At 40.6% G+C, this 144,179-nt stretch overlaps 2 protein-coding genes across 2 annotated transcripts; both read left to right on the top strand.

Moving 5' to 3' along the window:
- Positions 1-43,453: 43,453 nt before the first annotated feature.
- On the top strand, positions 43,454-102,404 carry ARMC3 (armadillo repeat containing 3). The gene is made up of 18 exons (XM_069859511.1): positions 43,454-43,515; positions 47,109-47,157; positions 55,571-55,688; positions 57,585-57,710; positions 58,162-58,230; positions 58,562-58,737; positions 60,035-60,229; positions 61,030-61,213; positions 69,053-69,205; positions 69,330-69,435; positions 82,882-83,131; positions 84,309-84,445; positions 88,427-88,595; positions 90,125-90,225; positions 91,306-91,401; positions 97,833-98,024; positions 100,541-100,703; positions 102,195-102,404. Exons 2-18 carry the CDS (start codon positions 47,110-47,112, stop codon positions 102,402-102,404), a joined length of 2,493 nt encoding a protein of 830 aa, XP_069715612.1. The 5' UTR covers positions 43,454-43,515; position 47,109.
- Positions 102,405-115,711: 13,307 nt separating this feature from the next.
- Positions 115,712-124,563, top strand: MSRB2 (methionine sulfoxide reductase B2). Its single transcript, XM_069859951.1, has 5 exons — positions 115,712-115,805; positions 117,098-117,204; positions 118,139-118,215; positions 122,106-122,253; positions 123,586-124,563. The coding sequence occupies exons 1-5, from the start codon at positions 115,712-115,714 to the stop codon at positions 123,691-123,693; spliced, it is 534 nt and encodes a 177-aa protein (XP_069716052.1). The 3' UTR covers positions 123,694-124,563.
- The last annotated feature ends 19,616 nt before the right edge of the window (positions 124,564-144,179 follow it).

Here is a 144,179-nt window from a genome sequence, read left to right as displayed (position 1 = left end):
TTCCCCTTCCAAGTTCTTTCTGAAACTCCTTTGTAATGCCATTCCAGCTGCTGCACCAGGTTTGCCTTCCCTCAACCGTAATCCTAACTGTAGCCCTAATCCTTCCTGAAGGCTGCACATTGGACAGGGGCCCCTTCCAGCCCTGACACCAAAAACTCCTCTTTGTAGCCACGTTGACTTGGCAGCCTGCCCTTTCCTTTGGTGGCCTCTTTGGAGCCCTCCCTACTCCAATGCAGACTGATTGTGTTCAGAGAGAGCTCACAGCCCAGGTGTTCTCTTTGTTCCTTTATGCCTTATGTACATCTTTGTGCATGTGTGAGGGAGGTTTTTATTCATACAGCCTGCCATAACACAAAGGTTATATTTTAGTCCATTAACAGTTTTTCCTAGCATGATGCTATGAGTATATGTTGCAGTCAGTAGTCATAGTGCATATACAGTATTGGGACATGAAAGACCTTCTGAGACAGCATTGAAAAACTCTAGACCAAGCTAAGATCAAACCTGGTACAGTATTACCTGTAACGCCCACAGAGAGACATTTTTTGGGCAATGTATCTCCACAACTGCATTCATGCTGCATTGCAGGCAAAAGCACTTGTTTCACTTCACAGATAACCCGTAAGGAAACTAACTTAGATGCTGCAATGATGGTCTAGGCGCTGACAGCATTCTGAAGGGCCAGATTATGACAGTACAAACTCTTCTGAGGTTGCAGTGGGTCCTTAGCTGGCTCTCAGAAGTCTGCTCAGGATCTGTGGGTTTCAGTGTTGGTGAGAACACTTATGAAAATAAAAGAGGAGATTAACTCTCTGACTTACTGCGCATGTCAAATCCTGACTGGCACTTCCTGCTCAACTGTAAAAAAATCCACCCCCCACAAATATACAAGCATTTTAAGACTCCTTCAGTGTGTCCAGAGTTTTCTGATGACTTAATGTGAAGCTTTTGTACTCCACAATCTCTGAACAGGGGAGCACAATCAGAGTCAATTCACAGTGCTTGGGAACTTTATTGTATAGGTGTGATATGACCAGTGGAGTAAGCTGATTTTTTTTTTGCAAGCACAGTGTGCTCTGACTCCAATGAAGCAGTTTACTAACCTTCATGGTACTGAGCATATTTGGAAGCTCCAATGGAGACTGAAGATCCTCCAGGTTTGTGACAAGTTGTAAAATATCCTTGGGGGAAACTAATTTTTTTTGGTTTCTCCTGTCTGCTTTAGGGTTCTTTTCTGCCATTGGTACTAAAATTTCTGCATTTTCCCACTTCTGGTGCAGGAGGCTCTCAGTTGGAAGCTGGTGGCTATGGGAGAGGAAAGAAGAAAGAATGATCAATCAAAAACTCACTAATGAATGGCTGTCTTTGCTAAAAACTATCAGTAGAATAATTAAAACATGGGGGTGAGCTCCCTTGAATTTCCTGGGATTACCATGACCAGCAAGCTCATTTTAAAAGCCCACTTGCTCTTTTTGATGCTTGCAGCAAATCTTTGCTTAGCTTCTTTGTTTAAGCATAACATTTTCTAATTCGTTACTTTATTCCCGTGTGTATGTGAATGACTTGCTTTTTGTTTCACTGTCATCAAGAGCAATTCTTCTGGTGTATTAGGGTATAATATATGTATAAGGAAAGGGATATCACGTAGTTTGTAAGTGAGGCTTTGCCTAGCTACTGCAAGGTAATATTTCCCTTTACAATTATTTTCTGCAGCTGCAAAGAACAGAAGGCTCACAGAGTTTCCCTGGGCCAACTGCCATAGAAACTAATTTCAGCTAAAGCAGACTCATAAATTGTTCCATTACTTTATAAATTGGTCTGGGCACATGTCACTTCAAGCCAAGCTGGGTTACTTTAAATCTAGCCTGTAGTACTAAAGTACTGCCACTTTTTTAAGGAACATGTCTTAAAGACACGATGAAAATAAATAATATCTGGAGTGAATTAATCTTCTACAAGAGCATGAAACCTACAAGGACATCAAATTATTAACCATTTTATTGGAAACACATCATGACCAGACCAAATATATGGAAGACAAAGCATTTCCTTCACTTGCAAAACAAAAAAGGAAGAAGTAGAAAACCAGTATCTAGAAATGATTTAAAATGCAGACTCCTTAATTGCGCTGTATTCAGAAGAATAAATACAATCTGTATGTGGGAATGATTACTGGCAGAAACCATTGCCTGCCAGTTTTCAGATGTGCCATCAAGAGCTACAGGAGTCACAGAATTTCACAGTACTACAGAAGATTCCAAGCAACCTATGAAACAAATTTTAAAATACAAAATCAAATCTATTAAAATTAATTTACATAGGTACATGTAATAAATTCTTAAGCAGAAAAGGATTCTGACATTTCATTTTAAGCACTACTAGTTTCCTTCTGTTCCTCTACAGGAAGCAGAGTACGGAACCAAAGGCCTGCAAAGCAACTGTCAGCCCCAGTTAGAGGTCAAGCACCTAACCTAAGTGGCATTTTCTTTTTTTTGCTTGCTTGTTTGTTTTTTTTAAGGTGAAAAAAGAGACAACGCACTCCAGTCTAGGCTTGGGAAATAAGTACAGCCCAGCATAGTTCCTTTAATCACAATCCTAAAAGCAGTAGAAGCCAGGACAGCTTCTTTCACCTTGTTCAACTCTCCATAAACAAGCCACCTAAAAGTCTCCCTGCCGCCAGCATTCAGCAGTAGCCCCTCTGGGGCCCTCTGCTTCCCTTTTATGACTTCCCCCACTTAAGCAGCACAGCTGTCAGTTCCACCTCCCAGCAGTTTAACAAGCCACAACTGCCAGGTTTTGCAGCTTATATGGTCTTTAAGGGCTAACCTCTTCTTTTTTTTTCTTTAGTGAAGGCTTTTAACACTTTCTAGGTTCACAGAGACTACAGCTCAAACTTCTGAGTTGTTTGTATGCAGCTTTCTAGAGTAACTGGGATTTTCTAATGTCTCTCTGTTGATATAAGCTCCTGTTTTATCAGGTGTAGTCACAGCTAGGAAATTGCAGAACTGTTCCTGTACGCTGTTGCTCCAGCTGGCAGGTTAGAGGACAGTATATAAAACAATATATAATCCTTTTCCCCTCAGGAAATAGATCAAAATTAATAGATTTCACAATTAAAATTGTGATATTTTATGAACAGTATCAAATACATGTAACCTTGATAAGGACATTCTGTACATACATCTTCTTGCTTACTCTTCAACTTGAAAGGCATTTTGCTCAACATCAGGTAATAAATGTCACTTTGAATAATCTATCAATTGCACTTGTGCCCATATAGAAGACGATCTTTTTTCAAGATATGCTCTTTCTGTTATTGAAAAGATTTTAAGCTTTCTGTATTTGGTTTTAATAACCTTTAAAACATAAAAGGACACGCATTTTAATAAAAGACTGAGAAATAAAATGCAGTATTTAATTTCTTTAATTGTATATCTTCTAATAAAAAAAGCTTGGTGCTGAGCTCATTTACTAAAAAAAAGTGTAAGCAAAAAATTCCTATGTCTGTTATTTTTCTTATTTGTAAAATTACAGAAAGATTTTGCTTCCTGATACATTTCAGCAGCCTTTTCAGTTTGTAGCCCAGAGATGTAGCTTCCTTTGTGTATGCCTTTTTAGTGTTTCTTGCTTACTGTGGTTAATCACAAGAACTATAATAGCTGAAGAACTTAGAGAACTACAGTCATTCCCACATGTTCTAATTTAGACGGCTGCCACTGTTATCAAGGGTTTTGTTTTAAGAGCAGGTTATATTTGTGCACCCTTTCAATGTTTCTTGAAGACTTTCTAGCCTTTTTCTTCTGGAGGCATTGAAAAGCTACACTAATGCCAGTTAGGTTACCTCTGCAAAGGTCTCATGAAAGTCCTTGAAATATAAGATACAGAGTTTTCAAAGCTCAATTTACAAAAACATCCTTTTGTTTTGGATACCTCCATTTGGGACAGAAAACATCAGATACCCAGACCTTGAGCACTGACAACAATAACTGAATCTTTAAGTTCTACCAGCAGAGTCTTTTTGAAAACCAGGTCTCTCTCTCTCTCTCTCTCACACACACACACTCTTATGGTATCTAAATGAAGTAACATTTAAAACATCTGGCCCTAGATACATTTAAAGAATTCACATAGTCAGCGTTTCACTACAGATTGGTTTGCTCCAGACCTCATCGATTCCAGTTCTGAAATCTGTAAAGGAGGAAATCCTGCAACCTTCCCCTTTTTGGGATTGTTCAGCCTGGAGAAGAGAAGGCTCTGAGGAGACGTTGTTGTGGCCTTTCAGTACTTAAAGGGGGCTTATAAGAAAGATGGGGACAGACTTTTTAACAGGGCCTGTTGCGACAGGACAAGGGGTGATGGTTTTAAACTAAAAGAGGGTAGATTTATACTGGATATAAGGAAGACTTTTTTTTACAGTGAGGGTGGTAAAACACTAGCACAGGTTGCCCAGAGAGGTGGTAGATGCCCCATCCCTGGACACATTCAAGGTCAGGTTGGATGGGGCTCTGAGCAACCTAATCGAGTTGCAGATGTCCCTGCTCACTGCAGGAGGTTTGGACTAGATGACCTTCACAGTCCCTCCCAACTCAAAGCATTCTATGATTCCAGTATTTCACCACCTGCATAGGGGAAATGTTTTCCCACATATCTAGTAAGAATTCCCCATGCTCCAACTTGTGCCTGTAGATGCTTGTCCCATCACTGGGCACCACTGAGAAGAACCTTGTTCTTTCTTCTGTATGCTCCTCTTCCAGTAGGTATTTGGAGGCAGCAAGTAACACCTTCCCTTTGCCTTCATTTCTCTGTGCTGAACAAACCCAGATCTCTCAGCCTGGTCTCACATAGCATGTTACGCAGTGCCATAACCATCCTGGTGGCCCCCCACTGGGCTCTCTCCAGTATGTCAATGGCTTTCTTATCCCTGGTACCCCCAAACTGGACACAGCGCTCCAGGTACAGCCTCATAAGTCTTGAATAGAGGGGAATAAATATTTCCACAAACAAGGGGCTCACTTTTGCTAGTGTAACCCATTTATTCTGTCCCAGATACAAGGTCCCAGATTCCATTTGCCCCTGCTGAACTTCATGAGTTTCTGTCAGATCATTCTGTAGTCTATCCAGATCCCTTAAACAGAAGCCCTGTCCTCTCGGCGTAACAGCTGCTCCCTCCAATGTCATATTGCTTACAAACTTGCTGAGACTGCACTCCATCCCACCACCCAGGTCATGAATAAAGATATTAAACTGTTATCCCCACTATGAATCCTTGAGGGACGCCACTTGTATAACCAGTCACCAGTTCTGTTTCATATTGTTGATTACAACTCTTTGAGCAGAGTGGTCCAGCTGATTTTCTACCCATGTTATCATCCACTTACAGAGTCAATACCTCACTAATTTGACTGTAAGGAGCTAATGGGAGACCATATCAAAGGTCTTGTCTAGCATCAAAGTAAACAACATTCAGTGTTCCTCCCTTCACTCCAGAGCAAGTCATCTCATCACAGAAGGCAATCAAGGTTGTTCAGACATCATTTGTCCTTGATAATTCTGTGCTGGCTGTTCCAAATCACCTTCTTATCTTTCCTCTGCTTGGAAATAGCTCGTAGAATTCAGGCCATAACATTCCCAGGGAGGGCAGTTCAGCTGAGTGGCCTGTGCTTCCTCAGATTCTCTTTTGTGTCCTCTGAGGTGAATGTGAGTTTGCATTCCTCCTTTTTTAATGGCTTGTTTATAATATATTATTTTTTTCAATCAATTAAAAAAATGACAAATGACAATGAGCCCCTAATATGCCATTAGAGGGTTAGAATCTATCAGGGCTCTCCATTTACCTTAGGCAACAATCTTGTTTAAAATTATTTTCATTTGCATAACAAATACATATTTTTCAAGAAATATTCTATAAGAAAATAGAAATTAGACGTCACTTCCTTTAGTCTATTTTAATTACTGAAAAAAACTTTCCTGATGCCAATAGGCATTTAAAATATTATTTTATATAAAATAATTGTGAATAATCAGCTTGACAAACACCAGAATAATAACACAGGAAAAAACCCAAATAATACAAAGAAAAACTCATCCATCTTAACTACTTTGTAATCACCACATAAAATTCAAAGGACTTCATAGAAAATGAAACTCATTTCTCATGAGAGCAGAAGAAAGGATGGCGTAAGAGCTGCTTAGGCACAAGGCTAAGATATTCTAGTGACATCTCTGAGAAACTGCATGAAATGCTGTAGGCCTGAGCAAAGAGAAAGATTTTTAGTGCATGGTAATCTTTTGCAAACCTATGATTGGACTTATCTTTGTTATGATTAATCAGCTGCAACACAAGACCACCATTGTTTTATGTGAGGCAGTGGTAATGGTTCAGTGTGCTAGAACTCTTCCCTCTTGTACCTGTTTGAAATATAAGTGCATAAGGCCTGAGCCACACAATTCTTTGTTAATGTTTTGTAATTAAATGAGCAGTGTAACTTTTAACGTAAATAGTTACACAAGTGCAGAGGTGTCTGCAGCTGCTTGTACTAAACAGTTTTACTTGCAAAGATAGGTTATTTCCTGTTGTTAGGAGAAGCTGCTACTTTGTACACGTATGCCATCCTCTACCCTAAGAGATTGTAGTGCTTTTCCCTGTCTGATTTAAAAAAACCCCAAAACAGGTTAAACAAGTTAGTTGCAGCTATTCTAGAGCTGAGAATGTGTCTCCTTGCACAAGTTTTCTTCCTTGGAAAGCTTTAGCAGTGGAGGTGGTGCTTCCTGGCGATCATGGGGATAAGATACTGCTCCATCTGCATCTGTGGCTTGGTGTCAGTAACCAAAGTCCTGATATAAGATTGATTCGTAGAGATTATTAGCGTTCTTCAAACAGTGTTACCTGTGTGCTTTGATCATTATATAACGTCATAAAAAACTTTGTAGCAGTCGTCAGCAGCACATCTTCCAGGTTTGTTTTGAGAGCTAAGAGGCTTTAGGTTCTCTCGGTTTCACTAGGGAAAGATGATAATTTCTAGGAATTCAGCTGTGGAGAAAGGCAGTGGCCCCATAGTGAAAAAAAGAGCCATTCAAGGCAGGAGCCTGATCAGTTAGTTTGCTCCAAATTGATTGTGTTACATCACTACAAGAAATTATTCAATATGTAGTGGAGGACTAGGGAAGGCAGATATGGCCAGGGCTAGGGCCAGCACATTGCAGATACTGTTTTGTAGTAAATCAAGGTAGACTTTCCCAGTTTTCACTGGTGATAAAAATATGGTCAGATAATATGAGCCATGCTTTGTTTTAAACTTAGTGACATAGTATATGTATGTGATTTATAATAGTTTATATTTAGTTATTAGTATACTCAACTTTGTTTTTTAATTATTTTTCTTATTCTGTTTTTTTTTTTCAAATGTTCACGAATCCAGTTTGTATTTATTTTGCTTGAGAGCAAAATCCAGCAGAGTGGATGTACAACAGACATTACACAGAGGAAGGCACGGTATAGAATTATCCAAGCAAGTTACTATAGGCAAAAGGGAATGCCTTTCCTAAGCACAGAACACATCTCGACCCCAGCTAGCTCCTTGTCTCTCATAGAAAGGCATAATTCTTTTAAAATCCAAGAAGTTACATTGATTAATACCAAGAGAGCATCTTGTCTGTGATAGTAGGCTTGGTGATTAATTCACTAGTGAGGGGAAAAGAGACTGAAATCACAGGTGAACAACTGATGTGTGACCAAAGCTCTTTCTAAAGTACATGGTTTTACATGCGCGAGGTGGCAGAAAATGGAAGCAGAAGAAGACGTACCACAAACCACAGCTAATTTGGCGCTCAACTTTCTTACGCTGTCACTGTTTCTACATTTGCAGATGAAGTTGCAGCCACATTTCCTCTGCAAGGAAGGCAGAAAAGGCAGCTGAGAAGATTGCAAACTGCAGGGTAAGTGCAACACTGTAGGAGTTTTCATGTTCATATAAATGGCAGCTCTTTGATGGTAGGTACTGCACAGTCCTGCAGAAATTAAGGCAGAGTTCCCATCCTATGTTGAAGAATGCAACAAGGCAGCCAAGAGGCTTTGTTTTGCTTTGAAGCAAGGATGAATAAAGACTGTCTTCAAAGGAAATGTCCATGTGTTCCACTGTGTTTTTTTCAGTTCCTTGAACAACTATATTTTGATTTGAGCTCAAGCTTAAGAAAGTCTTAAACTACTGCCCCATGGCAGGGAAGGGCTCCAAGGCTTAAAGGCTATTCTGAATACAAGAAGCAGAGTACTGGCGATGCCAGATCAACATCACACTTACTGTTGCAGACCCTACTTTTCAGTTTACAAACAATATTCACGGAAGGAAAATTGTCAAAACAAAATTAGAATTCAGATGTGCTTAAATATTTGAGATGGGGAAGGAAGCCATTTCCATGCTGCTCACAGTTTGCAGGTCACATGGTTTCTGCTCAGGTTCCTGTGGAGAAAGAGAGGGAGGAAAGAAAATGTGTGGCAGATTGTGGGGTCTCTTCTATCTCCAAAGCAGAGAAAACTCCCATAAATATAACCATGTGACCTGATATTTGTGTGCCCTCTTCTCTATTATTTTGGTTGCATATTTCAAAGCAGAGTTTTTAGCCCTTCTTACACACAGCAAACAGGTCAGCTCTATTCACTATTGGCAGACAGAACCCAGTTTTCAGGATTGTTACCAAGAATAGCGTGAAGACACCATTAAAAAGCTACAAGAAAATATTAATTCTTGTCACTTACTGCTTGCACAACTGTGCAGACACACATACACAAATATACGAGCCAGAAAGAAGAGCTTTTACAGGACAGAGCTGACAAAAAGGGAAATAAAGGAGAGACAAGTGAATAATGCAATGAAAAGAGAGGGAGCAAGGAAGCAGTGGGTGTTTTCTTCCCCCTCCTACACACTCTCTGTGATGAGAAACTTACTTTGGAGGTTTAGGCATTAGATTAGATATTTTAGGCACGGCAGAGAAAGTATGAATGAGACTGATCTCTTGAAACAAGCATTACCTTATAAATGAAATCAAGTAGCTTCTGCTGGGACAGCAAGTCTCATGAAGTATGCTGTCAAAGTGACCCACTCTGTCAGATAGCAAATCATGTTTCCCCTTTCTCTCAGTGCAAAGAAACAATTTGTATGACATATAATGTCAGTATTTTATTAATTTGCTTTCTCATCTACTACTGGGATATTTTTTATTGGTTACCATGTTCCTCATGGCTCTGTCCTTTGTCATGTTCACTGGCAAAAAGTAACATTTGCTTGAAACAAATCTCTCAAGGAGGAAGACGTATTTCTCTAGGCACTTCAATAAGTCTGAAATATTGTTGCCTCTAGCAGTCTCTGAGGTAGAGTAGGAAAAAAGCCAAGTCTGACTAACTTTTGCATGAGGAACTATTTAAAAACACATGTAATCTTTTCTACACTAACCTGGTTTCCCTGAAGAAAATATTTGTGCATCAGACAGCATAAGATATGGTAAAGGAACGGTCCCTTATGTCGTTAAGCCTAACAAACTGGGCAGAGAAATGCAATCCTCTCTCTTCCCTACACAGACAGCTACACTGGTCAGCTCTTCATTATATTTTAAGAGTATCACATACACCATCCCTGACTTGCCATTCCTTGACAGTGCCTAATGTCTAGCTTTACAGTATCCCAGCTGGTACACAAAGAAGTGACATACTAAATTCCTAATGTTCTTCCAACTACCATACCACTCGTTAGTCAATAATAGTAGTAATACTTAAATAGTAATTATGAATACAGTAATAGTAAAATTTGAAAATATAAAAAAATCATTACATAAGTAGTTGACAATTTATAGGAGAAAGTAAATAATTTCTCTGTAATGAAGCCCTGAGATTATCCCCACATTTAAGTGTTTTAAGAATTATGCTTTAACAGTTGTAGGCAATAGTCTAACAAAGTGGATAGATACATTAAATATGAGATGAATATTGGATACAGCTGAAAATTGACAGCCATTTAAATAACTTGAAAATAACGGGGTTAAGGTTGATGGCTGAACTAGTTATAACTCCAGTTTCTAAAAGCTTCTCCACTGTCCTGGAGAGTTTCATAACTGGTTTCCACAGGAGTGGAAAATTTTGGTTTTAAAATGTCATCCTGAAAATTGTCCATAAATATGCAGACTTATTTTCCAGTATTTCCAGATCTGTCAGGTTTAAAAGCAATGATTAATCTTAGAACTCAGCCTCCAATTTGAGGATTTATTTTCTTTTTTTCCACCCATTTTATCTCTGGTACTAAAACTTCAGCAGCATCAATGATACCCCCATTGACTTCACCCAGTCAACTGACTGGGCTGGGCCTCAGTAAAGAGTTTGGTCACACATAAAGTCCATTCCGAAAGTCCTTCTGTGCTGCAGACGGTAGTGAAGTGCTGTAACAATATTTTAACGACTTCAACAGACAGTTATCAAACCAAACGTACACAAAGGAGGGAGCTGAGGAGAAGGGAAGTATCATTGATGATATATTTAACACCAGAGTAGAAGTGCACTTGAAAAACATTTAGATAAAAAGAACTAACTGAAAAACAGCTCTTCTACAGTAAAACTACTTCAAGCTGGTACCTAGAGAGAAGAAAATGTGAATAATGACACCTTAGGACTGGTTCTTTTGATTTTCACTCAGGAGAACAACTCTAATTGAGGAGAATTTTGCCCAAAGAAGTATGAGACTGCATTGGGTGACTTGGGATCTACTTGCACTGGCATTGATAAAAAAACATTGTTGACTTGGAAGTGAAAATGAATGGGTTGAAGGAAAGGCCATAGTCCAAAATGAAGGGAGCACTGGAAGTGGTATGGAGTCATGTATATGTGGACCTGAGCGCACAGCAGATGATCCCACCATGGGAAACTGTTGCAACGAGAAGAGGGAAAAGAGGGAGAAATCCACAGGCAGACTTAATGCCTGAAATGAAGTGAAACCTTGCACCTCCCACTTCTAGGGCTAGAAAATACTCTTGTGGGCATTCTTAGCTTCCTGGTAGGGAGAAATTTCCAATATTTTCATCCTTTTCCAAAATGGACATTTTGCCTGCCGGGCCTTGTTCTGCTCAGAGAAACCTGAAGTTTCAGCTATCGGGACACATACGTCCTTTCCTAGGCATAACCTCGTATTTTAGAAGTTTTATAAAGTATCCCAAAGGAAGTTACTAATATTATTTGACATTTCTATATTATATGAACTTTTTAAAGCAGGGACCAACTGATAGGTGACTTGTTAATTAACTGATTTTCAGCAGATGGGGAAAACAGACGTGGAGAGGTTAGAATAAATTGGCCGTACAAGTTAATGGCAATCAGAAACATGAATCAGTATCTTCTGGCAAACAGGGCACAAGTCTTTGCCAACTGTGCCACAGTGACAATATGGGCTTATCTGGTATCATGTGCTCACTTTCTCCATGTTTGCCTCCTGCCAAGAGGCACTGCATTACGCCTGCCAGGAAGGTCCTCATCTTGGCATGTGGTACAATCTGGCCACAGTCACTGCCCTAGCCTAGCCCTCTTTACTCAAGGAAGGACCCTGTTTCTCACGTTCAGAAAAGCCTTAACTGTTGACTTTTGTGGGCTGAACTTCAAGCTTCGTTTTACATCATTGTCAAAAGCCTTGCAGATCTGATCCACAGTTTACTAGGGCATTTTAATCCTCGACCCTTTTAATTGCTTTCTAAAAAGTTGTGTAGTTTATGAGATTATTTGTGTGACTCAAATTCCTAATTTTTTGAGATCTCTGAAGTTAAGCCAAAGCATTTCATGAACTGATGGTTCAACACAACCATCAGTTTATGACTTGGTCTGCCATCACTTTGTTAAAAACTGTCACATGTTCCCATGTCAGGCTGGAATTAGACAATCCATTTTGCATGTCTCTCTGGATGACACACAACCTTTAAAGCCAGTTTAAGAAAACCCTCTGAAGCACTCCCCTTCTCTGTAGAGGAGGCTTGCTTTGTCGACATCTGTGGATGCCAACACCAACATTTACCCTACATACTAGGAGGGAAGTAGTTTTGTGAGCTTGGCCCCTTGGGCTAGATTTCTGCTCAGCCAGCAGCAGGGCTAATTGTACCTCCAGGGACAACTGCTGGTTGTAGAGAAGGGCTTGATTAGGATTTCTGAGCATCAGTGTTTGAATTAAAATCTAGATCCTTGGAAACAGTTTTCCTGAGCTGAAATTGTAATACTCAGCTGTCAGTGCTTTTCCATGTGAGGGGAACCAAACTTCTGCAAGTCCCAAAACTGCAATGGTTTCTCAAGAGTTCAAGCATTTCCCTTAAGAACATTTGGCCATATTAATTCCTTTCAGGGAAGCAACATACCATCTATCTGTCAGCTTCATATGAGTTCACTTTACCCCTTTAAAGCTTAATATGAAAATAACAATTTTATTCTTGACATGATTATAGAAGAAAAACCACCTTGGAAATACTCCAAAGCCTTCTGGACATATTCCTGAGCAACTCACTCGAGGTGGCCCTGCTTGAGCAGAGGGGTTGGATAAGATGAGCTCCAGAGGTCCAGTCCAACCTCAACCATTCTGTGATTCTGTAATTGCAAGTATAAAATATGTTGCTGCCAATTTTTTGTTTTAACTTTCACTTGTGCTGCAGTTTTATTGCAATTTAGAGACTCTTCACACTTCACCCATACTTGCCTGTGGGTTAGATAAGCACCAACACCCGCATAAGAGAGAGAAGAGGAGGAAGGCAAGGTTAATTTATCTGGGAATCACAGCCTTAGACATGGTCTGAGGTGTCTTTTGGCCATGTTAGCCAGGAATCAACTTATAGGCCCTATGCCTCTAAAATGCTGTCTTGAGGAGAGGATTCCCATTCAGTAAACCTATATTCAACTTGGAGGTTTTCTGGTTACTACTTGGTATATAAAGAGCACCAAAGAATGTTTTAAGAACCCGTTGTTTCTCCAGGAATGCTGTATTTCTCTGTCTCCTATTTCTCTTGTTACATTATGATTAAAGGTATGGATTAATTACTCAGTATCTCTGAGAATGAAACGGAATAATTAAAAATTCACTTGAGAGTGCCCTCCTGTGAAATGCAGGGTTCTGTTTCTTTCCTGCTCTTGTCTGAGGAACTGAAATTTAGACATATTTCACTGTAATTTCATTGATTTTGAGAAACGTGTTTCATAAAAATGTTCTTACTGTGTGGAAATTTCAGCTACCTTTTGGGATTGCTGATGTCTTACATATATCACACATGCCATGATAATACCACAGTTTTAATTTCAGAGGCCAGTGTGTTACGCTGCCTCTGTGTCCCATTTGTACTCTTTGAAATGCTGCTTTTTTGCACTTCCAAAGGCTTGAATGCATCCCTCCCTTGCAAAGGGCCAAACTGGGACACCTCATTCTCTAAGTATTGCTATTAAATTCAAAACGTGCTAATGGTTAAATAAAGTACAACTTAATACTGCTAAATGAATGAGAATACATTCTCCATCTCTTGCACCTACTACAGTACTGGCTACAAAGATGTCGAAAGAAAAGATACTCCAAGAACCTGAGAACCCTAGTGGAACATAATTAATCATAATTAATCCCCCCTTAGCCACAACAAAACAAAGTAACTTTTTCATGTCTTATTTTAAGGAAATGGTAAAGAGAATCATGAAGACCCCTTCCCCCATCTCACACACAGTAATATTATGCTTTATCCTTTCTGAAGGTTTTGCAGAAAAACAGAGAATGAATCAGTATTACCTGCCATACCAGCAATGTGTATATTGCTATTGGGACAGCAGCTCGCAGAGCAGATATTGAGACTTGCAAAGGCTCTGAGGAGTCACTCATACAGTAGCTGTGTTTTTCACCTCATATCATCCTGTACACCAGTGTTGAGTACTTAAATCATACTTCATCCTTTTGCTCTGTTCAAGCCTGACCCCAGTATTTAAATGGAAAAACATATTAAGAGACTTATAATCATAATGCTCCCTCTGGTTCCATTAGCTTCAGAAGAATTGCGTTTCATACATTATATGTGACCAAATTAAAAGGCCCAAGTTTTTTGTGTGCAATTCCTGGCTTACAGAGGCTGGGTATAATTATTTCTTCTAGAGTATTGCATTATACTGTAATTTGCACAATGGTCCAAAAGCCTTCCAATGTGCCAGCAGAATCAAAAACTCCAGCACTTTACAGTCAAGTGCAGTGCTGCTGCTCTGCTTGTTTCTGCCTGGGTAGACAATTAGGTAATTAGGGTAGAATTAACCCCCTCATCCCCAAATTAGGGGTTGTACTAAGATAAAAAAAGAAGCTCTGAGTTTGGAATGTAAACATTTCATCAAAGGTCACAAGCATAATATTAAGTTACCTATGAAATAACTATTTTTAAGTGTGCAACTTGACATTTTCAAGAGGTTTCACATAAGATCTTTGCACTGAGATTCATAGAACTGTTTCCTCTGCAGCCTTTGAAAGCCGAAGCCATCCCTCCTGTTCTGTACATGTAAAATTAGGTGCAATTGAGTCACAGCTGTCTCAGTGGACAGAAAACATTTTTATTGTGACAAAAAGTACCCTCATATGAAGCATTTTAGTAAAGCCACCATTTCAGCTGTCAGCTGACATTCAGCTTGACATTTATAAGGTAACTTCAGTGACATTTCAGTAATTTGGCTAACTAATGAACCTGAATAATCAACTAATGGTAGCTGAGATCAAACTCAAACAAGTAAAGCACTTACGTTTATGAAACAAATTGCTACAAAAAATTGACAATTCAAAATAATTTTGTGAACTGTTTATATAGTGGCTGGATAATTGATATCACAAAAGCAAAGATTCATATAAAATCATTGTAGAATTTGGGCACTGGGGGCTCACCATTCATTTCTTACAAAATCAAAGTATCTTGGTTTTTACACCACAGGCATTTTTAATAGCTTATAATAAAGCTCAATGGTTTCTCTCCTGCCAGATTAAATTTTGCTTTCCTGAGATGAGAAAAATTCAGTGAATAGCCATTTTTAAGAGATTGGATGAAATGAAAAAGATAATTATTATGAAAGGGTACCAAAGAAAAATACCAAAAAAGAAGGTTTACATTTTTTCTTTGAATTGTCAAACCAATTACTTAAACTCTTATTTCAGGAACTTTTGATGCAATTTTGGAATTTTCCATTATATTCAGCAAATTATGCCAATTACTCTGCATTATTACTTTTTGTTGGATATAGAAAATAAATGATCAGGGAAGCATATCATACTTCATATTTCATATACTGAAATGTGTAATTTCAATTCCATTTTCTATTAATGTTATGAGTTTGTATAGTACTTACTCTGCAAGTATTATTTTAAGGATGTCCTGATCTGCAAAATTAAAACATGTCGCTGCAGTGAATTGCTGTTTTTCATTCTTCCCGTTGTTACAGCCTGGCTAACGCCAGCATTACAAGTCATTACATCTATGCCCTTGAAGATGATTTTTTCAGGTATACCTATTCTTTTTCCCTTGGAAGTGTTGGAAGCTAAATATATTACTTCCTATTATAATATTTTAAAGAAATGCAGTTGCTTTTAATTATTCAAAGAAACTCGACATCTCTTGAGCACTTGTATCAAGTTTTCTTCTTTCTTTCTGTTTTTCTGTCTCTCTCTTTAATTTGGGAGATTTTAATTCTCTAAAATCTTCACCTTTGTGCTCAGAAGCACATTTTTTCTCAAATCTGTAGAATAGCAAAGAACAGTGATTTTTCACCACTGAAGAGGTTTTTTCAATACATCATCTGGACTCCTTTCTAAGCACTGAAGTTCCCATAATGATGTCCTAGAGCAGGACAGGTGGACCATACCCTGGAAGTGTCTGTTTCCTCTCAGATGAATAAAAAAGCAGGCAAGGACGACTTGATCTGACAGACCTTTTGTTGTCTTTATGCAAATTTAGGGGAGATGAAGCCCTTCCAAAGCCCATATCTATGTATAAGCCATAGTAGGACCACTGGAAACTGTCAGTTCAGGCTATGAAGAAAGATCAGTCTGCTTTAAAAAAGAAAAACAACACACACATGAGGAAAGATTTGTTCCTGATGAGGCAACCTAGAACAGTAACACTATCGGGCATCTGGCATTTGGTTCCTATTACAGAGAACAGTAAGGACAGGTCAAGGCTACAAGCAAGAGAAATTAATTTCCTTGCAGGAATTGTACTGGCTGTCTTTTTGATGCCTTCTGCTTCAAATGCTTTTATTTCATGACTTTGAAAATATGTGTTTCATTTTTCTACTTCAGTGAGTGATCATGCGCCTATCTAGATTGGCAACTAGGGTGTTATCTAAAGCAGTTTTTTCAAGGGGAAAAAAAACCCTGTTTGTCACAGTATTTTGGTAAACTTAAAATTTAGTTTGGTTCTTATTGTCATTCTATAGAATAGTCTACATCAGGACAGAATTCTTGGGGGATCACCTCCAATCCAATTTGCGTGATTATACTGGAATGCAGATGCTTTTATGTAACCATCATCCTTCTTGTACCTAAATTCATCCCAAAGGTGCAGTAGCTGCCACAACCTACCAGATTCACTCAGAAAGAAACAATTCCTTGAGTGAAGGGTAGAGACTCAGAAGTCCTCATGACTTGAAGTGTTGTTCATAGGGCTGAGGGGGGATTTTCTGAATATATTGTTTTGCCATGAAATATTTATTAGTCAAAAAAAGGTAATTTTTTTTTCACGTGAATATTTGTACAACTTCAGATGAGAATGAAATGTCTGACCAAATCCCCCTGGCCTTCTCCCAAAAAACCAAAAGCATAATAGTCAGCTCTCTGGTGTGACATGAGAAAGTAAAGCCAAATCTGCAGTTCACCCAGTGCTGACCAACAATTCTGTTGGAGTCTCACCTCTCTTTTGATTGCCCTCTCATCTGGTCTAATGGCTATGGAGGAAAAGGCCTCTCATTCTCTCCAGTTGTAGTCATTCAATTTTATATAAATAGTCATTGAAATGAAGAATTAAGCCTTGACTCCCACATCTCAGGTGAACGCTATAGCAATTGGGCTACAGAGCCACTGTGACTCAATGAATATTTCACTTACACAAGATGGAACTGCTCCAACAGAAGAAGAAAAGAACAATGGAAAATCAAATTCTACAAAATTACTGCCAGTACGAAACCTTGTTTGCAGTCCATGGTCTGATATTTTCTTTGGTTAAAAAGATAACTAAACCCATACCCAAGAATAAGCCAAACACACCCAACAGCTCATTGAGTCTCAACTTCAGACTTGTAATCAGTGATGTTCTACCAAGGAAGAATATGGCCCATACCCTTAATTTTGTTTGATATTAGCAGTTAGCTAATGTAAGATTCTATCTGAAAGGATATCACTTACATTAAAAGAAATATGTTGGGTAAATGAAAGAGCAATGGTGACATGGGTAAGTTAACATAAGGGAGGAAAAAATTGAAGCAGAAGATTTGCTCTTCAGATTTGGACAGTGACGGCTTACCATACTTAGGAATAATTCCTTACAATTTTTTATCACTTTCTGCCCCAAAAGCTAAATTAGTTTTACTATTAATTGAATTGTCTAACTTCACTACATACTGGGAGATAGAAAGGATTATTAACTCCACTTTGCAGATAAGGAAACTGAGACAGGGAGAGGAAATGATTAGCAGGAGGTCACACAGGGAATCAGAGACAGATAAATCCCAGATCTCCATCCAATGCATTAAGCGCTCCACACTGTTCCTTCCCCACACAAACAGCCATCAGAAATGAGACACATTTCAAAGAGAAACAATTAAAGCACCATTTCATCAAAGGTAAAAGCTTCTGAAATTCATCCGATGCTGGTGATCCCAAATGTTGTACTCTTTTGTCTCTGTCACACTGTTTTAAGTGCAGATTATCCTTCCTTCCTTGCTTCCTGCACCATTAGGCCAGCATGTGCAGCACATGCACTCACATCACTTGTTATAGGCACACAGCTCTCCTGCAAATATCTGCCCTACCAATGTATCAGTGCTTTCCTTATAATAAGGACAAAGCTGATCATTCCTTAGCACTCACAGTACATGCAATATATGTCTGTCTGTCTCTCCAAAGCAACCAGTCTTTACATTACACAAACGTAGGATGTTTCTTCTTGTAAGAAGTTAACGGACATGTTCATAAATAAATTGTGCAAGGTTTAACTCTCTGAGAGGATGGGGGGGATTAACAACAAAGCAAATGCCTCACACTTCTGAGTTTTGTTTGGCCTAACACACTCACACTCTGGGCATCTAGGAAAGCTCTCGCATACTCACCTCACATGGCACATTTACAGTTTCAGGTATCACCACTTTAAGTAAGCTATTTGATTAAGCTAATTAAAGTAGTGTTTATTAGCTGACAGCCATTACTAAGTGAGCTGGTTAACAACTTGCCACAATGTACCCATCACCAGATTAGAATTTTCTTTGTTTTACTTTAAGCCTACCTGTCTTTGCTCTAATTTCCTTAATACTTAGATCTAATTCTGAATTTCTGTAAAGAAACAGACATGTTGCCATAAATTTCTGCAGGGAAAACATAAGGATCTCTATGAAAAACATTTCATAAAGCACTGTACGTGAACAAATCAGGTCTCTACAAGAGCTACGGTTTTGAAGCAACTTTAGGGTCTGGCTTTAGCAGTTCTCTACTTAAATCTGCCTCCACTTAACATGTGTACACAAATCACTTGCTCCATTTCTAACAGAAGGAAAGAGATCTCTTGACTTCAGTTTAATGGGACAGATCTATACTACTAAAAAAAAACAACTGGTGAGGGGGCTGGAGAACAAGTCTTACGAGGAGCGGCTGAGAGAGCTGGGGTTGTTTAGCCTTGAGAAGAGGAGGCTGAGGGGAGACCTCATTGCTCTCTATAACCACCTGAAAGGAGGTTGTAGAGAGGAGGGTGCAGGCCTCTTCTCCCAAGTGACAGGGGACAGGACAAGAGGGAATGGCCTCAAGCTCCGCCAGGGGAGATTTAGGCTGGACATTAGGAAAAAATTCTTCACGGAAAGGGTCATTGGGCACTAGCACAGGCTGCCCAGGGAGGTGGTTGATTCACCTTCCCTGGAGGTGTTTAAGGCACGGGTGGACGAGGTGCTAAGGGGCATGGTTTAGTGTTTGATAGGAATGGTTGGACTCGATGATCCGGTGGGTCTCTTCCAACCTGGTTATTCTATGATTCTATGATTCTACTAAAGAAGTAAACAGGATTATTGCATGGCAAACATTAGGGCAGAAGTGCAGATCCTTATAAACCAAAACAAAATGCTGCAAAAGGTAGCATTAACTATTCCAGAAATCTTGTTTGAGCTTCAACATTTTCACTGTTAAAAAACGTTCTTAAGGTCCTCTGAGCAAGCTTGTAAAATAGTTTCTAAATAGTAGCATGGATCAAAATCAATGTATTTTTAAAGTAGTTCTTAATGACTGCTAATTCGGTATAGAAGTATTCTCCAGAGTTTTTCCAAGCAGAATAAACAATATGTTTTTCTGTATTGGTTTCAGTGGAATCACTGGGAATATGATGAGAGAAAGGAATTTATTAGTGTTACTTGAAGCTTCAACAAACAACCTGGAATTCAAGAAATGCTGTTAGATAAAATTAAAAAGACTCAGTTTTCTACCAGACTGGCCTAATGTCTCCTACAAGGCCAAGAACATGAATGCATTCTAATTTACCAATGACTTTCCTTGGTTAAAAGGTACAATGCCTTAAATTTTAATACTTGATCTAGATACAGAAAAAGTATTTATTTTTTGCTTGTGAGATGAATAGTCCTCTTATTTACTTATTATTGTTCTTCAGGCCACTTATATTTTGTTGGAATAAACCTATAATGTGTAAAGAATAATAGATGAATATTAGAAAAATAGCCAAATCGAGTTTAGTTTATAAAGACTTTCTAAGAGTATCTAAGAAACAGAATCTATAATGATACTCTCCTTTGTTCTCAATGACAGCTCTAATAGGCTTCCTTAAACTCAAACTCGCATATTTAGACTACAGCTGAATGTCATTAAACACCTGTGCCCTTCTCACATGAGCTGCTGAAGATCTTTGAAAATTACTCTCTATCTAGTGGCAACTGTGTAGTCAAAACCAACAACCAACCAACCAAGCAAACAAAAATACCCTCAAAAATAATTTCAAAACTCTGGAATGAAGCACTGTCCTCCTTCCAGGGGACACTGCCCCTGATCTTCCAGGCTGAAAGGGGGAACACTGGCTCAGGAGCCCCAAGAATTTCCTCCACCAGTATTCTACAGAGGGCAAATTTGCTTGGTAGGTGATCTCATTAAATGCCTAGGACTGTTTAAGTGTACTGGATTGTCAAATCTGCAGACAGACAATTTTCAAACCCACCTCCAGAAATCCTTCTAACTCTCATCTTCACCTCCCAAGTCCCAGTGCAGAGGCTTGGTCTGCTTCAACTCCATTTTAGATGCCAAGAAGAACTGAATGTTCTGCCACAAAGTCAAGGCTACAACTGTATCTATATTAGTGTTGTGTTTTAAGGCAATGCAAATCCCAACAGTCCTCATTTACTTCACATTGGTGCAATCTGCAGACCAGTGTTTGCACTAACTGGGTTTCCTTTCAGAGAAATCTAACCTGATGGCTGTGCTCCATATGGCCACCAATTGCACTTCAGTCCCTAACGGGGACACATGAGATGTAACTATGCCTGCTGCTTCAGGGTACGTCTACATTATTGCTAGTGAGTTCAGATCAAAAACGTGCATTTGAAGCAGATCTCCTGGCCATCCCACTTACTCTGTGATTCATACTGCAGAGGGCTCTCAGCCTAAACTGGATTCCTTCTAGCAAAACTAAACTGGAAAATGTACTCCAAGAGTTTCTCCTAATGCACTGCAGCTACTAATGGACATTCAGGACATAAGAACAGAAGAGATCTAATTTGAAGTAAATCCCCTGAAACACATATAATATGGTCCTCAGTACCAGCTACCTCACTCTGCAGGCCTGCTTTTCTTGCAGCACACTATTTGCTGACTTAAACATCCTCAGACAGCTTCAGACCATGTGTGACGATGACAACCGTGGTGGTTCAGGGAACCACATTAAAGCTGCTCCAAAGTAACCCCCCTGAACTGCACATAATGTAGATGTACAAGCCTCAGAAATGATTATGTCATTAACCGCTCCTTTTATTGTACCAGATTACTTGCTAATGTGGACAGAGCAGACTGCTCTTTGCCATTAGACAGTGGCCTCTGATGTTTAGTTATGCTAACAAGAAGACAGACATTTTAGCCCTTTAAAAAAAAAAAAGCAGTTTTATAATATTTTTTACACCTGAACTCTTAAATTCATCTCTGTTGCTTTAACTCTATGGCATTATGGAGGTGAGGCTGCAAGAAGGAAGAGGTGGGATACATGCCACCCTGAAACTGGCTGAGAAGGGCAGTGAGTTTTCATAGCTCTGCTCTATGATTCTATGATTAAGATTTAAATTCTATCATACAGCTTTTACTGATGGTTCATTTAAATCCTGAAAATGCAGTTTTATTTTATTAATGTGCTCTATATCAGATTAAATTTTGTGTATTTTTTTATCTCTGTATATCACCTAGCATTAAAAGTAGAATCAGTGGACTATAAATAAATGCATAACTGTACTAAAATCCAGCATAATTCAGCTGGTCTGATTCTGATTTGATGTTAGCATTAATCAGAACTAAAACTACTGGGGAAAATCAGAGCCATATACTTAGAGTTTGTACTAGTGCATTTGATATATAGTATTAGAGGGTCATCCTCTCACAGCACAGCAACTTCTGCTGTTGCAGATTGTAAATACTAAAGCAAAGAGGAAATCACAGTAGAGCCTAAAATTAATCTGATGCAAAGCCCAAAACTTATCCTCCATGGTCCTTGTTAAAAGGGACCAGAAAAGATTTGACCAGGGCTTATTGGTCAGAATTTAAAAAGTGGAAATTAAGGTTTCTGGCTTCTGCCTTGTGATTTCAGTCTGCAATAGTTAACCTACAAAAGGAAAGAAATTGTGGCAGGACTACAGACACAGATCAAGGCTGCTTTAGATTAAGTTCTCTGTATACATCATGAATCTCTACCATCTGTTTTGTATTGAAAAGGAATAATATTTTAAGGCACGTTTATTACAACATATTAAGAATCTTAAGAGCTCACATACTCCTTTAAAATATATGCTGAAATTAAAGACAAAGTCTTATGGTGAAAACTGAGGGTCCTCAGCATCTTTCAAGAGACATTCAACAATTTCATGATAGCACTGTAAATGAAAAACAATCCAAATATACGTGATTCTTGCCTGCATCCTGTAAAAGCACTCGCCATTACTTATACTGCACTACTCACATATTTTACATGCATATCCTATACAATACAAAGAAAAAACTTCAGTCATAATATTCACCAATAAATTTCTGTTATACAGCTAGACAGAGAACTGTATAAAACTGAAATATTTGTTTCTTTCTAGTCATGGATGGACCTACTGAATTTTCATCTACTAAACTTCAGATCAACTGGATTTAAAATACATACAGCTTTTTTAAACATGCGCTATGCATGGAATTTTTTTTTTTTTTGGTGTATTGGGGATGTATAACTTCTCTTTTATTATTCAGACTTCACAACGTCCTTGCATTGCATGCCTCAGTGAATTCATTATTTTTGGGTTTTGTTAGCTAAAAGTAATTTATGAACAACCACATATTATTAAGCACTGCAATTACACTTCCCTTTATACAATTTAGGCTGCTCACCGATGCTAGGAGAACTCTTAGTTGTCTGTTTAAATGAGTTATCCAACATCATGGTAGATATAAAAGGGCCCTAATGGGATCTTGGATTTTTCAATGGTTCTTAGAGTCACAAAGCCCACTTCTCTGCAGACTCCCTGGCTATGAATATTGGTGCCGCAGCAATGCTAATGCTATGCCGGGCAGCACGAGCTGCAGCATAGCTCGCTGGCTGACAGAACAGAGTGGCCCCTCTGATTGGACTCATGTCAAGTTTTGGTGACTCCAGTACAAGAAAGACATGGACATACTGGACCAAGTCCTGCAGACAGTCACCAGGATGTTTAGGGGACCGGAAACATAACATATAAGAAGAAGCTGAGGTATCTGCTATCTGGCCAGATGGGAATCCAGTTGGTGCTTTGAACTGCATAACTGGGCTTGCAGAAAAGAAAAAGCAAGACGCTTCTCAGAAGTGCACAGGGAAAGGAGAAGAGACAACAGTCAGGTTGCAACAAAGGAAATTCTGAGCGGACACAGAAAAAAATCCTCTGTGAGGATACTTGAGGACAGGAACAGGTTGCCCAGAGAGGCTAGGAATCCATTCTTGAAGATGTTCAGAATTCAGCTGCACTGCCTACTACAACTTGAAAGTTGGTCCAGCTCAGAGCAGGGGTCTGGACTTTATGACCTTCAGAAGTCCTTTCCCACTAAATTCTAAGCCTATGTGCTCCTACCACTGTAATGCTTCTCATATCTAGCTTTTCTGCATCTATACCCTAAATCTGTCATCTAGATCCTCATAATCTTGCATCCTGATTAATTCAAACCTGCTGTTTTCAGGCCATCTGTTATACATATCCCTCTCTCCATTGGGTAGATACAAAATACCGTGGCTGTGATATTCCCTGACCACAATTCTGATGTTACTACTTTTTTGTGTCTCATCACAGCATTGCTTATCTTCTCCCACAGCACAGTGGATTTGTTTTCCCATTTGTTAGATTCTCCCACCGGGATCTACCTGTGCTGGCAGATCTGCATGGCAAATCATACGCAGTGACCAGTCCTTCTGAAATGGTGCATAAACACCGTCCAGCCTCCCACATTCTCCCACATAGAGTTCAATTCTTGTGATTTGTTGAAGAAGCTGCCAGATGATGCATAACTATAAGGATCATGGTATTTGTCAGTCTCTTTCTTTAAAATTATTTAATATTCTACATATTCCTCAACACTTCTAATCTGGTATGTCTTAAATTTCTGAGTAAAGCTTAGAAATTACATAGCTTCAATTTAAGTAATTGCAGCAGTTTCTCAAAGTACCTAGGTTCCCAGTGATACTACAGAACATGTTTTTTTCTAAATGCCTAAGAAGTGTATATGTCTCATTTGCAGAAATACCAGTGAAAGCTAAGTGTACCTTCTAGCAGCATATTTATCCTATTTAGGTGTTTTTCAAAGTCCCACTAAGCATAAATCTACACATTTAGCTAAGCAAGTTTTGAAAATTTGGTTATTAATATGACATGACAGAAATGGAAATAATAAAACCAGTGAAAAGGACAATGGCTGTCTAAAACCTGCGATTTGGTTTATCTTATCTCAAATAAAACAAGAAGAAATCAATTCAGGACTGATACATCAACACAGTAAAAATATCCCCATTTTCAAAGTGGTATAACAAACAATAGCTCCAGTAAGGGAAGATTAGTAATTGAACTATTAAATTAGCTTTGTACTGGACTCTCTGCATAATGGGAAGTAAGAAATGCTTATGGCTGGACCTCAAACTACACAGTCAACAGAACTCAAACTCACTGACTGGAACAGAGATATGGATTTGATTCTCATTTTCACAGGAAGTGAGCACTGCTCACTGCTCACTTCCTCTATCTTTGGTCACTTTTTGCTTGAAACTCTTTACGGGAAAGTTCAAAATAGGGTGGAGGAGAAAGAATATGAATACCAACCCAGTGCCTGGAAAAAATGAATGTAGTGTTCATCAAAATCATAGAAAGCCTTGCTCAATGACTATGAGGTGCTAGACCATAAATAACTGCGTAGCTCTGTGTGAATATAACCATTGGCTAAATCTCAAATAATACTGTTTATATTATTAAAAACACCAGCATACTGAACTCACCTGAATACCTCCAAATCCATCCAGATAATTGTTCTTCAGCACAATATATTAATTACAGACTGAGCTTGACAGCTATGACCAGCTTCAAAAAAGCACTCTGACATAAAGTTTAACCAGTGATTATACTTAGAGCAAAATTTTTTTTACTGGGTTTACATCACTTGTTGTACCAGTCTCTATTTTATTTTTTTTTAAAATATTATTACTGTATTTTACCTTTCCTTAGTAGGGAATTTGGAAATATCTGATGGTGTCCAACTTGTTTTCTTGCTGAAGTTTGTTTCTGGTATAGCAAGTATGATGTGGTTATAGCCTTCTACCTTTCTCATCTGAAAGATGTGAGTGATTGTACGAGATGCTAGTCTGTGGCAATCACATCCACTGCATCACTGAATTTAAACTTCAGACCTGCCAATTATTTCACACTTCTTGCAGGGTTCACACAGTTGGCTTCCCCTTGGCATTCTCCTGCAGCTGGGGAACAAACACACACATTTATTCAGTATTTACACAGATCCTTTGATTTGGTGAATGAGATCATGGAGCAGGAATCAAGCTGTCGCAAATCCATGCCATCCTAAGAAAGCCTCCTGCTCACAGAGGTCCTTCTAGGGGATATACTGTCTGGATGCATCCCAGTTACCCAGCTCTCTGTTAGCCCATCACTCAGTGCTCCCTCCATCCCCTGGCCTAGCACAGCATTCTCACAGGTACTAAAATAAATGGGACCTGAGAGCACTGGTATCTGATACCATACAATGCACAGAACTTGCAGTTTATTATAAAGCAGACAGTGCTATAAATCCCTCTATATTATATTTAGTAATGGTATCATTTGTGTCATTCAGGAAAGTGATCTTGATAGTTTTGTAAAACCCCACAGCTTTGAATAAATCACTTCCACAGTGAAGTATTTGACTGATGAGACACTAACTGTCCTACAGCAAGAAAATTATTCAGGCTGGGAAGATGACAGGTTCAGAGCATGAAAAACAATAAGCCATAGAACATAGAGAAGCTGGAAAGAACAGCATGTACAAAAGACCAAAGGGCAATTGTCAGAATCCCTGAGTAATGACCATAACAACAGGTGCTAAAACATACAATACAACTATATAGTACTAGCCAATTTCTAAACTGGCAGAAAGCTCAATGGCCAAGTGAAACCCGTTATAAGCAAATGAGTCTCATCAGCACAATGAAACAGACAAAAAAATTGGCTAGATTTTGTTTGCAATACCAGCCACACTTGCCTGCAATGTGAAAGAGCTCCCTGTTTTCTATTTCCATTTGATCTCCCTATGCTCTAACTAAAAGAATAGTTGCCAAGTGGAAAAATAAGTAGAATCTTCAGGTAAAATTGTTTGTGGCCTTGAAGTTGTTCTAATTTCTTTCCTCTTCTTTCTTTCCAACACGATCCTTGTCTTACCAAGTTCCATACTTAATTATTCCAGTTTTTCCTCGTAAAGATGTTTATCCTTTCTTATCTAGCCTGCCTGTCAGATCTTGTTATAATTTACAGAAATCTGAAATACGGTATTCTGATAAAGCTGTCAGAATAACGACAGAAAGACATATAGTTAATCATTGTGATAGGGTGTCCATGTTATTCTGGGAAAGATAGAAGATATTATGAATATATAAATCCTTACCGGTGGTTCCCATGTACTAATAAACTTGAAATCTTATCAGGTGTTAATTGCTAATAAGCTTGATTCATTATGACTTACTCTGCACAGATTTATTGTTCATGACAGTGAAGTAAGCAGACATCAGAAGGGAGTATTCCTGAAAATGAAAAAAAGGTTTCGTTATCTATAGGCCTGCCAAATATGACATAACACTTGTTCTAAAGAATGTCAGTGTGTCTGTAATGGCCTTCAGTACCTATGTTACTCTGAGATTTTTTTTTAGTATAAATTTACAAACACTTTACAGAACAAAATAGAGTAACTCTATTGTAATGGCATGCAGCAGAACTGAGCTACCTAGAGATAAGAAGTGATATCAAGCTGTCATTTGGGGAAATGCTGAACCCAGACTCTTTAGGTCCAGGCAGGGAGACCTGAAGAGAGATTTATCTTCTCCCATATAATTGTTAATGACTTCAGTGTTGAATTCAAGAGTTCTAAGAACAGAAAACATAAACCCCAGAGAAAGATTTTTGTTTGAAAGGCACATTAGCTTTAATCCTAAGCATATGTCCCTGCCTCCTGCCTGAATATAGGAAAATTCAACAGAATATGCAATGCCATCCTTTGATTTATTTCTCTGACTGCTCATGCTTCAGCTTTGTCATCAAGTGGTCTATTTCAGCCTCCTCTGCGCACCTCACAACATTTTTCTTTTTGCTGTTTCTCATCGCAGCTTTTCTTGCTGCTACTGCCTCCTGAGTCACACGCAGAGATTTAGGCATGAACATTTAGTGGCAAAGGCCTTTGAAAATCATAGAACTATTTTTTTTAAATTGTTTTTGTCTAGTTGATAGCTTGCAGCACCAAACCAAACAGAATCATTAAATGGTTCAGTGGACTAAGATCAAAGACCAGTGAGCAAAATCCTCTATTATCCTTTCACTGTTCAAAGTAATTGTTGCTAATTGAACAAGTTTTTTTTAATTCTAATATAGCTCAAGAGACCATATCCTGAGCTGCTGGAAATAGATCTGGTTCTGCTGAAGTCAGCTCCGCTAATCTATAGCAACTGAGGAACTGTTATAAAGAGAGAAACAGTTAACCCATTGCTTAACTGCATGTGCTGTGTGATCAGCTATTGCAACCAAAATACACATCTCAAAAATTGGGCTGATCAAGAAAAACAATGACCGCAGTTTTCTTTTCCTAATTTTATGTGAGAAGCTATGAAATACACACTTTGATATCAGTAGACTAGAAGACGTCCAATAGAATTTGATGAAGTTAAAAACTAAAATATGCTGGAAGGTCTGCAAGCAGATACCGCCATTGCTTTCTAAATGGTTTTAAAATCAAATTTCCCTTTGCAAGAAAGAAAGCTTCTCTCCTTGCTACCTAAAGTTAACACGCAACTGCAATCATCCAGCAAGCAACAAAAAGCACCAATCTAGTGTATAGATTTAAAATGTTTAAAAAGTAAATAATCACAAATCCAGCCCATCCTCTAATCAGACATTAAAAAAGTTCAGAATAAAGCATGGGTCTATCTGCCACATCTTAAAATCTGGCACGGTGAATGGAAAAAACCCATCCCAACTCATCATCAAAATTACTTCCTGTAAGGGCAACTTAGATAGAGCTGTAAGATATACGTCTGTTAAACAAATCACATCAGCCTGATTATCAAAAGTAAAATTAGATACAAGCAATGCTTTCTGTGGAAGGAGTGCACATTAAAAATGAAAGAATGTAATTTAGGAAGAGATTAAAAAAAATTGCAATTGTAAATACAAGTATTATTTATTCCACAATCAGTCCTGGCTCCTTCACTCAGCTAGGTTAAGAGAGCCTATAAATAATTCCAGTAAAATTCCACCTCGTTGTATTTCTCTGCCTGGTGCTTCAGGTGCTCCTGTTTTTTACTAGGTGTTGCAGCAGTTCACACCTGTAATGAAATGCCAGTGCCACACTGAACTGCTGTGCAGACAGTCAGGTAAATCCCAGCATTTAAAAGACTCCATATTATCGAGTCTGACGTTAACATGGTCTATAGAGACAGGTAAAACTACACAGATGCATCATGAACAGAACAGCACACTGCATTGTGTGGTCCTATGCAGAGGGCCAAATTCAACTTAGACCCCTTGCTAAATCCAATGCTAGTTACTTAGAAAGGTTATTTTACTATTACTATTATTGTTTACCGCTTATTTTCTGCCAGTTTGCTTGAGCTATTATAAGACTCCAACCATTACCTTTAGTTCTTACTATCTTGCAGTTACATTGTTCAAAAAAAATCTATAAACCACTGAAGGTAACACATATGAAGAGGGCTTGTTAAAGCTCACTCATGTTAAGTACAAAGGCATGGCAGGTAACACACATTCATCATATGTGTAAGAAGTCACCAAGTCCCTTTTTTTGAGTAAGAGACTTTCCAAAACTAAAAAACATCAAGAGCCATTGCCCAAAATATAGGGCATAGCTACATTCTACCTACGCCTGAGCTACTTGTGTACCAGGCACTGGGACCAAGATGGAAGTGCCAGGAATAGGGATTATTGAATGGAGAAGTAGATTGAAGATCGAAAGCAAATACAGAAAGCAGCATGAAATCCTGCATGTAGCAAGTAGTCACGTAGCCCATGGATGAACAATTTTTGGGAGAGGGCTGTCTAAAGCGAGGCTTGGTACTATAAGCAAAGAAACTGCTGCTGCCGTGGAAAGAGGAACTGCCTCTAAACACACAAAAGTATATCTTAAAAGTGTGCATCTGTTTTGTTTCCCACATACAGAACCTTGTTATTAACCCACTACACATGTCACAGTGAAGACAATACAGAAAATATACAAACAATATACAAACCAGCAGTATTTAAACACTGGCTAGTAATTCTGTATTGGCTGTGATGCTCTCTTACTTCGAGGTGAACACAATGGAAAAGGGGACAGGACCACTTGGCATAAAACCAGCTTTCAGATACAGAAGTTTTCACCTTTGGTGGCTTTCTGGATTGGTTAGTAAAAACAGGAATTGTACATTGTGGAAACAGATAAAACTGCTGCGTTTATCTTTTTAGTTCATCTCAGATCACTTGCAGAAGTTTACAGGTTGAGATAAAACATTGTGAGCAGTAAAACATTTTCTGTAAAAGTTTATCTATTAAAAGCACAGGTCACATAAATTATGTTAAATGCTTACTGAAACAGAGACATGCAGTTAGTAGGCAAGTTTTCAGATCCTGGTCTATGTTGCAATAAAAGAATGCTGCGCAACACCAGACTCCTGAGAACAAAAGTCCTGGCAGTCAGCATAGAACCAAACCTGCATTACCTTAAACCAGGGGCCTAGGAGTGCTTCTGAGCTCCCTGGTTTGAGAGTGCTCAGCTGCATCTGTCCCCTGTCAGGGACTAAAATCATGAAGTCTCCAGTGTGCATCCTTCCCCTCCTCACCTCCTGCCTTGGTTTATGCAAGATGATACCCGGATCTGAATGGTGGGAAGAACAGCACCCTCAGGTTTCGCAAAGGTAGCCCTCGTCCCATCTAGGTACAGCCATTTGCTTTTCTACCTAGTTATAAGGAAGGTAATTGAAACACAATTATATGCTCTGAGAGCCTTTTGCAATACCATTATGCTCTTCAATGGAAAGTATATCTTCAGGTCACACTTTCCAAACTGTCTGGGAAGTTTTTGTTGTGTTCATATTATCCATTAATGAACCATGTAAAGCAACTGAACTCAAATTATTACTGCTCTGGACAACAGTGATTTTGCAAAACCATACAGCATTTAGTCCTATTATAGTTTAAGTGTAGCAAAAGGTGCATTAGTATGTATCTGTTCAGAAATCAGGACTAGGCAAGTACAAAAAGTATACTTTTGGAGTCAAACGGAATGCAAGATCCAACAACCCCTAACCAAACATAGGAAAAGCAGAAGATACAGGAGGGCAGAATGTGTTAGTTAGCATATTATTCAGCATCCTAAACTAAACACAGCTCTGAAACAATTCTGTGCTGATGCCCTGCCAAACAGTCCTGAATGCACTCTGCAAATGACCTCAAATGACTGGGCTGATGACCAATTTCTTAATATCCAGAAATAGGTAACGTTTTGGTAGGCTGACAATATGCCAAGGTAATTTTCAACACAAATAATGCTGAAACAAGAATTGGATAGTAATCAAGCTAGGAAACATGTGTGACATGAAAAATAATTTCAAGTCAAAACACGAGCTGCATCCATTGCTGTGCAGTTTCAAGGTTAATCATCTAAAGCACAACTTGTCTTGCTTTTTTGTGCTCCCCTTCCACTTTGTCTAGTTTTTACAGAAGCAAAAATACAAGAAGAGCTTGGCTGATAGGTCTTGATCTATATCAAGATGTAATTCAAGCTGTGAATCACACTATTTTAACAATAAGACTTGGCACCACAAACAGGCTTCAGAGACAGCAGTGCTGGCATCTTTCAAGTTGTCCATGGGCTCAATAAGCAGTTGGTCAGCAAGATGCTGGACTCTTATATCCGGTCTGAGTCTAGCAAAAGGACTCCAAAACAAGTGTTTTCTTTTAAAATAGCAATGGGTAGGAACAAATAGATGCTCTGGTTTTTACCAAAAAAATCCCTGACTATGAGAGGGAAAGAGAGGAGAGAGCTTGAAGATACTTAGGTATCCCTAAATACATGTATCTGACTTAAAAGTGTTTCAGTAATAACACGCTATTTACATACCCTCATGACTTAACATCAGAAAGCACAACAGAGCGGTATCCCTGCTAAGATTAAGGAATATATTGTAAACAATATTTAAAATCAATAGGTAGACTGATGATTTAAATAACTTTAAAATACAATTTCTCATCTCTGAATGCATTTTCTAGACATAATGTGCATTTTCAGTTAAAAAAAAGGTCACAGCAATAAATAAGCTTTCATCTAAAGCAATATCTTTCTCAGGAAAATTTATTTGTATGACTTGTCTGCATAACTTCAAACTTTAAAGTGTTTGGGTTTTTTTCTCATTTCCAGACTTTAAAGAAAAAGCCCTACATGGAAGCTTTCTTCTCTCCCTCAGCTGCAGACCTGTTTCGCCTCAAGTTTTTAAGTTATGAAATAAGCAAAAGGAAAATGAAACTGTAATTCTGTACTCTGTGCTGTTTTCTGAGCTAGGAGGGCAATTACAAAGTAGATTAATGAAGAGGAACTGAAGAAAAGTGAAAAAATTGCTCAATTCCCCCTCCAAACCAGAAACAAACATAGTGAGGAAAAGAAAGGGACCAAAACCTCAAATTCTAAATCTGTAATTAAAGAGCAAAGACTTTGACTTAGAAAAATTCCATTTTGAATGCTACGGTATTGAAACAATCTAAAAATGTTCATTAAACTATTCACTATATTTTGTGACTCTAGCCTTCAAATGCAAGATAAGAACAGAGTTACCATTCCTTGTTGAAACACAGCCTTTGGCAAAGCTTCAGAGGATTACTGCTGTTATACGAATGGAAACAAGACAGCACAATTTGTCCTGGGGACACTACAGAATGTTTCATCGGTGAAGACTGAAGTTGTAAACTGAAATTCATGCAAGAAAAATCTTGTGTTTTTTAAAAACAATCTGTGTAATCCTTCATCAGCACATGAGATTATGGCCTCTGAGAACACCCAATATCAAACTTCACATATCCAGGGTAACACTTAACAGGATCCCAGAGAACTGATTCAGTTTAGCTTTAAAAACAATCTATGTCCTGGGAAAACAAGTGGTGTTTAAAAATATATTTGCTAAGAGACTGTGAAAATATTTAGGCAGAATTATCTGATCTGTGTTAGATGTAAGGTCAAAAATGTGATTTCTTCAGTTACCCCTTCCTTCGTCATTCCTTACAGTCATACCTTAACATATCTGATAACATCTAGTTTTCAACTTCCACTTTAGATAAGAACCGCACTTGTATGTGTTCATTTGTTAGCTGTGGTCACTCCTAACCTTCTGTTTTTTAAAAGCAAAAAATGTGATAGTCATTGTGACTTAAAACACAACTTCATTTCCTTAGGATACATGTGCCCTAAGAAACAAGTATGCCACCTATTGATCTAACAGATACCACTTAAGCATGCCCTTCCTGATTTTGTCATACTTATATGCTCCAGGGACAATATTTGAGGACCTTAATGAACTTCAGCTCAAAACACTGTGTATGACGAGGACTTCAGAAATGCATGGTTTCGTAGGTAGAAATTCAAGTACAGAAATACTAAGGTATTTGGTTATTCCAGTTAAACAACCAAATCAGTTTCATCTTGTACAGCTTCTTCAGGATTACACAGGAAGTTTATGGTCTCAACTCCCACCTTAAAACTCCCACTGGCTAACCACCCGTCCTTGTTTGAGCATCTATGAAGATACACACTGATGTTCCATACCACTACCAGCAGTTACTTAGGCTGCAGATCTAGGTACAAGATGTGGCTGCAAGTCATCAGTTTCTAAATGACACTGCTATGCAATTTACCATTTACAGACTGTGATTAATACATTTGCTAAAAATAATCATCCATTAATTTAGTTTTAATGTTGCATAGAAGAAAAACCAACTAGAGAATACAACTACACTGGGAGGACATTTTTCAATACTCCCACACTACACGCTTCATGAAGGCAGGGTGCCGGCAAAAAATGAAGACTTACAAATCTCACTTGCAAGCCAAAAGAATGAAAGGCTTGTTCTTTGTTATGATTTCCATTTTTATTTTCCTAGAGAAAGAAGTCCTTTTACATGGATATTGAGTATTTTAATGCATGAAGTAATACAGCAAACTGAAATGCCAAGATGATATGTTGTAAATTCATCACTCCCTAAGCCAGCTGCTTCTTGTCAGAAAAGGAAAGCTCCTTTTAAGTGTCTTTTGAGACCGATATATTACAAAACAAGGCATATGACAAGACTCTTTGTACTGTATGTCATCAGGTATTTCTTAAAGCATAAATTATGACTGATTATTTTTTAAATGGAAAAAAGAATTATTTCAGACAAGCAATCCAGCAAACAATAATCCCACTTCTGATGTTACAGGAAATGAGAAATTACTCCCCCAGCAGTGCTTTTAGTAACACTAGAAAGAATTTCAAACACCTCGACATGCAAATTTTCAACACTTAGATTCATCAAATACTTTGAATTAGGAGTAGCTTATGCTTTTAAATCCCTTATGAAATTAAACATTTAAATATTTTCCACAATATTATTTCAAATATATTTTTAATCCATACTTGATTTATTTTTGCAGAAACCTTAATTCAATTAGATTGATAGGATATTTTGCCCTGTGCCTTCACAGGAAAGCATACAAATTCTGTAGTGACTTTGCCAAAAGCTAAGCAATGACATTTCATTCAAATGTGTAGTAAATAAAGTCCTTATTCACTTTATGAGGTATTTAGTCTCTAGAAAGCTCTTTAATTTCATAATCTCCTACCTTTAATACAACGTATATTACTCTGGTTTGTGTATTTTTTTAGTGGCAGAATAAATTATATTTCAATAAAATATTTGTCATTTGTGGCTATTTGTCAGAGTTGTGAATTCTCATGATATTTTGTAACTGTAGTCCTCTTCCTTATTTGTATGTTGTTTCTTAGTGAAACCTTCAGAATATTTTGACAAAATTGAATTTGAAAATATTTTTCTTGATACAGTTGCACGGTTGTGCCAAAACATAACAAATACACTGCAATTATATGGCTATCACACAGTGCTTGATTGCCTCTACCCATGGCAAAGAGATAAAGACAGAAAGGATAATGTCTGCGGAATTCATTCTCCCAGAACGATAATTCCACTTTATTTAGTCTATGGAGTAGGTAGGTGCCCACAATGTGCTCATGGTCCTTAACTCCCAGGCACAAAATCAAATAGAAAATAACACTGGACGAAGGAAGAGATAAGGGATTGCTCAAATCTTACCTGGATTTCATGGAGTCAAAATGCCACAAAAGCATGCATCTGGAGGTGCTTCTGAGTCCCAAATATCAGACATGTGAACTTGACACAAATAACAGAGCTAGGGAGCAAGCTTGTCCTTACCCTGTTGTCCTTCTTCCTTTCTGTCTGTCTGTCTGCTTTGCAATACAGATGCATACTCCAGACAAAATTTGTGAGAAGGTGCTGGCTGAGTCCAAGACTATGCATTCATATCCTGTCCACATAAGGCACTTCAATCTTCAAGGATAACTGAGCCCATTGTTCCAGGACTGTATTGAAACACACAGTGACCATGCACCTGATTACCATGTCCCTCTTCTTTCACATTGATTCTGCACTGTTATGTGTTTTCTGTGTGACCATTCATATGAAATAAAGAAAAGACCTAACCAACTAATAATTGACCAGAATTATGTTTGAAATAGCCATAAGAACTATTGCTATAGATTAAAAAAAAAAGAAAAGCTTTGCCAGCCCTGGAAATCATTGGGTCATTGTGACTAGTTCCCAACCAGTGACTAAGCACCAGCCAGCTGCTCACTCGCTACCCCTCACACCCACAGCAGGATGGGGGAAAGAATTATAAAAGCAAAAGTACCAAAAAAATAGTCTGCTAAACGGAGGAAGAGAAGTTTTTTTTAAAAGAAGTGATGCAAAGGCAACCACTCGCCACCCCCCACAGGCAAATCAATGTCCCCACACAACAGCTACCTTGGGAAGATCAGCCCCCAGCTTTATTGCTGAGCCTGATGTTATATGGCATTGAATAACCCTTTGGTCAGCTGAGGCCATCTCTCCAGCTGTGTCCTCTCCCAGTCTCCTTGCCGGCAGGGCAGTGTGAGAAACAGAGAAGGCCTTGACATTGTGCAAGCACTGCTCAGCAATAGCTAAAACATTGCTGCATAATCAACACTGTTTTGGTCACAGATTTACAACACAGCACACACAAGCTGCTACAAATAACACTAACTCCATCCCAGCCAGGCCTGGTACAGAGTTCAAATCAAATCTTTGCCTTTACTATTTATTCTCATCTCTTCTTGCATTTCTATCACCTTGCCTGTCACCGCGGTGACTTTAGTCTGTTTAGAGTAATAAAAATCCACAAAGAAGGTTTCAAAGCAGATGACAAGCCTCTACCAAGCTACTGCAAAATTTTTCTGTTTCATCCCTGTCTGTGTGAGCCCCTAAGAACTGTCCTAAGCATGAGAGGTCAGCCAGACTTCATGGAGTGTCTGTCAGCCAGAAATTGGCCTTAGACGTTCAGTGTGACAGCTGAGATACATGTCAGTATAAATGGCTCTTGACTCGTCTTCACATTTGCTTTCCAGCAAAGGTGATAAATTTTCCGTGGGAGTGATGATATTAAAAGTGGAATGACACACCTTCACCCACATGCCTTGTTTGCACCTGAAAATGACCCACCAACTCTTCTGTTGTGATGGTGCACGTTTACCATACCATAAGGCCAGGATCTGTTTGTGCTGTCATCTCAACAGATGGATATGGCCTATAAAAATAGAACTAAATTTGTTATTGCAATGCAACCTTGTAAGAAAGCTGGGGAGAAAGCAATGAAATTTGTGATTAAAAGGAATCACAGGAGACAGTTGATAGCAGCTGTAATTTCTTTACTTATTATTACCAGACTTTGAGGCATAAAAATTATTGTATTTGCCTGTTTCCTGTTACTTCTGCAGTTACTGATAGCAATTAAGCTGCATTTCAAGCTAGAAAATGTTATTTGACTTTCAGAATTTGGGTTAGTATTCCTTCCCAAATAGCCCTGGCTTGCGAAAGAGAATACCACAATGAACTGTCATTCTGAGAGCAGCATGGCTTTCTCTACCTGGAGCTGATTATAGAAAGGAGATAACACTGTTGGTTCTCTCATAGAGCTTTTTCAGCTTTTTTTTTTTTTTCCTCATAGAATCACAGAATCATAGAATGGTTGGGGCTGGAAAAGACCTTAAAGATCATCCAGTTCCAAAGCCCAGTCGTGGGCAGGGACACCTTCCACTGGATCAGGTTGTTCATCCAACCTGGCCTGGAACACCTCCAGGGATGGGGCATCTACAGCTGTGCCAGTGCCTCACCACCCTTACAATGTAGAATTTCTTCCTTATGTCTAATCTAAATCTCTTACAGTTTGAAGCTGATACCCCTTGTCCTGTCACTACAAGCCCTTGTAAAAAGGCCCTCTCCAGCATTCTTGTAGGCCCCCTTTAAGTACTGGAAGGCTGATATAAGATATCCCCAAGAGTCTTCTCTTCTCCAGGCTGAGGCTGAACTTAGCAGAAGCGCTGCAGCCCGCTGTACACCTTCATGGCCCTCCTTTAGACTCTCTCCAACAGGTCCATGTCCTCATATTGGAAGTTCCAGAGCTGGATGCAGCACTCCAGGTGGGACTGAGCAACCTGTGCTAGCGCCTCACCACCCTCACAGTAAACAATTTCTTCCTAGTATCTAATCTATGTTATTCCCTTTTCAGCTTAAAACCGTCACCCCTTGCCCTATCCCTGCACTCCCTGAGGAAGAGCCTCTCCCCAGCTTTCCTGTAGGTCCCTTTGAGCACTGGGATGCACATTCACGGATGCTCTGAAAGTAATGAAATGGGAACGAGAAAAAACCCACAAAAGGTGGATGTAAGCATGGCCACTTTTAATTCTTAGACAGACTGTACACTTTTATTTCTTTTCAGATATCTCTACTCAGCATGCTTTGGGTGAGAAAATAGCTTTTTCCTTTAGTTTTGGGAAACAAATGGTTTGGTTTTTTTCATTCCTACTGCAGCCCATCAGTATCAAATGAGTTAGTGCTTCCCTCAAGGACATGTACCCAGCACTTTGTAATCGGGATAAATTGTGGAGTCGGGATAAATTTTGGGGCACAACAACCCTGTGCAGTGCTACAGACTAGGAGAAGTCTGGCTAGAAAGCTGCCTGGGGAGAGAAGGACCTGGGGGTGTTGGTTGACAGCGACTGAACAGGAGCCAGCAGTGTGCCCAGGTGGCCAAGAATCATAGAACCATAGAATCATAGAATCATAGAACCATAGAACCATAGAATCATAGAATCATAGAATCATAGAATAACCAGGTTGGAAGAGACCCACTGGATCATCGAGTCCAACCATTCCTATCAAACACTAAACCATGCCCCTTAGCACCTCGTCCACCCGTGCCTTAAACACCTCCAGGGAAGGTGAATCAACCACCTCCCTGGGCAGCCTGTGCCAGTGCCCAATGACCCTTTCTGTGAAGAATTTTTTCCTAATGTCCAGCCTAAACCTCCCCTGGCGGAGCTTGAGGCCATTCCCTCTTGTCCTGTCCCCTGTCACCTGGGAGAAGAGGCCAGCACCCTCCTCTCTACAACGTCCTTTCAGGTAGTTGTAGAGAGCAATGAGGTCTCCCCTCAGCCTCCTCTTCTCAAGTCTAAACAACCCCAGCTCTCTCAGTCGTTCCTCATAAGGCCTGTTCTCCAGCCCCTTCATCTTGGCTTGTATCAGAAACAGCGTGACCAGCAGGTCCAGGGAGGTTATTCTCCCTCTGTACTCAGCACTGGTGAGACCACACCTCGAATCCTGTGTTCAGTTCTGGGCCCCTCACCATAAGAAGGATGTTGAGGCTCTGGAGCGAGTCCAGAGAAGAGCAATGAAGCTGGTGAAGGGGCTGGAGAGCAGGTCTTAGGAGGAACGGCTGAGAGAGCTGGGGTTGTTTAGCCTGGAGGAGGCTGAAGGGGAGACCTCATTGCTCTGTACAACTCCCTGACAGGAGGCTGTGAAGAGGAGGGTGCTGGCCTCTTCTCCCAAGTGACAGGGGACAGGACAAGGGGGAATGGCCTCAAGCTCTGCCAGGGGAGGTTCGGGCTGGACATCAGGAAAACATTTTTCATGGAAAGGGTCATTGGGCACTGGAACAGGCTGCCCAGGGAGGTGCTTGATTCACCTTCCCTGGAGGCGTTTAAAAGACGGGTGGACGAGGGGCTGAGGGCCATGGTTTAGTGATTGATAGGAATAGTTGGACTCGATGATCCTGGGCGTCTTTTCCAACCTAATGATTCTGTGATTCTGTAAAGAAATGGATTAACGCCTGTATCACGGCGAAACTACTCCCCGAGGCCCCTGGGGAGCGAACACGCCCCCAGTCGCTTCCCGGGGAGAAGGGGGAGGCGGGCGGGCAGGCGCGGCCGCGAGCCTCGGTTCCGCCCGGCCCCTCGCACCCCCCGCTGAGCCGCAGCCGTCGCCGCGCAACCGGGGAACAAGCGCCGCGGGGCCCGCTCCGAGCCGCCCGCCCGGGAATCGCAGCGCCTTTCGGTCGGAAAAGACCGAGCGAGAGGCTGGAGAGCGGCCCCGCGGGACCGAGCGGGTCGGCGGGAGGCGGCCGAGGGGAACCGCGCCCTGCGCGCACCGAGTGCGGGTTGGGGCGCTGGAAAAAACGCTCGCGAGCTGCGGGAGAGCGTCCGGAGGAGGCCACAAAGCTGGGGCGGGGGGGTCTAGAGGGGAAGCTACATCAGGAGCGGCTGAAGCCGCTTGTTCGTTCAGCCTGGAGCAGGGGAGGCTTGAGGAGGGATCATGGAGCAGTTTGCGGCTGTCTCACGAGGAGGAGGAGCTGATCCCTTCTCTGGTGACCAGCGATAGGACCGAGGGAAGGGCTGGGAGATGTGCCGGGGGGAGGTTTAGGTTGGGTATTAGGAAAAGGTTTTTCACTCGAGGGTGGTGGAGCACTGGAACAGACTCCCCGGGGAAGCCGTCGTGGCACCAAGCCTGACAATATTCGAGAATCATTTGGACAATGCGCTCAGACACATGGTGTGAATGTTGGAGTTGTCTTATGCAGGGACAGGAGTTGGACGTGATCCTCGTCGGTCCCTTCCGACTCGGGTCATTCTGTGATTCTGTAATTCCAGGTGGCCAAGAAGGCCAGCGGCATCCTGGCTTATATCAGAAGTAAATGTGGCTGGGGAAGTGGTTGTCCTCCTGTGCTTGGTAGTAATGAGGCCGTACCTCAAATCCTGTGTTCCGTTTTGGGCACCTTACTCCAAGAAAGACACTGAGGGGATGGATCATGTCCAGGGAAGCACAGCAGAGCTGCAGAGGGAATTGGGGCTGTTTAATGTGGAGGAGGCCGAAGGGGAGAGATCATTGCTCTCTACAACTGCCTGAAATGAGGTTGTAGCGAGGTTGGTGTTGGTCTCTTCTCCCAGTGACAAGTGATAGGATGAGAGGAAATGGCCTTGAGTTGCGATAGGGAAGGTTTACGGAATCACAGAATCACTAGGTTGGAAAAGACCCACTGGATCATTGAGTCCAACCATTCCTTTCTGCCACTAAACCATGTCCCTGAGCACCTTGTCTACCTGTCTTCTAGATACTTCCAGGGATGGTGCCTCAACCACGTCCCTGGGCAGCCTGTTCCAGTGCCCAGTGACCCTTTCCATGGAAAATTTTTTCCTTATGTCCAGCCTGAACCTCCCCTGGCAGACCTTGATTGGGTATTGGGAAAAACTTCTTTCCTGAAACAGATGTGAAGCATTGGAACAGCCTGCCCACGAAAGTGATGGGGTCTCCATCCCTCGAGTTGTTCAAAAAGCATGTAGATGTGGTACTTTAGGATATAGTTTAGGGCATGGTGGTGTTGGGCTGATGCTGGGACTTGATGATCATGGACCTAACAGTCTTTTTGGACCTAACAGTTTTTGAAATACGGTGTAGTAGGTATCTGTTTGGATTAATGTGATGCGGTGGCTATGATGGGGACGAGGAATGAGTCTGATCATCCGGAATGACCTTTTCAGCCCAGTGTCCCTGTGAAACTGGCAGAAGGAGGCATTCCTTTTAAGACATAGATTGGCACAGCTGGCTAAGAACTGAGGAGTGTCTGTAATTTTTTACTAGTCTTTAAAATATTTTTCTTCCTACAACAGATTATCTTTGACTTCTATATGAACAGTGCCCTGCTATTATTGCTCAGACAGGGGCTGGGTAACTGCTCTCTCTCATTTGTTTTATATTAAGTCAATTTTTCTTCAGTCTGTTTCTCACAAGACAAGGGATTCCACTATGCATCTCAGTGAAGCATTTAAAATCACACACATAATTTCTAAAAATCTCCTTCGTTCAAGTTGTCACAGCTTGGAATCTCGAAGGATAGTTCCTAGATCTGATGTTGTTTAATATATTCATTATAATTTAGAAATGAGCGATAACAAGGAGAAATCAAAATTTGCCGTTGAGATAAAATGATTTACATTAACACTAAAGGAGACCCCCTAGAAACTTCTGAGAGCTCTGCTGCAGTTAGATGAACTGGTAACGTCATGACATATAAAATTAATTGTTGATGAAAGCAATGTAGTTTGCAGTGTTGGGAATATTTGGAACCATATACTCTTCAGTAGTGATCCTAAATTAATTGTGATCATCTGGGGAAATGAACTGTTCACCATATGTGGTTAGAATAGTGAAAATACTTACTGAAGAAATCGGGTAAAAATTAATTCCCCAAAAGTTGTGACGTCACTGGAATAAATCAGTGGTGTCCTAGAATTGATTATGGTATTTCAGGTTAGGTTCATCATATCTGAGAAAGTTTTAACAGTCACAGAGGGACTCTGAGACAAGAAACATGGATGACTGGAAAAGCTATATGGAAAAAATAATTAAGGCAGTTTAAAACGGTAATAAATCAGAATGTAGAGGGAGTTATAAAACAAAGTAGGAAAGATCAAGTCAGGGCATCTTTTAACTAAAATTGTAATGCAGGAACAAGGAGACATTGTGTTAAATTCAGTAACACATTTAACCATTTACGTATTTTTTACATCTAAGGAGTAGTTCTTTACGTGGCACACTTGACCATTGGACCTGTGCTGTAGTGTGTGAGACTAAGAATGAAGAGTAAAAGGAATAAGCATTTATGTGGACAGTAAAAATAGCTATGTTAAGAAGAACATAAAAACTTCAGGAGATCTAAACCTTTGTACTGTAGGGAAATAAAACCCCCATAACAGATGGAGGAAATCCGACTTTTGGGATTGGTTTCATGTGTCTATCACAAGCATTTTGCGCTTAGCACTCTGGAGGCAGGATACTGATCTGCTGTGGGAGACTTTTTATTCATTGAGGGAGGTTTTGTGCTGATGCCTTTTAGCTGTTCTGTGATTTGGGTAGAACGCTACTGTGTTAATTCCCATTACTTCATTTTATTAACATTCATAAACCATCTTTTGCACTATACACATTGCAAAATACTGTCTGCCAGTACAGCTTAAGATCTTGGCACAACTGAAACACCTCCTGACTTGGTACACCTCTTGCTGTGTGTACCAAACTGTTCAGCTTCAGAAAACAGTGAAGTACAGTCCTTGGGTAGTATGAAAAAAGGCACTGCAGTCAGTCAGAGGCTTTACCTCAGTCAAAATTTTATTGCAAATCATTTTACAGCGTTGGTAATGTTCAGCTGAATGTTAATGTGATACCAGAATGCACATTAAAAGCATCAATGTATGTGAAAAGTTCTGAGATTTTAAATAAATAATTGTATCATTTTTTAGCTCAGCTAAAATCCCTACCTTTTCTCTCTCATAGCCATTTCCTCAAGCTAGCATCTGCCTACAAACTCATTTTGGCTTTAAGGGTATGTCTGCAGAGTACTCCACTCTGCACTGCTCACTGTTTTGTTCTGGTGATTCTTTTGCTTGTGCGTGCATTATTTATAAATGGCTAGATAATTTGAAAAAAAAATAGAATGTTTAATGAATTCTCAGAATGATCAGAATATATTTAGTCTTTCTTTCTTTCTTTCAGCAGGATGACTTTGTCCAGCTGAGTCAAAACAGAAAGTAATACCTTGTTTATAGGAACAGATTCTACTGAAGATTGGCTAGTTAACATCTGGTGCATGGTATCTAATCCTTCACTTGATCTTTTTTAGCCTAATATACACATGGGCACAGGTAAAACAGTGGGCAGATTCAAAGATCTTGACTTCATTGGTCTCGCAGATAGCATATTATTGTTTTCTAGCGTATATCTTCAGGAACTGAATATTAAATTGGAGCTGGTATCCCTTTTTAACTCTATTCTTCTATGAAGCCAAGTTTTTTATAATGTATTACTGTTTGCACTGGCATTACAGCACTGGGCAAGGGGAGTCTGTTAATCCATATTTAAGGAGTAGGACAGAAGAAAGCCAGACTAATTTGGGAGAGAAAAAGAAGGGAGTTTCAAGATTATTTCACATTGTTCACTTTATTATGACAAAACTACCTGAGAGTGATGCGAAGGATATTTAAAGAGGCATGCAAAAGACATACTCATTTATGGGCTCAAGAAAGGAGTGAGATTGTCTGCTAATGCTAGAATTATAATTTTATTATCTTCCTTTTGATTGCTTTGGAAAGCAGCAGAACCAGTGTCCATACAGAAATCAATTATACTAACCAATTAAGATGGCCGATTTATAAGTAATTTTCACTGTTATCACAGAAAATATATTTTAATTTCTGTGAGAGAAGAAGAAACAGCAAGACTTCACTTAAACTAGCTAGACTAAATTGAGATTATGTGATTACCGGTTGGAAAGTAAAAAGAATCTCACTTTTGCATCATTTTTGGGAAGAACCTGAAAGTCATGGTCAGGTTGTAGTAACACAGATTCAATTCTTAAAACATGGGACCGTTAATTTGTGAAGTGGATTATACAGTAAATAATTAGAAGCTGTTCCTAAATCCTTCATTTTGCACTGCATTTCCATAGGAGTAATTGCTCTCAGAAGAGACCTTTGATTCCTTGACTAAGAGGTAAGTTCCACAGCTGGCTGTGTCTTTGATTTGTTCCTGTTCTATGTCTCATGTCTCGCTAACATCCAATACGTGCAGAGTATTACTTTGTTGCATCAGTTATTTGAGATTTTGGAGAACAGAAGCTGCAAATGGAACAGGTAATGTTTTCTAAATGCATTGTCTGAAATAATAATGGTCTTTAAGTATATACTACGGGATTCTGATTGTATAGATATACGCTCCATATTGTAAAGGAAGTGCTCATAAGATTTCAGTATTTTGAACAGAAAAAGCAGCGTAAGACTTCCCTGGTATTTCAAAGTATGATTTATAGGCTTTTTTTTTTTTTGTTGAAGCTCACTTGCTATATGTCATCTCATATTTAAAATATATATATATATAGACTAGAAATAAGTGGATATCTCAGATTTGCATTGTAAGAAACTATTCAAACTGGGCAGAGTGGGTCCTAGAACAAGCCAGTGGAATGAAGGAAGTACAGGGATCATGGCCATCATTATCTTACAATCTGGTACTTGGAATCTGCTCCTCTGGACAGGCTTCTGCAATAAATCTTTCAAAACCTAAATAAATTTTGCTTATTTTATTTGACATGACAGAGATGACAGTTTGTGATATAGCAGCCAAGAGGTTAGAGGGTTCCACTTTTGAACTAAAAATTCCACGTTTGTGTTCTTTCTCAAAATAATTTTCCCCTTGTGGACAAAATGTTCCAGTCTCAGAGATGGTATTGGAGATGAGACTATTCTTTCAGCCACTTTTAAAAAAAGATAAGGTGTCTGTGTTTTGTCTTATGCCTACTTCTGCTAATGTTCGGACTGCTGTGGTAGCGTCTGCCAGACCTCGCCTGGTGTGTGGCTTCCTGTGGAGAAGCAGGGGAGTAAGTTTATATCACTAATTTTAGATGTCAGTGTAATGTTGATACTTGAGCTAGTATCTGCAGGCTCTGCATTTTTATGGTGAAATTCAATTTTAGATACCTACTTTAGGATGAATTTGCCTTAAGGGCTACTGGATATGTTGGCCAAATCTTCATCAATTGTCGGGAGAGCAACTAACTTAAGTATTGTTGCCTAATTTACTTTAGTGGACACTACTTATAGTTTCTGGATGCTAGTTTAATGGAAGATACTCGCACTGGGGTAGTTCTGGTCCTATGGGACAGCTGGACGCATAGCATAGAATGATAACTTCATAGATGGCTTTTCTATGCATTGGCTGTGTCTGTTATGTCAGCGTCCTTGATTGACTCCAGCTCTACATGATTTAAAACTATCAGCCCTTTAATGTCAAAAAACCATGTGGAAAAAGTATACTCCTCTGATTCTAGAAACACATAGAAATGAGAATATTCTTTAAGATTTAATTAGTTACACTTAATTACTAATGAATGGAGTTTTACTTTTTAAAAGAAGTTTTTCAGGTAACTTAAAACTGGAATTTAATCACATTTAGAAATCTAAATCCTGCCACAAATTTATTCTGAATCCTAAATGTTTAATGTAGTAAAATGAGAAAAAAAAGATGACATGTAGTTATCATGGAGAGACAGGGATTTGAAAAAGGAGTTCTACTATGGGTCAGTAGCCTCTCAATACCTGTGCAAATTGATTGTCTGCAATAATTAAAATTCAATGCAGAAGACACATATTTAATTACCAGTAAGCCAAAGAATTTCATGTGCCTCATTGCCTCACATCAGAGAATAACCACTGAATAAAGAGAGCTTTGCAGGAGCAAAGCTAACACAACATTTGATGGCACAATGAGTTGAAATCCAGAATAGTAACTGCAGCAAAGAAACAGACTGAGGGCACAATCAACAATAAAGTAATAGTCATGTTCTCTGTGCTTCTTGCTACAGATCATACTGCTTTTTTAGTGTTACCAAGGAGCCAAATATTTCTGAACATACAGAAACAGCTACAAGTTTCTTGAAAATAATCTGAGGAGTTGGATACAGTGTGAAGAAATATTTACAATTAAAGGCTTTAATTATTCACAGTCTTGGAATATGCATAATTATTTTAAGCTGTGAACATAAATTGTACAACATTATAAATACTTCTACATGAATTAACTTCTAAAATTATTTAGTTTAAACCCAATGAAACTCTTTTAGAATTAAAATGATTTTTTATGACTTTAGCTTAATTCATATCATAAATGAATTGAACTGAACTGAATCATTCTAAATAAGCGTCCATATCTCCTTAATAGGATTTAACACATTTTAAATAACCTATATTTCCTGAATGTCCTTCTAAATCTGATTCTTGTATGTGTGCATGATGCTTGCTTTTTACAGGGAGTGCATAAATCAGGAGGTAGTATGTCCATAATTTTTGTTGAATTTACTGTCAGTAATTGGCTCTTACGCTTTCTCGTGTATAAGTTACTTTGTCTTTAGCCAGAGCTGCACTTTCTGCGACACTGAATGTATGTGTTCATATGTGTGTATGTATATATGCATAAGGGTGAAGTGGATTTGAGCTAAAGAATATTTGGTTGTATGGATCTTCCTCTCAAAACTGTAGTGCCTATGAAATTTTAAATTTCAGATCCATTTTTAGGATGTGCTAATCATCTGGTTTCAGTACTGCTCTGTTACAGTTTATTTGAGAAGCCAGTTGAGGAATAATACCTGAAAAGATTGAGAGGATTCAAGAAGGGCTCCAAATTTTGTTGAACACCACAAACATTAGCCATAACTTCTGCAAGGAGGCAGGCTACAGCTCATATTGCACTGGAAGATAATCTCTTATACCCCAGGGAGGCTGTTCGTACAGTCCTGGCTGAGGGTGAAGGTGTGGTTTCCCTTTGAGAACTAACCAAGGAGTTCCTAAGGGCCACTGACAGTGTACATTTCACTTTTACAGTGTTAAAACAAACCTAAGTTTGGCATAACTTGGTTTATGTTCTACGCATAGCTACTGCTAGTGGGTCATGTTGCTCTTTACTTTTGCCTGTAGCTTAACTGAAAGGCTGTACTGAAATTTTGCAAGACAGATGAAATTATATCCACGTGAGGTATTGCATTCATATGCTTCAGAAGCTGCTATTAAATGCAGCTGAGAAGGTCTTCTTAGTTCGTTTGTACATGTGCTAATACAAAAAAAGCAGAAGACAGAAGCTGGATGTGGTGCAAATGCATGTAACTTTTAAAATCAGTGGAATTTGTATTGTGCGAAACTGTTAATGCATGCAGACATGAGTTTTGTTCTGTGAAATATGAACAGGGAATTCAGACTGAATTTGAACCACATTTTTAAGATAGAACTTGTTTGTACATTCTGCAGTTGTATAGAATATTTACCAACATAGAATGTATAGACAAACATGGAGAAATAACCTCACGGGACCTTCAAGTTCATACATGATTTATAGATGCAGATAAAACTAACTTACAGAAGGTCATGTCCTATGTATTTGTACCACATTACCACTTGAGCCTGTGGCATCTCCTGTGTTTCTTTTTAGTTATGCATTTTGTTCATAAATGTATTTTATAAAGTGTGTTCAGGTGTTGGAAAGTTTGCTTTGTTTGTAAGGGACAGCTTTCTGCATAGAAATTACTATGTTAAAGATATTTTCAAACTGATTAGGTGGAACAAATTACTGAGAAAGTCTGTTTTACAAGCTTTCCTAAATCACTGGTAAACTGATCCTTGAAAGACAGAAGAGAATGAGTTTGTCTGCTTTTATCTTTTGTTATTGTTTTCGTTTTTAGAATGCGTAAAAAAGTAAAGAAGGAAGTAGAGCATCCACCCAAGGATGTGGTAAGTTTATAAACTTCTATGTGCTGTGAAATAAACATTATGCAATTATAGGCCCAGCTCTACCATCCTGACATAGTTCCTTACTTTCCTAGCTTACCCACATTATTCTAAAAATGTCTTTTAAAGATAATTCTGTTTCTGTTTTTCTTGGACAGCAGACAAACCAGAATGATTTGGCATATGCAGTTCTTTGTGGAGATTGTTATCTTTGGCAGGCTTTGCAAATAGTAATGTATGAAACAATCCAGGCTTCTTTTTATTTGAAGAGCAGTATTAGTTTTTCATTGTAAAAATCAAAGGAGAAAGGAGAAGGATGACCTGAAATCTGCCTATCTGTTCAACTGTGGAGGTGTTCACTTTCTTTAAGGATGAAAGAGTTAAGAGGCTAGATGGATCTGCAGGATTTTACAAAATTTTACAGATATTTTGTCTGTCAGTACTGTGTATTCTGGATCTTTTGGAAAGACAGTCTTTAGCAATAGTTCAGGTTTTTCTGGTGCCATTGGAAGTGCCACAGTGAAAAGTACAAGAGCTGAGGCAAAATATGGAGTAATGGTGATAATGTGACTTTTTTCAGAAGGTAGAAATTAAAGGTCTGACGCCAGCACACTTTTCAAGAGTTTCTATAAATTTACCAGGTACAAAGAGACCCACAAAACGTAGAGGCTCAAAATATAAGTATTTTTAAAGTTTAACTAGTTTATTCAGAAAGAAGTAGAGAAATAAGGCAGAAACATTCAAAAGAGTATAACATGAATTCTGTGCCAGAAAATAACTAAGTTAATGAAAATTGGGACATCATTGAGTCCCACAGAGGAGCATGAAACTAAATGCAAAGTTCAGTACACTGTTTTAAAAAAACAGTGAATTTGTCTGTAAAAAGTGGTGGTACTGTGTTTCCTCAAAAGTCATAGAAAAATTGATCAGCAAAAACTACGTCACAGTTTTAATATTAGTAAATACATATTTTTGACTAAGACAGTAATATCCAATAGATATGATGTCACCAAGGCACAGCAATTGATACCAGTTTTTTTCCATCTGTTCCATGGAAAGATGAATATGAGAAATGTAATTCATAAGCTCCAATCAATAATAAATTCTTATTAATGGAGACTTGACATACAACTCCAGTATGAGAGGATAAATTGATCTAAAGCCATTTCTGTATGGTGTACCCTTGAAAACCAGGAGGATAGGACTAATTAAAACAGGATTAAAGAGTTAAAATTAAATATCTTTGTGGTCTGAGAAGGAAAATTGAAAGGCCTGACAGTAGATAGAAGGAATACAGTTGAGCTTACTCCCTCCAAACTAATAAAAGTTGATGTTTTCAGTAAGTACTTAGAAAGTCAGTAGAAGCAACACCACAATTTCTAGATGGGAAAGACACCATTGGAGTTTCTGGAGAAAAGTGTGGTGCAGCCTACTGACTACTACAATAAACTGTTGATAATGTTAGAAAAGATAGTCAACAACTGAAAAAAAGCTTACAGAAAAGGTCGGTAAAACTATTACAAAGGAAAGAATTGGGAAGAGCGAAGCCCACATAGCGTTTGCAGTTTTTGGCTTAGTTTTTACCCTCATTGTACTTCAAGCTAGCATTGCTCTTCTAGCAGTCCTATCAACAGGAAAAAATCTGAATGTGTCATAGCAGAACAGTACTAAATATGAAAATATTATTGATTAGTTGTAACTATCAACCAAGAAAATCTTCTAGCTATGAGAATATTGTTAATAGTGATCATGTAAATAAAATCTCAAAACTTTAAATTTCACCTGGATGTTTCAGATGGCAGGAAATGAGAAACAGACAAAATAAAAAGATGTATTAGCTGTTATCATCTGATTGATAAACTGCTTATGAAAATGTCAAGTCCATGAAAAGAAGCCTTGAGATAATGCGGACAGGCTTATAAAAGAGGACCTTTGTGCATGTGGAATGCTCTGGGAATATATGGTACTGCAGATGACCAATAATTTTTTAAGATTTCTAGGAACAGGTGGAAAACACATCTCTTTAACCTACATGCTGTTTAAATGTTTCAGAAAGTATTCCTGAGGACTCTGTTTTCCCTGCCTTTCATAATTTGTCTTTTACTATCTGTTCTGAGAACTGGGCTTCTCCAGGAAAAATATTGACTTTAGACTGTAATTCAGGCAGATAAAATGCACCAGCTTTGGCATAGACTGATAGGAACCTTTCATATGATATCTTCATTAAATTTGCTCTAGATAATATTCCTGTTTCACCATCAGCTAGGACACAGACATTAAACAGGAAGCCTTAAGGTTGCCACTAGAGAAAATGCTGACACATTATCACTGAAAGAAAGCTATAGATATCTGGGTATTTTTGAAAACGGCTTCGTTCACAACATTGATGTTAGGAAGGTGTAATATACGAAGTGGCACTGTCAACTGCTGAAATTCAGTCTCCACAGAAACATCTTCTTTTGGACAATTAATGCCTAAATATTGACTTGCTTTTAGTAAGACTTTAAACGATTTCTCATAACATACTCATAGACAAACTGACAAAATACAGAGAAGATACATAGACAGTGTAAATGAATTGAAAACTAGCTAAACGGCCAGACTCAACTGTAATAAGCAGCATGAGATCCAACTGGAGGTCAGGGACTAGTGTTGTGCCACAGTGATTGATCCTGGAACTGATACTGTTTAATCGCTTCATTAGTGACCTGAGTGATGGGATAGAGTGCACTCTCAGCAAGTCTGCAGATGGTACAGTATTGAGAGGAGTGATTGATACACCAGATGGTTGTGCAACCATTTTGAGGGACCTCAACAAACTAAAGAAATGGGAAAATGTGAATTTCATTAAGTTCAATAAAGGAAAATGCCATGTCCTGTGCCTGAGGAGGAATAACCAATACAGAATGGGTGATGACCAGCTGGGAAGAATATTTACAAGAAAGGATTCTGGTGGACATGCACCAGCAAAGCTAATCCTGGGATGCATTAGGCAGAGTGTTGCCAGTAACTTGAGGGAGAGGACTATTGTCTTGCATTCAGTGTTGGTGACTGAGACCACACCTGGAGTGCCATGTCCAGTTCTGGGTTCCCTGGTACAACAGAGGCATGGAACAAGACTGTCAAAGGTGTGGACCATTTGTCGTATGGGGAGAGACTGAGAGTTGGGAATATTCAGTCTTGAGAGAAGGCTTGGAGGGGTCATGTCAATCTGTATAAATAACTGATAGAAGTGAGTAAAGAAGTCGGGCCAGGCTTTTCTCAATGGTGCCCACTGAAAGGATGAGAGGCAATGGACACAAACTGAAATTCAGGAGGTTCCATTTAAATATAAGGAAAAAAATCCTCTTTTTCTGTAAGAATGATGGAACATGGCACAGGTTGTCCAGAGAAGTAATGAAGTCTCCATTCTTGGAGACATTAAAAATCAGACTGTGCACGAACCTTGAGCTCTAGATGACCCTGCTCTGAACAGGACAGTTGGACCAGATCATCTTCAGAGGTGCCTTCTAACATCACCCGTTTGTGATTCAGTGAAATATCTTGGGTTTATATTGTTAGTATAGGAGATCAAAGAGTGTCAGAACAGAAACAATTAGTGTGGCTAAGTAGATATTAACTCTGTTTTTCCAGGAAAAGAGGTTTAGAATATCAAAGGTATTGTTAATGCTTTTGAAGAGTCATAGAATCGTAGAATCATTAAGGTTGGAAAAGACCTCCAAGATCATCCAGTCCAGCTGTCAGCCCGACACCACCGCGCCTCCTAAGCCATGTCCCAAAGGGCCACATCTACACATTTTTTTAAGACTTCCAGGCAAAGAGACTCCGCCACTTTCCTGGGCAGCCTGTTCCAATGCTTGATCACTCCTTTGGTAAAGAATTTTTTCCTAATATCCAATCTAAACTTCCCCTGTCACAACTTCAGGCCATTTCCCCTCGTCCTGTCACTTGTTACTTGGGAGAACAGACCAGCACTCACCTCACTACAACCTCCTTTAAGGTTGTTGTAGACAGCAAAGGTGCAAGGATCCTTCAAAAGTTGGGACTTCAATCTAAATGGGAAAACAAAAAAAACCCCAAACTTGCAGTCACAAATGAAACTTAAAAGCACAATGTCACAATGCATCAAAGTGGTTTTTGAGAGAACTAGCAAGGATATGAAAGCTAACAATAAAGCTTTCCAACTTGACTAGATGCCAGAAGGACACTATTGGGTGTTTAAAATCATAAAAGAGAAGCAAAATGACTTATTTTTGTATAAGAAGATATGAAGCTTTTTAGCAAATTGCTAAAACAAGTTTGAAGAAATTTCCTAAATATTAATAAATACTATTTTTCCAGGTCTTATTCTAAGTGAAAAATAACTAAAATCTGTAGTTTTCATTGTGATACTGTTGCTTATGGTATTTGTGTGCCCTTTTTACTAGAGGAATGGAGGATAGAAGTTTTAGTTTTAAAAAAGCAATACATCAGTAATTACAGGCCAGAAAATTTGGCTTCTGTGCTGTGTTAATTGGTAGAAATAGTTACAGAAAAAAAAAAGAAGATACATGGAGAAATACTGTAGTAAGTGGGGGAGAATCAGTGTTGTTTATGTAGAGGAAAGTTTGATCTCTGAAATGTTTATGGATTCTTAAGAGAGATCAAGGAGCAAGCAGATAATAGTGAACTGCTTGATGCAGTTATGTACCTTTTCCAAAAAGTTTTAGACCAGGCTTTTTGCTCACATAAACGTGAACAGGTAAAAGAAAATCCTCTCCTGGCAATAATGTCTGGTTATAAAATAGAAAGAAAAGGTGAGAAAACAAGTTTCTCTTGAGGTTTCATAATGGAGAGAGGTTGCCAGTGGAATGTCATGGGGTCTTATTGTGTGACCTGTGTCATTCAGTCTATCGGAATTAATGTGTATAGTTTCACAAAAAAGGTAGCCAGTTCCTAAGTAGGCAAAAGTGAACAAATAAATCATTTCAAATTCCAGAAATAAAAGACAAAACATCATGTCACTAGCAAATGCATTGTACATGCACATGTCAATTGCCTTTAATAGTTCTGGTGTTTCCATCTCAAAAAAGGCACAGTTGAACTGTAGAAGGACAACAAGAACGGACAGAATGGCTTCTGTATTAGGAAAGAACAAAGAGGTTTCAGGTTTCTTCATCCCCAACAGGAAATTACTGTGAAGAGAAATACAGAAACTTACAAAATGATGAATGTACAGAAAAGGCAAAGGAATGTTATTTATTTTGCCATTTCTTAGGGTGAATGAGCTGTGAAGGACAAATACTATTATCAGGTGGTAGTTTTAAAACAAACCCCAACTATTTATATAACTACTAAACAGTGATTCTTGTGTCTCAGAATAATAGCAGTGGGTAATATACATATGGCTTCAAAAATTATTTAACAAATTAACTGGTGGACAATATTTCTTGGACTTTTTAAACATAGAAATAAAATCACTAGCTCACCAATTACCTAGACTGCAGAGTGCTGCGGTCTGGGAGGGAATATAATTAAAGTTTAATCATCTCCTTGCCCACACCTGTTATAGGCCTTTGTCTCAGACAGGATGCTGAGCTAGGTGGGTATTTGGTCTGACTGGAAACATATTTTGTATTACCTTTGATTTTAACCAAGTTAAGTTGATGCAAGCCATAAAAAACCCAAATACTTTGCATTTTCTAATGGCTTTGAAGTCAAATGTACACAAAAATCATGATCAAAGGCATATGGGAGTTTTTTAAGTATAGCTTTCTTTTTCATTTAACTTTTTTCTTCTTAATGCAAACAGAGTGTAGGAAATGTTGCTTATAAACCATTTAAATTTCTGTGTTTAATTCAAGGTTATGTGTAACTTCAGGCATATTATTCTAGCATGTGCTATCCTTTGCGTTCCATTGAGGGAAGAGTCTGAAATGATGTATGAAGATTTAGGAGCAATCCTTGAACTCCAGCTGTGCTGGCATTATGATAAGCAGAAGTCACATCCAGTTCTATGATAGTTTTGGCAAAAAATGTTGCTTCCCAGCAAATCACTGACCTGTTCTGGCCTCTGACTACTTAAACATATATTGATTCCAGTGACTTTTCTTACTGTGTTTTCAGCACAAAACTACTTCCAATAGTAAAGTGCCTACTGCGTATTTCAGATAGAACTAGTGAAACTGATGTCTGTAGCAAGGGGCAGAGGTTAGACCAATTTCACTCTGCTCATGTGCCAACGTGTCATTAAATTCTAGGAACTGTCATTGCATTGTAGCTTATACAATTACTTGTGAACATGAGAGGCAGCAAAAATGGAACAAAATAATAGCAACTTTGGTATTAGATCAATGTAGGTAAATAACTGGGATTTAAAATTCATGTTTCATATTTAATTTCTTATTAAACTTCATCTGAGAACAAACTTTGTGTTTATTTTTCTCTGGAGGAGTGACAGTCTTTACTAAAAATAACGATTTTACCCCTTCACCAAGTATTTGGTCAGACTCAGGAGATATGTCTGTCTTAAATTATAGCACTTGCCTGGTGGAGGATAATGTTCTGTCCATGCAAAGACATATGTGCACAAGTAGAGAAGTATGTAGGTGGCTAAAGGGACTTTCAGTCATCTCTAAATTCTCTCATATGCCTCTCATAAGCTTAAAATAAACAAACTGTGTAAAATGGATAGAATGAATGTTGCTCCGATAAGCTGAGCTTTTTGCCTCCTCACAATCCAGAATGAAAATTCTTGAAAGGAATTCAATAGTTTTAGGTCCTTCATTAAGGTGTAACTTGGAACACGGTGCCACTGTTTGGTTTAATTCTTGTTGCTGAGGTGTTATTAATCAAAATTACTTATGATAACTGCTGATAACTTATAATCTAGTTATGTATTCTTTAAAAAGGAGCTTTGTTCTGTGACTTGTCTCATGCCTCCAGCGTGTCATAGCAAGCATGAAGTTGAACAGTGTTTTCAGGTTTTCAGACCTGCTTGAAGCTGGGGAGACCAGTTAAGCATACCACATTAGCCAGGCTGTGTCTTAACTGAAACTTAGATCGTGATCTTGCAGACTGTTAAATTGTGTGATGTGCCTTATGGAAGATGATGAAATTGCTTAGATTTAAAAACCTACCAAAATTAGGAATTTGGAAATGTGGGTGCTAGCAACTTATTTTGCCTTATTTTTAAGTCAGAAGGGGGTAAGGACAAAAGCCTCCTCTTCACTAATTTTCCTTCTAGCGCACTCATAACTTTTGAAGATTTGCTCCACAAAATTTCCTTGCTTGACTTGTAAGTATGTCTTTATTGTTCAGTAACAAGTGCCTCTGATGTATTAGAGGGTTTTTAAATCAAGTAAAACAAATAATATACATTTTAAAATATATGTAGTATAAATATACATAAATATAATATTTGAAAGCAATTTATGTTGCTATCTTAAATTATTAATCTGCTATATTTTAAAAATAAATACATAGATTTTGAGAGGCTGCATAACTCCAGTATCAGTAGTTTCTATATATAACAGAGATAATATGTAGGCCTAAAGTGTGAGGGTGAAAGACAGATTTTCCATATTAAAAATGATTTAAAATCCAAGTAAGCTTAAAAATATTCGATGGGTGCAACTTCCAGTAATTCTTGAGTCTTTTTAAAGCGGAAACCTTTTTTTGAAGATTCCCATTTTCAAATTATATTAGTCCCAAAGAGTCTATTAAGAGGTGAAAACTGCCAGATTTGTTGGAAGATTTGATAGGAATGGTTGGACTTGATGATCTGGTGGGTCTTTTCCAACCTGGTGATTCTATGATTCTATGATTTTACTGTATGAGAGAGGTCTGAGATGGAAATGAACACTTTGTGTCATTTCTAGCTGGATGAGCAGAGATTATATCATAGAAATACTCACCTAGATCACGGTAAACTAGTGAATTGAGTTAATGAGGGTACTGGAAGGGTCCTCTTTCTTTTTTAAAGCAACCACAAAGCCTTAACATCATGGAGCAAACAAATCCTATTCCTCGTACAACACCTGAGTTCATAGGATCTGTGCACAGCTGCTCAAAAAACTCCATATGTTTGGTTTTGAGGCCACAGGATCCTCTTACACACATAGCAGAATTGTGCAGTCTGTTGTGTTCAAGACTTCCTACATGCAAAGGGAAGTGTCAAGGTTTTCCCAGAATGTTTGTTTGGAATGAAATAATTATTATATTTGGCAGTCAATTATTCTTTCTTATTTTTCAGCACTGTCTCAAATTATTAAAAAATTAATTTCTCCAAGTAAATAGCAGCTTATGTTAAATTTTCTAACTTAGTGTAGACCTTAAACTATTTATTTTTGTAATGAAATGTAGAAATATGCTGCAGCACACAGGAAGGCTCAGTACAAATCAAACTGTTCTTTTCTCTCTTTTTTTGTTTTTTTAGTTTGATCCTTTATTGGTTGAAAGCAAAACGGCAGCAACAGTTGTGCTGATGCTTAATTCTCCTGAAGAGGAAATTTTGGTCAAAGCGTGTGAGGCTCTCTATAAATTTGCATCAAAAGGTTAGCATTTTTGCCATGAGCTTTCTTTGTGTTGCTTAGCTTATGGTAGTAGTTCACAATTCTTCAGTTTCCTAGCACTGAAATCTTCACTTTGTCCTAAAGGTTTCTGTGAAGGTTTGAAGGGTTTTCTGAAACAGCTGTCAGATCTGTGTTTGCAGTTATAAATTCCTGTGGTTTGTGTGAAGGAAGTTTTTATTGTTTTGTTGTGGAATTTTATATTCTCTGTTTAATAGAACTTGGTTTAGATATAGCCCCAATCTGTACTGTTATGAGCAACAGACCTGCGTCTGGGAAAGAATTCTCCTTTTTTATGTTACAGTTGGAACCTTCTGTACTACTGTAGTTATTTTAAAGTTCAGTTTTCAGTGAAGATTACTTTTGAGCCTGTTTGTGTTATTGTTGCATATATCTCTTGTGTCATTACTTCTCTGACAGATGATTTGTTTGAGATTGCTCAGCCTCCTTTATCAAGATTATTTCTGTATGTATTGGGAATCTAGCAAGTCTCCAAAATTCCAAGTCTTCCACCTGGGTACCTGGAATGTGATGCTCAGCTGTAGCACATAACTTGCTAAGTTGCCCTCTACACATTCCATGCCAGCCACTCAAATTGTTATAGAATACTATACACTGCTAGTAGTCTTGATACAATTGATCTGTTTTAATATTAATTTCCATTTATTTTGTTTTCTTTAAAATTTTGGGTTTATATTCGGATTGTTGTACTGATGGCGATCATCAATACTGCTGAAGTTGTGGGAGAAGAGCTGAAGGCTTTGAAGTTGGCATGGATCTTTGGGTTCTGAAAGGTGTTTTGCAGCTTAATATGGCAAGCTTGGCTGAGGGCATGAAACCAAGTTTTGAATATGTGAAGAGAGAATTTGGACTGTTGAGAGACAGCTATGAACTGCACACCGTAAACACTTGTTGGCTTCTTCCCTGCTGTCCACAGTAACATATGGCACACTGCACGAGGACAGATACTTATTTTTTAATGTTTCTACTAAAAGAATAATCCTTTAAATTGTTAATGTAGATATTCCTGCAATCTTCCAGAAGACTAGACTGTAACTTTGCAGTGTGGCATAAGAGAAGGAGTTGGTTTCACTTTGCAGTCAATTTATTGCTTGAATGTTGCTAGTAAATTAAGTACCATCCCTCATAAAAATAGTTCTTGTACGTTAATTGTTTTTTGGCCTGAGAATGAGCATAGTTCTCCAGTTTCGTCTCACATTGCTACTTGTAGCCAGAAAGGATAGGCATGGGTCATTAGAAAATGAATTATAAAGCTGTTGTTGGAACTGAGAATAGAAGTAGGTTTTGAATTATTTTTCTTGGGGTTTGGGTGTTTCTTGAGCGAGCAGGAACAGAAGGCTGTAATCATACAAAATGCATCTGTGCTTTGCATGCCCAGAGACTATTCAGCTCTAAAGTGCTCCATTCTCAGGTGGTAGAAACCTCAGGTGGGCCTTAATGATCCAAATTGTGGTAGTTGCTTCATTTGAGAGGTAGTGCATATTCACTGAATGCATTAACTGTTATTTTGAGGAAAAAAATTGGGAGGCAAGAAAAGAGGAAAATAAAATTAGGCTCATGAATAATGGTATCATTCACCTGTACTTCACTAAGTAAAAAACCGTCCTTTGTCCTTCAACTACCACTGCAATCTCCAGCAAATGAGTTGGGTGTCCAATAGGCAAAAGCATCCTTTGCTTTACAAATGTGAATTATTCCTAGATCCTATTAGTCCTAGATACTATTTGACAAATGTCCTGTCCAGGCCTTTGTTCTTTGATACTACAGTCCTGTGAAAGATTGGTAGCTCTTTTACTTTGTTACTTTAGAACTATGAGCTTGTTGCATTTTTACAGAACCTTTAACCTAACTTCTCTTCAGGTGATGAAAACAAATTGACACTTCTTGGTCTTGGAGCAGTGGAGCATCTGTGTAAACTCATCTCACATGAAGATCCAGTTGTGCGCAGAAATGCCATCATGGTACTTGGCACCATGGCTTCTGATTGTAAGAGTGTCAATTTTTTAATATTTTTCAATGGTCATCAAAGCAGTAGGTGGCCCATGTGTGCTTTGAAAATTAAATAATAAGGATTCCTTTTAGTTTGATAATTTTAACCACAAGTATTTTTTAACTGTTGGGGTGTGACTTCTTTGACAACTAAAACTATGAAATATTTAATCAGAACCTGCTAGATTCACGTTTTGAATAAAGTTTTGATGAAGTATTGAGGAACTTTGTATATATCAAATGTCAAACAATGTTGTCTGGTACTTGAAAATCTTTTCTGGGCCCACAATGAGCTTGGTATTACTTCAGTTGTGTGTCATTCTCAGTCAGATCTTTTTGTCACTCAGGAAGTAACTGTAAGTACATTACCCTTGGAGCAAAATCTGTTTCTTTATTCATCCAAAACTGCCAAACAAAAAACTTCATGTTTGTTTTTACTTCATTGTAGATGATGTGAAGAAGTTACTGAGGGAACTGGATGTCACAAATTCACTCATATCACAGCTGGCACCAGAAGGTAGCTTGCAGTATTCATTCCTTATGCAAAAGCGCAATCAGAAATAATTTATGATTGCCATTTGATCTGACAATTTAATAAAATCTTCCTTGTAACTTACAATTTGTAATAACTGTGTGTTTAAGTAGACAGTGCTTGTATAGGAGTAGCTCTGTTACTCACTGTGTAGTGATTTTTGTAGTGCAGATGGAGCAATGTGTTCATGGAGATGTCAGGTATGATTAACAGCTGTTATTTATTGACTTCAAATAATATTTTAAACCACTGTATTAGTGAACATACACTGTGCTGAGTACAACTTGATCAAAATATTTCTTTTTTTCCCCCACAGAAGATGCAGTTGTCCATGAATTTGCTACTCTGTGTCTAGTGCATATGGCTGTTGAATATACTACTAAAGTACAAATATTTGAGCAAGGTGGTTTAGAACCACTTATCAGACTGCTAAGTAGCCCTGATCCTGATGTTAAGAAGAATTCAGTTGAATGTATCTATCTCCTGGTGCAGGTAAAGTTTCTTATTTTGTTGGTTTAGATTACAGAGGCAGATAAGCAGTCTCCCCCTACCCTCACCATCCTTTGTGGGGTTAATAATTTTGGAATGTTTTGTTCTTTACTCTCCAGTGTTCATTAATGTATTTGAGATCGTTACACCCAAGTCTTTGATTGTTACGTGAGTTATGAGTGTAAGTGATTTGACTCTTAATTCTGTTGAACAAAATGCAGTTATGCATGCTGTCCAGTGATGTAAGTGAGATCAGATTCAGATTCTTTATAATTAAATATGAATTTTCTTAGTCAGGAAATATTAATCTTGATAATGAAAATTATAGCCTGTCTATCTTGGAATAATCCTGTGAATTAAAGAACCAGCAATTGCATTGTGTCTTGGTTTGGCCAGCAAGTCCATAGTCACAATTTTGAACATCTTTTTAATGATAGGTGAATGGCATCAGCAACTCCTTTCCATACCGGGAGGAACAGATTTGTTATTGGCTACTTTCACACTCAGCACTAATGTCATCCATATGCTGCTTAGCAAAAGAATGGCAGTTCTGTTCCATGGCTTAAGTGAATCCATTCAGTAATGAATTCAGTTTATAATTCTATCTCTTTTGGGGCATCAGAGCATGTCTATTCAGAATCACATTTTACTCTTTCTCCTTTTTTGCTATCTCACAGTCTTTGTTGCAGGGTATATCTGGATAACTGCACCTGGTGCTTGCTTATATTGATAAGGATAATTGCATGCTGCACATGTGCAATAAGCTATTTGAAAGCAAATTGTAATTTATTTAATTTTTCTCTATTTTTATATAATCTTCTACTGTCTTTTTATTAAGCTGCATATACACTGTTTAAAGTTGAAATGTTAAATTGTCATCTTATAACTGCTAAAACAAAAGAAGATATAACCAGGCAACCACAGTAGAGTGTGAAAACTATTTCCCCACAGACTGAGGTAAATAAAAATGATGAAACTAAAATTAAAAAACTTTCTCAAAGAAATATGTATGTTGAGACAAACAGGGCAAAACCAAGAATAAATAGGCTTCCTTAGACAGGGCTAGATTCTGTAGTGTATACTTCAGTCATGGAAAAAAAAAAGTTATTTAAGGCTGCTGAGGCTTGATTATATTCAGTTTGCTTCTTAGCTGAAAAGAAACAAATCTTCAGAACAGGAAATTCATTGACTCGTTTTTGTATGTTTGAAATCAGATTTTTGGTGTTCTTTTTAAAGTTGGGAATTGATGTAGTGTTATATTCTCTGTCACTAATGTTCTTTGTTGAATATTTTCCTGCAGGATTTTCAAAGCCGTGCTGCAGTTCGTGCACTGAATGTAATTCCACCCTTACTGGAACTACTGAAATGTGAATACCCAGTTATTCAGTTGTTAGCCCTTAAAACCTTAGAAGTAATTAGCAAAGACAGAGAAACCAGAATAATACTGGGAGAAAATAAAGGATTTGATTGTCTTGTGAAGATCCTGGAAACCAATGTACAGTTTACTTGCCTTTAATGTTTTTTGTTCTTGTTGCTAACGTTTGTATCACTAATTGGAAATATTATTCATGTTACAGAAGAGTGATAAAAGAATAAAGAGCTCCTTACTTGGAGCCAACTATGACAGAAATAGAATAAGCTGGGATACCTAGCTTACTACAAAAGGGCACAAATGGATTAATCAAAATGTTTATTTTATTGCATTATTGCTATTAGTAATACTGTTTTGCATTTACTGTCCATTTCTCAAACTGCTGTAAATATCAGAAATATTCACTGTACAGCTTTTTATACAATGTTTTCCCCAATTTTTTTATTATGTGTTGAACTCTGGTGCTGGTTCCCAGTTCAAACACTGATGTTTTTTTCCAAATTTACTTTGATGTCTATGCCCCTAAATAGAATTTCCTACCTTGGAAATCTTACTGTTTGTGATATTATGAGACTTATTTTAGTGGTTCTTGAGATCCAGTGCCACCATGGGAAATGCAATGCATGGAGAAATTTGTGAAGTTTCTGAAATTTGTAAGGTGACAGATCTTTTCTGAATACTTGCCTAACCCACGTGAAAATAAATGAGATAACTTCAGGTTTTTTACTGTTTTCGATAAATTGTATTGCATCCTAAGGCACATCAAAGAAATTATACAAAAGTACTAATATGAAAATAATATGCTTTGCAATATAAATAAACTGTCCAAAAGAAAGCTATTACAATTCTCCTACATAGTTAAAAGCCAAAGATATTTTAAGCCTGGTTTGAAGGTTATTTGTTTGGGTTTTTTTCATTATTAGGAATTCAGTGATCTACATGTGGAAGCTCTTGCTGTCTTGGGAAATTGTCTGGAAGACGTACATACTCTGCAACTGATTCAGCAGACAGGAGGCCTTAAAAAGCTCCTTTCATTTGTAGGAGTCTCTACTGTTCCTGATATTCAGAAGAATGCAGCAAAGGCAATTACCAAAGCAGCTTATGACTGTATGTGACTTCTTAAAACTGTGTGCATATTAGTTTGGTTATGAAGTAAATTTTCATCTAGAATGAGGCCATCTTATCTGGTTGAGGGCAATACTTGTGCTGAAAACATTAGCAAGAATGAATTACAGCAATGACTCTTGTCAATCAGAGCAGCAACTGGATACTAGGAGATGTAGATATTTATGAAAATGTTAAAATTTTGCCAAAATTTGTTTTTAAATGTAGTATGTTCTTGTAAATTGCTATCCTCAAAAAGGAAAATGAAGCTCTGAGAAAAGATCTTTATCTTTTGCTTAGTGATACCAGGTAACTGCCATATTAAGCCACCTCTGCTGGCACTATTCCGCATCGGTGTTGGTTAAGACTTAATCACAAGCTTACTTCCTTTTGCCCACAACTGCTAGTCTAAATGTCAGGCAATTTCAAATACAAATTGCTTTAACAGGGACATGAGAAAAAGCCTTTCAAATGGCTTGCAGATTAATATTCCCAGTGGAGTTAAATAGTTTCATTGTCATCTTTTTATAATTATTCATCCTGTAGTCCTTTTTTATATGCTTTTCTTTAATTCACCAAGGAATTCTGAATTAGGCGGGACATGCTCATCATTTTTGCCCACAAGGATGCTCTTCAAACAGATCTACATTTGCAATTTCTTCTATTTGTTGGTTTCTGAGTTGCAACATGTCTAGTAGTGTTATATAACAAAATGCAATGCAAGAAATAACATACTTCTGTCCATAAGAGATTTTAATTCTGTTGAAGGATTTTGACAATAGTAACTATGTCAGTAGAGCTTAAATATTTCACTCATATTTTTATCATCTTGTGGTTGAATCATGGCTTTAATTCATGTGTATTTTTCAAATACATTATCTAATTTAATTCATGGCTAAAATAATCTCTCCTTTCTACAGTATTTCAGACTTCCTTTCTTCTCTCCCCATCTTATCTTTCCAATTCTTTTCTCACCTTCCTTAGTTTGACATCCTGAATATTTGTAATAATTTGGATTGCAAATGATACATGAAAAGAGTGGAATCTACCTTTCCTAGTATTCTGTGGGTTTCTGTATGCTTTTATCATTATCTTCTGGAAGCTTTACAATTCACTGAAAATTATTTCCATTAATGTTTGGGTATCAAAGATAGGAGTGGACTTTCTTATGCCAGTATTTACTTTGTATGTTTTCCTGTATTGTTATTTTATTATGCTATTTAAGACTGTCAGTATCATTTTTATAGTCCTGTGACAGGCTTGTAAGTAATATGCTAATCAGATTTATATTTCCTGCTACTACTTTCTACTGCGTCTTACTCCTTTTTCATATTTATTTTCAAATAAGCATAGCCGCCTTTTCCTCTTTCACACTTTTTTTCAGTTTTTGTGGCCTCATATTTTAGCAGCTGTTAGTAGAAGCCTGTCTGAATGAAACATTTTTAAAACACGATGGAAAAGCTACACATAATATATTACAGCACTGCCTATGATCTTATATCATGGGATGTTACCATCAGTGAAGATGCATCTCCTTGTCATACTTCTTTACAAATGGAGTCAATGTGGTTTCATTATAAAGGTTTGCTCTCTTCTTCAGCCTGTGACAGTTGGTATGGATTCAGCAAGCTGTGAAAATAGATCAAAAGAAGATTTAAAGTATTTACTTCCAAGGTGTAGAATTTTGGTCACAACCAATTAGATGAAAGGCAGCATGGTAATGGGGCAGTAGAAAAGGTCCAGTAAATTTAGTCCTCAACATGGCCCCTAGAAGTATTTCATTCATTTCAGATGCATAGAGCTACTGGCCTAAATTCAGCCTTCCAGTGGAGAGAAGAGTGACATTGGGGCCATTATAAGAAATAGTCCAAGTGCAAAAAGGAAACAGAAATTTTTGAAGTTCTTGTTTCTTGATGCTGATCCAAGCCTATCCAAGCCACAACACTAATTTGTACGTTACTAATATTTGCCTTGATGTAAATCATAGAATGATTTGAGTTGGAAGGGACCTTAAAGATCATATACTTCCAATCCCCCTGCCATGGGCAGGGACATCTCCCACAAGATCAGGCTGCCCAAGACCCCATCCAACTTCCAGGGATGGGGCATCCACAGCTTCCCTGGGCAACCTGTTCTGGTGCCTCACCACCTTCATGGTGAGGAATTTCTTCCTTATGTCTAGTCTAAATCTTCCCCTCTCCAATTTATAGCCATTCCCCCTTGCCCTATCATGACAAGCCTTTGAAAGTCCTTCCCCAGCTTTCTTGTATGCCCCCTTCAGGTACTGGAAGGTTGCTACAAGGTCTGCTTGGGGCCTTCTCTTCTCCAGGCCGAACAATCCAAGTCTCTCAGCCTGTCCTCATAAGGGAAGTGCTCCAGCCCTCTGATCATCTTTGTAGCCCTCATCTGGACTTGTTGCAACAGTTCCATATCCTTCTTACATTGAGGATTCCAGAAGTGAACGGAATACTACAGGTAGGGTCTCACAAGAGTGGAATAAAGGGGCAGAATCACCTCCCTCGACCTGCTGGCCATGCTTCTTTTGATGCAGCTCAAGATTAGATTGGCCTTCTGGGCTAAAACCGTGCATCGCTGGCTCGTGTTGAGCTTCTCATCAAACAGGTCCCCCAGCTCCTTCTCTGCAGGGCTGCTCTTAATCACATCATCCTGCATCCTGTGTTGAAGCCTCGGATTGCCCCGATGCAGGTGTAGGACCTTGCACTTGGCCTTGTTGAACCTCATGAGAGTCACACGGGCCCACTTCTCCAGCTTGTCCAGGTCCCTCTGGATGACATCCTGGCCTTCCGGTGTGGCAACTGCACCACTCAGTTTGTTTTCATCAGCAAACTTGCTGAGAGTGCACCCAATCCTGCTGTCTACATCATTGATTGATGCTAAATAGCATGGATCCCTGTATGGACCCCTGAGGGATACTTGTCACAGATCTTCATCTGGACATCAAGCCATTGACCACTGCTCTCTGAATACAACCATCTAGCCAATTCCTTATCCACTGAACGGTCCACCTATCAAACCCCTATCTCTTCAGCTTAGAGAGAAGGATGTTATGGGGGACAGAGTCAAAGACTTAGAAAAGACCAGATAGAACCCATCTGTTGGTTTTCCTCTGCCTGCTGCTGTAGTTACCCCCTCATAGAAAGCCACCAGGTTGGTCGTACAGGACTTGCCCTTGGTGAAGTTGTGCTGGCTGCCACTAATCACTTCCCAGTCCTCCATGTGCTTTAGCACAGCTTGTAGGAGGATCTGTTCTATGATCTTCCCAGGCATAGAGGTGATGCTGACAGGTTGGTAGTTCCCAGAGTCATCTTTTCTACCCTTTTTAAAGATGGATGCAATGTCACCATTCTTCCAGTCACCAGGGACTTCTCCTGACTGCCATGACTTTTCAAATGTCATGGAGAGTGGCTTGGTGACTGCCTTAGCCAGTTCCATCAGTACTCTTGGATGCATCTCATTAGGTCCTTTAAATTTCCTCAGGTGGAAAGGGCTTTAACCCCTGGTCCCTATCTTGTCTTTTGACCCAGGAGGGGTGAGGGGAGCAGTTGTCAGTGAAGACTTAGGCAAAAAAGTTGTTGAGTAGCTCAGTCTTCTCATATGTTGATACAAGGTCACCATTTTCATCCATCAATGGAGTACATTCTCTAAAGAGAACCATCCTTTTCTGATTGATGTACCTGTAGAAGCCCTTCTTGTTAGTCTTCATTTTCCTTGCCAACTTCAGCTCCAGAGGCACCTTGGCCTTCCTGACCCCATCCCTACACAACCAGGCAGCATCCCTATACACTTCCCAGGTTTCCTGTCCCTGCTTGCACTGCCTGTGGAGTTCCCTCTCAGTTTGACCAGCAGGTCTCGACTCAGCCATGGTGTCTTTCCTTCCCTACCTGATTTCCTACATCTGGGGACTGAGCGCTCTTGCATTTTATGGAAAGCATCCTTAAATATTTGACACCTTTGTTCTGCACCCTTGTCCCCGAGGACCGTGTCCCAGGGAATCATACTGACCAATTCCTTGAAGAGCAGGAAGTTTCCTTTTCTGAAATTTAGGGTCCTGACTATAATCCTCACCTGTCCCATATCCCTCTGGACCTTGAACTCCACCAGTGCATGATAACTGCAGCCCAGGCTGCCTCTGATCTTGACGTCACTGATGAGCTCACTTGTATTAGTGACCGTCAGGTCCAGTATTGCATCCCTTTGGGTGGGGGCCTTTATTAGCTGGCCTAAGAAATTATCTTCAATGCACTCCAGGAGTCTCCTGGATCGCCTACAGTTTGCCATGCTGCTTTTCCAGTGTATGTCAGGGTGGTTGAAGTGCCCCAGCAAGATGAGAGCTTGTGAGCGTGAAGCCTCCTGTAGCTGGCAGAAGAAGGCTTCATCAGTAGGCTCTGCTTGATTGGATGGCCTGTAGTACCCACCAACCACAAGGTTCCTTTTGCTGCCTTGGTCTTTTATTCTGACCAACAAGCTTTCAGCCTGTTCATGGCTACTCTCCAAAGACAGCTCTTCACACACTATTCCCTTTCCTGACATAGAGGGCAAAGCCGCCACCCCTCCTTCTTGGTTTCTCCCTTCTGAACAGCCTGTAGCCATTAATAGCCACACTCCAGTCATGGGATTTGTCCCTCCAAGTTTCAGTGCTGGCAACTAGATTATAGCTTTCTAGTAGCATGAATCACATTAAATCCAATATAATACAACACAACTCTAAATCCTTTTATTATTTTTTCATCATATTTGCAGTAGCCATACACTAGCCCGTGTTCTTCAGATTTGATAATCATGGTTGCATTTTACAAACATTTCCTGCATACTTGAGAAAAAAGAAATACTGCTTTTCTTTGAAATGGAAAACTTACTTCTGCTATGATAGAACATGTATCTGTCTGGTTTTGTAATCCTGACAGCTGAGTAGAGAGCAGTGTCTGGTTTTGAAATTATTGTTGTTGACAAATGGAATTTAGTTTTGCTTTTTATCCTGACAGATGTGATCATAACAAACAGTTTTGGTTTATGCCCCTTTCAGTTCTTTGGAAAGGGACTGCTGTAACTTGTTGTTACAAGACAGATTTATCCTTTAAGAGCTATTCTCAGTCTCAGAATAAATTACGTGGTACAAACACTATAGTCTATTTTAAATAACATCTTTAGGATGCTGCTCTGTTTAAGTAAATTAAAATTGATCATATTTCTATACATAATCATTGTCCTTTTGCCCCAAAAATCTGTCTTGTTCTGTGACATAATTTTGAATTTAATATATTAATTTATCAATGGTTTTATTTTGTATGCTTAGAATTACAGTGGTGAATTTTACTGATTCTCACCTTGCCTAGCAAATAATACAGTCATTTCAGAATACAAAATATAATTTAATGCAATAAATAATGGAATATCTGTGAGTGAATTATGTGGACTGTTGATTAAGGAAAGCCTGACTTTCCCCTGGCAGTGCCAAACACGGCAGCAAGAACAAAATGCTGTGAAGTGTATATGGGGAAAGTGATGATCATGGCCACTCAAGTTTGGCCTTACTCTGCCAAACTTATGTTTTGAAGCGCTCTCCATTCTTTACATGTATCTAAATGCAAATCTTTTGAAAAGGGAACATAATAAACATGTTCTGTAGCATGATTAATGTGCTTTTTCATGATACAGGTTTTTATTTGTCTGAGTTATCTCAACTCAGGATTTGTGAGATATCATGATGTTATTTAACATTAACTTTTTAGAATTTGAAATTGGTACAAATAGTTCCATAAGGTGATGGCAATGAGCTGAACAGGTAATCAGTAGAACTCTGGCCATGACTTTGGGGTAGAAAAGAGAAATAGAAAGTATATTGAAAAACAAAGGTAGGCTTATGATGGAGTCACTGTATGAAAAGCTGGACAGAAGTGTTAGTATTCCAGGCTCTTTTAGCTGAGTGTGCCCGAGTATTTTACTTTGTTTTAAATCAATGTATTCAAATTACTTAGGGGTCAAGAAATTAATACCTGTAAATACAGTGTTGGCACTGATGTGAGAATTGCTGAAGTACAAAGGATGCTTTTCAGTTGCACATTCTTTCTTTCCTATAATAAAATCCAAAGGAAGCAACTCATACAAACACAGAGCGTATTGCGAGAAAATAATTGAACTTTAAACAAAATTGGCTCCTGGATTTTAAAATATTGATAATTTTCATAGGTACCTACTGTTTACTCTGCATTCAAATCCAAAATCTGCTTTACCACATTGCAAAAGTATTTGTTCTGTTTAAAATATTTCAAATCACTATTTTCACTCATTCAAATAATTATTATTGTTCTTATTATTTCATGTAAGAAAAAATTTTCTTTAAACACTTACCTAGAACCTCTAGAGATTGTTGTTAGGCATTATGGACTACTCTGGCAAGCAACAGGCCAGTGACATACTTGATTACTCGTCAAAACAGTCTGTAATCCCAGTTAAGGCCTTCTCTTGAGAGCTGGCTGATACACATCAAGGCTGTGGCGAAGGTTCTTCTGACGCTTAAAATCCTCCCTGTTTTATTTGTTGCGTCTTTTGCTTTGTGATTTCAGTTGTGTGTCTCTGATGATTCTGAAAATATTTAAAATTGAACTAGAGAGGAAAAGATGGCTGGCTGTCTCATGTTAAATGCGTTGAGTCATTTCTACCTTAACTAGATTTTCAATCAAACCTTCTTTTCATCGGCTTTGTGGACTTCTGTTTATTTTCTTTTATTCAATATAGATTCCGTTTTATTTGAAAGAATACTTCCAATATTTTTCTTTCTTTTTAAAATGTTTTATTCATAAGACAACAGTCCAAATAAGGGAATGATCCCTGAAAGCACTGGTAAGCCCTGGTAACATTTCAGAATGTGTCAAAGTCCTGCTGACTTCTAGGTTGCTGAATTTCTTTGATATATTTGAAAATTTTACCTTGTAGATACAACTTCAAGCATGTAATTAATCTGCTTTAAATTATTTGTATGATTACATGTGTATTGACCCTCATAACTGTAGGGCTTCTGTGCTGTCAAGTGCCTTTCTATTGAGAAAGTTTCACTCAGGGCTCTTTCTTACACACACCTGCACTTCATATCTCATCCATTTTGGGATGAATGAGTTTATTAGTATAATTGTCAGATGTCTGTAGATACTTTGTAGATGCTTTGTGTTGTTACTTATGTCCTTCCTTAGCTGCTACTTATTGTTCCAGTGTAGGTCAGCAGTGAACCCTGTGTCATCAGGCTAAAATATTAAATTGCAATTCTGTGCAGTGTGTGCAGTAATGAAGAACTGCAAGCTGTGCAGAATTTAAAAATTCAATTTTTATCACCTCTTGCTTTTTTTTTTTTTTCCTGATTTATTATGTTTACTGGTACTCCACTGAGTTCAATTGTAAATTTACTAGTATTTTCTTAAATTTTATGCATTTGGACTTTGTTAGCATTAACTGAAGTGAGCATATTCCTGGGTAAGTCTGATATATTGAACTCAAAAAGCTGTTTCCATCAAGCCTTTCTGCATTCTGCTATTTTAAGTCTTAGGGAAAAGAAACTTTGCATTCTATTGGGTTATGTACCTTTAAAGCTGTATTTAGTAGTCATCCTTTAGGCTTGATTCAGACCTCATTGATGTCTAATGGCTTTTGGATCAGGTCCTTCGTGCGCATTTCTTTATTGCTAGTGCCTCTGTTAGCAAAATATTTCCATTTCCATAATATCAAAATCAAGTGTTACTTTGGAAACAACTATACAAAATCAAATTTGTGTCCTTTAACTGCATTGGGAAGTGAATGCAGATTAATGCTACTGTTCTTTTTCATTTCAAGCTGAAAACAGAAAAATCTTAAATGAGGAAGAGGTTGAGAAGTGTCTCATAAATCTTTTGGAAATTGATAATGATGGAGTTAAAGTTGCTGCTTCCCAAGCAATTTCTGTCATGAGTGAGAACTTAGCTAGCAAACGTGCATTTGGACTCCAGGGTAAGTAAGGTAGGGAGGGATGAACTGATAATCTGTGCTTTTCCTTTTATAAGGAACCTATTATAATTTTTCACATTGACATGGTTTCTTTAAATGTTCATGTATACAATTATTTCTTTCAAAGGGATTCCCCAGCTAGTACATCTGCTAAGCAGTGACAATGAGGAGGTAAAAGAAGCTGCAGTGACAGCATTAGCTAATTTGACACCAGCCAGTCCTAGTAATGCGAGGTGAGTCTGCAGTAATTAAATTATTAATTAAAGCACTAATCTGAACACAAGTATTAGTATTTTTATTTTTAAAGAATGCCTTATCTTGTCACTACCCTACAAGGCAGATCTGTTTCAATTTGACTGTAAGGTATGTTTTGGTGCTTACGAGTCATCTGGAATATGTTGGTTCTCATCAGTTTTGCAAGGGTTACACTATCTCTGCTAATGTTTGCCTTATCAAGGAAAGGTACTAAGCAGATGCAATGAAAGCAGAGATATAAATCTTATTTTGAAGAGAACATACGAAGAAAATATGACTTACAATCTAAGTAATTTGATGTGGGATATTTTTTGAAAATTCAAAATCAGTAAGGTATCCTTTAAAATCTGATGGCTCGTGCAACCTTTTTGACTGATTTAAAACCAGTCTTTGAGGGAGATAGCACTCAGCTGTTCTGAATAATGTCATTATCTTTGGTTTTTTATTCTTTCCCAAGTAATACAGAAGGCTCACAGTGCATTCTCTAAAAGAAAATAAGTGTAACTTCAGTATCCAAAATAACTAACCAAGGATGGTTAGCTGACTAGATGTTCCAAAATAATTTTATCAACTAAATTCTGCTGTCAGTTGCAGAGTTCTGTTATCCCAGATCTATTAAAAGTTCTGTTCAGGGAAAAGAAACAGAGCAGCCTGACATGTATGAGCAATCACATGTAACTAACAAACCATAAAATAAAATTCCTTAGAAGTTTCCTGGAATATACTCAAGGAAGTTGCAATCAATTCACAGGCATTCTTTGAAGTGAAAATGTAAAATTACTCACCAAATAAATTATTTGTTTCAATTATTGATTCAGCTCTAATAGTCACCAGTATTCACTTAATGTTACCAGATGGAGTCATAATTTGACACAAGAGAACAATATTCTGTTCTCAGATTCACGTAGTAGATATTTTTTTGTCTGATATCCTGCTCTCCTCATGTGGATGACTCTTCAGTTGGTGTCACTGGGAGTCATACACACAAAAAATCACACCACTGGAGTTGAAGGGTCAGACTTACAGGTCCTCTACAGCTGTTTTTCGTAGTGAAGCCCTTTTAGGTTTCACATTGTGAGAAGGGAATCTCTGGAGAGTTTTGAGTTGTTATAGCAGCTTATGCCAACTCATTCCGTTTTGGGGGTTGTTTTGCCAAGGAGATAGTCAGGACATTGTTTAGCTCAACTGCTAAAACAATTCTCTGAGAGTACAGACAGGGAACTAGCTGTCTCTGTTCCTCTGCATTTTAATGGAGTCTGTATTTGTTTCTTGCTAGGCAGAGTCAGGAAATTGTAAAGGTGGCTTACATATACTTCTCTCTCTTTGCAATCCAGTTCCAAGTACAATATGGAAGCACCAGAGAGTCTAATCGTAGGTCTTCTCTGAAAATCAGGAAGCAATAATTTACATGAAATATGTATATTGGATGAATGCCATATGACTATATAATTACTTCAAAGCTTCATTTCTAAATCAAAACCATTAATAAGTCATTCAAGGGTCCAAGTGTGAGTAGGATCTATAAATGAATATATAGAGTTGAACTCTCAGCTGATGCAAATTGGTATAGTTCCAGCTCACTGGCTTGAGTATCTGGCCCATATTTATTTTACATTCATGTAATAGGAAAAAAAATAGTTTGGAGAAAATGCATTCCAGATTGAGTTACCATAATCATATTTTATTCTGAAATATTTTGTGTGTGTATCTTGTATACGACTGAAAATAAGTGTATATATAATGAAGATGCTGATGCAGTTTTATGATGATGTGACTTTGCTGTGTGTTTATGTTGATAATATCCTGATCCTAAATGAGACTAATGAGACTAGTGCCCTTTTATTGGTTATGTATTAGATTCCTGTTATAAACCCTCCAAGAATATTAAATCATAAAGCCAGTGGTAGCAGGTAGACCTTCTGTGGCAAGAACAAAATGGTTACAGTAAAGGGGAAGACTATTTACTATAAATGTTTTCACTTTTTACCGGCTAGGCAAAAATTCAGTCTTACTGAACTCACATGCGTGTGTTGTGCTGTATTTAATTTAATGAGCATTTTTGCATGTGCTGCATTGATTGAAGGATGTGTACCTTGCCCTTTCATTTTATACAGTATATCTTACAGAATGTGAACAGAGTACAAGGCACTGCTATTTTTGACAGAGATTCTTTGTTAGGAATATTTGGTCAAAAAGTGTTGTCTACTTCTCATGGAAAAAAATACAAATTAAAACAAATTGTGTAATTAAGGCTCCCACAATAGCTAGCTCATAAGGATAAAGTCTTCCATTGATTAATAACACAAGAACAGCATAGGCAATGGGCAGTACTACCCCCCACTAATGTATATTAACCTTGACCTTTAGGTGCTTCCCCACAGCAATGAAAGGCTCATTCTATACCCCTTTCCAATCAATCCTTTGTTTCTCAACTGAGACAGCTAATAAAGGTGTCAAATATGGTGGAGGTTTTGTAATTAGAACACCTGTTCACGATGAACGGGACAGCGACCAGCTTATCATTGCATACAAGTCCCCAGGCAGCCACAATTTGGCAAAAATAAATAAATTAATTAATGACTTTGGCCCCAATGCTGTTTTAATCAAAGACCTAGAGCAGAAGAAAATGAGTCCCATACCAGCCATTTGAGTTTTCAGGTTTACTGGAAAAAAAGATGTTTTTTCAATATGATCTCTACCAGAACACATAAAAATTACTTTAAATAACTTTTACAATATTTCAGAATTTGCTGCAGAGCTGATGTTGTGTTGTGCTTTAGTAGCACATAGAAAAGAATGCAGTGGTCAAATCCTCATTAGCTTACAGATTTACATCAGTAGGTGATGCTTTTATCAGAATTTTGTCATCAAGTAATGACAGAATTTTAATGCGGGTCTATATTGATGATAATTTTTTGAATACTTGTTAGTAATTAGCCTGAATAAAAATGAGATTGCAAAGTATACTGCAGTTTAAAATCCCAGTTTCTTATTCTAACATATAGTAACATTTTAAAAAAAAAATTTATATTGTATCTATAGCTCTGAGGCCATACTTGATATCTGTGTAGAATTTGTTTCTGTGGGGGTGCTGCTGGGAAGAAGAGAATTATATTCAGCTGGATATTTGCATCCACTTCACGTTTTTTAATCCAGAACACGAACTTGCTTTATTGAAAATTGTATACAGTTATTTGGACAGGAGAATGCCATTTTAAAGAGTCTCTGAAATATGTCTGGTTTTGATGTGTCCACGCATTGGGAAATGTAGGCACAATCAATTCAATAATGCATATTATGCACAAATTGAAAAATTACACACAAACAAAGAAACAGCAGTGCCATCTATTGGACAGAAAAGTATATTATTCTGTGTTATACAACTAGCTACAGAATAAATATTTTACTTCAGTCTCTGCCTGGTTTTCCCCTTTAAAGTATAATGAATTATTTTCAATTTTCATATATTTAGGATAATAATCTTAAATATAAATACAATATTAGTTAGAAGTAACACATAGAAATAAGATCTTAAGTGTACCAGTTAGTCAGACATTAATTTGACCAGCTCCTTTCTTCAGTATTGTCATAGCACAAATGCCATTTCTCATAGCTGTCTTTATAAGTCTGGCAGTCTCTGAATTCTGGGCACCTAATGGAGTTACCACTAAAGAAAAACATATGCTCTGAAATTTAGAGCTTTGTACTGGACATGAAAACTAATTAACAGCCTTGATAATATTTGTCCTAAATTGTTTACTTTAAGTGCAAAATTTATAGCATTCACTTAGAGTTTGGTCTGGGGGAAGAAAGAAAGGGATGGATTTTGTTCAGCTGTAGTAAGGGCTGCAGGGAATTGTGGTTCACAACAGACTTGTGATCTGGCAGGATATTTCTCCTGGGGTTTATAATTAGTGTCATGTATTATATCTGGATTGAAGACATTTCAATGTCATCCCAAAACCAGCAAAGTCAGCAAATCTGATGTTACTTAATTTTCTAATTCTTGAATTCTTCACAGGGATCAGTGGACCTATTGAAATTAGCAAAATTATGTCCACATCGGTAGTTATAGGCACTATCACAGCATCTGGATGTGCTTTCTCGTACATATAAAGATATTCAAGATGTGGGAGTAAATTGAGGATAGGTAGGTAAGTTTTGAGCTCAGTGGTCATGGGCAGCGCCCAGTGAGAAGAGTGTGAGTTGTCTCCTTGGCTTCAGTGGGTGTTGCATCTACTTCCAAACTGAAATTCATATACTGATATAATGAGCCAGAAAACACTCTCAGTCTATTCTGTGTGGACAATACTCACCTGTAGTGAGAGTTTCTCACTGTCTTAAATAGAGATTTTCAGTATCCACAACAGACTTTTACTGATTTTAAGATGTGTATGGCTCTTAAGGAATGTCTAGTTTTCTAACATTTCAAATTTTGTTATTATCATTAGGAAGTAATTCTTATTATCAATAGGTAGCAATATCACTTAAATAGTAATTTTCTCCATTAGAAAATGGGAAATGTAATCATAGATTTTCTCTTTCAAGACTATGGATGGAACCTAATTCACATAAATGGATCAACACTGAAACATCCGTATTATGTAAGATAATACCTTTGCATGAATGCGTGTTAATTTATGAAGAAAAGAAACAAAAATTTCTAGTACATGAGAGCTATATTTTAAACTAGAAATGAATAATAACCCATTATATAGGTTTGAAGTTTTTTGTGGTTTAATAGTTCTTTATAAGCGAGTTTGTGTTTTTGAAGGGGGGAATCAACAATAGAATGCCACTAGCGGTATTGTGTAAAGGTAATATGCTTTAATACTGACCCCTAGTGACAGAATTTTAATTTCAAGCTACTGGGCTGCACGGTAAAAGGATTTTGATGGTTTTTCTGGTTTGTGTTGTTATTTTTTACATTAGCGCCCCTTCTGCTGAGTCCTATACAAATAGTTAACTCATGCCGTGAACAGATTCCTGTTTTGATTTTCTTTTACCATATATCCATAGTGTGAAGGGCGCTGTCTAAATTAAAAGACAGCGTGGTCATTACCCAACACATCACAAGCATTTTTTCTTTGGCAGAAAAGCTGAATCAAGGCCTAATGCTGGGACGTAGTTCAGAAATGGGTTCGCACTATGACTTTAGCATCACATGAGGTGACTGATCCGCAACCCATGGACAGTTGTCACTTGTTGTCACTTGTAACTTCCCAGGGTAAATTTCTGTGGGGTTAGGCGTGACTTTTTTCCTCCTGGATGGAATTCTAAGGCTGAGAGAGAAAACTGTAGTTTATACAGTGGCAGAAGTACACTGATTTCTCTTGAGTGTATATCCCTGCAATGACATTCAGTGATATGCACTGAGATGAACTGTACTGTTTATAAATTGAAAGTGACGAGGGTTATATTACATTTGAGTTAATTTCAGACAAATGTATTGATGCTTTTCCCTGCACATTTTCTTTGTAGTGCATTTCTAAATTAAATGCAAATTATTTAGATATATGTCTTAACTTACTTTAGTGTAGTGTGAGGTTATTTAAGTGTCTGTAGGAGAATTACAGGTTTATGGCTGATGATGCAAACTTAATTCTGTCCTGCTGTGTATTTAACCTGTGCACTTACTGTGGAATGTTGTCTAATGGGACTGTCATACACAGAAGGGGTACAAATAAGCTTTCACAAATAACTTTAAACCTTTTGACTTGCAACCTCAGTAATTTTATCTTAATGTAGTAATGTATGTATATTTTCTTAGAGGTATAATTTTAAGAGAAAAAAATAAAAGCATAAGTTTATGCACTCTAAATCATCATTAGAGCTTGAACCTTTAGCAAGGCTAAACAGATTGCTGCCATTTGAGGTAAGTTTGCAGTTGCCCAGAAAAGACTTATCCAGAAGTGAAAGATGGGGTCAAGTTTCACAGTCCGAGTACTGTTTGTAGAGAGGCTGACTTGGCACAGTGTTTTTGTCCTTACTCGGCTGGTATTTCTAAAGATGAAGAGGAGCCACCAACTCCTCAGTCCCTGTGCTCAGTTGAGCTGTTGTGGGGGCTCTGCTTTGGCTCTTTCTTTCCTTCCCTTGCACATTCATGAAGTCTGCTCTGGCAACTCCTGAATGTTCCCCCCTTATTTTGCTTTTGTAACAATGCAGATTCCAGACTCTGCGCTTATGCAGTTATTGATTTTTGCATGCACTACTTCTCAGGCCAGAAAAAAGAGTGTGGAGGGTAGTGTCTTTTCCATGAGCTTATCCTGGCTGAAGCTCCATGGGATCTTTAAGGAGCACAAAGGGTTTCTATTGCTGCATTTCAAGATCTTTCCTACTTTCCTAGTGTCAGAAATTCTTTATAAAGGTTGCAAATGATATTATAGTTAGAAGGATCAGATATCCTGGATAGATCGGTCATTACCAATTACATGTAATATTTTAAATTGGGTATACTACAGTTTAAGTAGTAAGAGCTTTGTAATTCTGGCAGATGCGTTCAGTGACAGACCTTAGAAGATCTCTGTGTATCTCTGAGAGTCAGGATTACAGTCTCTGCTAACACAGTCAGTTTAAGGTTTTATTGCTTCCAAACAATGAGGCTTATTGAGTTTTGGGTTTATTGATGTTTAAGCAAGGTTCTTGTCATTAAAGAATAGGAACAGAGGATTCAGTTCCTGAAAGGAAAAAAGAATATGGTTTATTGATATCATCAGTATTTTTATTGTAGTACAAAGGAACCTCAAATTGTAGATCAGATTCTCTTGTGCTAGATTCCCTTGCCCAGAATAAAAATACTGACATTAATTTCCTTTCTGTAGTAAAGAAAACAGAAGTAATATTGGTCTTTAATTAGAATCTGAGTGACTATACACAACAGTCAATTGCTTTAGAGAGTAATTAAATCACAAAGTGAATTTTTTGGTAAACGCAGAAGACATTTATTGGATGTGATTATTTTGATGGCATAACAAGGGAAATGAAGAATACTAATACATTTAAGGGATAAAAAGGAATATATTTCTTGAGGTTTTTTGAACTTCTGGCTATGATATTTTTTCTCAGTCAGAAATTATGTAACAGAACTGGGTGAGAAATGCCTTGTGTGAAAAAGAAGTCATGCGATTTAACACAGATAGAGTTGATTTTAAAAAATGTGTGTGTAATTAGATGCATAATTCTTATGCATAATTTACATGCAATTATGTATGAAAATGAGATATGCACAGGCATAAATGGCTAGCTAAGCACCTCACACACAATCACAGTAATTTTGCACAGAAATTAAACATGCAGTTGCAAATACATTTGGAAAATGAAGTCCATAAGGAGTGCAATGGCCTTTGTGAAAAGGAAAAATCTGAATTTTTTCTAAGCATAAATTGTTTTAAATGCTCAGTAAGAAGAGGGGAAGTAAGCAGCATAGATGTGAATAAAAATGTAATTTAATATAAACCAGTTTATTTTCAGTTGTGGTAGAAGAAGTAAAACCAAATATGCTTTATCATTTTTATGAGGCGTCAATCTCACTGCTGTAAATTATAATGCAACCCAGAATAAACAGTGGTATGAAGCTGCATCATTGCTCTTCCCTTCTATCTCCTCTCCATGGGAGGTTGCTTCGCTTAGGGGTTTAGAGGCAGTCTTGGTGGTTTCTGACAGCTCTTTGGACACTGATTCCATTCTGCTGAACCTTCTCTTCATGAGGAAAAGCTGGTCGGACCATTCCTCATGCACTAAGGAAGTAAATAATCTGTTACCTTTCTTGCCCAGGCCAGGAGGCTTGGTTGGGGACCGGAACTTTTGTGCTTGATGTGGTGCCAGCAAAGAGGTGGTTCTTGCCCCCGAGAGCTTACAGTCCTAAAAATAAAACTAACCCTACAGACTTTTGGTCCAGTTTTTACTGATGATTGTTTTCACAACACTCTACTAATGTTTGAGCTTTCCTATTGCACCCCAGACAACTACAGCAATTCAATATTCAGTTCAGTGAAGTTCGTATACATCTCCAAAATAAATGTTTAGAAAAAGTTTGTATTGTGAAACTTTTGGTAGTGACTTTATTGTCAACTTTTAATTTATTCTTGCAGTAAAAAAAGTACAGAAACATTTGTTTTTCTCAAACTCTCAGCATTTATTCTTTGAGTCCTGAGTGATCTCCTAGAGAGTTTTCAAGAAAGCACTTAAGTTGTTACAAGGTAGATTTAAAATAAATATTTATTACATGACCTTTTAATGTTTGCCTTTCCAGTGATACTTGAGAAAAAAGTTTTAGCTATTTGTCAATACAGTAATTTGAATTCAATTGTAATCAGAATTTTACTGTTTCGCTACAGGGCATGGTTAAGATCATTAGGGTGCCTGAACTGTATATAACCTGGTTAAGGGAAGTACCTAGCCCTGTTAGGTTAGGCACTGCAATGATCATATCCATGTGCTTATAAATCATAACATTGGAATTATTTTAACTTTAATTTGAGCTCTGTGATTTCTACACCTGTCTTGTCTTTTTTCTTGTTTGTTTGTGATTCAGATGGCTTCCACTTTTCAAAAAAACATGTTGATATTGCGAAAGCAAAACCCTATATTTTCCCCCTTGTCATTGTCTTCTTTCCTTTTCCCTAGTATTTTCTCTCCCTGGAGGAGTTCAAGGACAGGCTGGATGGGGCTTGGAGCAACCTGTCCCTGCCCGTGGCGTGAGTGTTGGAACTGGATGATCCTTAAGGTCCCTTCCAACCCAAACCATTCTGTGATTTGGTGTATTTCAAATCTTTACACAACATGGAGGAAAAAGAGCTGTGGATTTATATGATTTGCTCATTTCCCACATACAAGAGTGTATACTTTTTTTCAGAAGCCAAGGTGCTCTTATTCCTTGAGGGTGTAGTCGTATGGTGGGAGCAGTGATGAAGTGCACCATCTCAGCAGGATGTGTGTGAAGCAGGGATAGAAGCTAGTGCTGGTCACATTAAGCAAAGATGGTGCTGGTAAAACTTCTTGGACAAGAGGGAATGGCCTCAAGCTCCACCAGGGGAGGTTCAGGCTGAACATTAGGAAAAAAATTTTCACAGAAAGGGTCATTGGGCCCTGGCACAGGCCGCCCAGGGAGGTGGTTGATTCACCTTCCCTGGAGATGTTTAAGGCATGGGTGGATGAGGTGCTGAAGGGCATGGTTTAGTGTTTGATAAGAATGGTTGGACTCGATGATCTGGTGGGTCTTTTCCAACCTGGTGATTCTCTGATTCTGATTCTCTGATTCTATGTTGTTTCCTTTTAATAAAAAAAAACCCTATATAGTGTGTATCTCTGCTCAAAATGGAAGGGAATGAAGACCTCCATACTTAGATCTTAATGTTGCAGTATTTCGACACCTTGAAAACTCAAGCATATTCATTCTTTCCACTCCCTTTTGAAGTCAGGCACTGCTGTCTCTTCAGCAGCTGGGGCTCTGTGGCCCAGCAGTATTTCTGTGTTCTCTGGAGGGCTATGGGGCAGCAGTGAGTTGAACTATGAGTTCCTCATTCTTCCATATTCCCTTATAACCTTTCCTGTACACATACGTTATCAGGCCACAGTGTTGCCCTCAGGTGTTTGTGTCCTCTTAAAATCTTATTCTCAAAGGTATTGGTTTACCTTCAACTCTCATTACTTGCTGTTGTTACTTCTAACATGAATTCTTTTTCCCTTGTGATCCGTTGTGCTACTTGATTATATTCATGAAACTGTGATTCAAAATGAATCTGCGTAGAAGTAGGATTGAAATAAATATGTATAATCTTCTAAATCAGTGGTTCTCAACCTTTTTGAAGTTGAGTGGCACTTGAGAAAATTGGCAGTGCTCTGCACCTTGCTGAGGTCAGCTCTGAACACAGGAGGAGCTGTCACCTTGCTCTTTTGTTAAGTACTTGTGTACTTGCTGGCTTTATGGAAATTATAGTAAATCTTCTTGTAGTGTGATTGGCTGCATCATTCAGTTCCACATGTCATCAGAATCAGTCTGTTAGGGACTGTATGTTTATTAGGATTTCCTACAGGTTACTGGATGTAGTAAGTATACTGCAGAAGTACTGAATATACTACACCTGTGAGATGTACTGATGCATTTCATAAGTAGTGGATCTGTCCCATAAATCCTGAAATTTCTGTATATACATCATACAGGAAAAACTTTGATTTTGGTTTGGGGAGGGAGGGATGTTTCCCCTAAATAAGGTATGTGTGCATATACTGTATAATGCTGTAAATCTGATAGCTTATGGACATGCCTTGCTGTACATGGCTGTGTGCACATATAGTGAATCTCTCCCAGACTTTGCCAGCAGGTCATGTTACTGTTATATGTTCTATGAATGTGATGTTTTCCAAAATACTTGTGGTACATGTGGTGCATAGCTGATCCTTACATGTGCAATCAACATGTCTGGGATTTATTCATATGCAGCAGCTTAGATAGAGCTACAGCCCTGCTGAAGCTGGAAACATCTATAAAATTTTCATGTGGAAGAAAAGACAATATTAACCAGAGAACCTAGAAATAAGACAGCCTTAACCAAGTGGAAAAAAAAAGAGGAAACCAAAACAAAATAATCTTACCCACCCCATAAAAAAAAAAAGCCGTCAAACCAAACCAAACATTTTCAACTCTACTTCATCTGTTCAAGGAGGGAATGGGAGGGAGGATACCCAGATAGGAGGAAATCCAGCTAATTGAAGACACTCTGAGGAGTACAGTGCAGGAGATCTGGAAACATGAGGTTCACTTCTGAACAGAGATTGAAGTGCCTGCATTAGTTCCTGATGCTGCAGGATTAATTAGCCAAAATCAAACTGGTCCAATACCTTTATGCTGTACCCAAGCTAATAACCTTACTCACCTTCAGTCCCTGCATGGCTGCTTTTTCCCTGTTTTCCCAAACTGGGGGCTACTGCCTGCCTGCCAGACTTCCTTACACTCATGTTCCAGCACTACCTGTGAGCTGCCATCACCTTACTGCTGAGGCAGAAATCAGATTAACAAATCCTGTTGGCCTCCGCTGATTCTTCCAGGAGTATCTGCTCAGGAGTATCCGCATCCCCCTCTCTGAAAATGTGGTTTGGAGATAGTTGCATTAAGATCAGTTCACAGTAAAATCTGCTTCATGTTGCCTGTGTAATGGGATTATATAGCACAAGTTGGCATCTATTCTGCTTTGTGTCCTGCTTGCATGAGCGCGACCATCAGCATTAGTGAGGTTTTTTGGTTTTGTCAGTGCCTTTACAGTACTTGATAACATAGCTGTTTCTTGTATATGGAATATTCCTAAGCTTTATTTTGTAACTAGTCTTTAGTTTGTAAGTGGGAAAGTTACCAAAAGATTAGTTAGATTTTTTAATAAGATTCTGTTACAGTAAAAATAAGATTTTCACTGCATAGATTTTCTCCTTCATTTTGCTAGCGCTGTTGCTGACGCAGAAGGAATTGAGCCATTAGTAAATACGCTAAATGCTCGGAGAGATGGAGCCATTCCTAATGCTGCCACAGTACTAACAAATTTCAGATTTATCTTATTAGTGTGTTGACAGAAATTTAGAAAACTTAGGAAAACTGTACAGTCTTCCGTTGTTAAAGTGCTTAGATATGCTTGTGTAGAGGTGGAAGAGTTTGTTACGTTTTTGATATAGACAAAATGTACTAAATGGAGGGTATAAAAAGCAGTTGCAAAGAAAATTCAAATTGCCATCTGCACATTTTGATTGATAACAGTATTGCCAACTTTTGTTTAACAAACAGATGAGCTCAATGTAAAATTACTAAGAGCATATACTGAAATGGGCATATGCCTCAAATCATTTGATCAAATTTTATATACAAACTCAGAAGGAAGACAATTCAACTTTTGTAGTGTGATGGAAAAAAAGTACCACTGAAACAAATGCGAGATGATAAAAGATGATATAGACAAAGAAATAAGTTCCTGTTTAGTAGAAAGCAAAATTTCAGCAAGAAGGTCAACAAAAATCTTAAGTTATGGAATATCGTGTGGCATTTGAAGAATGTAAACTGCATTTGTATCAATAGTCTTTTTTGCTTATGACAAAGATACCAAATACCTAATGAGGTGGAACCTCAGAAACAAGTGCTTTTTCCGATTTGTTAGAGTATGGTAGTTTCCCCTCAGTCAGGACAGGTTCTCTCTTCTGGGTCTGCATCACTTGTAGTCAGGAGTTTACTGTCATTATAAGCCATGTCACCAGCTGCTTTCAAATGTATTCTTTATTCCAGATATTAAATATGAAATTGATTTTTTTTTCTTTAAAATGTACTGTCCCAGTGAGTGCCAGAAGAAGAATAGCAATGTCAAGATGAAGTGCTCATAGGCCAGTTCCTTCTGCTGGGACTAAGATGTAGGCCCACATTGCTCTTAGTTTTGCAGCATATCAGTTCTAAATAATCTGCAAATGTGCCCTCTTAGTAGTGCAGCTACCTACACCTTCTGCTGTCTCCTGCCTACAGTTACTATTTCCTTAGTAGTGCTTCTTCAACTGTTTTTTTTTCTTCTTGACTATTCTGCAACCTAAATCTCTTAAATGATCTCTTAAAATATCCCAACAATCTTCCCCAATTTTATTTGCAGATGGGTTGTTTTGTAGGGTTGGCTTAGAAACTGGACACACCAGCATTTGTCCCAGCCCTGCTGAGGGGCAGCACCCTTCAGCCACAGCTGCAATGATCATCTGGGAGCAGAGGGAATATTTGAACAGGATCTGCTGCTGATAGACTAGTTGATGTGGAACCACAGTCATAGTCAGGCCTGACCTTTATGCTCATGTGTCTGTTGTACTCCTACCACCTAAATCGGCTTGTAGAAAGCCAGCTCAGTTTTGGTATTGCTCTGAGCTGCACCGTGTAAGCCTACTCTGTAAGAATGGCAGAAGCTTGCTGTACTATGCTTATGCTACTTAAGTATCCAATCACAGAAATTTATAGAGACAGCACAAAGAACAACAATGTGATATTACATGTGCTATAATCCTCATTAGAAATAGTGCTAGAGTGGTTATGGGGAGAGGTAATAAAACTCTGCAGAGACATTTGCCTGGAACTAAAGATTCAGAAATTCTGCATCTTTGAAAAGATGTAAATTTCATTCATTTGTTCAAAACGTTGGAAAGAATCCGTTTTCAAATAAATTAAAGAATCCAGAGGTTTGTAACTTGTTTTGTCTGCTTAGGTTGTACCTCTTAAGCTTCACACTGTGACTCAAATATCGTTAAGGCATCAGAAAGAGCGTTGTCACAGTTCAAATTTTTAATTTCAATTTCCTATTGTAATTTAGAATATGAACATTACATAATACTAACTTACTTGGTAAATGTAATGCACTAAGAAGGAAAAATAATCATAGAATAACAAAGATTTCTTTTTTTCTCCTTGATTTTGCTAGTGCTGTTGCTGAGGCTGAAGGAATTGAGCCATTAGTAAATATGTTGAACGCTCAGAGAGATGGAGCCATTGCTAATGCTGCCAAAGTGCTAACAAATCTAGCAACGCAGGAGCCATTGCGTGTAAATATCCAGAGCCATGGTATTATGACTGTGCTTGCAGAACCGTTGCGCTCGACCAACAGCCAAGTGCAAAGCAAAGCAGCACTTGCTGTGGCTGTGTTTGGTTGTGATGCTGATGCGAGAACTGAGGTAAAACTCTTCCTCAAGGCTGTGGTTATTTGTAATATTTGTAGAGCTTGAGGTTGGTGTTATACTTACCTGGGATCTTTGTATTTTGTATGTCTGCCCTACAAGTCACAGGATTTCTAGATAGTACCTAATTTTTCATTTTCATCATAGGCTTGTTCAGCTGAATGTAGCTCCGTTTATATTGAGAACTTGAAAAGTGTTTTCTTTAATTTGTATTTTTACTGCTCTATTTGTATGTACCGCATTAATGTTTTACAGCTTACCAGAGGCTTCAGTGAGCTTTAACCAGGGCTATATCTTAATCTTATCCTCATGTTTATGAGCATTAAACATTACAGTTTCTTACAGCTGTGACTGTCAGCTGTATTTCAAAGATGAGAATTTCTGTCATCTTTACTTTCCCTCAGTGTTGTTCTGTCACCCTCTTTCAAGGCCCGAACGGCAATGTCTGACCTTGATTTATAAGATACTGCATGTGCACAGAGTAAGTGTAAATTAAACAAAATGCAAAATATAATTAATCCCTTGATCAGTGGCATCCAGCAAGTTGAACTGTTTGCTGTTTATCAATGGTCATATTATTTTCTCTCCATAAATAAGGATAATGCTGTGTGAATTCAGAGATCATAAGCTGGGGATTTCTCATGGGTCAAGGTTGTTAATTAGGACATGAATAAGGGGCATAGATAATTAATCTACTTCTTCAGTGTCCTTAAAATGTCTTTCTTGTCAAAAATCCAAATGAGCATATTTCCTGCAGCGGGTATAGGAAAGGTGCTGCAGCACACAAGAGAATTGGATGTTAATAAGATTGTTATACATACAGTACAATACAAATTCAAATATATTGTGATGTAAATGAGTTGCTAGGAGGCAACAAAACACAGAAAAAGCTGTGTAACTCTCTGTGGCTATCCTGGGTTGCATAGGCTCTTCAGTTTCCACAACACAATCCAATAAAGCAAGAAGGGATGTGTGCCTCGAACCATGGTGAAACTCGCCTTATCTCCAGCCCATGCATACTTCACAGAAACAGAGAATCCCCATAAGTGGCCTTTCTACCAGCCCAGCATGGCTTGTCTGCAAGGCTTGAATGTTTCACAACGTGAATTTCACACGTGATTCTTGCTGGAACAGATGAAGTATGTAAGTGGCAATGTCTTCTCTTTTTTTATAGCTAAGAAATGCTGGTGGACTGGGACCCCTCGTTGAATTGCTGCATTCTAAGAACGAAGAAGTCAGGAAAAATGCTTGTTCAGCTGTTATGGTCTGTGCAAGTGATGAGGAAACTGCTGTTGAATTATGCCGGCTAGGGTGAGTAGAAATAATATCAATGGGCAGAGAACATTTTTATGAGAAAACTCTTATTGTTCATCCTTACATATTTATAGCAGAATGACAAGGTGAAGCTATACATTTTGGTAAGCAGAAACTACTTTTGCACCATAGATGTTACAGATGAAATACTAATGATCTTAAGTAATAGAATTCATAAGAAAAAAATGCAAATCTGAAGACAGAACTGTCTGGAATTATAAAAACTTATATTGTTTCTGTGACTAAATTAGGCTTTGTGTTGAAGATGTGCTTTTATCAGTCAAAATTAGGGACTACAATGTCCGATATGTATGAAACTGAAATTAAGATTTCAGGTTAAGTTCAACATACAACAAATAGTACTTAATACACGTAGACTAAATTTGGTTTACCAGCTCTGTTTTTTAACTGCAAGTGTGCTGGTGCTGAAGTATCACATAAAAGAGATTCTATTTTATTCCTTCTTGAAAACTCCAAGTTCCATGTATTAATATCTGAATTACAAAAGCTGGTTTAGGTGTTAAGACTTATGACATAGGTCTCTTAAACGAAGTGACTCTTCTAGTAATCGTTAAATTAAAATATATGTAATTGCCCTGCTCCCTCTGCTGGACATTTCTCTGATTACTAGACAGATACTTAGACATCTATGAAGGGATTCTGCAGTCACTGTCAGAAATTTAGGTCTGGAGGGAACCTGAAATGTGACACTATCCATCTGCCCATTGTAAAACTGAATCAGGTACACTGACGTATTTTTGCCTGCTCAATGTAAATACAAATTCTGAGAGGATTTTGTAACTTTCTGAGGTAAGCTGTTCCAGTGCTGAATGAGGTTTCTGAGTACTAAATATCCCTTACAGCAAATCAGTCCAACTACATGCTGTCCTACTTCCAGTGGGATTGAATAACCACGTTTTTGTAGAAAATTGAGGTTAACTTACTGAATTTTCTCATATTTCATGTCCCTTTCTCAGTTTTTGTGGCAAAGTAAAAATGTTAATCAACTTTTTGCTTTGAAATCTTGTGTAATTTCATCACACATTCTCTCATTTATTTATGTACTATGAGACACTTCAGCTGAGGTCATACCACCATCAAATAAAGCTCAGTAATTATTTCACACATCTTGCATATAACTCTATTCTTATTTAATCCTTTCTTTGTGACAGTATCAGAGTAGGACTGTAATTTGTGTCCTTCCAATTTGACAGCATATTATTGATAACAGTACCAGTCAGGCACTACTTTGTATTATCTACATATCCTGGTGATCACCAATGTGAGTGACATAATCAGGGACATCAAGGTTGGAGCTCGTAATGTGTGCTTGCAGCTCAGAAGGCCAACAATATCCTGCACTTCAGCAAAATAAGCATTGCCAGCAAGCTGAGGGAGATGATTCTGCCCTTCTACTCTGCTCTGGTGAGATGCCATGTGGAATACTGGATCCAGCTCTGGAGCCCTCAGCACAGGAAGGACATGGACTTCTTGGAGCAGGTCCAGAGGAGGGCCAGAAAAACCTGTGAATAGAAGCTGAGAGACTTGGGGTTTTCAGCTTGGAGAAGACTCCAAGGAGACCTCATTGTGGCCTTTAAAGGGGACTTATAAGAAAGATGGGGAAAAACTTTTTATCAGAGCCTATAGCAATACAACAAGGGATTACAGGTTTAAACTAAAAGAGAAGTTTTGACTAGATATTAGGAAGAAAATTTTTTTGGCCGAGTGTGGTGAAACGCTGGCACAGGCTGCCCAGAGAGGTGGTAGATGCCCCATCCCTGGAAACATTCAAGGTCAGGTTGGATGGGACTCTGAGCAACCTAATCTAGTTGGAGATGTCACTGCTCAGTGCAGGGGTTTGGACTAGATGACCTTCATGGTTCCTTCCAATCCAAACCATTCTATGATTCTATATTATTTTCATGTAGATCATATTTCTTTGACTTGCTCATGAGTATTCAAGTAGGAATATGTGGAAAGACTTACTAAAGTGAAAATATATATCAAAGTCAACACGTATCTCACATTTACTTCTGACTATCCAGTTACAGAAGGGATTGGATTACCTTTACATGATTTATTCTCGACAAATACATAATAAGGATTTCTGACTATCTTATCTCTTATTGCATGCAAACTGGTTGTTTAATAATTTGCTGGAATTTGGCTGAATTATCTCTATTTATTTCCTAGTCTTCAGTTTTCAAATCTAGATACTATCTTTGCTCTTCTCCACTCTTCTGGCACCTAGCTTGTCCTTCCTGAATTTTCAAATATAATTATAAATAGTTCAGAGGTTGCTTTTGCCAATTCATAGGGTAGTATGAGGTGAGTCTTCTCAGGCACTGATAACTTTGTCTCCTCAGACTTACTCTAGATGTGTTAAGCCTACTGTTTCCACCTCTTTGTTAATATTACTGCCAGGCATTTGCCTGCAACCTTTTTATGAAAGCTGAAGCAAGAAAAGGCATCAGGCACTTCAGTCTTTTCTGTGCCATCTGTTATGAGTTTTCTTCCTACACTGAGTAACAGGCGTACATTTTCCTCTCTGACTTGCAGCACGTGAAACATTTATTTTTGTTTGAGTCCCTGAATAGTTGTATCTCACTTTGCCTGTGGGTTTTTTGTTTTTCTCCCCTGTTGGAAGTGTTTCCATTTCTGTATGAGCCTTTGTATGGCTTTTGAGTCTTCACAGAATTTTTGGTTCAGCTGTTTTAGTCCCTTTTTGGCTTGTCTTTTCTCCACATGAGGATAATACGCCACTGTGCTGGTAATTTCATCTGTCTTCAACACTGCTGTACTCATTAGGCATTCCTTACTCATTTTCTGCTTTAAAATTCTTCCCTGCATTACTTGCTAGTTAGCTGACTTCGTTGCACTATGCTGTGTGACAAACAGCCTGTACTGCTGGCCCACTGTTTTCTCCCATTGCTGTCTTCTAGAAGAGAAGGTTGTCATTTGCCTTGTCTGAAAAATTTGTTCTCTGGAATCCATCTGATGTACCTTCAGAAGTCTACATTGTAAATGTCCACAGCTGGGGCTCCCTGTGTAGTTCAGAGAGAGAAATGGGCAGTCTAAACATGGAGTTCATTATATATAATATAAAATTGATTCCTTAGGATGTGAAGAATGTCTGCATATGTGTATAGACACGCAGATATAAATCTAAATATACGCATGTGACACAGTAATGTGTCACTCTTTTTTCCTGTTGTTTTCCTTCCTAAAGAGTTCCAAAACTGCACTATGTTATGGTCTCCTGATTCAGCTTCCTTTATCTTCTTAGTGACTTTTTCTTAAGTTTCTCAGGCCAGAAATTACTGGTATGTGGGTTTCAGCACCAGAATGAGCCTGAGGAATGAATTCCTGTCCTCCCATGTCCCCACAATTATTTGTTTCTACCTCCATGCTGCAAAAATCCTCCCATCCCAGTGGTGCTGACACAACTGCTTGTGTTTCCATGCTTTTGCAAATCTCTGCCAACTGTGCCTACCCCAAACGCAGCAACAGTCCTAAACCAGAAAGATTCACATGTTGCATAATGCTCAACTGGAACTTGGAAACTGCCTTACAAGTTGGGAGGAGAGAGAGAAGAAGGTTCCCTGAACTCTATCATGTAGTCAGCTCTGAACATTAATCCTTCTGCTCTGCTTTTACATCCTACCTTTTCTCAAATTCTCTGTGGTGCCTAACATCCTTCTGATAAAAGGTCGTGGCATCCTGTTAGCTTTTCTTTATATAACTGTAAAACTGCCTAAAGGAATTGCTTGTACCTTTGAGAACTGCAAGGTGTTTTCCACCCCTAGAGAAAGAATTCTGTGCAGCACAGCCAGCTCCTTGCTGGCCCACAGGGCACCAGGCTAGCACTTGGAAAATAATCTGTCTTGGCCTTGACTATGCTGAAAACTAACTCTGAACGGTGTAATAAAAATTATTTGGTATTTAATGATCAATTTGCCTTTATATTATGTTTAACAGTGCTTTAGACGTTCTAGAAGAAATAAATCAATCAACAAGCCGCAAAAATAAATTTAGTGAAGCTGCTGTGGAAAAGCTGCTTGATAACAATCTTCCCCAAAAGTACAGTCGGATGGGATATTTATCGTCAAGTAATATTATTACTGATGGATTCTATGATTGTGGTCAGGTAAGCTACTTAAATAAATTACTCTACTTAGAAAGTGTAAAATTTCCTTCTTCATTTAGAAAAAGTAAGAGCACTATAGCAAAATCCAGAATCTGGCTATGTAAAATACTTTATTTTGTTGTGCTGAAGTTTCCCAGCTTTTATACGAATTTCTTTCTTTTTTTTCAATACTAATTTATTTTTATTATCTGCATCAAAAGAAGTATAACCAGGAGATCACTTCTGGTGATTCTGCACTTCTATTCTGCTCTTGTGAGAACTCACCTGGAATACTGCATCCAGTTTTAGAGCCCTCAGCACAGAATGAACATGGGTCTGTTAGAGCAAGTCCAGAGGAGGACCACAAAGATGATCAGAGGACTGGAGCACCTTCCACACAAGGACAGGCTGAGAGAGTTGTGGTTGTTCAGCCTGGAGAGAAGAAGGCTTCAGAGAGACTTTATAGCAGCCTTCCAGTACTTAAAGGGGAACTAGAGGAGAGCTGAGGAGGGGCTCTTTATCATCGAGTGCAGTGATAGGATGAGGAGTAACAGTTTTAAGCTGAAAGAGGGTACATTTAGATTAGATATTAGGAAGACATTTTTTCCTGTGAAGGTGGTGAGGCACTGGAACAGGTTGCCCAGAGAAGGAGTCATGGATGGCCCTTCCCTGAAGGTGTTCAAGACCGGGTTGGATGAGGCTTTGAGCAACCTCATCCAGTAGGAGGTGTCCCTGCCCGTGGCAGGGAAGTTGGAACTGGGTGATCTTAAAGGTCCCTTCGAACCCAAATCATTCTACAATTCTGTGATTCCCTGGTCTTTCTTTATTGATGAAATCTCATCATCTTCATGCTGTCCCTTATTTGTGATCTTCTACCCCATCCTGTGTAAGCTATGCAGCTCCTAGTTCCTTTCTGGATCCTTTCTCAGACCTTAGTAGTTCTAGTCTCTTACCCTGCAGTATACTTAATACTCACCTGATACTGAATGACCTATGGACTTCTTGTTTGCTTAGTTTTACATAAAGGAGAGAGTTTGTTTTTTCACCTTGGTCATGACCCTTTCTCTCACAGAGCACTGTTTATATACAAAGAATGACTGCACTATGTATCACGTTTTAGTGCTGTATTCAGTTTAAATCTGAGAAGGTCCTTTCAAAATGCCCAACTATATTAGGAATACCACTCTTAGGGAAAAACAGTGAAATACCTCCTCCTAAAGCACTTGGTTGCTTTTAAAAATTCTATCCTATGCTGTAAAACCTTCGGGGGCAAGAATATTTTCTTATACTAGAACTGTTTGGAATGACATAGTAGCAATTATTACAAGTTAAATTATTTTTAAAGAGTCTTCAGAGAAAATTGCTTAAGAAAATGCAAATTAAAAAGTAACCAATTTCACATATTTTGAGTAGTTTTATAAGTTCTTATGTAAATCTTCTGTTAAAGATGAGGAATTTAAAATTACTCATTAAGTATCTTTTAAATATTTTTTTCCTCTTCATCTTTAACTGAACAGAACATTTTGTCTTTTACTTTAATTTTCTTGTAGATAGAACATGGAGTGAAATTTTTATCTTTGGAGGAACTAAGTATGCAAGAGCTTACTGACCGTCAGGCCATAATCTTCATTAATGCTAAACCACAAGAAGAGTGAGTCATGTTTGATCTACCAACATATATTGCAATAGCCCGTCTTTTCTGGTTTTTTCCACTGTTTCTAATGCAAACTACATAGTGTATATGTATACCACACATATGTAAAATAGAGAGATCCCAGCACAGCGCTTCATGTCATAGAAAACAAAAGATTTGTATTTTATAAAATAAGGAATTTGGAAAGTGAATTTTTTCCCTCTAGACAAAAAAGATTTATTCACTTGATTTGGTTTTATTTTACCTTAGCCATTAAGACTCATTCATTTAACACTTCCTAATGGTGGGATATCCAGTGTATTATTGGTTATAACAAAGTTTGCCATCTACTGTAGTAATTATATCATCTAAGTTGGATGTCAATGTGCAACAATGGAATCTGTGATTTTATGGTATTCTTGTACAGAGAAATGCATGACATTTTAAGCAGAACGTCCTGAGAGGCAGGACAAAGCCAAGCATCAAGTTTTCAGGCTTGATAAAGAACCTGTGTCCATTTCTTCTCTGTTTAAATTGAAGCCAGCCTAACAAATCTTCTTAGATTTGAATGCAGGAAGTTGGTATTGGGCTTGTTTAACTGGGACTCATTTCCTGTAAACAGTCTCACAGATCAAAGAATGCTCTACCAATATTTTGCAAGTCCAAAACCTTCTTCTCTGTCAACACATGACATATTTGGTTTACAGTATCATTAGCTTCCCTTTTAAGCTTGTATATGACACCATAAAGATGTCTGAGAATATCTATGGCAAACTAAACTTCCATGTTCATTGTTGATCCCTAGAGTTGTCTTTATCTATCAGGTTTTCTTTCTTTGACGTTGATACAGCTTCTTGCCTTTCTGCCTTGGCAGCACTCTTATTCCCCAGTTACTCGTGTCCATTATTTGGTATTCTGTATTTCATTTTTGATCCCTGAACCAGTATCCAGTTTGTTAGTGGTTATATTATTTCTTCCACTTATGTACTTCCTATGGATACATTTACTGTCTTTTAAAATCAAAACTCCATTTTCATAGCATAACATGCAAATACTATCTCTGCAAATAATCTGCAAAAACATCTTGTTCCACTTCAGTGTCCTTGCAGTAGAGGAAAAGGCACAATATTCATCTTATGAACAGACTATCTTGTCACCTTCTGTGTCAAGAAAAAGCAGCAGAGAAAAAATGAGGTATGGTCTTAAAATTTACTTCTCAATGGTCTGTTATTGCTCTCTAACTTTAGAAATAGAATTCTGAAAATAGTTACAGAAGGTTTCCTAACAGAGTACAAATGCTCAAATACAATGTGAAACATGATTTCAGAGTATTTCTTTCACCTCCTAATTACATTAATCTTCCTTTGTCTGTCACAGTTTCAACACAGTATGGGGGATGATGTGATTGAGAGCAGCCCTGCAGAGAAGGACTTGGGGGTGCTGATTGATGAGAAGCTTGATGTGAGCCAACAATCTGCATTCGCAGCCCAGAAGGCCAACCGTGTCCTGGGCTGCATCAAAAGAAGTGTAGCCAGCAGGTCGAGGGAGGTGATTCTGCCCCTCTGTTCCTCTCTTGTGACACCTCACCTGGAGTAATGTGTCCAGTTCTGAAATCCTCAACATAAGAAGGATATGGTACTGTTGGAACAGGCCCAGAGGAGGGCTACAAAGATGATCAGAGGGCTGAAGCACCTCTCATATGAGGACAGGGTGAGAGTGTTGGGCTTGTTCAGCCTGGAGAAGAGACGGCTCTGAGAAGACTTTATAGCAACATTTCAGTACCTGAAGGGGACCTACAAGAAAGCTGTGGAGGGACATTTTACAAAGACATGTAGGGATTGGACTAGGGGCAATGGGTATAAACTGGAGAGGGGCAGATTTAGACTAGACATAAGGAGGATTTTTTTCACAATGAGAGTGATGAGGCACTATTAACAAGTTGCCCAGGGTAGTTGTAGATGCCCCATCCCTGGAAGAGTTCAAGGCCAAGCTGGATGGGGCCTTGGGCAGCCTGATCTAGTGGGACATGATGGGTTCCAACCCCTCATGCTGTATTTTAACATCTCCCATTTATTTGGCTGGTTTTCCTTCCATAGGAAGCAGTGAAATGCTGTTATTTTACAGCTTGACAACCAAGACAAAGAAGTTAGGGTTGAAGTTCTTTCTCAATTTAGAACTCAGACCCACAAAAATTTCCTACACTGCCTACATGCATCCTTATTTCTAGACTAAATTTCTTCCAGTAAAATTCCATAGATGACTAAAAGCTGAGAAGGGTGTGCTCAGCACTGTCCCAGTTTTGATAGCAACAAACCCCCAAATGCCTTGCTCTTGCAGGGCTTCCTGTGGTCCATACCATACCCTAGGTGAAGTCCTGCAGTCCTTTCTGTGGAACTGATATGATGGACATGTTTGCTCATACAAATTAGGTCAGAATCTCTGACCTTCTTGTGGGAAATCAGTTTCCTTCTTTTACAGATAGTGGATCTGAGCCTGCCTCTCCTACCTGCAGAGAGATGATTGCATGATGTTTGGAGTTTAGCAGTCTCATTCTGGTTCATCATAGCTGTTCACTAACAAAGAGGCATAACAGACAGGACTTTCTAATTCAGCTGTTAGGACACATATCTGAGAGAGTTGAAACTAAAGTTCTAGTCCTTGTCTTGATGGCTTTTAATATAAAATGCTTAACTCTTAGATTTTCCTGTAGACTAAAACAGAAGCATTGTCTCCCAGCTGAACCAGTAACTCTAGTAAAAACAGCAGCACAACTACGACCATAACAGTGCCTTTCAGAGAAAGCAGGTCTACATGCCTAATTCCAGGGGAATGGTTAGTATTTCCAAACAGAGCCTCCTTCCCATTAATGGAATGGTGTCGCATCCTTCATAGGAACATTATGCAACCTAAACCTGTCTTCAGCTTCTCTATTAGCCAACTTAATGATTTGACCATTTTATACTAGTTTTTGGTCCTGACTTCCTAGTTTTCCTTATTTTATGGTCAGTATCCTTCGCCGTGCCTCAGGGCTCTTTATGTCAGTGATGGGCATTACAAAATGCTAAGTATTGCAGGGTTTGAAAAAAAGGGAGAGATGGAATGTCTGTTGTAGGAACTGAGGGATTATGTTTGCATTTTTTAGCTTGGAGCTCATGTGTGAACTATGTTATGCTACTGTCTGTCCAGGCATTTTATTGATAATGGTTGATTTCTTAGACTGCTTATACATTTCTGTATATGTATGTATCTGTGTGTGCTTGGGAAATGAAATCAAGAGAAAATTGTAACCTGCTTTGTGTTCTCAATAGTTCAGTGGTATCTCCACTGTTGGAAAAGCAGGAGTTACTGGGACAACGGTCTTCATTCAGCAAAAGCAGCACTAGAGAAAAAGACTTAAGCTATTACACTTTGAATTATATGTGCATTTGTTTGTTTAGAACTTACATGCAAATTGTTGTTTGGTAGTAGCTACTGACTGTGAAGGGTTGAGGTTCTGACTTAAATCAGGACCAGAGTTGTGAGATCAGTCTGTCCAAAAGTTACTGACATTCAAGGCAGACATTTACCTTTGAACCACAAGCACTTCTGGAATTTAGTTTAAATAATTTTGTACTGGATACCTGAAATGGATCATAACAATTGCATTGTGGAAGGCTCCTGTTTCATAGACTCATAGAATCACTAGTTTGGAAAAGACCTCTTAGATCATCAGGTCCAACCATTCCTATCAATCACTAAACCATGTCCCTGAGCACCTCATCCACCTGTCTTTTAAATACCTCCAGGAATGTTGACTCAACCACCTTCCTGGGCAGCCTCTGCCAGTGCCCGATGACCCTTTCTGTGAAAATTTTTTTCCTGATGCCCAGTCTGAACCTCTCCTGGCACAGCTTGAGGCTATTCCCCCTTGTCCTGTCCCCTGTCACTTGGGAGAAGAGACCAGGATGCATCTCTCTACAACCTCCCTTCAGGTAGTTGTAGAGAGCAATAAGGTCTCCCCTCAGCCTCCTCTTACAACCCCAGCTCTCTCAGCCACTCCTCGTAAGACTTGTTCTCCAGCCCCTTCACCAGCTTTGTTGCTCTTCTCTGGACATGCCTCAGAGCCTCAACATCCTTCTTGTAGCGAGGGGCCCAGAACTGAACACAGTATTTGAGACGCGGTCTCACTGGTGCTGAGGAAAGGCATAGAATAACCTCCCTGGACCTGTTGGCCATGCCATTTCTGATACAATTTCAGGATGCGAAAGAGTAATGCATCTTGAGTGTCTTACCAGGCCTATTCCAGTTTCTACTCGTTTACCAGGTCCTCCTGATGCCCAGCATGCTTTGCTCATGATCCGCTGTGCATGCACCAGTTTACTCAAAAGGAGCAGGAAGCAATTGAGCCCCTGTTACATTTGCTATGCACCAGTGGGGGATTCCTTCATCTCAGAAGATGCTCCAGAGTCAAAGACCATTTTGCATAGTCTCAAGTAGCTGTGCAGAGATTAGAGACCTTTTCTGACAAGATAATGTATTTATTAGATTGTGAGATGAGGGTGCCCTTGGATAGTTGTTTTTCAATGTAATTGCTGTCAATTATACAGTAAATGATGGCTCCGTTAGCAATCATAACACTTTTGGAGAGCAAAAAAATTTCTTTAGGAAAAAACAAATGCCTGGCTCAATTTTGGATAGTAAACTCACATAGATACAAATACTTCTTTCTTGAAGTATAAGATAATTGCACTTGAATGTCATGATCAAGTTGTATGATTTATAACCCCATTGTCATTCATTTGGAATTCATAATTCATACATCATTGTTATTATTAATTTGTGAGATATATGGGAGTTACTTGAAGGTCAGTATCTGACTCCAAGTCTCAAACATGCTTAGACATTTTCCTACATAGTTTTTTCCTTTGATCATATGTTTCTGATCATCATTATTTTGCAAAGGACTACTGAATCCAGTTTAAAGCCATTGTTTTGAAAAAGTGATACTACTTTATATAAATTGTAGTTAAAAGCTAAGAGAAAGGGCAATTGTAATTATCTTCTCCAAGTGCCTGAATTAGACGTAGAGGAAGTGCTTTTGACATTTATTTGCATAGACAGATATCAACATTTTTGATCAAGTAGCTGCATACCTGATACACATGGACTAGGCTAAAAGATAGTATTTAACGTAGACTGATAAATGTGCATTTATTCCATGTTATGTTCCAGTACAGCATTTAAGGAAATACTTTTGAATGCTCACTTACTCCAATTTTACTGACAGCCAAGGCATTAAGCTATGCAAAAAAAACCCAAAGAAAATAGGTGTCATCAGTGTCTTTTGGTGGTAGGATATTTTATGGCTACCTTCTTCCTCACACTCTATGGTGATCCACTGAAATTGTGTAATGAAGCTGCAACAGGAATCAGAAACAGCTTGAAGACTATTAACTGCCATGAGTTCTCCTTTGCAATGTTCCTTTGTGCTTGCAGCAAGTACATTTCACAAGTAGTAAAATAGCTTTGGGAAAGGGGAGTGATTTTTTTTTTTTCTCATGTTATAATTCCCATCAGTAAGTTAAACAGGGATAAAAAAAAAAAGAGGATAGGAAAAAGATAGCAGAAGTTTACTGCAATCATTACTGATTATTTTATAGCACTGAGCTCTAAGACAGCAACTACACAGTTCCTTATAAGACAAATACTAGACAGACATGGTGAACTGAAGGGCTGAGGATTAGGACAGAGACAGATGGGGAAGAAAACCTTCTATCAGCCATTCCACAAGGGAACAGAATCTAGTCATACCTCAGAGAAATATGAAGCAGAAAAAGAACCCCAAACAAACCATTATTCAAACCCATCTTTCTCAGATCTTTTGTTCTTGAAAACTGGAAAGAAGGAGAATACAACTGATTCAAGAGTCACTTGAGTAGAAAGAAAAAGGGAACAAATTCTCTTGCTATAGTGCTATCATTTAACGGTGCACTTCTCATAGGGAAAAGAAGGTACTAGGAGAGAGAAGGGAAGAGCAGGGGACAAACAGAGAAAATGTCAAGGAATAAGAATTAGACCATTTTTAGAAAGTGTTGTTTTGAAAACCTGCTAAGTCAGACACCAGAGAGGTGATAATAACTCAGAGGGGCGCTTAAACAGGGTATTCTTAACCATAATCAAAAGCACATAAATGGAGAAATAGGTAGCTGCTTAATCTAGCATTGTAAGGTCCCTGGCTATAGTTAGATAGAGTCACGCTAGATAAAGAAAAGTGTTTGTCTGCTTTTCTCGAGTATAAGTGTAATTAATAACCAGAAAGGTTTATTTGAGAGGGTGGTGAATTTTCCATACTTTGAAGATTAAATCTTAATTGGTTATCCTTCTAAAATAATGTGCTTTATGGAATCTATGAAAAGAGCTTTTTCTGAATGTGATAAATCTCAATAGGTAAAAGAAAAGTTTGCAAAGTATCCTGAAGACAAAATGCTTGAATTAGACTACTGATAATGGTATATGCTCTTCTGCTTTGTCCAGTGCCTTCCATCTTCAGAGTGCTGTTCTTTGTAAAAATGTTAAGAATTGTTTGAAAAGCATAAAATAATGATAGTGTGCCCTGGAGCCATATAGTCAAGTGGTACTTTATTTAGTTGGGTTTTTTTCCTTACAGGAATGCCAGAAGTATTACGGATTTTAAAAATTTAAGCCAGAACTAATAAACAAAGGAAAGAAATTTTTTCATATTTCACATTAGAATTATTCATGACCTATGCTGAAAAAAAGACACAATGCTTACAAAACACAAGTTCCATTTGTTCCCACAAATGAAAAATCCTAAGCTGTCCAACTGTATAGATCTTAACGATACCTCTGGCAAGATACTGATTTTATAGTTGCTGCACTACTTGTGAAATGCACAAAGTCTAGCTTAGCACAACAAGCATTTCACTGATACCTCTGGTAGGTGCTTGTGATGCCTGTTTGGGGTCACAGTCATTTTTCAGATTCTGAACATTACTGAAACTGTAGTGTGTACAATAAGAAAAGTCAGCAAAACCAGATCTTTCATAAAAATATTCATCTGACAAACCATGTTATGGTTTGTATAATGCTTGAAGTACGTGGATTTTGAAGTACAGAGGCTACTACTTGGCACGTCCTGTCAAGATTTCAGCCTTGCTCTTGATACCATTTGTTGCTTTATTTGAAGTCCAGGTTTCTATTGAGTAAAAATGCATGGGAGTTCACGATTCTTAATTCATGAACATATGCAACCAAACATGTTTTCTATATACTCTCCAAACACTTGTTATTGCGTAGCTGCATGTAGGGTGTCTTCTGCCCTAGCTAATACATATATGGGGAAAGCATAGCGGAGCTAGAGACAAACATAAAATGAGAATTTATGGGAATATTAATATGAAGCTAGTGTCATTTGGTTCCCAACTGTCTCCTGAGGGTGTGCTTCACAAATATTTTTTACAGCTTTGTAGGTTTTGGACTATTCATTATCAAGAGAAAAGATTACCCCTACTTCTCTCCCAGAATCAGTTTGTATAAAATGTCCTATTGAAGAACTAAGGTATTAGAATTTGGATTTTAGAGATTACAGTATTCTAAATAAGTGTTTTGTGGTTTTTTTATGTAAGAAAAGGGAAGGGGAAAAAAGAAGAGGAAAAAATGAAAGAAGTTCCTCAGATTAAAATCCAGGATGGAATAAATCTAGAAGATTCACATTGGCTACCACCATCTGACTGCATTTTAATTGATTACATTAATGGTGCTTCCAGAACAATTCTACCACTATCTACTACCCGGGAACAGGTTGTGGCTCTTGCACAGTGAGTACCAAAATATATTTCCATAAATAATGCAAATAGGTTGAATTGATAAAATAACAGTGTTCTCATCCAATGATTTTTCCAAATTTGATATTTTTCCCATCCTTAATGGGAATCCAAATCAGCTTTGGTCCAGAATTTTTACATTTTTTTTAAGCTACTTCTTTCTAATTCTTTTGTAATTAGTTTGCCTTTTTTAAAAAAAGTAAAATATCACTTACAACAAAAGTATACCTATTTCTCATTTTGAAAATATTCATATGGACAATTTCAGGGTTTTTTTGCATTTATATAGCTGTTCTGATCCTTTCCAATGAACACATGAGCTCCACAAGATATCTGTATCAAGGAACAAGAGAGACCCAGGTGCTGCAGAGCCTAAGTGCACAGGCTAAAACCCTAGCCTAACACTGAGACTGTTGTAACTTGTATGTATCTGTTCTTTCTTTTACAACCTCTCTTACCTAGTTGGTTTGGAAAACTCTTGGGACAGAAACTCTCTTGTATTTTGTTTTCCCATGCAGCCAAAAGCACAAGATATTTTTCAGATGTAGTTTTTACGTACTACTGTAATTAACATCTTGATGATTTAATAATGCCAGAATATTGTGCGTGTACGGACTGTTGTTATCAGGATGTGATTCATTAGTTACACTGAGTATGTAGCCTGGGCAGCAATCACTGTCACCTCCAAGCAATGTGTCTGCTTTCATCTTCTCCTTAGTTTAACCTTTACTATCTTAGCAGTTTCCTGGCTGCCTCCTGGATCTGGAAAGTCTGGCGTCAGATCCCACTGAGTCTCACAAAATTTGTTTCTTCTAACAGTTCTCATTTCTAATGAAGTGGTCAAATGAGATATGAGGAATTACTTTTCTGTTGATTGCAAAATTTGACAGGACAGATATGCATCCTTAACTACCCAGCTGTGTATAAATCACGCTGCTTCCCTCAAGGTGGAATCCATAAAATGCTCTTTCAAATCTTGTCTTCAAACACACCAGTGAAATACTTGCAGACACAACCTAGCGAAACAATCGCAGGAAATTTAAGTAGAATGTTTTCTGTGGGGATTTTTATGTGCATGTTCCATTTTAAGCAGCTGCCTGAATGTTGTGTGTTGAATAGGAAGGGGAGAAGGAGGCAGCTGCAGCAGCCCTCGGCAGCCGGGCAGCTTGAGCAGAGTCCCTGCTGTGCTCACCCGGGAGGGAGCCCGTGGTGGATGAGGGAACACGCGATAGAGCTGACTCTCTCCTTTTGAACAGTCACAGCACATCTTTGTGTGCACACGAGAGTGGTGTGTGTGCAGGCTTAGGGAGCTTTGCTGTCTTTACTGAAGGCTGGTTGTAGGCACAAACAGCACAAATGACTGCTCGGAGCCTCCCCTTCTTCAGGCTTATCCAGTAATTCCCAGTTTCAAGATACCGTGCAACGCTTGCTCAGTGATATCTCCCTGTACCCATGCTGTTGTGACCAGTACCTCCAGAGGCCCCAGGTTTAGACAAATAGGGCCTTTGAGGTTGCCTGGCACACACTGTGAGGACAGAACCTGTTCACAGTTACAGCAGAGGAGGTGATACAGATTTTAGCTCCCTGTCTGAAGTGGTGGCTTGCAATTCCCATGTCAGCTCTGCAACACCTTGTCCAGAGTGAGAACTCTCAATAACACTTGTGCCTGTGGCTGAAGCCACTTTGAGGAACAAAGGCCTTTACATACAGGGGCCATACACAAGGGAGATGGAGGTTCTGTATGAGAAGGTAGGGGCTTAATCCTATGGGTGCGCAGTCACCCCAAAGATATCCTATTGGCAGCATTTGCGCAGATTGTGAGTTCTGATCTTCTGTTTCTTTGACTGAGACATTATTTTTAATGGATAAAGAGACGCACCTTAGCCCCCAAATGTTGGCTTCAATATGACTATAGAATCATTTAGGTTGGAAAAGACCTTTGAGATCAATGTGTCTAACCATTAACCTAACACTGAATAAGTAAGCACATGTAGAACTTGAAGTACCCTTTTTGGATATAGTTGCTCTCCTATGTTGGGATCATTACCTACAGGTTTATTTTTGTCATATATATTCTCATACCTTTATTACTATTTGAAACAAGTGGAAAGGCTAGTGATTGTGGTACATAGCTCGCTTAATCTGTGGGCTGTAAAGATGAACCCTAGCTTGTGAACTACTTCCTCAGTAATTATTACACTGTTATAGGTGATTTTTCTCTGAGGACTTTGTTTCTATACTAGGACTTTCAAAAATCTCTGCTGACAGCTGTTGCACCTTGGTTTATGTAAGTGACAAATGTGAATGACCTGAGTTATGGTTACCTGTATTCAACAGTGAGCATGTTTAAAATACTAGTTACTAAATAAAGTGATAAAAGGAAATATAGTAAAAGTATTAGTGTTGTATGTCATTCGCTTACTGCTGTTATACATTTCATTTTGCTACATTTTTGTGTTAAATACAAGAGGAATAATAGATGTAATTGATCACAATTGGCATTGGAACAGATTTGTTGCAGACAAGATGGGTGGCCCAATAGAAAAAGACAAACTACATGACTTCGGCTGGGAACTTCACATAAGTGAAATAGAATTTCAACTGAAGTGCAATGTTGTGCCTATTGGGAAAATCAAAAAAGGGACTTTCTACCACAGGGCTTTACTTTTCAAGGTACATTAATTATTGATGTTATGGACATTATGAACTAAAATATACGTGTATCACTGTAATATAATATTTATATTAATGCAAAATCTTTTGTGTACACTTAAGTTTTTCACTGGCAAAGTTGATTTCTCAGTGAATGAGAGCCAGCATCGCTTCTTTCTGTAAATGTTCTTGTTGTCGTTAAATGGTCTTAAGTGATATCAGCAGAATACTTGATAAATGGCAAAAAGCCAAAATATTTGATAGGGAGTCAAAACATTTTACATTTTCTGTAAACTGTAAAATATTGAATTATTCAGCTTTCTTTTTTTTCCATGCTGCAAATGTAAATTTGTTGTGACAATCTTTATTTGATATCCATCCAGTATTCCATAGTAGTATATAGCAGCTTTTATTTTCTAGTTTCTTAAACAGGGGAAATTAATTTCTTCTCTGTTCAAATGAAGATGTACTACTGCAGCCTGCTTATCTATCCCATCCTTTTTCCTTGGCTGTTGGGTAGCTGGACTTTTCTCGTTCTTAGATGGAGAGGAAAAGAGAAGCAAGGGCGTAGCACATTAAGCAGGAAGGACCTGGGAAATAGTATACAGGAAAAAGAGCGTGATCCCAAATTTATAGTATCCATAAAAAAGAGAAAGAAGGTTCCTCAGGTATTTTATAGAGGTCTCAGGGCATGAATTAATTGTGCTAAAGCAGCACTGATGTTCAGTGCTAGATGATAAGCATCCTTCACTGGCCTAAGAAACCTTTGTAGGGATGGATCACCTCTCTTATAGCCAAAGCAGTCTAAGCAGTGGATATTCTTGCCTGTTTGTAACAAGTTAGAAATCTTTCAGGATTTAATTCCTTCACAGCAGATGAATTCTGAGAAAGCAGTTTTGTAGCTGGAAGCCATTACAGGTCTGTCAGCATGGCACAAAGGAAAGGCAGGTGTTTCATCTAGCAGATGCTTGCCTCACATTTCATTGCTTTCCACATTTGCAGGGCTGAAAAGCAAGGAGTGTGCTTTGGAGTGGAGCAGCAGTTCTAAACTTACACTGATGAAAATGTTATGATTTTACACTTCATATTTCATACTAGGTATATGTGTGCGATGTACCTACACCTCATTGCTTGTGTAGACCATTCTTCAAAATAATATTCAGAAATAAGCCTTCCAACTAGAAAAAAACTGTGGATGTTGCACTCCATTTAAGATCTGAAGGACTGGCTGATAAGCAAATGTATCAGTGTCTGAAAAGAGCTAAAATAAATACTTATCATATTGTGCCTAGAATATGGTAGAAATAACATTTAAAACCCTGCACTTTCTAAGTAGAACCAACAATAAAGATTTGCAGTTCGGAACACTTTAGAGACTTACAAAGTATGTTTCAAGAAAGCTTTTGGCCTGTCAGGTATTTGTTTTCTTCTTAAGCATCTTTTGGTCTTGCTGTACATTACACAAGCTACCTGTATTAATTGTGATTAACTCCTTTTTCCTTCTTTTTTTAGGTGATAGCAGACAGAATTGGCATTGGCTGTAGTTTAGTTCGTGGCAACTATAACAGAGCTTGGAATGAAGTTGAATTGGTTGATGCTCCTCCTAAGAGGATAGCTGGGCTTCTGCTTCCTCCTAAAAAGTATATTGTAGATCTAATGTTTAATCCAGGCCTGTTGATAAAACAGGAAAGTGCAGCGGCAGATCAGTACAAACATATTTAATCATCTTGACAAATTTAGCCAAAATAACTATTCTGAAGATGTTTGCAGTGCTAGTGTTTATGAAACATAAGAGGTTTCAGGTCCAGCTATTAAAAAGAAGCGTATCTGGTATGTTCTAAACATTTAATTAAACATATTTTAGGTCTGCTTCAATGCTTAGAAATTTTGTTAATGTTTTGGTACTATTTTAAGATTAAAAGGCAAAACTACAGCTTAAACTTTGGTTTAATATTTACTATGTGTTAACATTATAATGCTTCTTAGATAGGTTTAAATTATTTCCAAAATACAGTATATTCTTTTTTTTCTTATGTTCCTTCAATTCCCTTGCACATTTATAGGCATTATATGTCCATTAAGCAAGAAAATAAGACATCTGATGAAATAACAAGTCACCTAAGAACAACTGGACAATTTTTTGTGTGAAATAATCCAAGCACTGAGAGTCACAAGAACTAAGATAACTATACTTTCAGATTCTGTAGAAAACATCCCATTTATGTTTCTTGACAGAGTTAATAATTAGGGATAATAACATGCTCTGGATGAACATGAATACTATTTGACCTGGCACAGAGAAGACAGACGATTGATAAGTTATTGCTTGCAATCTCCCTTTAAATTCTTCATTTTTCACTTAAGGATAAAATAGACTGAGCAGGGAGCAATTTTGGACAGGGAATTTGTATTTCTTGCAGCCTTTGGTAACATGGTGCTGCCAAAGTGTGGTGGTGCATCTAAGAGAGGTCAAACACTGGCTAGAACACTCTTATCGCTTTCACCTGAAGCTGTCAGGAATATATTTGGGTGTTTCCAGGAGCATCGCTATCAAGTGAGTTTACTTTATTGTAGAAAACTGAGAAAAGTTCCTGTACAGAATTTAGGGCAATGCAGACAGCATTGTCAAAACTAAACTTCAGAAAACCAGAATGCCAACAAAGTATTTACTTCCTGCACACCAAAGTATGATAAAGAAATTTAGGATCTGTGTTCTCTTAGTTTTTTCAGTGTTTGTATAAGCACAGTCAGTTGTATAGTCTACTTTGGTTTGAGGAGTTTTAAATCTTTTGTATTTGTTACAGCTTTATGAATGTGATCCCACCACTCACCCTCCTCCCTCCCCTGAGGTGGAGCATGATTTTCTGATAGCCCTTTGGGAACGTTTTGTCTTTCTGTTGCAAATTCACTTATATGGCCTCATGTGAATTTTTTTTTACCTTACGTTCAGCTGTACTCTAGACATCAGAATGAAAAAGAATTCTGGAAACAAAATACATGCAATACTAGCAGAACTGAATGGAAGGTGAGGATGTGTTTCTCACCATTGCTATGTAGCAGGTGAGGGATGAATGAAAGTGTTACACTGTCACTAACAGGAGAGACAGGATACAGAAACCTGCAACTTTGAAAGTTCAGTAGATGGAAGTAAAAGAAGAGCAAATGGCCTACTAGCTGTCATTTTGTATCGCTTTCCTACATTAGCATTTCATTATATTATATTGAAACCATGATGCTCAAGTTTGAGTTACTTTTTTTGAGGTCTTGAAAAGCAAAGCTGTTCCTGTTGTTTCTAATAAAAGTGAATATTTTTTAAAAACACAAAATATAAGTTTTTCAAAATAAAATGGGGAAACTTCTAGACATACAAGCTTACTTTACAGGAAAAGATTGGCTAAACAAATGAAAAAATACTACACAGCCATGTATAATGCAGACTTTGATGATCCAAAAATGTTGCAAGGAGATTGTTTTATGTCTGTCACAATTATTAGCTTTGTATTAGCCGAGTTCCATCACTTCAAAATTGTAATGCACTTGGATGTCAAAAATGAGATCTAAGTAAAATATAAACACTTAAATCCCAAATGCTTATTTTGAAAACTACTGTTCAGTTGTCAAGTAAGTCAAGAGATGCCACACTTTTTTATTTGACACTTCCGAGGGACCTGTAGCTACGTCTGTGCCCTGGTTAGGAATTCCTCCTGCTTTGACAAGAGCAGCCCAGCTTGCATTCATTCCAGATCTGAATCAGAAAACAAAGTGTTCAAAAGTTCTTCAGTGCTCAGCTGGGTACGTATTCCCAGGATATGCCCAGCATGCAGCATCTGGCTTGGGCCATGCCCAAGTGAAATGATCCCCTACCTGGGAAGAAGCAGATGGGGAAGGGCCTCATATTTCCTTTTACATAATAGTTCAGTGGGCAGATCAGTCCCTGGGGACACAGGAGTCAGGCCTGATGCCTTCCTAAGCATGAGCAAAACAGTCTGCAGTGACCTAACTGCCAGGGTATATTCCAGGCAATAAGCACTCATCATCCCGCTGAAGCTCTGCTATTGAGAAACTGAATAGTTGAGCAACTTCCTCAGCCTAATATTGGGGTAACAATTATGTTTTTCCTTTGGGAAAAGAGAGTCTGGGTCTCAAATGCCCGCTGCCAGATATGTCATAATGTACTAAGGGTCTTCTGTAAAATGTAGAAATTGTACCCTACCTAGAACAATACCCTGGTTCAGTGCTCTCTGCGAGGTGAAAGGCTCTTTTAAACAAAACCGGGAACTGACTCAAGGTCCATTTCTCCACAGCTGTAACCACTGGGCAATTACACCAAAGCAGGCATCATGGCAAGCAGCTGTGCAAAATGAAAACCAAAGGGTTTCACTCAGCTTCTTGAAAGACAGGGTGTGTGGGTGGTTATCCCAGGAGAGTGATGCAGACTGTAGATCCTGATTTGAAAGAAGCACCTTTAGGTAATCCCTACTGTGATGTATGTGCTCCTGAGAGAAGCTAGCATGAAGACACTGTAGTGTTAGTTCCTCTGGTTCACTGGAACTATTCAACTTCACATTGACTGTGCTGAACTTCGGTAGCGTCTTGCTCAGCTTGCTGCTTACTCCAGGATCTTATTCCAAGGCATCTGGAACTGACACACCACACATGAGCGCACACACCCACCTCTCCCTGCCATTCATTTTCATAAAAACAAATTTAGGTTTTGATTTGGCAGTGAAAAGCACAATGTTTAATATATAGCACATCTGCATATCAAGAAGTACAAAACTGGACCGTGTTATTGAAAGGTCAGACATGGTGTCTCACTTTCTACTGAACATGAACCAGCAAAGCAGCACTCCAAAACTGGTGGCACTGTCAACGTGATTTCAAGTTGCAATAGAGCTTTTGATATTGGAGAGTCTGGTGCTTTGACCTTGCACTCTTCTCTGCCTTTGCTTGTCCTGTGTGTGCTGAAACCATTATGGTTAAGGGGATTCTATGTGGATAATTCCAATTTTTGGCTGAGACCTGTTTCTAGGGGGTGCTTCTGGTAAACACCTTGCTGCAGAAATGGGTTCTGGGTTTCCCCAAGCAGGTGCAGTCAGGATTGTTGGCAGCAGCCATAGCTGCACTTACATGCTTCCCTCCTGTTGCCCTCGATCCCTGAGCAGCTGGAGCACTGAGGTTAACTTACAGTTATTTTATCTTTATGCTAGCAGGGAAAAACTGCTGTGTAATTTATAGAATTAACACATTTCAAACAGTTTCTGATCACCCACTGCTAAACTACAGCCACGGCAGAACATCATCCCCTTAAACTGTAAATCCCTTGTACAGTAGAAGCTGAAATGAACTCTTCCTCCAATAAATCTCCACTGATGATTAACTCTGGATCCTGAGAAGAATCCAAGGCTCCTAGAGCAAAACAGGTGTTCTTTTCAGATCCAAGAGGAGCTTTCATTCTGTTATTTTTGACGTCAAACTTGGCCTTAGGGAAAAACAAGCAAATACGTAAGTATTTTGTTAGTAAATATTGGTTTTGAATAGTGTGCCCCTGGGCACACTGCTGGGTCATGTTCAGTCACTGTCAATCAACACCCCCAGGTCCCTCTCCTCCAGGCAGCTTTCTAGCCAGACTTCTCCTAGTCTGTAGCTCTGCACAGGGTTGTTGTGCCCCAAGTACAGGACCCGGCATTTGGCCTTGTTAAACCTCATGTTAACCCTTAACCTCAGGGTTGTTTCAAGACCCCTGAACTCACTTGTGTGATGATTTGCCCACTCCTTTTTGAAATGACCCTATGCCAGCACCCCTGCCCTGGAGGGGTTGCTTCTGCCCAGCAGAAGGGTGATCAGCCTGCTGATCCTCTACCAGCACTGGGACAGCGCGCGGGGTGTGCAGGCATCGCTCAGGGTGGCGAGGCCAATTTCAGATCCACCTCCCGCTGCTCGGACCTGCTGCTGCGAGAGTGGGTGCTCGGGCTCTGAGCTGGGAAAGGCACCCGCATTGCCACTGCTCAGGTTGGCCTGCTCTGGAGTAGAATGAAGTCAGTTACAAAGCCATTTCATCTTTTTTGCCACAGAAAAGAAAACACACTGATAAACATCAGCTTGGTTTTGGGCTAGGGTGGTTATGAACGACAGAGATTGCTTTGCAGGAAAAGGTCCCCAAATCTCATTGCTCTCTACAACTGCCTAAAAGGAAGTTGTGGAGAGGAGAGTGCTGGCCTCTTCTCCCAAGTGACAGGGGACAGGACAAGAGAGAATGGCCTCAAGCTCCGCCAGGGAAGGTTTAGGCTGGACATTAGGAAAAATAATTTCACGGAAAGGGTCATTGGGCCCTGGAACAGGCTGCCCAGCGAAGTTGTTGAGTTGCCTTCCCTGGAGGTGTTTAAGGCACAGGTGGATGAGGCGCTGAGGGGCACGGTTTAGTGTTTGATAGGAATGGTTGGACTCGATAATCTGGTGGGTCTCTTCCAACATGGTGATTCTATGATCTATGGCCAGCTTCTCCTCAACAAACTTTGCCAATAGTGCAGCAATGGCAAAACCCTTACCACCCCTTGACAAAAGACCTTTTTCACCTGCGTAAACTATTTCCCTGAACGTCAGAAGCTAAAAGAGAGCTCTTCCAACACCATGTAGTGGATCTATGTGTGTGCTGATCGACACATCCGTAACGCCACGAAGCACCACACAGAGATCAAAACACACAATACAGTACAAACACACATAGATAAACACCTACTGACACATATGGAAAGCAAACCCTCTGCCACCGTGGCTGTGCCAAGGTACCTCTCCCCAAACAGCACAGAGGGAAATGACCAAAGGACTCTGCTCCAGCATTTTGCCATGGGCTCTACAGTGCAGCTATGTGGATCTGGGGCATGTTTTTTTCATGTTTTTTATCAGTACAGCTATTACAGCAGAACTCTGCAGATAAATTAACAGCTCTTTAGCCCTCTTAATGAGCTAATTATTTTTCTGTTATACAAAAACTGGCTGACACTGGAAGATATCAGAAATATTGGATGACTTTATCTGGCCTTTCTTACTCACCGCATCAGAATTTACATTTCAGGTATAGATGGAGTTCATGCAGAACTGACAGAAACACAGAGGGAAAGACAGATGCACATACGTGTCTTCAACCTATAAAAACAGTATTTGTAGGACAAGGAAGAAATTAGTGTATTGGAGATGAGACACAATAAGCTAGTAAAAGCTTTTCTCTCATTAAGGAGTGGGCTTATTTGCATGCTAATGAACTAGCTTGTTCTTCCAGCTCATTGATGTTTCGCTGACATGCTGAGATGTCATCTATGAAAACCATGCACAAGGCATAATTGCAGTCAGCTCTTACCTGAGGTTGGATAAATGTTGGGGGAAATACAGCAAGATGAGAAAGGCAATCATATCAAAGCAGGCAGTGGATCCTGTCGCTCAGGCAGCCCTTTGTCCAGGTTATACCCACCTACTTAACAGCTGTTTACAACCATCTTTCCTCATTCTAGTCCTACTTTTCAAGTGAGCATAGCAGTCTTAACGTTTGGTCTGTGCAGGCTTGCCCTGACTGAAAGGCACAAAAGGCTCCTCTGTGAAAGACTCACAGAAAGTGCAGTGCCATCAGGTTTGTGTCGAGGTCTACCTGTGAGCAAACCCCTTCCAGTCTACATAAAGCTTTAGAGCCGCCTACTGCTGTTTCTCTTTCCCTCATCCATTCTCTATAAAGCTGCCAAAAATAACAAACCCCTCCATGGACTCCACAGTGTGTAACCTCTTTCCCTTTTGTGGTGCCAGTGTTTTGCAACTTTTCTTTAAAACATGGTGCTAAACTTCCTGTGCACAAAAAAAAACTGCTCCAAAACCAGCTTACCCTCCCGTTGCAAGAAAAGTTGAGCTACCTACCTGACCAGACACCTCAGCACACGCTGGTCCCACATCTACATTACAGATCATAGACTCGGTGTTCCCTGTTTTACTCCCTGTTATTGCTCTCTCTTGCTGTTTGCAGATGTCCCTAGACTGTCACAGTTTCTGATACTCATCTTTTGTGTTTTCTAGCCTATAATCTCCTACAGATCAGCAGTGCTTCCTAGTTACAAGAAGGATTTGGGAAGAAAAAAAAAACAAAACAGGTTTTTAATTCCTTTTTAATACAAACTTGTCTAAACAAGCTGCTTTTAGTGACAGAGAAGAAAGAAGATTCCTTAAAGGCCAGGTGACAGAAAGATATTCAAGAGTCAAAAGACTTTTCAAAATGTGAAATCATTAGTTTTAACTGGCATTAGGAAACCAATTATGAAAGGGTAGAGGTCTGTTCCATGTCTGGAAATGTAAGAGATTTTGGTAATGATATCTAATTGTAAGTGAATTTAATCCTAAATCTACCCGCTATTAATAAGAGCTGCAGTACCAAAAACACAGTTTGATGACTGCAGGCTGGCACTTGGGTATAAATGTATTTTTAAAAAGTCAAGGGGCATAAGTATAAACACTGGATGAGCTTAGAGCTATTCAGGTATTAAATCCCTCTAGGAATTCTCAATGACAAGAAAGCTAAGTATCAGAAATTAAATGGGATTGGAGCTTTGCAGCACTGCACCAAATGTTATGTTGGATGTAAGTATCTCATGACAGTTTCCACAAGCCAAGTGTTTGTACAGCATGTGGCATGCTTGTAAAATAACATGAAATAGGGAAAATCAAACATCCCTAGAGGTGTTCGAGGCCAGGCTAGATGAGGCTTGGAGCAACTTGATCTAGTGAAAAGTGCCTCTGCCCATGAAAGAGGGGTTGGAACTGGATGATCTTCAATGTCTCTTCCAACTCAAACCATTCTATGATTCTATGAAATGCCAGGTGAGTTGAGGATGTTACATGTCCCAAGTAGCATGTTGCTCTGTCGGTCAAGGTGCCTTCTTTAGGGCAAAAGCTCTGATCAGAAAGCTGCAATCATTCACTATGTAGCTTTGGTCACCACCCGATAGAGGAGGGATAAAGAAAGGGGCACCATTAATTTAGTGTGTTATTTTCACTTGCAGTGTATTTGTTGACCAGAGGAGTCCAGCAGTAAACAGCAGCACACATTCCAGTCAAGTCTGTGCTCATTTTGGGTACTGAAATGCCACTGAATATTTGGTATGCCTGGAAGGTGTCTGTCTGTGCTTGCCACTCAAAGCAATGCATGCCAACATTGGAAAAACAAGATCTGTATAAAGCCTAGAGCCTGCTCTGACACTTTCTACCCTCTTACTACATAGCATATGGACCTTACTACATATGGACCAAAACACTTAGAGCAGCAGCACTGACTTAGTACACTCTGTCTTTTATAAAGCTCCTAACCTGTAGTTCCCGTAGGGGTAGTTGTCTCTGCGGATCTGGCTGGTCCTGATATCACATGGCACTGCGGTAGAAGGTTTGGCACAGCCCGGAGTTGTTCAAATGGGCTCTGGAAAGCAAACCCCTGCTCCCAATCCTATGGGAGTGGGAAGTGCTGGGCCAGACTGCCACTCAGCCTCCATTTTCATGAAATGGAAAACCAGCTCACACCTTTCCAACTGAGTGCCAGATTTGCCGGCAGGTAACTGGTGAGCACACAAGAGACCATGGATTATAATCTAATCTTGAAGTACTGCTAAAATAATGAGTTTAAGGCAGGCAAATACCACTAGGCAAAGCGGACCTGCACTGCCTGCAAATCCCCAGGCAATGTTTTGAATTAGAGCGATCCCTTGCACTGCTTCCACTCTAATACATGTTTCTTTTATAAAAAAAATAACATATGCATTTGAGAAGATCTCAATCTTCAAATAAGTAGTGGGGCAATAGAAGTAAAAAGGCTCCAAACCCCCAGATACCAAACTGTTTTTGATGCATTTCCCTACCCATCCACTATCCATCTACTTTACCAACAGTCCTGTTCATTCCCCCAGTGAAATCAAGGGGCGAGCCCAGCCTGCCTGCCTGGCCATGAAGCAGGTATCTCTTGCAGGGAGCTGGCAGTGTGTGTTAGAGTGTCCCATCAAACTCCCCCATGAGCTGAGTCACAACCTTCAGGGCTGCCCAGGGCTCTGCCAGTGCTGCTGCGCAGAGCGCAATACTTCACACTGCTGGTGGCAGGAGCCCGTACCCCATAAAAAATAGAGGATCATGATATTAATTCTTGTCCCCTCAACTTAACTTGTTAATTAATTCTGTTAATTTTTTCTTAGTATAAGATTCCCAGAACACAGACATTGCCAGGAGTCCTTACTCATACAATGCAAATGGATCAAAACTTGAGCTCCCAGTTAAACCATTACCGCTGCTGGTGGCTCAGTCAGTGGCAGTACAAAAGAATTTAAGGTCACTCATGAGAAGCAGCATATACACTCAGCCCTCCACTTTCTGCCTACCTTCCATACCAAGAGCTTTGCAGTGAAGACGAACTGCCAGCACAAAATAAATAGGTGACTCTACCAGACATGCCTTCCTAACAGCAGAAGTGAAACAGAGGAAACACAGAGGTTTAGGGGATTTTGTGCTTTCCCTAATTAGAAAATGTATGAAAAAATACATCTTTGGGGGCTCCTCTAAGGCAGAAAGAAAGAAGATTCATAACTGCACTTATTTGAATCCCAAATTTTAAAACACATCTAAGATGAATGAGCGGGAATAAAACCTGCTCTGGTGAGCCCTACTCCTTCCCTACTTCCTCCTACCAGAGAATCCAGTCTATTGAAGGGAAAGCCATTTATCCAAATCGAAGTGTGAAGCATGACATACTCCACTCCTAAACCACTTATATTTAATTTTTTTATGATGGAATTGTGAATTAGCTTTTTCTGCATGTCTAATTAGAGACTAGAACAGATGGTCAGGGCTTAGTTCGGGGTGATAAATCCATTAAGATAACCTACAGAAAGCTGCTGCTACAGAAGTTGCTGCCAAATAACTGTTCATTCAATGCTTTGCTCAGGCTTTGAGTGCTGGAAGAAGAACCCTCACAGTTCTTCACTGCCTTGAGGTACGAGGGATAAAATTCACACACAAGTTTGGGTAATTTATTGTTACTGTCCATGTGGCTCAAGGAATATACAGGGATATAGGGAATATATATATATGATATAGGGAATGCATGGGGCAAACCAGGGAAACAGCCTGGAGTTGTTCCTTCCCAATAGTTGTCCCTGCAGATGCATTCGCTCCATCCCAGAGTGTGTGTCTTCTTTTCAAAGGGGATGAAATTTAGCTGAACAGGTGGCCTGACTGCAGAGTAGTTTTCTGTCAAGGAATGATTGCAAAACACCCATTTTACTTTGAATTCATGTCTTCACACATTTTGCTAGAAATTTCCCAAAGCATTTAGAATCCTAGAATAATTTATCCTGGACAAGACCTATAGTGGGCATTTGGTCAAATCCAACTCAAAGCATTTGTCACAGTAGACCCAACCCGCAGATCCCTTCCAACTTAAACTATTCTGTTCTGTTCTAATTCCATCCTTAAACTCCAGCAGAAAGCTCCTGCTTACGCTAGCCCACTAATATGAACTATTTCTTCTAAAAAATAGAGGTCAGAAGAATTAGGTGTCCTATAGCATATGATTAGCAAAAGGATACATTAAACTGTAAAGCAAACAAGGCAAGAAGCTGTGTGTTCATTATTACTAATAACATCTTTGTCTTGAATCATACCAGGCTACTCCATAAACAAATCTCAGCAGAATCCATGGGTAAGCTTCAGGGAGGTTCAGGTCTGTGTTCCATCTCTCTGTGCCTCTGGAAACTGGCAATACTCTTTTCCAAGATGTTTTGGCACTTATGCTACTAAAAATTTTTGCTGAAATCCCTTTCCACTATTCTAATTCAACACTGGAGCATCACCACATATCTTTGGATAGTGTTTCTATGTGGAAGCGATTTGTCCATGTACTAGGAGCTGAGAGTTTCATCACAACTGAGTGGCTATAAACTAGCTGTGGATTTGCATCAATTCTGTTAGAGGAAAGGGAAGACTGATGAGAAAGGATGTGGAGCACTCACAACCATCTACAAAAGCAGTGAGGATTTCTGGGGGTAAAAGAGAGCCTGCCACAGATACAACCTACCCACCAAAGTGCTCATGCCAGTCCTCTTTCCTTCATTCTCCAGGGACCTGGCATGCAGTGCTACTACACCACTACATATGACAGGTCCAAGCCAAATTCTTGTATGCTGATCTCTCTTTGTTTCAACGGGAACATCCCATAGAAGGGGATATATATTAGGCATGATGAAATGAGCAGAGGAAAAATAATTGCATACAAATGCATATAAAGTAAAAACACCACTACTTCAGCATTTTCTTCCATACATAGTAATGTCGAGGGGCTTTATTAACAAAAGCCCCTTAAGCAGATATTTGAATTTGAGCAGGGTTTATTTAACTTCTGCACCTCACCGCTTCCTGGACGACTGCTCAGTATTTGCCAGCGTAGGCATTATATGATGCTCCACTTGTCCCCAGAGCTGTCAGTCAAGATAGAGCCTGGGAAATGGTTAGAACCCAAGTAAATATTAGCAGGATTGTCTGGACCATGACCGCTTTCCTCCTACTTTCGCCTTCAACCGCCTACACACATGCTGCTGCTGCTGCCTTGGCACAAAGTAACGCTACAGGAGGAGCTGAGGAGCTTCTCCCCATCTACACACATCTAATAAGAACATTGTGCTTTTGATGAGTGACCCTTCCCCGGATGCAGCTTGTGCACATGCTGGAGTCAGGTGATATTTTTAACAACCAACTTGCTGAATTACAATTCAGGGAGAATTCACTTGAAAATTTACATAATGTAGCTAGGGGAGACTTTTAACTGCTTCCCCTCATGCATAAGGGTTCAAAAAAAATTAAGTAACAGTCTAATTGGCTTTTGTAACAGTCTGTGGGGAGAAATGCAGGCTGGTTCTCTGCCTAGCTACAAAGCTTGGTATGTGCTGTAACCATGGGAGGCAATATTACAGGCATGACAGGACAATGATTTGGTTTTTCAGCACTGAAGAACTGAAAAATGAAATACCTCCAGCCAGAGGGGCTGTTTTCCGCTTGAGGAAGACCTGTCATACAGGTTCAGAGAACGGCAGGTCAGGCTTTTGTTGGAGGGAAAAATGGAGGATCTGATCTGTCAGGGCACCACTTCAGATGTGGATCATGGGTGTTGACATCAATGGGATCTGCCTGTTCCACCACCGTGCTCATTTTAAACAAGGAATGGCTTGCAATAAACTGGGTAACAGAGAGGATGACGAGGTGAGGGTGGACAAGCCCAATGATTTCTGCTCCCCAGGTGCCCGTCCTCTCCTGCAGAGCCCAAGGAGGATGACCCAGCAATGGATCTGTGTTGGTTCGGTTCCCACTACCTCTGAATTCCTGCATTTGGGTATAAACAGAGAGCTGCAAAGAAGATATTGATGGTTTGTTTTTATTGAATTTTGTCTTTGAAAAAAAGCACCAGTTAAATCAATGTCAATTACATTAAAACATCCAAGTTTCGGGACTAATCACTTTATTTCACCTTCCTTCTTTTCCCAGATACTTCAGGGAAATCTTCATTGATTGCCTCCCCTCCTCAGCAGCAAACACCAAGGCCAGGAATGGCAGGGAAATGCCTCTTCCATGGTTGATCTGAAGACAACAGCAGTGAACCCCAGAGAGTCCCCATCACCTGCCAGCGCTTCCCAGTCTTAAGCCATTTGCCAGAAGCGGGAGAGTATCTAACTGGGTCTCTCATCTTTCCTAACATGTTCCAGTTACCTCCTAAACCATGGCTAAATGACTGGTATAAAATGCTGCAGGGATAAGCTAGAAGGGTTTTGAAAAGACCTATCGCTGACCTTCACTTCCCAAAATGGCTGAGCATGGAAAAATATCCTGCCTACGGCATAAATGCTGCCCTCTGCCAGCACCAAGAGCCTCAGCGAAGGCCTCTCCTCTGTGCCCAGCAGCACTGATCTCCTACCACCTTAACTCATGATCCTGAGGACTTTCAGGCATTGCATCTCCAGGATTTTTATCAAGGTACTCCAACTTCACTCCACAATGTCTCATTATATATGTTGAAGCCACTAATCAACTGTGCGCTCCCCACTCCCCTGCTGCTGTGCACAGTGAAAGCAAACGTCTCTCAGCCTTGCTGCTACCTGCCTTTCGGCACGTGGCTTCATGGATCTGAGCAGAGGGTTTACTTACAGCCATGGAATCACTCACGCTGTGTTGGGTGCCCTTGGCTGCCGCCAAATTCACCACCTTAAACATGTGGATAATTCGATAGAAAAGGCGCGTATACACAAGACACAACACTGGTTTTTAGCTTTGATTTAAAAATCAGGCTAGAAAGCTTAGACTAAAAAGAAAGTAATTATGTAATAAACGCTATTAATAGTTTTGTTATCGGATGCAATCAAAACAGTTCTTTCTACATCATTCAGTAATTCCAAACGAAGAATGGATGGAGCTACTAGAAGGGGAAAAAAAAGCCCAGACAACAGCTTTAAGGTTTAACCTTGAAAAGTAACGTGTATTTAGGGTTACCTTCTGAGGACAGGAGGCCCAACTAAAATATGGGTCCTATTACAGGTGTATTTATAGGCCAAGTGGAAGCAGCTGTGACTGCGGATCACTCCGTGCACACAAGCTGCCACTTAGCAAACTGCCCTCCCGATTTCTTGATGAGCACAATTAAGAGCAACGTCTACGACGCGCGTTTAGGCTAGCAAGACCGCTTTTGCATGCAAATACTCGACTCCTCCTCCTTCAAAACAACCTGTAAGGGCTGCAAGCAAACGTCTCAACAGGGTTTTGTCCTATTTACGGCTGCAGTGATCGCTCGAATATTAAGCCGGTCTCTTTGCGTTTTGGTAAGAAGCTATTGGAACCTTCCCCTGTAGGTGGTGCAGCGGTTAAAGCAGGAGCGTTACTCACCGCTTTCATAACGTGCAGCTCTTCAGGTCGAACGCCCCAATCAGCTGCGGAGCCCGGCGGGAGGGACCGGGAGCCCCGGTTCGGCCCCGGCGATGGCGGCTCCGCTGCTGCGGGCGCTGCGCGGCTGCGCTCGGCCCCGGCTCCCGCTCCGCTCCCCGCTGCGCAGCTCCGGCACCGGCGGCAAAGGTACCCAAGGAAGAGCAGCCCCTTCCCCGGGGGAGAGCATCCCCGGTCCCGAGGGGAGAGCATCCCCGTCCTCAAGGAAGAACATCCCCATCCTCTGGGGGAGAGCATCCCTGTCCCCAAGGGAGAGCATCCCCAGCGCCGGGGGAGAGCGTATCACCATACCCAAGTGAGGGCACATCCCCATCCCTAGGGGAGGGCATCGCTGTCCCCCGTGGCCTCCAGACGGCTCGAAAGGGAGCTCAGCCTGCTGTAGGTGTTTCTCTAGACCTGGCAGGCTAAACTGCAGGTTTTATAGTTAGACTGTAAGCCACAAATTCCCTTTTTTCCCCTTCTGCATCACTTTTTTACTTGGGAGAAAATACCAACACCCGCCTTTCTACAACCTCCTTTCAGGTCATTGTAGAGGGCAATGAGGTCTCCCCTTCAGCCTCCTCTTCCCCATACATTTGATCAGGAAATAATGAAACCATTTTACTCATCGTTTTTCAGCCAATCTATTAATTCTTTGCCAATCTCACACTACCATAAGTGTTCTACATGGTGTGTACAAGTCTCATAGGAGGTATTGCTGGAAGTTAGCACTGTAATGGGTGACTTTTGCTCTGCTGTTGTGTGTCCGTCACTTAACTATCGCCCTATTTCTCTTGGGTTGTAGGTGTTGCTTTCTTCCAGTGCTCCTTCTTAGCACTGCTTTTCACTGAGGCCTGTGGACAGGTTGCCCAGAGAGGTGGTGGAAGCCCCATCCCTGGGAACACTTAAGCTCAGGCTGGACAGGGCTCTGAGCAAACTATTGAGCTGAAGATGTCCCTGCTCACTGCATCAAAGTTTGAGTAGATGTGATCTTCAAACGTTCCTTCCAACTCAAATCATTCTATGATTCTATGAAGTTGCTAATCTTTTATAGGTCTTGAGTGAGCATTATTTTGGGTTTCCAAGAGGTAAACTGTTGACCCTTTCAGTGATACCCAGGGATGAGGAAGGAGGACCAGCAGACCAACAGTTATTCCAAGCAATAACAGAAGGCTGTGCTGGGAGAGTGGATGGTACCTTGGGCCATAGGTACCTGTTTTATAACCTTCCTAAAGCTTGTGCTGAAGCTGCTGCCTCAGAATAGAAAGCAGATGCAAAGTCCTGCACTCACCTCTGCTTTTATGTCCCTGAACTGCCCTGCTGTGCTGCCTGTGCCTATAGAAACTGTGGGAGAGTTTAGATGATAATGGAAAGCATCAAGAGAGTCTAACTTAAAATGGTGTTAAAAATAGTACAAATTACCTTTCTATATCTAATTGAAGGCCCAGACACTCTGACTAAACAAGCTGAAGCAACTGTTGCTACAGACTGGAAAAAACGCCTGACGCCAGAGCAATTCTATGTTACAAGAGAAAAAGGAACTGAACTGGTAAGCAAAAAACAGTAAAGCTGCCCAAGGTTAAGCTGGGCAGGGAAAAGCCTGCTTTGGGGAGCTGTCATCACTCAGTTGCTTTGCAGGTTTTCCCCTGCCTTTTTGTGAGTGAAAATTAGTCTCGATGTACTGAACTAGGTGGATTTTGTTCTGACCCAGACTGGCTTGCAGATGAAAAAAACATTCTGCATTCTTTTCATATTTTGTTTTTATTTCTGGGATACTTTACTGCCAGCTGAGCCATCTGTGTGAAAGTAGTGGAGGCCTCTCTAGTGGAGATGGAGAAGATCATATTTTTGTCCCCTAGTGTCTTTTTGTGGGCAGTATGTATGTTTGCCATGGAAATCTTATACGCAGCACTCAGTTCAGGAGCCAACTTATCCCCTGTGTGCCCGATCACCCACCTGCCTTGTCCTTGCACTTTGCTTCCATCTGTGACGGAAGCCACCATGTAGCATTGTGGTGTCCCTAGTGTAGAGCCAGGGCTTCTGCATGTGTGGAGCACGTACCAAATCCTTGTCTGTAAAATAAGGATCCCAATTCCAGACCATGCAGAGAGGAGGAAAGTCCCTTTGTCAAGCCGCTTTGAAGTTGTGACCCTCCATAACAGAGCCTTGGTCTTTGGGACCGTGCACATTTCACAAGTTCCTCGGGGGTCATGACTCTGGCCCTGGTACCTGGATGATTTATGCATCTGATTTGTCTCGAAGTTTCTGAGGGCAGGGGGTAGTCTTCACTATTAATCCAAAGGCATCCTCCCCTTCATTTCTTTCGCCTACTAATGTTTGTTCTTCAAAGCCCCCCTGTGAAGCCTTCTTTTTATGGTTTTTCTCCTGTTTTGAATCTGATTCCTACATGCTTGTTCCAGATGGTGAGATTTAAAGACCTTCATTATTAACCTCTTTTCTTTTTTTTATTCCTGTTTTAAAAGCCTTTTAGTGGGATCTATCTAAATAACACGGAATCAGGAATATACTCCTGCGTGTGCTGCAATGCCCCGCTGTTCAGGTAACATCCTGCAAATTTCACAGCATCCTTAAAATACCATAACTGTGCAGAATGGGTGGTGTCTTTTTATAAGAGAGATGGAAAGCTTAGTTGGGTTAGAAGAACAATTGTTTGGTGCCACAGATCTGTGTATAAGATTTCTGGGATACCTGTGGTGGTACAGGTATACGATATGCGCTTTTCTTAAGCATATAAGGATCTCAAATGACCAGCAGACAGTAGATGCTAGAGTAGGATCTGCCTTTTTCTCCTGCCACGCACACTGTCCTTTCTGGTGGATAATAATTATCTCTTATGAGGTCCCTAAGCCACAAGTTGCCACAGAACACATGTTTATGTGTGAGTATCATTCTGCATTTCCTCTGTTCTTGTACTTCTCCGTAGTCAACTTCTGTCCCTCACTCTGCTGGGCAGGAGAGACCTTTGGTCTGCCTTCTCCTGGCTGCTGTTATGTTCTTATTGCCGAGTCCCTCATACTGGAGCCAAGACCTCCTCTTCACCTCACCTCCTTCTTGTTTTCTAAATTAAATTCCACTATTTTTGCCTTTTTGTTCATGTTTACTTTTTAAAATCTGGTTGTGAATGCCTTTGCTATCAACCTCTGTGCTCTTTACAATACTATATATTTTGCAAATTCATTAAAGCCTAAGTAAAAGGAAATAGAGTGCCTCAGAGTAGGATGTGCAGAGGGTGTTCTGGTCTCTGTAACTGAACTGGGAAAGACAGTTCCTCATATTTTTGATCTAGAAAATAGCCTTTATAATTCCCACCTGTAAGTTCAGTGGAATACAGCTGATCTGCCCATTTTTATGAATTTTTTAAAGGATGCATCATAGACCAGAACTTCAAATGGGAAACTGAGAAACAAGAGGTCTGGATAGTAAGAGGGGAAATAAATATGGTGGCTGTGTTAAAAATAAACATAAGTTAGGCAATTAAATGTGAAATTTGAGGCTGATAATTGTGAACAGTTAGTTTTGCTTTGGCCCAGTCTATTGTTCTGCAAATAAACATATGATTAGATGTATGTTTTCTGTAAAGGTCTGCTAATAAATGCTTTAAAATAAAATTATTTCAGATGCTAGTGCAGCACTGCAGAATATTGTGAAGACAAATAAAAATACTGATAAATTAGAGACGTTTTAAATTACTAAGCTGTGGACGAGTTCCTTCAAATGTTCCTTCAATTTAGGCATCCTTTATATTAGACAATAGATATTGACAGTCCAACATAAGAGAAATGAGCACTGAAGGGAATTGCTTCTGCTGCTAAACTAATAACAAAACAACAATATAAGCAAACAGTCATGCTGCTTTTTGCAGTATCCAGCTCTCAGAGAATAAAGGCACTTTTGTTTAAAGCATAAAATAATGTGACTGATAAAGGAAAATAAAAAAGAACCCAAACTTACAGGAAAAGCCTTTTAAGAAAATTGAAAATTATTAAATGTGCAAAATGGTCTGAAAATATTTTTTTCCCATGAGTGCATTATGTTGTGGAGGACAGTAACAATGGGGGGTGGGGGGTGGGAGTGGTATTTGATAAGAGATTCATTCATCATGCTTACTCCCTAGTGTATTTAAAATGTCCTTCCTTTTTCAAATGCATTAGATTATTAGCTACAAGTAAACATAAAGCATTTCCTCCTTTCACTCAAAGTACATATATGTGTATAAATTTATACCAGAATTTATAACCTTCTGCTACCAAATATTCATTTGAAAGAGTTAGAAGTACATGGAACATACCTCTAATCTTTACAGAGAGCAAATTGTGCTTTAATGAAATCTCAAACCTTCAGTGAACCATAAAGCTACAGCTGAGATTCATACAGCAAAAAGCACTTTTTAGAATTATCTGGATTCCATCCGGGATGACTAAAATAGGGATCAAAGTAAATGACATGTGCTGGAGGAATGGTGTGTCGAAGGCTAATCTAATGCATATGCTTAGGGAAAGTCCATTTATCCATAAATTAAGTGGTGAAATACTTCAAAGGACAAATATGATCTTGGACAGCAGTATTTTTGGGTACTAAAATGTTTCTATTAGGGAATTTAAGTGATATTACTGTTAGTAAAACCACACAGAGACTATTTCTGTAGAGAGCTAGTTTAACAGCTCAAAAGATTGATCCTTCAGCAGTGGAAAACATGTACAGTAAATTTAAGTATTGTGAGCAACATGTAAGGGACAGGGTTGGTCAGAGTCAGTTGCAAACCCCACATAGCATTGAAGACCTTCCTTAACTCCACAGAGTTTCGTAGAGGATCCTTGAATCAAGGTATTAATAAGCAGAAGGATCCCTGTGTCAGAAAATTTAGAGTTCTGACTGAAGTATTTTGAAAATAAAAAAAGAAACAGCACAGGTGTATCAGGGAAACTCAGAAGTGGTGTACGGACACTTCTGCTGCCCACAGCGTCTTTGGGAAGTTGTGGCTGGTAAGCACAGTGCTTGGAGCCCTAAATACCTTCTCATGCAGATGCAGAGCTGTAAACCACATTTGCCTCGGTGCAACCTGCCTCTGTACTGTCTCCTATTTCTCCTTGGTTTTATGGAGGCGAGGAGGTAGAAGAACATTTCTCATGGCTCTTCATGAATCGATGTAATGGGCTAAGCAACAGTCTCCACAAAAAATAGCCCTTGATCATTCTGTGTGCAAGACCTCTTTTATTTCCACAGTTGCATTGCTCAAAGGCAGCTTTATACAGTTAATTATAAAATGCATCCTAAAACACATGCTGTTGTTTGGCTTGGATTTTTTAAGCTTTTTGTCCTGCTTGTTTGTCTTGTCTTTCTAAAAGGCACTGCTATTAAGGTTTTCATATTTTTTATTCACTGTATTAATATCCCACAACAATGTACATTATATGTACTAGATATTTTGCTTTAAATTCTGTATTGACGAATGGAGTAGTCCCCTGGATCACCGAGAGCCGCCGCTAGTGTCGGTGTCTCCATACACCACTAGGTGCCAGTAAGAGCATTGGGTTTGTGAAACCGCGATCAACAGGGAAACTGGGAGAAAACGGTTGAGGCGGATCTCCAGGATGCTTCTCCTACTGATTTGCAGCTCTGGCTTAATTTCTTGCTCTAACTCACACTAGGTCACTCTTTAGTAGAAGAAAGTGCTTGTTGCTGTTAAAACTTGCTCGACTCGATAGGAAGGATTATCTCATTTCCATATGTTCAATTCCAAAAATATTTTCTTATCGTGTTTCCAGTATGCTCTAGGTTTTAATATGCAGCTAAATGGGGTTGATAATCCTGGATGTCAACAGGAGGCACCTAGTGGTTGACAATCTGTAGTACTGTTTCTGACGACTGCAATTATCCCTTGGGAAAAGTAGATCTTTGTGCTGTGAAGATTTGTCCTTGGTTGGTTGATGGTTTGAGCAAGGCTCTGTCTGATTTAACAAACTGTTTTAATAGCGACTGCAAGCCAAAGCCCTTATCGGATGTGAGCCTGGTCTGGTGGGCCAACTCAGCTATTTTCCATACTTGTTTTCCACACTTAATTTCCTGTTGTAAACTTTCTTGTCTGAGGTTGTGCTGGCTTGGGCCTGGCTTCAGACTTGACCTTTGCAGGTGTAATTCAGCTAAATACTGTGCTCAGGTGTTGGAAAAGCCTTTTTTCAAGCTTTATAAATTGTCAAATTGTCAGTGCAGTAGAAATGGTGAGGCAATAGCTCCTGTTGTGGGCTCATCGAAAATTCCTTTTAGGTTCCAGCACATTTTGATGCCAGTGAGAAAACTTCTACTGTGCCAGATGTTATTAATAGTAGTACAAGACAAGACTGAGGAGAAAAGCCAGTGTTCTTATTAAAATGAGATCTTTTCATAACATCTCTGTTATTAATTAACAAGAAGATCTGGTTTCCACTATAGCTCAGAGAAGAAGTACAATTCAGGGACTGGATGGCCATCATTTTCTGAGGCTTATGGTACTTGTGACAGAGATGAAAGTAACACCAATATCATGAGACAACCAGATAACACGTTGGGATCAACTAGAACTGAAGTCGTCTGCAAGCAGGTATGTTCATTTTGGAGGTGATACCTAAAGACCCAGTTCTTAACATGGAAGGTAGGGGGTTGTCCCTGTGAATGAATCTACTTAAATACAGAAGTGAGGATTACGGTATCATTGGAACCATTCTGTCTCTCTTCTTGGTATGAAACACATGAGTGGAGTTTGAAGTATCAAATATACGCTATTAGTTTGGGCTGAAGAAAAGGATGTGACTGGGGAGAGCAGTTGTGTAAATACAGCCAAGGGCCGGAGCTTAGACAGAAAATCTATTCAGTGGGCCTTTTACAGTGTAAAGCTGGGCACAGCACTGCAGCTGGGCCTAACCTGCATCAGAGGTCAGAGGCTGTTTAGATGCATTATAGATAGTGTTCTGGTCTTTATACCTTTACCTTTCCCCAAGTCATGACCCATTCTTGTATTGGGACCTGCTGTAATACCCAAACAATTTTCTAAAGAACTGCCACCTCTAACCGTTTCAATCCATGCTGTTTATTACTTTTGCTGAGATATAAGAGTATGCAATTGAGTTTAATGGATTACATCTTGGGATTCTTTGTGTCTGTTTTCCCAAATTTTTAGGATTGTTTTATATTCTAATACTGTCCTCCAGTATGCTTACAGCCCCATCTAGCAGGATTAGGTATTATCTGCAAATGTAACAAATGTTTGCTGCAGTCCATTATCATGGTAGAGTTCATGTTTGTGGTAATATACAGCAATTACCTTTGAAGAAGACCAGCTGAAAACAACCTTCCAATTTGATAATAAACCATGGATAGCTATACTGAGTCTAGTTTTTCCCCATCTGTAATTTCTGGGGCGAGGACGGGAGTTGTCAGTTGACCTGTAAGAAGGACCTACAGCGACTGTCTCAGTTAACTTGAAATCTTCATTATGAATTGTGGGTTCTGTATCTTTCCATTTATCTCCTATACTTTCTGACATTAGTACGTTTTGAATGACTCTTCTGGGATCTGCTTTTATGGGGGGGATATTCGCTCACTGGCCAGAGGTGATTACTCCAGGATATACTTCTAGTCTCTTCCCCAGACTCCCCCACCCACACAACCCAACAGTGAATTCACCATACAGGTTTCTTCATTCAGGACAGCACAGTAGGTACCAGCATCCTGTTGGTTCACAGCATCGTAGAATCACCAGGTTGGAAAAGGCCTCTTGGATCATCGAGTCCGACCATTCCTATCTGCCTCTAAACCGTGCCCCTGAGCACCTCGTCTACCCATCTTTTAAACACCTCCAGGGATGGTGACTCTGCCACCTCCAGTACTTGTTGATGCTTGCAGTGGTGATAATGGTACATCATTTCTGTTGCAGTGTGATGCCCATCTAGGCCATGTCTTCGATGATGGTCCTGCACCCTCTGGGCAGAGGTTCTGTATCAACAGTGCTGCATTAAACTTCAAACCAGCCTCCAGTCAGTGAGAAGTGGATCTCTGTGGCTTACAGAACAGACTCATTGCTTGGGAAAAACTCTCATATTTTTAATATAGAACTCAAATTTAGTACTTATGCCATAGAAGCTTTGCTTTCCGGCTGTTATCAATGTTGATAAAATACATATTTTTGTGGTAACTCTTTGGCAGTCTGCCTTTTGAAGGTTAGTGTGATGTAAGTGTTGATCTGTGTATTTTTTTAATTAAAAAAAATCTATGCAATAGTTCACATTCATAACTGTCATCATTCACTGTATTAAGCCTGCTGAACTGAAATGCTCTCCTGAACCTGACTTTGCCTATGCTGAACAGTAGTTGTGGCATGCAGGAATGCAGGTGTACATGGCTGATCATGCCAGAGCTTTTACTTTTGTAAAATCATCATATCCCTCTAAAGAGATGCAAAAATAATATAAATCTCCAATAAAATTGGGGAGGGAGGGGGTTTCTCCTTATGTGAGAGACCTTTATCCAAGCCAGGTGACTTTTCCGTGAACCCATAAAAGCAAAGTCCTAAGGGAGGGCCTAATTAAAACTGTTCCAGGCAACTGAACCAGTGGAGACACAGACTATTTATTCTTTTCAATCGATGGCTGATTCTGTGCCCAATAGCAGAGCTGAAGTAGGGTTTGTTCCAGGAACCTCCTTTTACAGAAATAACATCGTCATAATAACATAATAATGTGTGTAATATCTCCAGACTTCTGCTATCACTTGTGTATTTCAGAATCTGAAAACAGAATTTAATGTGAAGTTTATTGTATTTGGAGAAAAAAAATCAGCATCAAAACCAATGTTCATTAAAGTCATGCGTTTATTGAAAACATGCCTTGTCTGTTCTTCCTTGTGCAAGTCTAAATACTTCTGCATTCTTCCAAGCATTGTCACCGTGGTTTACTGTAATAGGAAAATAAATTGTATGTTTGTTAAATTGAGCTTCCCTGCTTTCAGATATTTTTTCCAAAGAAAATAATCTCTGAGTCAGAACATCAGCTTCCCTAAACTGGTTGGGTTTAAATGCTTCCCTGCTGAGAGTTACTAGGCAACATCTTATTTGGTTTTACCTGTAACAGACTGTTTCCCACATTGGTTGCCTCAGCAGTAAAAAGGGTGGGTTCATTTGCTTAGACTAGTGTAGTTTTAAAGCTGCTTAATATCTTCAGAGGTCAGCCCTGAATTTACTTCTGCTCCTTCTGTCTTGGAGCTCTGCCATTTTTAATTCTCCTGTGCTTTCTGCAGGAGGACTCTACAATTCCATAACTTTTAAAAGCATCCTACGAAGACAGTGATCACTACAGCAAGCCTCAACTAGAATGGCACAAAGGCCAGCAGAGGTGGGAAGCAGCATGAGTACACTCTTGCTGCTACTGGTCTTGCATAATGTAGTAGATGGTGACAGTCATGTTGTCATCAGAGGTGTCTGCTGCCAGCAGCATGCAGCTTGCAGTATCCATGCTGCATCACACTCTGCCATGCAGAGATGCCCTTGCACCCCCTGTAGCTATCGCTTTGCCTCCTTTGGGTGTTTTTCAGTCAATCAGCTCCCTTCCCTCACCTTACTTTTCACATCAGGAGATGGTTGTCTTAGAAAGGAGTGCAGCTAGAAGGTGCCCACAGATATACTCCTGTGCTCAGCCCGGTGCCGGTGGAGAAGCCAGCACCTGCCTGAGTACAGTGACTTTTGGCCACAATCCCAAATCAAAATGCTTCTCATTTCTGTAAATGGCAGAAAGTAGAAAGATAATTGGCAAAATGCCTGTTTTCCTCTCTTCCTGGCCCCCTCCCTGAAATTTGCATCTCTCACTACGCACACGGAGCACATCTAAGTAACTGGTGCACTCCAGCAGCTGAGGTTACAACAGCCATAAAGATGTCACTGTGTCCTTGTGCTTCATGCATCTACCAGGGGAATCCAGGTGACATTTCTCATTATATATTTATCTCCTGTGATGATATGTTTGTATGAACTAATTTGATGTCTATAAACAGAGCTGTTGACATTTATGGTCTCCTCCCCATATCATGTAAACTACTGGACATTCAGGACCTCTGACTGTAAGCTCTTTGGGTCAGGGAATTTCATTATCTTATGTATCTGTGGTACCAGCCACCTCAGGACAGAACCCAGCTAAAGGCCCAAAGTGTCATAAGATCATTACTAATAAAGACTGATAATGATGGAAGACACTGTTAAAGAGTATCATACGTAACAAAAATTTCCTGGTATATCTGCACTGACTTTGCTCCACCATCGAGAATAAAGAGCGGTTGCTTCTCTGAGCTGAATATACTGTGCCAGGCAACAGCAGATTTATGTTCTATGCTTCACATCTGAGAAATTTTTCAACATTTTATTTTATTAATTAGTTTCAATGATGATATATTTTATCCCATTGTGTTTTCAAATAACCTTTTTATAAATCCTACTTGAGATTTCTGCATAATTCTTTAGATGTGTTAAAATCTTATATGAACTATTTCAAGGCTTTCTTAGTATTCACAGTATCTCTACAAGGCAAGTAATTATTCTCAATTTTACTGAGGGAAGAGCTGAAGAATTTCATTGACTAATTCTTGCAGCCAAGCCAGAGTTAGTCTCTGCATGGCTCTTAATGGCATCCAGATCTTCAGACCCGGCTTTTTCTAAAACTTATTTTGGTATCTAATTGTTGGAAGGGGTAGGGCAGGGGAAAGGTGCAAATTATTGAAAGGGAGGAGGTAAAATTAGCCCATGTTTTTTCCAGTTATGGTATTAAAACCAAAACTAAGGCAAATAGGGCAACTTTGGCACATAAAGAGCTATACTTGACCTCTTTCTCAGAGCAAAGGTGGTATGGGTTTAGTTAGGAATTAAGCAGCTGTATTCTCTGGCTGTGCTGCGTATTGCTACACAGTCTAAAATAAACTAATGTTCTTTGTTCCATGACAGCTTTAAGTAGAAATGAGGCAAAGCAGCTTGCTAGCAGCAGCTTCTTGGCTCGGGAAGCATCATGCGTTTTTTGTGACCACAGGAAAAAACCACAGAAAACAGGAAAGAAGGAACAGGTTACTCTTGTATAACTAGCAACTTCACCCTCCTTTCACCAGAAATCATAATGCCCATTATTTTAGCCATGTAGCCACAGAACTGTAGTGATGTTCTTTTCTGTTGCACCATGCTGCAAATCATTCATATTCTCTTTTAAGCTTGTTGACAACCCACTCTGACTCTGATTGGAACAAGAGAAGAAGAGAGACTTTTCTCAGAGCAAAAATAGGATTTTGCTACCTCAGAACATCTCCAGTATGAGGTGACTCAGGAGGCAGCCTACACGAAAAGGAACTGGAAAGCATCTCTGTTTGAGTTTTGCCTTTTTTTCTGGATTTGAACAAGATGATGAGGGCTTAGCTAGTACTCATATGTGTCTGCACTTTCTGGTCTTCAACCTTGACCATACTGTGTAGAAGAAATGAGCCCTCTCACCAGACAACTGAACTGCCTCCTCTTCCAATTGCTTGATGACTTTTCACCCTGGGAGTGAAGTGTTTCAAACCACGCTCCTGCGCCTGTCCCACCTCCTGCTGTACCCAAATGGTGAGCTGTGGCAACGCTACCCTCACAGCATGTCATGTAACGCTCCGCACCCCATCAACGTCATGGATTTCACAGCTGTTTACACATCAGTTCACAGCTGATGCCCTTCGAGGTAGTGCTGAGCCACATGTCACAGAGTAGGAAGCTGAGGGACAGCTGTGGGAAGTGACTTCTCACTGTCCCCTGGGGCAGGGCAGGGAAATCTGACTGCAGAAACGGTTCTTAAAAGCTCTCCAAATGTGAGCTACTGCCAAAATTCACAAAGGCAAAGTAGTTTAAAAGCAAAGCTCTTTATTGAAGAAGTGCCCAGATTTTCTCAAGACTAAAAGAATTTGTCTCAAGGCAGGTGTGCCCATGGGGACTTGTTTTGGTAGTGCTGAGGAATGTGTGTGGAAGGGATTGGCAGCTTGCCATTGGGGAAAGAAAGAGAAACTCATGCCCATTATTGAGCTCCCTTTTACTGTCTTTTCTTTTGTTTTGTTTTTGGGTTTGGTTTGGTTTTGTGGGTTTTTTTTTTTCTTTTCTCTGTGGTATCCTTCCTCTCTCCCCCTCAGAAATCCCTTTGTAACATCATCTGGGCTCTAGCTTTCTTGACTGCACTTACCCTCAGCTTGTACCCAAACCCTTCTAGTTCCATACTGTCAGTCTGCTTCCCTTGGTGCCAGAGACATGGTGCAGTCATTCACCCACATGTGAGTCAGCAGCTATCTGCACATGCTGGAGGTGACATGGGGACCCGCCCTGGAGGGTCTGGGGAGGCTGGCAGAGCAGACATCAGCTGTGCTCATCCAGCTTGCCAACTTTGCACATGCAGTTTGATAGCATTTACAAAGTGACTTCCAGAAAAGCTTGTCAGGAACAGAGGAGCTGCCATAGAAATCAAGGTAAAGAAAATTAAAAATTCACCAGGGATGCTCGAGTAGCCTGCTTAGTTCTGGAAACAAAGACTGAGCCATCCTGCTGCGTCGCGGATGTATAAGATGTAGAAATGTGGCCTGCAGCCAGGTCATCTTTGCTCATGTGTCATTTTTGGAACATCAGAAGATCCAGACATTTTACGATAGAAGGAAGGAGCAGGAAAGAATAGCAAAGTGTTCTGCACAACTGTTAGAAAAGGGGTGAACGCAACACAAAGAAAGGTGCTGGAGTCAAAGAGATGACGAGAATTCATGTTTTCCTTTCCAGAAGGTGTCAATGCTGAAGGATGAGGACACAGCTGGTGGACTGAAAGCACATAGAGGATGACAGCTAAAGAGCTGATGGTGAGCTTTCAGGAATGGGGGAGCTGAGATAGCCCTCCCTGTTGTGACAGTCTCTTGGGAACTGTTCTGACAGAACCACGGGATTTTCTTGGATTACTGAAGGAGAAAGCCTTCTGAAGGGCTAGGATCTGAGCAGAGTGAAAAGCAGGTGTTTATGCTTGGGAAGTTCAGGAGATTGACCGCACTGTTAATCAGAATACCAGGTGCAAAATGAACCCTTACACATGCACTGCCCCAGGAATGACCCTATTCCCAATCCAGAAAATATTCCCTCTCTATTTCAGGCTTTGCATTACCTTTTAGTCCTGGGCCTCTCCTGAATGCACTTGGGTATTCACGCTTGGGTCCATTATGAACAAAGGTCATTAAACCTTGTCATGTACAAAATGTCTAGCTGGAGTTTCCTTAGGCCCCCAGAGAAGGGAAAAAAAGGGCTCCATCACACTTCTCCTTGGCAATAGCCCAAATAGCCTTTGCCTCTGGGCTTGGTCTGTAAGAAGGGCATTTCCAAAATCGGATCACATGTAACTTTCTATGACCTTGTAGCCTTCGCTTTACTTTTATGAATGAATCTCTATTAAAAGCGGGGGGTAAATGTTTTTTCTTTGTCCCTCTTTCAGTTTACAAATTTGTCTTCTCCTACAGCCAGCTGTTAAAAGATTGGTTCTGCCCCTGCTTTCACCTTTCCTGTTTTATCAGCTGAGACGTCAAACTGAGGGCCTGACCACTTGGAGTTAAAGATCCATGGCTCCTTTTTGTAAGGCAGTGGCCTGGCCAACTCTAGACTCTAAATGCTGCCTTGTCTTACAGTTTGAGTTAGCCTCTCACACCCTAAATCTCAAGGCGTCGTTGCCTTGAGCAATGAACAGCTTCTCTGTCCTAATTCAGGGGTGACAGCAGTTAAGCAATAGGTGAAAGAAGCTGCATATTTCTGACGTATGAACACTGCTGAGAGGCTTAATTTTTTTAGCTCTTGCAAATTGTTTGACATCCACGGATGAAAAGGGCTGTAGAAATGCATACAAGAGCTTGCTATTTTGGCCCTGTCACTATTCTTATTTCTATTACCCCTGTGCCAATTCATCTTCTTTTCTGAAAGATTTCACCTTCTTGCTCTACACCTGCCTCAGGAATAGGCAGGAATTGCCAATAACAACCCATTGCCTAAAACAGAGATAGCAAACACAGTAAAGCAACACAGTAAATCTCCTCCACTCTGCCCACACTGTGGTATTTAGGCCCATTAAACACCTCTCCACAGATGATCAGAGGTGTTCAGCTGTGCTTACGATGAATTCCCAGCCCACAGCAACCGCAGCAGTGCCTGCAGCGACATGTCTGCTATCAGAATCATTCTTCTGGCTGGAGAAGGACAAGTGAGACTCTTTGTCAGGTTGGGGACAAGCTTGTGGGTGCTGGGGAGATAGGATGCAGACAAGATGATGAGGCTGGGCTACTCCACAGCAGGAAGACCTCATGGGGTGAGGTGTGACATATGGAGTAGATGGGGATATGAGATGGAGGGTGTAGCATAAAGGAGGTGGCATTCCACCTGAGAAAGGTAACATGGTGTATTTGTGGGATCCTGCTCTGTGGAGGTATGGTGTATAGTTGGGTGGTTTTGGAGAAGGATGGACATCGACTGCTCAGAGTCACCTTGAAATACGTTTGGTTTGGGTTTTTTTAAATCTACTTTAATATTCCAGAATATTTTCTCTTGGAACATAGAGCAGCTCAAACAGCTGCTCTGCACTGACCTAGAGGTAATTTTGCTTTCCAACCTGCTGCAACCTTAGATCACCTAGAAAAAAAATGCTTCTCTCAAACAGATCATAGGGACCTACTTTCTCTTTTAAGACTGGCTTGTGCCATTGCCAGTCTCAAAGTCCTTCTCCACTTAATGCCTTAGGGCATGTACAGAGAAGAGAGGCCTGTTATCTACAGTTTGCTGGTGCATCAAAGGAAGTTGCAGATGCTCCGCATGGATCTGATCCAATACTCTTTGAAGTCAATGAAAACACTTCCCTTGACCCCTCATTCAGTCTCCCTCTGTCAGCAGCTCCTTATGCAAATCGTAGTCCATTTTGTGTGTCTCTTCAACAAAATCAACATGTTCCTCCCAAGTGTATCCCTTTGTGGAACCTGATAGCAAACCTTTCAAAATTCTCAGCGTTCTCTTTTTCTTATGAAGAGTGATTTGAAAGCAGATTAGAGCTGCCCAAATGGGGACAAGAAGTAAGCCCTGACCTTGCAAACCTGTGGAAGTACCAATTACTGACAGCTATTATCACTCTGACTGCAGTAGGACTGCTCACCTGGGTAAGAGCCAGGAAGAATAGGCCTCAGACAGGGACCTGCTGAAAATCAGACACGATGCAAATGAATGCTGGCCACTTGACAGCAGAAGGTTGTCAGGAAGCCAAACTGGAAAGAGCTGGCCAAGCCTAAAAAGAAATCTTCATGTTTGCTAAAATAAGTAAATAAATAAACCCATGGATGGAAGTGTAGAGTACAGAAGTCCTAGGAAGTTCAGGACAAAACTATTCAAAAAAGGAGACCAAAATTCATAACAGAGGCTAAAACTGAAAAATGGGGCAGCCCTACTTGTGACGACTGGGATGTAATGCTAACGCTTTCTCCCTTTTAAGATAGTCCTTATGTATTCATGTACCAACAGCCTCCCCCTTAACAATTAAAAATCCGGGATACGGATTAAAGCGATAGCAGGTGGCAATGTAATTGCCATCAATCTTACATCTGAACCTCTCATTTGTCGTACAAGCTCAACAACAGCTGGCTCTCAACCCTGGTTATCCTCACGACTCTGAGGACAGGTTCAAAGAAGGTACGGATGTCGGGTCCTCATCTGCAACGCTGCCAAGGAGCAGCAGTGAGATGAAGGGGCACCAGCTAAGTCTTCTTTTCATTCTCTTCACAGGAATGGTCCTCGGTGGGACTCAGCGTTCATTATCTGCCCGGCTTCATTCTTCACAATGAATCGGGATGAAGAGCATCCACCAGCCTGGTCCGCGTCCAGAAAACCCGCGAGCTCCCGAGACACCAGCATCACCGCGAATGGGGGAAGCGTCGTTACTGGCAAGAATTTGCGATAAAGCAAATTTCAACCGTTCCCGGGGCTGCTTATGGTCATATCGCAGTGTTTCAGGCAGGGGAGAGCCGTGGAGTTGGGATGTTTTGGGGCGGGGTGGTGTTAACCCACCTGGGTGCGCGGTGGAAAGGCCGGGGGTGACCGTCCCCGGGGAGGGTCCCCGGGGCCCCGATCGGGGCTGGTGTGAGCGCCGGGAGCCACGCGGTGGCGGCAGAGCCCGCCCGGGAGGGTCCCCGGCACCGGCAGCCCCGGAGCTGGCGAGGGACAGCAGCATAAACTGAGGAGAATCATAGAATCACTAGGTTGGAAAGGACCCACAGGATCATCGAGTCCAACCATTCCTATCAGTCACTAAACCATGCCCCTCAGCACCTCATCCACCCGTCCTTTAAACACCTCCAGGGAAGGGGACTCAACCACCTCCCTGGGCAGCCTCTGCCAGTGCCCAATGACCCTTTCTGTGAAAAATTTTTTCCTGATGTCCAGCCCAAACCTCCCCTGGAAGAGCTTGAGGCCATTCCCCCTTGTCCTGTCCCCTGTCACTTGGGAGAAGAGGCCAGCTCCCTGCTCTCCACATCTTCCTTTCAGGTAGTTGTAGAGAGCAATAAGGTCTCCCCTCAGCCTCCTTTTCACAAGGCTAAACAGCCCCAGCTCTCTCAGCCTCTCAGAGAAGGAGCAAAGGGAGACAGCAGCCCTGGGCACCAGAAGCTTAAATGTCGAGGGCAGAGGAAAGCAAAGGGCAGGGGAGGGAGGGAATGAGGCGCTCGCTGAAGGCAGGATTCAGCAGGGATTAGTGTGGGAAAAGATTGAGGTCACATCATCCACGAGGATTTAGTTGAGTATATAACCTGGATGACTCCGTGGCTTAAGCTGCCATTGCTAACATGACACATAAGATATGGTCACCAAGCAAACTCAAGTAACTGTTGACAATATGGCCAAAAGTACACCTTAAAATATGTTACTGTCCCTTAACTGCTATTCCTAAACAATCTTAGACACCAAGAATCCAAAATATAGGGAAGCAGCATCCCATCTCTACCCTCTGAAGAAAGGACAATCTGGTGTGTGAAATACCAGACAGAAGCCCTGGGAATGCAGGAGCTGAGCCGTGAAGACCTGTGGAGGATTTGAAATGAATGTTGGCATGGCATAAAGAGGGCACTGGATTCACACGCATTCCCCTAAGCCTTTGTGTGCCAGCACGCAGGGCTGGCTCTCGCTGCCCAGCCCCACAGCTGCAATTAAGGGATTCCCACTCCCCACGAACAGGTGCAGCCCCACCCAAACAACAAGGCCACAGACAAAAGATTACAAATAAGGGATAAATCCCTCTACTGTACATTGCAGTGGTGAGCTGGGACAGGTGGCCTGGGGTAATTCAGGATCAGTCCTCACACCGGGGTGGGAAAAGCAGCAGCTCATTTGGATCTGAACTATTATATAATAAGTCCTTGTGGGCTATGCTGATGGGAAAGCTGATGGAGGCATGGATTAAATCAAACAGCCTGTATTCTATCGGCAGTGGAATTAGTCCTACAGATTTCTGACAGCTTGAAAATAAAGGCACAGACAAGAGAAATGCTGGTTTCTGCAGCTATCCCTTCCTCACCAGCACCAGTGTCATTCATTCATTTGGCTTTAATTGCTCATAAAGATCTTGTACATCAGATGATCACGAATGTACACATGCAGCTCAACATGTGGATTTGCATTGCTTATGTACCTTTGGGACTCACTATGTCCAGAAGAGGTCTGAGCATTTCAGTAATAAAATAGAAGAGATTGTCACCTGATATGATGTTTGATTAACTTCATTTGTTGTTGTGTTAGAATTGGAGTCTAATTGAGAGAGTCCAGTGGAGGGACACGAAGATGATTAGGGAACTGAAGTATCTCTCTTACAAGAAAAGGTTGAGAGACCTGAGTCTTTTCAGCCTAGAGAAGAGGAAATCAAAAGGAATCTCATCAGTGTTTATAAATATCTAAGGGGCAAGAGTCAAGAGGATGGGGCCAAACTCTTTTCAGTGGTGCCCAGGGACAGGACAAGGGGACACGGGCACAGCAACATAGGAAATCACACATGAACTTAAGGAAAAACTTCTTTGCTGTGAAGGTGACAGGGTGCTGGAACAGGCTTCCCAGGGAAGCTGTAGAGTCACTTTCTCTGGAAATATTCGAAACCTGCCTGGATGTATTTCTGTGCAACCTGCTGTAAGTGAAACTATTTTAGCGGGGGGTCAGACTAGAGAGGTGCCTTGCAGCTGTGACCATTCTGTGACTCTGTATGCTGCCATCAGTGTCCTGCCTGTAGATCTGGAAGAAGGTCTGAACACAGCTCAGGGCTGTGGGCAGCTCAGGTGAATTCCCAGTATTGCAATCTGTACCACATGGTGCATCGAAACCTTCTGCCTTGGGTGCCTGGGACTCTGTTACCACAAATAAGAGTGCCCCAACAAGCTTTCATGTGGTTATCCTCACAAAACCCTGAGAGCGAGTAGAAGGCTGTTTTCTGCACTGAATAGATAGGGCTGAGTTATAAAACCTGGGATTCCTCTCAGCCAACAAAACCACCCAAGCTAAGGTTTAATCAGTGCAGATTCTCTTAGTAACTCTTAAAGATCTATGAGCATGAGGGCACTCCAGGTTTTGAGAGGTTTTGGAGTAATTAGCTTCCTACACTGAGTATCTTCAGTAGTACTTAAAATCAGCCGGAGTAAGCGTGGCCCAGTCTGGGAGCGAGGCACTTAGATACTTCAAAATGCACACTGGGCATCTGGACCATTTGAATGTCAGAGTGCCTTGAAAAGCATGTAGTCCTGTCACTTGAAGTTAAAATTTTGTTGTTTCCTCCTGCTGCCAGTGCAAGGTGTTGGCATCTCCAAGAGCCAGCAGAATCCATCTTAAGAAAGTTCCTTTGTGAGGGTGGTTTGTTACACCCATCTTTTTTTCTTGAATATTAATGACCACTTTATACTTGGAGAGGCAGTTACTTTAACATTGATATAGATACCTTAGCCCATTCTAGATGGGATATACCTATATATACCTTTCAGGTATATCCCATGGACAGCCTGCAGGGAAGCTGCACGTGAGCTTCCAGAAAGGTGCAGGTCTCCTGTGGGCCCTGTGTCCTATCTGTAAGCCCAAGGAAATGTCGTACTCCTGTGTATAAGGAATTAAATCCCTCTCCTAGTTAGCATCCAGCTTTTGACCGGCTGAAGTTAGAGTCAATGATGACCCCACAGCCTAAGTGACTTGCTTGAGGACATAAATGCTGGAGGCGTGTGTTGGCCTCTGTGGCCAGCGGCTTGCTGGAGGCAAGCAAAGAAGAGGATCCTGGGAAGCATTAATCCATCAGCATAACCATGATAATGAGAGTCAATTATTAATCAATTTGTAAGCACAGAAGTGATAAGAAGGCAGTAGAACATATCAACATGGATTAATCAAGAACATATCATTTCAAATTAATTCAGTGTCCTCATTTGAAGGACTAACTAGCCAAGTGTGTAAAGGGGTAGATGTGATACATGTCAACTTTGTCAGTGTCAAAAGCCTTATTCTTCCTATAAACGAAGCCATGTAATGACATCTAAATGAAATCAGGATTAAAATGGTCGCATAATGTTTGAATCATACCAAAACATTCATCTGCAGTTCACTGTCAAAGTTGGGCATGCCAAGCAGGGTCCTGCAGGTGTCTGTTGTGGCCCAAATGTTTTCAACAATAAATTGGCTACTGGAAAAGAGAGTACTTGATTCAATTCCTGAGATGACTGGCTGGGAGAGGTTAATTTGGAGAACAGGATCAGGACTCACATTGATCTTCACAGATTGGAGAGCTTGCCTGAAATCAATAAGCTGCACTGTAATAAAGACAAGTATATAATGCAGTCTTGGGGGAAAAAAAAACCAGAACAAATGTGCAGTTTGTGGAATAAGGAATAACTAATAAGGCAGTAACAGTGCAGGAGTGGATCGACTGTTGTGAACCATGCACTAGGTAAAGCGGGATAAAACTTACGCAGAAAAACAAATGTAATTTGGGATCCATTAGCAGCAATGTTTTGGGTAAAACGCTGGGGTAATTATTCTGCTCTACTTGGCACTGTTGAGCCTTAGACTTGGTATAGTGTCCAGTTTGGGGCACTAACTTGAAGAAAAGCTACAGGGAAATTAGCAGAGAACACAAAAAAAAAAGTTAGGATGTTTAAAAAGTACACACTGAGGGGAAATGGATTTGCTTAGTCTCAGGAAGACATCATTAAGATGAGATGTGAAAACAATCCTCATTATGAGAGAGGGTCTCATAGTGTGGAATGAGCAATGATCTCCCATGCCTACTGGAAAGTGAGCATAGGAGACGAGATGCCATACTAGGTAAACCAGTACTGTTTGTGTGTGGACAGCTTCCAAAGAAAATGCAGCATCTCCTTGTGTAGATGTTTTTCATGTCCCTGGCTTGGTTAATAATTCACCACAAAGATAAAAGCCTCAGGGCTAAATGGATGCAGAGATGTGGTTTTGCAATGCCTAAATTGTAGGTGCTGGGCACCCAGCCCCAAGGCTCCTGGTGTGGTGAGAGGCGGGTGATCAACAAAGAATGCAAGAGTGAGCCAGCAGGCTCAGCAAGAAGCCAGCAAATGTAGGATGTATAAATCTGGGCTGGAGAAAAACCTAACTGCACTTAGAGGTGGAGACTGAGGGATGTCCGCTGAAAATCCTTTCCTGGAAGTGAACAACTATGGCAGGTCAGCTCTTCTGAGTTAAAAATCATTAAGATATTTTTCAGATCATATTACAGCCAAGACTATTCAACAAAATGCCAGCCATGTAGGATGTCTCCTCGGGAGAGACATTGTGGAGTTACATAGTAACTGAGGAGAGATTCTGGAGGAATGTGAACTCCTAAGGTGCTTTTAAGCCTCTGATTATACTGGCATCTCTTAGTTGTGCACCTCTTTCCAAAACAGGTATCATTAGTTTAAAACTCAGCTCTACTAAATAGCATCTCATAATTTTAACAAAACAACTTGCTGCTTGGGTTCTAAAAGCCATTACGCAAATTGATGGTAGAGACAGAGAAAGAAAGAGAGAGAAAGAAGTAGAGAAGTGTCTCAAGAGCTCTTAGATACACAGAAACAACTCCTAGCAAAGGAAATCCCTGAGCTCTTAACACCAGCACAGGTGAAGGAAGTGGATAGAGCTATGCCCAGGATAGTCCTCTCTTTGCTCTTATGGACTCAATGGAAAATACACATTAACAACTTTAGAGTAAAGGAAGGACTCTGCTAACAACATCTGAAAAAATCACAAAGCGGGAAGGGCATCCCATTACGGAGAAGGCTTGAAAAATCATCACAAGGAAGCTTAGGACTATGAGTACCAGAGTGGCAAAGAAGGAATGAAATCCAGTGTTAAGAGGTCACGCATTCGGGACATGCGGCAAGAACATGTGCTGGTTGTGGTCTCAATAGTCCTTGACAGACAGGGAAGGAAAAAAGACCTTGGGGCACCAGTTAATGACAAAGTGGTAATGAGCTCCTGAAGGAATATGGCCATGAGAAGGGTAAATATAACCCCTGAAGTACAAAGTGAGGGGGGCTGGCAGAAAGGCAAATGCTGACCACATTCTCCAAGGAGCTGTGAGGACTCTCCTGGATGGCTGTGTACACTTATCGTTCTGCTTGTCCCAGAAAACTAACTTAACATGGAGAAAGAGCAGAGAAAGGTAATTTGAAGGATAAAGAAACAGGGAGTTTAATCCTGAGCTTTCTTTGCTTGCCTTCGCAAAATGAGGATTCAGAAGGAACGTGGCGGCAGTATATAAGCGTCAAGGGAAATCCTGCAGAGATTGAGATCTTTCAAGGGAATCCACACTCACACAAGAGCAAATGGGCATAAACCAGGGAGGAAGAGATCAAGAGAAAAGACTAGAAAACAGAAGGAGCCTCTGACCCACAAGGAGGAGTGATGACTGGAAAAAGTTATTTCTATTTAATCTATAGCTGGATATATTTATGGCAGAGGTGATGTAACACGGTTATTTACCAGAATGGAAAAGTGCCCTGTTATCCATTGGGACAGCACTCTTAGTCGTCAGGAGTCGTCGGTAATAAAACGATTAAAACCAAGTCGCAGCGCCTCCTGCCAGCTGGTGTTAGGGAGCCTTGTTACCCTTTTTAAAACTTTACAGAGTGCAACCAGCGCCTTCACCGACAGTCACCTGCTTTGCTTTGTTGTCCCCTGACCCTGCCGCAGGTGGGGTGACAGCCCCGTGTCATTTTTCAAACGAGCATCACAGCAGAGCGTGGTCAGGACATGGTCTCAGTGAACAACTCTCCTCTCCACGAGTGTTATTCTGTTGGACAACGAGAGACTCCTTATCAAAACGTGTTTTTAACACGCCGCTTTCCTCCGGCCGCCTTGCTCACAGCTCGCTCGGGGAGCGGGAGGAGCCTCCCTGGGTTTAACCGGCATCAGCTTCAAGCTCTTCTATTGCCGGGCCAATGCAGAAGCTGAAGTAAATCGTTGGTGGAAACGTAGACAGCTTTGTGCTCTGCCAAGCAGGTGCCTGGCGGTTTTAGTCAGGAATTGGTAAATTTACAAGAGTGCAGTGGACGTGCCCTCCCCGGGCCATTGTGAAATTCAGGGGCGAACAAAGAAGAACGTGAATATTCACACAGACGCCTTTCAGCGTGTGGCATTGCTCCGCAATGGCTACAGCGCGACGCTTTTTTTTTTTGTTTGTTTAGGGAAAAAAAAAAAATCCACCAACAAAAAAAACCCCACCAAAATCAGAAAGTACCTGTTTGCTTTTTAAAGCACATGGAAATCACCCGTGAGCAACCATATAATTTGATTTGCTAAGCAATCTGCGAGGCGATTGCACATCATTTATAATGTTCATTGAGCATTTTGCTTAATTGTGTCTCTTTTTGTAAAGGACGCGCAGCCCCCTCCCGGCTGCGCCCGGCACAAGTGGCCAGATTCCCATGGACCCGCAGACACCGCCGGCCTCGCGCGGCGCTTTTCCCAAGCGGAGCCGGCCCCAGGCGCCCGTCCGAGGGGCGAGGAAGGGGCTCAGGTACGGGCTGCTCCCCGAGCCCCCTCTGCCCGCGCCCCGCGGCTCCGGCAGGTGCGGGAGGGACCCGTGCCGGGAGCGGGGCAGCTTTCGCCGTTCCCGGCCCTTTCCCGGGAGAGGAGCGCGCGGAGGAGACCCGAAAGCGGCGCTAGAAGAAGAGCTGACGGAGTCTCCCCCCGCCGCCCCCCTCCCGGCCGGAGCCGCTCCCGGCGGGGCCCTGGCGGCCGGAGCCGTTCGGGGCGGCCGGCAGCCCTCCCGCCGCTCGCCGGCACCTTTCGCCGGCCGCACCATATAATTTGATTTTCCCCCGTGCCCGCAGATCGATCGCGGCTCATTTGTTACATTCAGCGGCCCCTCGGGGCGGGGGAGCAGGGGAGAGGGGCGGCCCGGGGGAGCCGGCGGCACAAGTGTTGGGATTCCCATGGGCTGCTCCTGCTCTCCAGCTTGCAGCGCCGGCGCCCCGGCCCGAGCGGCCGGCGGAGCGGGGGCTGCACACGCGGTGACCTCCGCGGTCTCGGCTCGAAAGAGCCTGAAAGGGGCTCTTTACGGCGCGTTACCGGCCCGGCGCCCAGGTAGCGGCTAGGGGGGAGGGTGCGACCCCGGCCGCAGGTGCCTCCACCTCCTCCTCCTCCGGGCGCTCCCCGGGAGCGGCTCCGCTCCCCCCGCATCCCTCGGCTCTTCCCGGGCCGGGGAGCGCTGGTGCGGCTGTGCCGGCCCGCAGGCGTCTCTGACCTCGCCTTCAGAGCAGGGGAAGCCGCACATTAATTTATTATCAGGAAACGCGCGATCCCCCAAGGCAAAGCTTGGTTCAAAGTGTGCTTTCAGTGGCTGAAAGGGCGAGGAGATACTACCTTTTCCAGTTAAATAAAGTACCGTTGCACATCGGAAATTGCAGTAGAGTGGTTTTTCTTTTTTTAAAAAAAATCCTTTCGTGGTAAAGTATTGTTTGCCTAGATGTCGGGCCGACTCAAATCCAGTCTTTTGAAAGCCTCCTGCTTCATTTGCGCATTAAAAAAAATGCTTCTCTAACGCGAGTCCGGTACACCAAAGAATCCAAACAGAAATTGCTAAATTTTATAATCTTCAGAAAAATATGGTGGTATTTGCCTCACGGTGGCTTTGTGAACCCGAAAACTCTTGCTTAACCAGACGCTGGCAGGGTGGAGATGAAGGTTTGCAGAAGAAAACTGCCGTCAGGAAGGGGGAACCCGGCCCGTCTTTCCATGACTGTGGTTTCATGGCATTGGAAAATATACAGGTAATGTAGGAGTAAGAGCTGAGTTTGGGACCTGGATGGGAAACCCGACAGGCATCTCCAAGGGGACTTCAGGCTTTGCTTTAGCTAACAGGTTTCATTATTCTGCAGTACCGCACGTGTTTGGAGCCACCTCAGAAGGCTGGATCGGAACGAAAGGCAGCGTGAGGGGTGCTGAACTCCTCACCGTCACCTGTGGCTCCTCTCCACTTCGGCCTCATTGGTTCCCACTTAACTCCAACTTTCCTCCATTTTTCTGCCTCCTAAATCTTCAGGGCAAAACGGACAAGCCGGGGTCCGTTCGGGTGGCGGCGGAGGCAGCGGCGGGGGCTCGGGGAGCTGGGGAGCCCTGGCCGCCTTTTCCCGTCGAGGGGCTCCGCGGGCGCGGAGAGACAGCGAGGACGAGCGCTTGGGGCTCCTCCCGGAGGGGCCGGTTCGCTCCCTCGCTCGCTCGCTCGCAGCCGGGGACCGGTTCCCTTCCGCGCTCCGCGCAGAGCATCGCCGGGGGTCGGGCGGCGAAGGCTCCTGCTGCCCGGCCCCGACGTGAATCCTCTCGAAGAGAAGGGATGGGCGCTCTTCCTGCCCTCGAGCCGCTGTGGACTCCCGGCTGTGCTCCGGGACCCTCGGCCGCGGGGAAGGTCTTCACCGCCGTCCTAAGCCAGGGTCGAGTCCCATCCCCCGCCGGAGGCTCGGTCTCCTCGGGCCGGAGAGTGCACGGCGTCGAGCACCCTGTCACAGGCAGGACTGGAGGGCCCGGCAAGCCCAGGCGCTCCGGATGCCCTCGGTGCAGGGTGTGCGCCCCCCTCCCACCTTATTTCGTCGTGGGGGAGGGATTGCGTGGGCCACGGAGGGTCGGCAGTGGGTGCCGGTGGGGCATATCCCGCATGCAGCCCTGCCCTGTCCCCACCTCTGGACCTTTAGAGACTCCTGGTTCCCCCACAGGTTCCTGCTCTCAGGAGTTGCAATACCGAAGTGTCAGGCGCTGGTCATACATTTTCTTTGCAGGAGAGGTGCGGGGAGGTGTCGTTCCCGTAAGCACAGCGCTAACCCTCCCGTCGGGCAAGAAGGGGACGGGTGAGACACCCGAGCAGGACAAATATTGACAGAAGGGTTTTTGCGACACAGGCGATGCTGGCCCAGGTGCGCTGCCGTGGCCCGGGCTGCGCTGATACCAATTCCTGGTTTTCGCAAGTTTCCTTTTTGTAACGTCTTAGGCAACCCGGGAGGAGCCTTCCCGCGCCTCAAGCTGTTCCTTGGGGAGCGGTCCCTACTCTTTTCTCAAAGGCAGATGTACAAGACTGGAATCGTTCCTCTTTAAAGCCGTCATTGACGCAGGAGCGAGGGTTGCGCTCGCCACAATGCGGGAACGGCTCTGCCCCTGATCTGGGCATCGCACCGGGCGCCGAGCGGCGCGGAGCCGTGCGCAGCGATGTTTTATTGCCTCCGCAGCCCAGCGCGCCCGCGGAGCGCCGGCCGGGCTCGGCGATGGAAAAGGGCTGTACGGAACCAGCCCCGTGCACCGCCCACAGCCCCTCGCGGAGCGCTCGCAGTCTTCCCAGATATCCGCTAGGTTTTAAGACAGGCTCCGAGTCCCCAGCAGTTAGGAAACCGGGTTCCCGAAACATCTCATCGTTGGCCAGGCGGCTAAGGGAACCCCCTGCCCCGACGGCTCCACGAAACGTCCGTCGTTCCTGGTGGAGCCGCCTGGCCGGGACGGACAGACTGCACTAATTGGCTTCCCAGACCACCTCCCTGAGTTTTGTGGCTCGTAGGTGTCGTGCCATCTCCACGATGTGACATTGACCGCCCAGTGCGGCGGGGCTCACCCCGACTGTGCGGTACCGACGTGCTCCAGGGAAAAACGGGCCCCGCCGGCCCTGGGGAAGGGGGAAAGAGCCCGGGCACGGCGAATGAGCCGGGCTCCCCTGGCCTCTCTGAGCACAAACTGTCCTTGGATCGACAGCGGAGATCCTGTTTCTTCCTCATCACCCCTGAAGCCTTCAGACTGCCTCCGGGAAGATGCTTCACCACCACATTAACGAGAGATGCCCTGGCGCCTGCCTCTCCCTCGGGGCACAGGAACGGACCCAGCACTGCGCTGGGAGAAGGCTCGGGCAGATGATTTGGGAAAAGAGCCTGTTTCGGGGGGTCGCTCCTCCTCTGTACCTGGCGGCGCCAGGTCTGTCTGACCTCACTGGGAGGGGAGCCGTGGGTCAGCTGCGAAAAGTGTGTGTGTGTGCCTCGAGTGGATGCAGTGGTGACAGGAGCCACTCCATGTGGTTTGCTCATCGGCTTTGAACTCTTCGGCTCCAGCTGGAGTGTGACAAAGGCAAAGAAGGATTCGCTGCCTCAGTGGTGATGACTCCTTAGGCATGCAGGAGAGGGAAAGGAGCCAACTTTGTGACCAGGAAATTCCCCCAAAATCACCTCGGAGTTCTTAGGGTTTAGAGGGTTGCTTTCTTCTTTTACCGGGTCCTAGGTCCACCCCCCTGGGCTACCACCGCCACCTCTCCAGCAGCCTCAGGGCCCGAGAGTGGCGGGTCCCTGCCCTCCCACCAGCGCCTCACGCTGCGGGGACACCGCGCCCCGCACCCCCAGCGCTGGGAGCGCCAAGGGGCGCACGGGGGACGCCCTCGGGGTGGGGGGAGCCCCGGAGCAGGGAACAGGGTAGCGTCGCCGCGCCCATGTGCGCTCCCCCGGTGCCAAGGCTGCGTTCGCTCTCCTGCGTGGGTTCCTCGGCTCCGTGGGACGTGGCTGCTCGGGAGGAGAGGCGAACGATGCCTCTGCCAAGCTAAGGTTTGGGGGGACCGAGGGCCCTTCTGCCCGCCGCGCTCCATAGCGCTGGGAGCGGTCCCCGCCGCTGGAAGGGCTGGGAGAGGCGGTGGGCAGGGAGCTGGGCAGGAGCCGGCCATGTGCCCTGGTCGCACGGGGTGCCAGCAGCGTCCCTGGGCCGCATGAACACGATAACAGCCCAGGAGACCGACGGAAGGAATAATTCCCCACGCTCCGCACTCAGGAAACCGTGCCCAAGTACTGCGGCCGGTTTTGGGGGCAGCCGGCGTAGGAAAGGCACTCGTAAGGGGCGAAGAAGGGTGGACCAGCACAGGTTGTCCTGGGAGCTTCTGCAGGCTTCATCCAGGCTCAACACAGAGGTTTTCAGGACCCGGCGGGATGAAGCCCTGAACAACCTGGTCCGGCCGCGAGCTGGAGGTGGCACTGGCGCCCTCCTCAGCTCTGCCCCTGCCGGAGTCCCCACTCCCACTCAGAGGAGAGTGGGCAGCACAGCGGGACCCGCAGGACTGCCGGCCGCCCCGTTTCCCCGGGCGGAGGGGAGCCCCGGGCAGCGGTGATGCCCGCGGCTGGAGGCTCCTGCCCATCGCGGCCGGGGGGCGCTCCCCTCGCCCGCAGCCCTCGGCTCGGCCCCGTGCCCCCTGCCCCGCTCCCCGGCTGGACGTGAACGGGTAGTCGCTTCGGCGTCGCTTCGCCTCCTCGGCGGAGAGAGCCCCTCAGTTCCCCCGTGCCGGGACGGTGGCAGTGGTCCCTCCGCCACGCGTGAGCGCGTTTCTGGCTTCGCGTGAAGGCTTCCTCCTTCCCTTCTCGTTCTTTCGCACGGCCCGTCTGCACGCAGGACTTTCCAAGAAGTGGCTCTTGCAAAGCTCTTTGTTCCGCCCCGTGACTCACGCCTTTCCCTGCCGTTATCACGGAGTTGTCAGCGGCTTTGAAGTCGGGTCATTTATTACTTTCCCGGAGCTGGCCCTGTCTTGCTCTGCTGATAGAGCGGGGTCCGTTTCCACTCGGGGTTTGATCTCTGCCCGTGCTGGTGGCTCGCTGGAAAGTCACTTTCGATAAACCTCGACAGACTCTGCCGGACAAACTCTTGGAGCGCTAATGGCAGAGATAATCCTCCCCTAATCTGCCGGGTAATCCATTTCACCCCAGTGAGAATTTTGAAGGCTTTAATCAGTGAGAGTCAGTTAGGGAATTATTAACAGAGCCTCCACCAAACGAGCTCGTCCTGACAGGGCAACGGGAGTGGGGAAAGGAAAAACGCAACAGGGCCCGATGTCGTCAAAATCGATGCACGACCGAGCTGACGTGATTTATTTTGATGTTACGATAGAATTGTCTTCATTCCAAACGCCACGAGGAAACCCATCGCCGCCATCGAGCCGCCCCGCGCCCGCTCCG

The sequence above is a fragment of the Phaenicophaeus curvirostris genome, chromosome 6, assembly GCF_032191515.1.
Source record: "Phaenicophaeus curvirostris isolate KB17595 chromosome 6, BPBGC_Pcur_1.0, whole genome shotgun sequence".
In the NCBI taxonomy this organism is placed as follows: Eukaryota; Metazoa; Chordata; class Aves; order Cuculiformes; family Cuculidae; genus Phaenicophaeus; species Phaenicophaeus curvirostris.
The sequence above is the reverse complement of the archived record's forward strand: the minus strand, read 5'-3'. Positions and strand labels throughout refer to the sequence as shown.

Bases quoted from the DNA above. Each gene is read 5' to 3' on its own strand.
- ARMC3 (XM_069859511.1), top strand. From the start codon at position 47,110: ATGCGTAAAAAAGTAAAGAAGGAAGTAGAGCATCCACCCAAGGATGTG. The intron at 84,446-88,426 runs GTGAGTAGAAAT...TATGTTTAACAG, and splicing joins GTTGAATTATGCCGGCTAGG to TGCTTTAGACGTTCTAGAAG. The intron at 91,402-97,832 runs GTATGGTCTTAA...TTTTTATGTAAG, and splicing joins AGCAGCAGAGAAAAAATGAG to AAAAGGGAAGGGGAAAAAAG.
- MSRB2 (XM_069859951.1), top strand. From the start codon at position 115,712: ATGGCGGCTCCGCTGCTGCGGGCGCTGCGCGGCTGCGCTCGGCCCCGG. The intron at 117,205-118,138 runs GTAAGCAAAAAA...CTGTTTTAAAAG, and splicing joins GAGAAAAAGGAACTGAACTG to CCTTTTAGTGGGATCTATCT. The intron at 122,254-123,585 runs GTATGTTCATTT...TTTCTGTTGCAG, and splicing joins CTGAAGTCGTCTGCAAGCAG to TGTGATGCCCATCTAGGCCA.